Raw genomic sequence first — 144,179 nt, 5'->3', positions numbered from 1 at the left:
GTGGATGAAGTGGGAGAACGATGACTACATATGTCGTGGTCACATCTTAAACGGTATGTCTGATTCCCTATTTGATGTGTATCAAAATGTTGAGTCTGCTAAGGAATTGTGGGATTCCCTCGAAGCCAAATATATGGCAGAAGATGCCTCTAGCAAGAAATTTCTTGTTGGTAACTTTATTAACGTTAAAATGGTTGATTCGAGGCCTGTCATGGAACAATACAACGAATTGTTGAGGATATTGGGACAGTTTTCCCAATATGATATGAAAATGGGTGAATCCATTTCTGTCTCTAGTATTATTGATAAACTGCCACCTTCTTGGAAGGATTTTAAAAATAATCTGAAACACAAGAAGAAGGAATTGAACTTGGTTGAACTTGGAAGTGATTTCCAAATTGAACAGTCCATACGTGATATGGAAAAGAGTCATGTTGGTAATACTAAAAACATGGTTGGTTCTTCTGTGAACATGGTGGAAGAGGGTGAATCCTCAAAGGCTGGTAAAGAGAAACGTAAGTTTCAAGGGAAACGGAAGTTTCAATGGTATAACAGTAAGGATGGAAATAAGAAGCCTAAACTGTCTTGCTGGAAGTGTGGCAAATCCGGGCACCCTTCAAGAAGGATTGTAAGTCTGGAAAGGGTGGAGGAAAAGGGAAAAACGAGGCTGGTTCAAGTGGATCCAAGGATCCTGAAAAGCAATCAGGTTCGTTTTCTGTACCTAATAATCATTCTGTTGAGAATTATTATGCATCAATAATCTCTGAAGCATTTTATGTGTAGGATGATGATCTATCATGGTGAATTGATTCGGGTGCAACATGTCAAGTATGCAAGGATCATCAATGGTTCAAGGATTTTAAACCAATTGAAGATGGATCTTCTTTGAAGATGGGCAACGTTGCAACTGAACCAATCAAAGGAATAGGATCTGTTAGCCTAGTATTTACTTCTGGAAATTCCTTAGTATCAGAAAACGTTGTATATGTACCTGGTATTCGTAAGAATCTAGTTTCTGGCATTGTATTGAATAATTGTGGTTATAAACAAGTGTTAGAAAGTGACAAATACATTCTGTCAAGGCATGGTAGTTTTATTGGATTTGGTTATCTATGTGTCATGTTTAGGTTGAATCTAGATGTCTCTTTTGTTAATAATTCTGATTGCATGACTTCTACCAGTATTAGTAATCATGTTAGTAAATCAGAATTGTGGCATGCTAGACTTGGACATGTACATTATAAGAGATTGAAAGATATGTCGAAAATGAGTTTAATACCAGCATTTGAGTTGAACAATGAAAGATGTAAAACTTGCATGTTAACTAAAATAACTAGACAATCTTTCAATAAGAATGTCAATAAAGTTACTAAGGTATTAGAACTTATACATAGTGATTTGTGTTATTTTCATTCGACTCCATCACTTGATAATAAAAAGTATGTAATTACTTTTATTGATGATGCTACTAGATTTTGCCATGTCTATCTATGCCATTCAAAGGATGAAGCTCTTGATAAATTTAAAATCTTTAAAGAAAGTGTAGAGCTTCATCATGGTGTGAAGATTAAAACTCTTCACACTGATAGGGGAGGTGAGTATTATGATCCAGCGTATTTTGAATCTACTGGTATAGTACATCAAACGACTGCTCCATATACACCACAACAAAATGATGTAGCTGAAAGAAAGAATAGAACGTTGAAAGAAATGATTAATTCAATGTTGTGCTATTCTAGCCTAAGTGAATGATTTTGGGGTGAGGCTATGTTAACAACCTGTTATTTGTTGAATAGAGTTCCTAGTAAAAGGAACAAGATAACCCCTTATGAACTTTGGCATAAGAAACTACCAAAACTGAGTTATCTCAGAGTTTGGGGTTGTCGAGCTGTGGTAAGACTAACTGACCCTAAAATGAAAATCATAGGTCAAAGAGGTATAGATTGTGTGTTTCTTGGCTATTCAGAAAATTCTGTTTGCTATAGGTTCTACGTCATAGAACCCAATGACTATGTATCCGTGCACTCTATTATTGAGTCAAGGGATGCTGATTTTGGCAATGAGGTTAGATTCACGTCTATATCTAAACCAGGAGACATGATTGCAAGATCTAGTAACTCTGGTGTAACTGAAAAAGTGAGTGATACACCTCCTATTGCTAGGAGAAGTGGTAGAGCAAGAAAAGCTAAGTCTTTTGGAAACGATTTCCAATTGTACTTACTGGAAGGATCAAGAAATGAAATTAATTTTCAATATCAATATTGCTTTACTATTGGTGATGACCTACAAAGAAGCTATGGCTTCAAGGGATTCTGCTTATTGGAAAGAGGCAATCCAAGAGGAGATGGATTTTATAGTCCAAAATGGTACTTGGAAACTGACTGATTTACCACCTGGCTGTATAGCCTTGAATAGTATATGGATCTTCAAAACGAAGATGAAGGTGGATGGAAGCATAGACAAATATAAAGTCAGATTGGTTATCCAAGGCTTTAGACAAAAGGAAGGCATTGACTACTTTGATACCTATGCTCCTGTTGCTAGGATTTCCACAATTAGATTATTGTTAGCACTTGCTGCTATACATAATCTTGTAATTCACCAAATGGATGTTAAGACTGCCTTCTTGAATGGTGAATTAAATGAAGAGATTTATATCAAACAACCAGAAGGCTTTGTCATGCCTGGTAATGAACATAAGGTTTGTAAGTTGGTAAAATCTCTTTATGGACTAAAGCAAGCCCCTAAGTAATGGCATCAAAAGTTTGATGACGTGGTGTTGTCGAATGGTTTTGTATTAAACCAAGCAGACAAGTGTGTATATAGCAAATTTGATGCTACCGGTAAAGGGGTTATCATTTGCCTATATGTGGATGACATGTTGATCTTTGGTACTGACCAAGATCAAGTTGATAAAACAAAGGAATTTTTGTCATCTAAGTTCGAGATGAAAGACATGGGGAAGGCTGATGTGATTCTTGGAATTAAGATCACACATGGAGAACAAGAAATTTCCATTTCTCAATCACATTATATTGAGAAGGTGTTGGAAAAGTTTAACTTCAAAGATTGTTCTTCAGTTAAGACTCCTTTTGATCCTAGTGCAAAACTCGTGCCTAATAAAGGAGTTTCTGTAAATCAGCTTGAATATTCAAAGGCTATTGGATCACTAATATATGCTATGATTAGTACTAGACCCGATATAGCCTTTGCTGTTGGAAAATTGAGTCGATATACTCATAATCCAAGTTTAATCCATTGGCAAGCAATGAATCGAGTATTTAAATACTTAAAAGGAACCATGGATTGTAGGTTGACTTATTCTAGATTTCCTTCTGTTCTTGAAGGATATTCGGATGCAAGTTGGATTACCAATATGTAAGATCATTCTTCCACAAGTGGTTGGGTATTCCGTCTTGGAGGTGGTGCTATATGTTGGGCATCAAAGAAACAAACTTGTATCATGAATTCAACAATGGAATCGGAGTTTGTGGCATTAGCAGCAGCTGGTAAAGAGGCTGAATGGCTAAAAAATCTAATATATGAAATTCCATTGTGGCCCAAACCGATATCACCTATATCTATCAGATGTGATAGTGCAGCTACCTTGGCTAAGGCATATAGTCAAGTGTATAATGGAAAGTCAAGACACTTAGGTGTTATATCTGTGGAATTTGTGAGAACTCATGATAACTTAGCCGATCATTTAACCAAAGAGTTAAGTAGAGATCTTGTGCACAAATCGGCTATAGGGATGGGATTAAAGTCCACTACAAGTCTATGATATTAAGATACCCAATTCCCATTTAGTATGACACTAGATGCAGAATTCAATGTGGAAGACTTAATATTTAGAGATTGGAACACATTTGAAAATCGTCCCAAGGTATGTGTTCGGACCTACAAGTTAAGAAGGTTGAATGTATATATTCTTAATAGTTCTTTTGAAAAATTGCAAATGTAGGTGCAAGAATAAAGGAGCTACCTATATAAGCATGAAGTTTAGCTGCTTCAAGAAACTGAGACTTGGTTTCGACGTGTTTATGAAGGATAAGGACATAGGCTAGTAAAATATAGTGTCAAGATAGAACATATTCGTATGTAAACTTTTGTGTACATTATCTTCGTGTATTCAATGTGAGTTCCCAGGGTTCAATCCTTAGAGACACCCGGGGTATTCAAATATTTGGAATGTGTAATGTACTAAGGTGGAATTCAATCGTTACGATATTTCATTTATGCAAAAGTTTGAATGTTTGAGATGACTTGTTTTAGTTAATCAAGGATTGCACTAAAATAGGGGAGGATTGTTGGATATTTTAGTATAATTGGATTAACTTGATTGATCAGTATTACTATAATGATACATCATTTAAGTATGGAGGTGCGGAGTGCACGCTTATTTGAATTCATTATGATGTTAGGGGCGAAGCCCCTTAACAGATGAACGGGGGTCCAGGGGCAGCGCCCCCGGGTAGCGGGGTCCAAGGGGCAGAGCCCCTGGCTGGGATTTCCAACGAAGTTGCTGTATAAGAAATTCATTCGAAAATGTAATTTCTGAAAGTCAAAGGACTAATTTGCAATTTCGGAAACCTTTTGAAAATTAGTTATTTTCAGTTATATTCCCAACAGATGCACTGTTTCATCAGCAGGTGCACTGGTTCGTCTTCTTCAAATTCTGATCGATTCTTCTGGTTCTATGCACTCTCGAATATCAACATATTGTAGTTCTGAAATCTTCTGAATTTTATCCGATCATAAATTTTGGTAGAACCACCGAAAATGATTTGATCTGAAAGTGATATCTTCACGACTTTCAGATTATCCGTTTTGTTCAATATTCAAATTCTCCCAACAAAAATGTCCTTGTTATTAATATATAAAAAATTTATAAAGTTTAAATTGGCTCAAAACAGAGAATTTTAAAAATAATGGCTCATAAGATGAGAGAGAAGAGAGATAACTCGGGCTTCACACTATTTGACTAACCAAACATTCGAACTATACTATTCCGACTATTTTACCTTTCCCTAACTAGACAAAATCAGTAAATCAATAAATCAAAAATGTCCTAACTGAATTGTACAAGTATACCATATCTAAATGAAACACGTTTGCTTATTAGGTTTCGTCCAGTTTAAGATAATGTACATTGCTCAAACAGTGTATTTGTGATGTTTGGTTTGCAGAATAAAAGAAGTGAGGCTCTTGTTATTTTTTCTCGACCCGTCTCGAATTGTGTATTACAATTAAAATATATAAATAGAATTGTTATTAACCAGTTACTAATCTTCCATAAATTGTCACTAATGATGAAATTTAATAAATCAATCTTAAATTTGTAAAATAAAGAATTTGTAGTGAAATGAATTAAAACATAAAATAATAATAATAATACTCCCTTCGTCCGGTAACATGAGTCACATTTGGTGTGACCACGAATTTTAAGAAATTTAAATAATAGTAGTTGGAAAAGTAAGTGAAATATTTGTATTGATTTTATAGTAGAATGTCAGTGAAGTGAGTTAGTGGAATGTGGAACCTTCGTATCATTTATGATAAAAGGGAAATGTAACTTTTATTATGGGATGAACCAAAATAGCAAAATGTGACTCTTATTATGAAACAAATGGAGTAATGTAGAACATATTCAAAAATTATGGCTAGCAAGTTTGCTACCCATAGTTTTAATTACTCAAGATATTATACTCCCTCCGTCCCACAATAGAAGTCACTCTTATTGTGGGCACGAGTTTTAAAATATGCCCTGAGATTGTAACTTTTGTTATTTTGTGTGTATTTATAAATGGAGTTATATGAGTTATTTTATACTGGAGTATGTTACTCCTTCCTTCCCAACTTAATTGTCATTCTTTTCCATTTCAGTCCATCCCAACTTAATTGTCATATTTCATTTTTATCATAAATGATAAGTAGGTCTCACATTCCACTAACTCATTCTACTCACATTTTATTATAAAACTAAGATGAAAATAGTTCTCACATTCCATTAACTTTTTCAACCAATTTTTCTCTACATTTCTTAATATCCGTGCTTACTTCAAGAGTGACAATTAATTTGGGACGGAGGGGGTATACGAAAGTGTCGTAACATTCTTATTTTAAAAATGACTTGATATTTATCAATCTCTATATGCAGTTATGCACACACAAACAAAAAAGTCATGAAATAACGGATGTGGGCCTTGAGTAGGATTAGGTGGATCTGAAAAAGATATGAGACTTTTTCCCTTATTACACAATAAAAATTCGTTCCATTAATATTTTTTAGGAATAGTTGAGCCCATTGCACTTAAAAGAGTTTACAAAATGAAAAAATGTATGAACCAGATTTAAAATTTATAAAATGAAAAAAAAAATGTATGAATCAGATTTTATATATAGGTATATAATTGGGATCCACGGACAACAAATTAAATGTGGGCGGAATTCTCAACCAACGAAAAACAAAAGACATGGATCAGTGTGACATGGAGTATATGCTACTAGCATTTATAATAATATAATTTTCAACACCACCAGCTCCCAATAATTTACCCAACAATTAAACTCTCAAGAAAACTATACTACTATGAAAAAACTTAACACGTTGAGGATTTTCACTGAAAGGCTGAAGTTTTGAGTGCAGACTGTGAGTTGGTGAGGTTTTAAAGAAGATGGAGGAAAAGATAATCCCTATTTGTTCAATAGTTATTTTATTCAAAATGAGATACAAGTGTTACCAAGAGAGCTGAACAACTGGACAAAATGAAACATTTATTACTACTTCAATTAAAAATTGAAGCCAAATTATATTGATAAACAATCAGAGAAACTAACAGCGCCTTGTCACCATGTCTGTTGAGATTAATACTATAAGAAGATTTCATGTAACAAAAATACAAATAAATTTATTTTAAGATCCACCTCGAGTTGAATGAAATAAATATATGGTGTTGCCTATTTTGGCCATAAATTATAGTCAATGTCACAAGAAGTCATAAACTAATGCCAAGTTGGATCAGTACAAATGCATACAAACAAACAAACCAATGATGCCCTTTTAGTGGCATTTACTCTCCCTTCATTGTCAAGAGCTGTTTTTGATAGGACTAAGTTAGTATTCCCACCCCAACACCCTATTTTCTGCTCAAACATATGCATATTTGCATTGTTTTTAGGGAATTGGTGAAGGATATTAGTATTTATTAGGTGTGTTGACATGGTTGGGAAAAAGTTCATGAAAATGGGGAAGATGCTGAGAAATTTGAGTGATTTGTTAACTTTTCCTGCACTCTATGTATTTGAGGAATGTCTCCACTCATCCTCTTATCATTTTCTCTCTGGTTTGTATGTTGTCTGATTCAATACAATTCAGATATACTACTGTAGAGAATCAAATCAATCATGGCAAGAAGATCATCAAGAATTCATGAAGTAGGGGAGAAAAGTGGACTGAGCTGTGTGGGTGGATTGTTCAGCATACTCGAATCATGTCAAGGCCGTCCCGGCCATATGGTCATCTCGAACGGGAAGTCAGCAAGCAGAAACATCGTCGGTATGTATATTATGTCGGTATCATGATGAGTTTTGTGCATTCTGTTTCAGCAATACATGTTGAGTCATATTGTTAGGTGATGCTATTTATGAATAGAGAGATAAAATGGCAGTGGCAGTTAGATGATTGTGGGGAATTTATGCCATAAATGCCTATTTCTTCTGTGGTGCTTGTTTAATAGAAATAGCTATTTGTGGGAAAAGCTTATAACATCATGCCTACTTGTACTGTCAATGATTTGTAACAGACTTTGAATCTACTTTTCAACAGATTATCCGAGACCACCTGACACGATTGCGAGCTTTGATGAAGAATGTCGAAAGATTCATCATGTAAGCATTCAGTTCAGAGTCTTTTTTGTTGCAAACTGTAGAGGAATCTATGTTTCAATTACACAAGTTATTCAGATTGAGAGATTTTTTTGTATCCAAAATGAGTGAATCTGCTGCTTTAGTCCTCCCCTCTCCCTGTCCCTTTTAGAGTGATGTATTTACTTGAATTCATCCTAATTGTTTTCTTATAGCTTTCTCGGCTTGAAGAGAGATCTTCATTTGCATTTTAAGAAAAGGATACTGAACTAGTTTAGCATTTGTTCTGGTTCAGAATGGGGCAGGTCAGAGAAGTGACAGCGTTCGTGTTGATTGTAAAGGCAGAAGTGCGAGGAGCTGCATTGGAGACGAGATGCCCGTTGGGCAGCACAGAAACGAACGAAACATGGTCAAGAGACAGCAATATGGTAAAACAGGTTGTGAACTTGTAGACCATCGGCTGGCAAAAACTCAAAAGAAAACGAGGAAAAGCAGCCAAGACGTCTACCAGTCATCTTCTTCGTGTTGTTTGAACAATGCAGCTAGGTTGATGAACGAGCTTCCTTCGACTTCAACTGAAAGAGATTCAACTTTAGGGGCGGTCTGTGCTGAGAATCACCAAAAAGAGATTCAACATTCAGAATATCTACAAAGAAATAGCTTTCTTGAAAAGTATGATAAGGTTGATAACATTAGCCTTAAGCAAGTGCAGATGAGGGCCAAGGCTTTCGTTGATCAAATGTATATCGACAGAAGGATCGTTCTAGGAGAGAGAAGGAACTCCGAGTCCAAATCTTTCTCCAATGCACTGGAAGTGCTTAGCTCTAAAAGGAACCTATATATGGAGTTCATCCCAGATCCCAACTCGATGCTAGCAAGGCCCTCGAAGAATATGGCTGAGAAAGATACAACAAAGTCAGTACTAAGCGAGGACAGCACTTCTGCTAAGTCTAGAAGCACGTTGGTGATGGACGAGGCTGCCATCATGAACAATAATATATTGCAGAGGATAAATTATGAGCTCGCGTGCTCCTCGAAAGCAAATTTCACAGCCCAGCCTTCAGATAAAATAGTAATACTGAGGCCAGTTCCCCGGAATGGGAAGCATTTGGAGAACAGGACCTGCAGCTACTCGTCATTGCAGTTTCCATACAAATCGAATATAAGAGTATCCGAGGAGAAAACTGCATCCTTCTCCTTCAGAGATATCAAGAAAAAACTAAAACTTTCATTTGGAGTCACCAAAAAGGAAACCAGAAATTGCTTCAATTCTTCTACCAACGCTAAGGAAATGAAGGTGTTGAAAAATCAAGTGCTCAAATCCAGTAGGGGATCCGACTTAGCTTGTGTGGCTGATACCACGCGCAGAAAATTATACGTCTCGAGTGATAGATCTTCTAACAAACCAGAATCTGATGTGATATTGGAGGCTAAGAGGCACCTGTCCACAAGATTGAATAGTCTGAACTCTGTGGAGGGAGTGACAAGTAGAAAATCCCCGATAACCCTAGACCGGATCCTCTCCTCACCCGAGCACGACTCATGGCCCTTCAGCCCAAGAAGGGACAGCCTGTATTGCCCCGGCTCTGCAGAGATGAGATTTAGTCCTTACAACACCTCACCCAGTGTCATTGAAAGCAGTTGTCATGTACAAAATGAACTAAGTCCGAACACAGTTGATGCAACGGCATTTTCTGTGACTCCAACAACTGAAGCTGCATCCAGAGATAAAAATATTCCCACTGCAGGCAAAATGAAAACTGATGGTAGGAAATTTTTCTATTTCTGCCATGATCATATGCATCTGTCTATCTGTGTTTTTGCTAATTCTTTATTATACTTATAAAGGGGAATCGACCAAACCTTCTGAGACGATAGACACTGTCAAAGCACAGAAATGCGATGGTATCGCAATGCATTTGGTATGTGCTGGATCCCTCTCCTCTTTGCCCTTCCTTGCCACTGAGGTGTCACAATATAACATATCTTTCTATTTACCATCTAAAATGTTGTAACTTTGCAGTCTTCACTAGCAGAAAATGAGGCAGTTACTTCTACACTGGATAATTTCCCATCTACTTCTTCAAACAGCGGCCACCTCATAGATTCGGCTGAAAACATCAAATTTCAAGAAGAGCATCAAAGCCCAGTTTCCGTTCTTGAGCCATTCTTCGCAGAAGACGCCAACAGTCCACCAACAATCTCACTTCAAACAGGTAAACTCAACATTGCGAAAACTCAAGACCCCCTCCTAACCTTCTGCACTCAGAAGCTGCATCTTACTAACTAGAACTCGAATCAATGCTCAGGCAGAAAGGCACTGCAGCCACATCGCCTTATCTTTGAGGAGTGCTCATTCGAGTCATCCCCTCAGCACACACCGGCTAGTGCACATCCCTGCATGGAAGAACAACTCTGCCAATACGTGCAGTTGGTGATGGACGCCTCCTCCTTAGATTGGGATCACCTATCAGAGATCAGATCCCAACCCGAACAGCTGCTGATCCATGAATCCTTATTCGATGAGGTTGAGCTTCCACTCCTCGGCTGCTACTATGACCCTAAGCTTCTCTTTGACAGGATAAACCAAGTGGTATTGGAGATGTACAAATGCCATCTCTGCTCACCAGTTTCTGGCCCATTCAAAGCGCGATCAGTGGCACTGGCTGAAGCAGTGCTTGATGAGATATTGGCAGAAGCTGACTATTTCTTACTCCCCACGAGTGAGAGAAGAAGCTTGGATGAGATTGTCTCAGAAGGCGCGAAATGTGCACCGTGGCTTGATGATGTTCGACTCGATACAGAACGTATTGTGGTTGAGATTTCAGAAGCCATCTTGGAGGAATCATTACTTGAGCTTCATGCATCATAAGTTTGATTTCTTCATATCGTAAAATTATTTCCCTTTTTACATTTGAGTTTGAGTTGAATGTGAACCATCATGTTTGTAGTGAATTCTTCGAGTTAATTAGGAATATACAGATTGATATATGGGGGCTCCATTTTGTAAATATAATATTTGAGGATTCTATTCTTTTTTACATTTGCTCGCGATTAGGCAAATATTTTGTTTTAGAAGCAAATAAATGCGTTACGCCATAATATGTTAAAATATCTCCGGTAATAGCATCAAGAATAGATATATTTCATTCGTCAAAAGTAGTCAACATAAATATACCAAATACTCCGTACAAATACCATATTTGATTTTTAACATGGAAGACTATGAATTTTTTACTCCATACAAATACCATACTTGATTATTTGGAAGAAGATGCTATGATTTTTTTAGTAGTCAAACTAGTACTCCACTTCTCAATCCCACCACAAATAGAAGAGATTAGGAATAAAAACCCTAGCCTCCACTCTCCCTAAACCCTAAACCCTTCTCTCTCACTCATCCTCTGCAACCTTCCGCCACAAACAATGGGTGCTCAAGCTATTAAATCCAACCTCGTCCTAATCCTAGACTTCGGCTCTCAGTACACGCATCTCATCACCCGCCGAATTCGCGCCCTCAACGTCTTCTCCCTCTGCATCAGCGGCACCTCCACTTTGCAATCCATCGCCGAATTGAACCCTAGCGCTATCATCCTCTCCGGCGGCCCGCACAGCGTCCACGCCGAGGGCGCGCCCTGCTTCGCCCCCGAGCTCATCCACTACGTGGAGTCCAAAAACATCCCCGTTTTGGGCATCTGCTACGGCCTGCAGCTCATCGTGCAGAAATTGGGGGGCGAGGTTAAGGTTGCCGGGAAGCATGAGTATGGAAGGATGGAGATTGAGGTGGCCAAGGCTGAGGGATTGTTTGGGAATAAGAAGGTTGGGGCTAAGCAGAGCGTGTGGATGAGCCACGGCGATGAGGCTGTCAGGCTTCCCGAGGGGTTTGAGGTCGTCGCGAGGAGCAACCAAGGAGCCGTTGCCGCAATTGAGAATCGAGCTAGGGGCTTTTACGGATTGCAGTATCATCCCGAGGTATTCAATTCCCCTCTGTTTCCGATTTTGTTTGGAATATTTTATGTTACTCTGTTGTTTTATTGAAAAAGTTTGTTGCTTGAGATGTTAATCTGGATTAAAATGATTTTTTTCTTTTTGGATCCTATTCTGTTATCTGTTCTTGTCGGCTGAGGTGTAAAGTGAGTGTGGTGCTTATGGTAATATAAATATTCTTTGCAGGTAACACATTCACCGGAAGGAATGGATACACTCAAATACTTCCTGTTTGATATTTGTGAAATTAGTGCTAGTTGGAAGATGCAAGACATTCTTGATGAGGAGCTGAAGGTGATTGAAAGTAAAGTCGGACCCGATGATCTTGTCATCTGTGGACTGTCTGGTGGCGTGGACTCAACTGTTGCAGCTACTCTTGTGCATAAGGCAATTGGTGATAGGCTTCATTGTCTTTTTGTTGACAATGGGTTATTGAGGTTCGCTTGCTACGGAAGCTTATTCTATTTATATAAGTGATTTTGGTTGTATACATGTTCTTGATGATATGCTTGGTGTTTATTGCTATTCTGATTCTCTTAGTTCGCTCCTTGTTTCTTCTATAGGTTTCGTGAGAGGGAGAGAGTGATGGAGACATTCGAGAGAGATCTTCATTTACCTGTTACTTGTGTTGATGCATCAGAGCAATTTCTCAGTAGGCTAAAGGGTGTTACAGAGCCTGAGAAGAAAAGGAAAATCATTGGGGAGGAATTCATCAATATATTTGATTCTTTTGGTCAAGAATTGAAACAGAAATATGGAAAGGAACCCGTTTATTTGGTCCAAGGAACCTTGTACCCTGATGTGATTGAATCATGCCCTCCTCCTGGAAGTGGAAGCACTCACTCTCACACAATCAAAAGTCATCATAACGTTGGAGGACTTCCCAAGAACATGAAACTGAAGCTCATCGAGCCCCTTAAACTTCTGTTTAAGGACGAGGTATGAGTTTTGGTGTTTACTTTTGTGTGTTTTGTATTGTATTGATGCTTTGTGTGAATGATTGGCAGGTTCGTGAACTGGGAAAAATCATGGGTGTTCCAGAGGGCTTCTTGAAGCGCCACCCTTTCCCTGGGCCTGGCCTTGCAGTTCGTGTGCCTGGTGACGTTACATTGGGAAACCATTTGGACACCCTCCGTAAGGTATAAAATAATTTTGCCTTGCACATCAACATGGCACTGAGCTTGCATTGTAAGTAGTTTTCTGACTGGTGATCTGTATTAGGCGGATGAGATTTTCATTCAATCGATCAAAGATGCTGGGATTTACGACAAAATATGGCAAGCCTTTGCTGTTTTCTTGCCTGTACTAACTGTTGGTGTGCAAGGAGATCAAAGAACGTACAGTCATGCCATTGCACTTAGAGCCGTCACCAGTCATGATGGAATGACTGCAGATTGGTTCGTATTCTCCTCTCTCTGCTAACAATCATTTCGGCTCATATATCAGACTGCTGAGTATGAACTGTGTCTTTTGTTGCAACAATCAGGTATGACTTTGATCACAAGTTTCTGGCTGAGTTATCCACAAGGATTTGCAACGAAGTGGTTGGTGTAAATCGAGTTCTTATGGACATTACTTCGAAGCCTCCATCCACTATTGAATGGGAATGAATGATCAAAAAGTTATGAAATCTGTCCCAATTTAATGTTGGTAGTGTAATATGCAATTTATTTTGATGAAGATGTTGATTGAGAACTAAGACAACTTCTGTGGTATATTAGTGTTTCTTTCCATTTTTCATGGTGGATATTTCTAAGTGCAGTTCTACAGTCTCAACAGTCAAAGTGAAGGTGTGGTCATCGTGTCTATACTATATGAAAAGAAAATCTTACTGTTCGTATGTTAGATTCTACCAGTAAAAGAATCTGATTCCCTAACTTTTAGAATCTGATATTAAGAAAATAATCGGAATCTTGAAAAAAGGAAAAATATTGCTATTTTTTAGAATTTTAATTCCTAGTTTTACTTAGTTTTTTTTTCCAGTTTTAGAATTCTGACATAGTAGTATTTAAATATTTAATCAAAGTATAGTTTTTAAAATGATGAATTATATTATAATACTAATAAATAACTATACTTTTAATTTAATATTATATCATTCATTACTATAATGCATTGAAAATCTTAATTTAATCAATTTAATTATTTATATTGTGCTTGTAATAATAATTTATTATCATTATATTTCATTGTTAAGTTATTAAAAAATCTTAATCAATTTTAAATTATTGAGTATATGATTATTATTATTATTAATTATTTTATTAATAAAATAAATAAACCATATTTTTGGTTTAGTGTTACAAAAATTCAAATGATGATAATTTGTTAAACACATAAAAGTAAAGTTGTTAGGAATATTTTTTCTATCAACTTCATTAGTAAAATTTATGTTGAGGGATCAATTTGGAATTCGAGGGGAAAATGTGTAATCCACTGCCACCACCATCAAATAAAAATTGTTGAAAATGGAAGCTCAAAACTGCCGAAGTATTGTGATTATATTACCGTTTTCTTCATTTTTTTTATCGTCCATTATTATCCTAAATTCATTTATAAATTCATTCATCACAAAAAAAAAATTAAAAAAAAATTATACAGCAAAGAAATACTCATTTTTTTTCCTTCAAAATTTTACATTCCCTAAGATAAATGTAAAATTCAAAGTTGCAGATGGCCTAAGATAAATGTCACACTTGGGTGATGTCACATAATTTTGGGAGATGTTTTTAAAGTGGAGAAGGAAAATATATTCTAGAATATGAGAGTATTTTTTTCTAAAATAGAAATGTTACTTTTTTACGAGATCCACTCAAAACAAAAATGTGATATCTAATTTGAAATAAAAATGTGATATCTAATTTTAAAAAATAAAGTATACTCCCTCCATCCAGTTTTGGAGTCACATTTTGCCATAAAAGTCCGTCTCAGTTTTAGAGTCACATTTAGAATTTTTCATATTTGGTCATACAATTTTACCTCATTGTTCATCAAAATTACATCAAAATGTCATTATCTACATTTAAAATAAACCAAAACAAAAATAAAAAATCAAAAGGTCAAAAAGGGACCCACCTTCAACCATCTCACTTTATTTATTACACTCCACCATCTCACTTCATTTATTAAACACTCCATCATCTCACTTCATTAATTACACACTCTACCAATTCCTTAAAACCCGTGACATAACTAAATGTGACTCCAAATGTGGAACGGAGAGAGTAATACTTATTGCTTGGTAGAATTTGAAAAGGATAGAGAGGGAGAGAGTACAGGGATGAAATGTTCATTTTGGTACTCCTCAATCCCATTCAAAATATTTCACTTTCTTTTTTTACTTATTCTAATTTAAATAATTCATTACTAAAATATTTTTATCTCTATTTTATTTTTCTCTCTTACTTTATTCTTTTGATTCAACCCATAAAATTACTCCCTCCGTCCCTGAAAATGTGACACCTTTTTTTTTTGTCCGTCCCTAAAAATTTATCACCTTTCATTTTTAGAGCATCCACAATGAATGCCCAATCTCACGCCCGTTCACCCGAAATTGGGCTCGGGCGTCGTCGGGCATCCATTGCAGACGTCGGGCGTGCCCGAGGACAACCGAACGTTCAGTCGCGACCGATCTCTCGCCCAATCCATCGGGCGTGAGATCGGGCACCCATTGCAACACAACGCCCGAGCCCGATCTCAGAAAAAAAAATTATAAAAAAATAGATTTTTAATTATAAAAACTGATATTTTATTCTAAAAAAAATCAATTTTTAATTAAAAAATCATTTTTTAACTTGAAATAAAAAACTATAATTTCACAACGATCCATACTAAAAGACGGATCCATGAATTAGTGAAATAATATATTTTGTAGAATATAATCATTCACACTAGATGAGCAAGTTTTGCATTACTTGAGTAAACCTTTTATAGATAGGTTTTCAACTCCAACTTTTATTGTGACTTCGATGTGGGACAAATGGTAGTTTTATATATAGGTTTTCAACTCCAAATTTCTTTGTGATTTCGATGTGGGACAATTAGTTTTACACTTAAAAGAGAGTTTTTTGTTGCTTTATGTAATAATTTGTTTGATTTCAATACATAATCTATATTTAGCATGTATCTTGGAAAATTATAGAGGGTTGTGTGTTCAAGCCCCAAAATCAACACATTTTTTTTTTATTTTGACTTTTATTATACTTTTTTTCATTTTATTCTATTAGTGTAAGTGTTTTATTTAAATTTATTTTGTTCTAGAATAGTGTATTTATATTTTGCTATTTTTTATTTGATTAAAATTAAATATGAAATGTATAATTTTTTTTTGAAATTAAGTAATGCATGATTTTCATTTAATTTAGTATTTAATTTTTTCATTTATAATATGTGAAAATATAAAAAAAAAATAACATTAAAATTGATATGAAAAATGAATAAGAGATAGGGCATTCACTAGGGCTCCACTATTGCAGAAAGATAGGGCATGCTAATGTGGTAACCACTAGGACTCTCACTAGGGCTCCCACTAGGGCATCCATTGTGGATGTTCTTATCATTTTTGGTAATGGGCCGCATATTCCACTAAGTTATTCTCATTCACATTTTATTTTAAAACTAATATATAAAAGTAGGACCTACATATCACCCATTTTTTTAATCAACTTTCTATATTATATTTCTTAAAATCCGTGTCGAGTCAATTAGTGTCAAATTTTAAAGGACGGATAGACTTATTGAATAAAAAGGGGTTAATCTTCTCAAGGAAAGGACAAGATGAAGTACCTTAATATAGAAGGATGGGACGTATCACTATAAGATTGCCCGAGGGCTTAAAGCTGCGTAATCTGTTGATTTGATATCAAAGAAGCGACGCTTAATGAAGGCAAAGGAGTACTAGAACTAGATAATGCTGCCTCGGTCCTTGTTTTAATTGAGCGTCCATTATAATTTACAATAAATTTATGTGACCAAATTTTATAAAACTGAAAACAGATTATTTGAGAAAAAATTGATTTATTTATGTATTTAATTAAAATAAGTGGGTGCATATATAGGACATTGAATGGGCATAATATTGTGTTGATATATTAATGATTTGTGTATAAATTTTTTTATTTTTTTGGAATCACAAAATATAATTAATATATACACTTTAATTCAAATTTGCAAAAGTAATATAGAGGCAATTCAAATCCAAAAAAATATTGAAAATGAGAGCTGAACACTAATCAAGTCTTTTTATCTTGTCTACTAACTACATTTATTATTTTAATATATAATAATATATCAAATTACTAATAGTATAATTTTTATTTGTTGTACAAAATTTGGTTGTTTATCATCACTTTATAATTTATCACTATTTAATTCGATATAGATTTTAATAAGTGTAATGATAAACAATCAAATTTTGTACAACCAAAATAAGGTTTATTAATAATTTGATGTATTAATTAAATACTAAAATAATAAATGTAGTAAGTAGACAAGTTAAAAAAGACTTATTAGCCTTTAACCTCATTTTTTATTTTTATATTGAATTTCCTTTATACTCCCTCCGTCCCAGATTTGTAGTAACATTTTGCCATAAAAGTTCGTCCCACATTTGGAGTACCATTTAGAATTTACCATATTTGCACATAAAATTTTACCCTATTATTCACTAAAATTACACTCAAATGTCATTATCTATATTAAAATAAATCAAAACAAAAATAAAAAACCAAAAAGTCAAAGAGGGACTCACCTTCAACCAACTCACTTCATTTATTAAACACTTCATCATCTCACTTCATTTATTACACACTCCATCATCTCACTCCACCATCTCATTTCATTTATTACACACTCCACCTCTCATTTCATTAATTACACACTCCACTAATTCCTTAAAACTCGTGTCATAACTAAATGTTACTACAAATGTGGGACGGAGGGAGTATTATTTTTAAAATTTGAATTAAAGTATGCACTAATTACATTTATGGTTTCAAAAAAGTAAAAAAAAAATATACACAAGTCATAAATATATAACCACAATATTATGCACTTTCCATGTATTATATATGCATCCATATATTTTAATTAAATACATATTTTTTAAAAAATAAATTAGTTTTTGGTTGTATAAAATTTGGGCACATAGATTTGTTATTTTAATAAATGTACTTCATAAAGAGTGAGTTGAAAAAATTAGAGATATGTAAATCCTTTAGTTCCATATTAATAGAGTCTTTTTACTATTTTAAAAAGTTTAAAATTAATTAATTATTTTTTTTTTCTTAAAAGTAATTCTCTCTTTTATTTTATTTTTTCTTCGTCTTTTTACTTTATTTATTGTTCAATTAATATAAACATCTCAGTCAAAAAGAAAAGGAGGAAGTATGAAATTATTGCATGGTAGAATTTAAAAAAGAGTAATGATAAAATAAGGAAAGAAAAGAATGATTAGATTTAACACTAACATTCTGGATAAAATAAGGCTGAGTAGTCTATCGATTAGACGTAGGGAAGTACTAATACATATAGCTCCATCCAACTCCAAGCCTCCAAGGAGGAGTATTTCTTTTAACAAAAGAAGTTGATATGTTAAGAGCATTTATTACGGGAGCATGCTATAATATGTCACAAACCCTGCCTGCTCAGTAGTCCCTCCATCTATTTATTCCCTCGCTATCATAAAGATTGTCCATTTTTTATATCCATCTCACTCATAAAATTTGTCTTATTTTACTTTTTACCATTTTTAGTAGTAGACCTTTTATTCCACTAACTCATTTCTACTTCCATTTTAATATAAAACTATATAAAAGTAGGACTCACATTCCACCAACTTTTCAACTCACTTTTCATTACATTTCTTAAAACTCATGTCTGATCAAAGTAAGACAATCTTTGTGCGACGAAGGAATTATCATTTTATAATCTTCCATATTAAGCATTTTACGGTCCTACTCATTCACTTGTAATGGGCCTGTTATAGTCCACCTTATCTTTTTTAATTAAAAACTATTCCCTCTGTTCCATAGTAGTTAAGATATTTCTTTTCGGTACAAAATTTAAGAAAATTTTTGTTAAGTGAATTAAGTAAATTAAAAATAAAATAGGAAGTGAAAAAGGTAGAAAGGTGAAAAGAGAATAAAGTAAGAGAGACTAAATTACGTGAGAAGAAATGTGTTGACTTTTACTAAAAGGGAAAATGACTCCACTGCTATGAAATGTACTAAAATGGCAAAATGACTTCATTGCACTACGGAGGGAGTACTACTTTATATTTATTTTTAATTTTTATATTTTTGCATATATAAATAGCAAAATAAAAAATCAAAACACTACAAATTAAAGCCAAAACCTACATTTACTTATTTTTTTAATTTTGTTACAAACTTAGGAAAAGAGGAAAAAAATCAATTGCACTACAAATAACGTGGAAGAGAAATGTTGTTACAAACGTAGGAAAAGAGGCAAAAAATTAATTGCACTACAAATAACGTGGAAGAGTTGGTCTAGTCCATTTTAACTGGCGTTTAAGCTGATCGATCATAGTTTATAGGTACCGGGACTCATGGCACTCCATGAGTGTGTTATGCATATTTAACAACATCATCTGCCGGGTGACCATTACCAAGTCCCCGTAGACTGAGTCAGCACGTGCCGGAGCTGGGGTAACGATACCTATCCAAAATGGAAAAAAGGTATACTACCTTCTCAAATACCTTTCCCTTTGGAGAATGATTTTTTATGAAAAGCGGTAAATATGGTAGTTAAAAGAGTTTACCTCTCACCTTGGAGATGCTCTAAGAAAGATGAAGAGAGTGTAACTCAGTAAAGTATAGGAGATGATAAAGTATGAGATGGAGAAGCATTTCTTTTCAGCACACGATTTAAGAAAAATGGTGTTAAATGAATTAAGTACAGAAAGTATAAAGTATGAAATGAAAAAGATATAAGTAGAAAATAAGAGAATAAAGTAATATAGATTAAATAAACTGAGAAGAAATGTGTTGTTTTTTACTAAAAATTAAAATGATTTCACTATAGAATAACCAAAATGATAAAATGACTGGCAATAAAACTGTCACGACCGCCCTTCTAGGGTTAATAAATGCGGGCGATCACGACTTAAAAGGACTTAAATGCAAACGAAGACAAGGTCTAGGGTTTCATAAAAGAGTTTGACCAACATTTAATATTAAAAAAAAACGACAACGGTTTAGCATCATCCCAAAATACACCAATGTCTTAAGTGAAATAAGTAAATAGGTTCAGAGCCAAACAAATAACAAGTAAAAACAATATTCCAGCGGAAGACGTTCAAGAGAAAGAGTGACGTCATGTGTGAAGACACAACGACACTCGAAGTTCAAGGCAACCATGTCAGACATTAATTTAACTGCACAACACCACCAACTGGTCGTCGCTGCTCAACCTGCACATAGAGAAAACACATGCAGGGCTGAGTATTTTAAAATACTCAATGGACTCATGCCGAAAACAAATTATTCAAAATAGTATTTATCATGCCATCAACCAGTTATCATCGGGGTTTAACTTTAGAAAGGCCCGAGATACTCAAAATAGTTTCCATTTCAAAAGTCGACTGATCAGTCATTTTCCCATAGACGTTTACCATATCTGCTCATACATGACTTGGAATGTGGCCACAAATGAAGCCACTAAACCGGCCAACCCGTACGCTGGCACACGGTCTACCATAGGTGTACACTAATCCAAGTAGGGTTTGCGGCCCTACGAGGACTCGAATTTGATTTAAATAACAATGGCAAAAGTCACATCAGATAGGCACGTTAAAATCCAAAATACAGCATGATAACCACAGTTTCACTTCCATCGATAAAATATTTAGGACATTGTCCTAGTTTAAAAGAAAGCTCACCTCGACTGCTTAATTCTCAAGTATTTTCTTTCCCTTGGTATCGCGCTTCGCGTGCGAGTTATCACCTTTAGATAATATGTATCATCAATCAGTCTCAATCAACTAACCCAAAATCATGCATGCCCCAAACGTTCCTTTCACCTGTTATTTGTTTTATCTTAACTCTCACAACCAAGGCATGCTCATCATATTAATTTATTCATACTTCGAACTTCAGATCTACAATCAAAACATAGTTATGCACAAGTGTTCTCACACAATACACCCACACGCACACACACACACTGACGCACACACATACCCACATTCTTTCCATCAATCAAATTCTCTTTTCGCTCGATCTATATGCATGAGGGTTTCAAGAATACCGATTACTCGGTTAGATAAGAAAAGATGGATCAGAAGTACCTTTTCTTGATGAAAACGAACGGTATGACAAAGTATTAGCTTTGATTCTTCAACAATTCTTGAGTTTCAACTTCAATTCTATGCAATAGAATGAAGAATTCTTGAAAATAAATGGAAGACAAATTGAGAGACAGTGGGAGAGAAAAGTGGCATGAGGGAGAGAGAAGCGTGTGATAGTGGGGCTAGGGTTAGTTTTCTCTCATGTATTTATAGAGGTCAAGAATTAAATCCCACAATTAAATAAATAAGAGATTTGTGAAGATATGGGGGGAAGTTGGCGTGGGGAAAAATAAGGGGGATTTCAAATTCTATGCTAATTAATTAGCATATGAATTAATTTGGAATTTACTTGGAGAGAAAGATATCACGGAGTGGAATAAAATATCACGAAGTGGAATAAAATAATAAATCTCACTATTAAAAGAAGGAGTAGGCAATTTCTATGCTTCTCCCCAAAGGATTTGATTTTTAAATTCTAATTTAAATAGGATATGGCAAGATTTACCTAGATATGGCAGGATTTGCTAGGATTATTTGAATTAAATTTCACGGAGGGAATTAAACAAGGTATCAATTTAATTCACAAAATAATTTCCCCTCCTAATTAATAGGAGATTTTCGAAATCTCCTAGAAACAACCTGTGGTTCGACGAGACGAGAAATTTCGCAATATGGGTCTCAATACGCTGACCTTTCGAGATGAAGAATTAATTACGCTCACCTTTCGAAATATGGGTTTGAGGCATACGAATTTTTCGGAATAAGGGTTTTTCACCTTTTTATATTTATTCTCTCCATTTTTCTTATTATTTCCCTTCCAATAATTATAAATTGACTAAACTATCCTGTAACCCAATTGCTCAAAAATTTCAGTCTAGTCCCTCAAATTCTCACAACTCTAAAAACAATCTCCTCTCTCAAATTCTCATATTCACGTCTAAAAACAATCTTCTCTCTCAAATACTCACATTCACGCCGCCTCCGCCTCTACCTCCACCCTCCACTTCGCCACCGCCTCTTCACCGTCTATGCCTCCACCCTTCGCCACCTTCGCTTCCACTCTTCGCCGCACTTCGCCCTAGCTTGCTTCGTCAAATCGGTGTAGATGTATGAAATTTAATTGCTTTAAACTTACAGTGTTATGTTCTTGGAAAGGAGAAAACTCAATTTATTAACAAGTCACCGTTAAATTATTACAAAAAATCAATTGTTCTGTTAGTAAAAACCTATCCCATATCGGACATTTGAGGGAAGTTGGAAGGTGTATATAATTCCTGTCCAACCCCAATTAGTTTGAGGCCTTTTGGGAGTGACCCAAAAATAAATCCGTGCAGGCTTGACCCAAAGCGGACAATATCAAACTAATGTTTGCCGACGCTGACAATCCTGACAAGTGGTATCAGAGCCAGGTTGGCGTCGGGTCTGGCCCGATTTGCGAGACCCATGTTTGAGTGGGGCCGAAGATCCGTCTGAGTCGGAGCCCATTATGTGTTTCGATGTGGTCTCGGTTTGAGGGGGAGGTTTGTTAGTACAAACTTATCCCACATCGTACATTTGAGGGAAGTTAGAAGGTGTATATAATTCCTGACCCCAATTAGTTTGAGGCCTTTTGGGAGTGACCTAAAAAAAATCTGTGTGGGCTTGACCCAAAGCGGATAATATCAAACTAATGTTTGCCGACGCTGACAATCCTGACAAGCTCTCATGATGGACTTGATCCTTGGCTAAACAGATAGCGCTCTGAATGTCACAAAACACAACAGCTTGCTCTTGATGTAGACCAAGATCACCAACCAGTCCTTTCAGCCATATTCCCTCTTTAGCAGCTTATGTCAACGCCATATACTCTGCTTCAGTCGTAGACAAAGTAACTGCGGCCTGCAAAGTTGCCTTCCAACTAATAACGGAACCACCAAGAGTGAAAACATAGCCAGTCATAGATCTTCTACCGTCAACATCTCCAGCATAATCAGAATCAGAATAACCAATCACAGAACAGTGAGTATCACTCCCATAAACGAGACCAACATCAGACGTACCTCTCAAGTAGCGGAAGATCCTCTTTACAGCATGCCAGTGCTCATTCCCATGCTGCCCCATGAACCTGCTAACAACACTAACAGCGTGTGCTATGTCTGGCCTAGTGCAGACCTTAGCATACATCAGACTCCCAATAGCATTCGAGTACAGAACTCGAGACATGTACTCCTCCTCAGCTTCAGATTTAGGTGCATGATCATATGACAGATGAATATTTATGGCACTCGGAGTATCAATAGCCTTTGATGTCGACATACCAAATCTTGACAAGATCTTCTCAATGTAGCTCTTCTGTGACAGAGAAAGCTTCTTCTTTTCTCTATTCCTAGATATCTCCATGCCTAGAATTTTATTTGCAGCACCCAAATCCTTCATATCAAACTCAGCACTGAGGTGAGCTTTCAATTTTTGAATTTCAGACTGACTTTGCAGCTATAAGCATATCATCCACATACAGAACAAGATAGACCATGGAACCATCATCAGCTTTGTTATGATATACACAACAATGATACGGACTCTTGCTGCTTTAGTCCATATAAGGACTTCTTCAGCTTGCAAACATAGTCTTCCTTGCCTGGAACCACAAATCCCTCTGGCTGAGTCATGTAGATATCCTCCTCGAGCAGTCCGTGTAGGAAAGTCGTCTTCACATCTAGTTGCTCAAGCTCCAAATCATAATGTGCAACTATCGCAAGTAACACTCTGATGGAAGTGTGTCGAACCACTGGTGAGAATATCTCATTATAGTCAACCCCCTCCTTCTGTGTGAACCCTCTTGCAACTAGCCGAGCTTTGTATCTAACACCTCATCTGTTGTGGTCCCTTCCTTTTTTCTTGAATATCCATTTGCAAGTAACAATCTTCCTCCCCTTTGGCCGTTTGACCAGCTCCCAAGTCAGATTTTTCCATAGTGATTCCATCTCCTCTCCCATTGCAGTGAGCCATCTAGCACGCTCACTGCCCGAAACAACTTCCTTATATGTGGATGGTTCTGCAAACCTATCCCACATCAGACATTTGATGGAAGTTGGAAGGTGTATATAATTACTGTCCAACCCCAATTAGTTTGAGGCCTTTTGGGAGTGACCCAAAAACAAATCCGTGCGGGCTTGACCCAAAGCGGATAATATCAAACTAATATTGTCGACGCCGACAATCCTGACAAGTGGTATGAAAGTGCAGGTTTGTCTCGGTCAACGTGTGTAAATGCAGGGGTATATCCAACTGATCAGGATGAGATTCTCGACCTAGTTGAGTCGTTGGCACGATAACCGGAGCCTGGTATCAAACAAATTTCCTCAACCCACTTCTACTGATTAGTATAATGGAGGTAAGGGTCGAATCCCACAAGGATGGACACGTTCGGATAACTGTGGTGATATTCCTGGGTGTTTTTGGTTAGCTACCACGCTTTTAGGGGTGGGATTTACCTAGGCGAGAAATAAAGATGGTACTCTACTGGCTAGTAGGCATGAAAGTAACAGGCATGTGGCTGTGTTCGTGAAAATAGGGGACAAGGTATCTCAAGGGCATGTGAAAAGTAGACAGTTACTAAAAGAGGAAATTTAGACAACAAGGCATATCTGGTGGCTGCTTGGCTTTCTGATAGGTTTGGAAGGTACAACTGAAAAGTAGGAGACAAAAGCAAAAGTAACTAAAAAGTAAAAGTGGTCCAAGGCAAAAGTTGATTTTGACGTTTTCTTCTTCACCGAGTATTAACATAAATCATATAAACACAAACTCCATGACTAAACTCAGATTCATAACTTCAAACTCAAGATCCATTGATTAAAATGCTCAAACTTAAGATGAACGGCGGAACTGCAATTTACCTCTACTGACTAACATGCAAGGTGGTGATTACAATGCAGAACAAAAGACTCATGCACGAAAACTTAGACTGAAACATAACTACAACCTTAGATCAACAACTCCAGATAAGAAAACACTTAGAAATTAAAAGCAACGACTAGATCAAACTTTCCTAGGCAGAATAAAGCAAACTCGAACCAAAGCGACATGCGAAATAGAAACTTCATAACTTAAACGATTGGATCTTCACAAAGTACTTCAAAAGGCAACAACGATAAATGTTTGCAACAAATCCAACGACGAAAACAGGTAAAGATTAAACTAGAAAGCAAAATAACGATTGTTTTGCCACTCCGGGCGGTGATACTGCTATACTACTGCGACAAACTAGCTAGAACGGTAGAACGATGATTTCTCCGGCAGACTCTTGGACGTCAAGTGACCATAGCTGTGGCGAGGAACGAGAGATTGGATAATGCTGAAGGACTGATCTTCTAGAGAGAATTCTACTAAGTGTGTATGAGAACTGAGAGCTTGCGAACTCCGAACCGAACTCTTTCTCTCTCTCCAAGTGGCTCTTTTTATAGGGAGGCTTGCCCTTGTTTTTAGAGTAGACTTCCTTCACGATTTGACTTTTCTGCCCTTGTTAATGATCATCCCAGCTATCCTTCTTCTCCATCTCGAGCCTTTTCTCTGGCGTGCATCCTGGTCAGTATTGCACCCTTTCTAGCGCTCTTTTCACTTGCGTCACCTGAATCGTCTCCTACTGACTTGGATCCTTTAATCCTGCACACTTAAGCAACTGTTTTGCAGATAATACATGCATTTCACGACATACTGATCAGTAACCAAGGCTTAGAATACGACTTATCATGGTATCAGAGCCAGGTTGGCGTCGGGTCTGGTCCGATTTGCGAGACCCATGTTTGAGTGGGGCCGACGATCCGTCTGAGTCGGAGCCCATTATGTGTTTCGATGTGATTTCGGTTTGAGGGGGAGATTTGTTAGTACAAACCTATCCCACATCGGACATTTGAGGGAAGTTGGAAGGTATGTATAATTCCTGACCAACCCCAATTAGTTTGATGCCTTTTGGGAGTGACCCAAAAACAAATCCGTGCGGGCTTGATCCAAAGTGGACAATATCAAACTAATACTGTCGACGCCGACAATCCTGACATGCTCATTAGAGTAATGCAATTTTTGTCGGTGGACGAACTGTAATGCATTTTTGAATTACAGCAAAAATCATATTATATGTTGGAAGAATATATTAGATTGATTTAGCCTTTATTCATACATATATCAAGGTATGAAGAATTAACTGTGTATAATTTGTAGCATGGGACAGTTATGTTATACTCACAATAATGTAAAAATAAAAATTCAGCCAAGTGATTTATAGCATGGAGGAGGAAAGCCTAAATCTAGAAGACGTATAACGAAAATATGTACGAGGAGGAAGTTGACTCCACGGAAGCTAATGGAGTGATAATGTATTTTGAGGAGCTATGTTTTCTAAGATCATGTTCATGGATGACCTATGCTTTTGTGGAAGTAGTAGAGTATTATTTTTGAGGAACTATGCTTTTGAAGATCACGTCTCATGGATGACTTATGCTTTTGTGGAACTATGATTTTGTGAAATTGGGCTATTGTGAAAGTATTTGTGGAAGTATGCTTCTGTGGAAGTATTTTGTGGAAAATTAGTATTCTAGTTGTTGCTTTGTGGAAGTAGTAGTGGATGATAATTTACATATACTCCCTCCGTCCATAAACGATAGATCACTTGTGCTATTTTGGGACGTCCACAAAAAATAGATCACTTTCTTAAAATGGAAAATTTATCTCTCATACTTTTCCCACTTTTTCTTCTCTCTCTCCTACTTTACTCACTTTTTCTCCCTATCTCTCTTACTTTACCTACTTTTTCTCCTCATCTCTCTTACTTTACCAATTCTACATTAAAACACGTGTCATACATAAAGTGATCTATTTTTTGTGGACGGAGGGAGTATTTTTTTTATGGATTAACTAACTAAATGAGGTTAAAGTGGGAGAAACAATCCTTGGCAAAAATACGAAAATGAGGTTAAATATAATTAAAGTATCAAATTTAATAATCATTGAATTCCTAATCGTTAAGCATGTTTCATAAATTCAAAAGGGAAAATAATTTGTGGTGTGAGAATATGAGATACCATATTGATTTTTAGGACATTCTTAGCGAGTAGTATGAAATTTTTGAGAAATTGAGTTAATGGGTAGTTTAGTCAATTTATAATTTTATTAGAACGGAAATAATAAGAAAAATGGAGAGAATAAATATATTCCGAAAAATTTGCATGCCTCGAACTCATATTTTGAAAGGTCAGCATAATTAATCCCTCATCTCGAAAGGTCAACGTATTGAGACTCATATTTCGAAATTTCTCTAATCGGGTTTGGATTTAATTTGGATAAACATCCCAAGCAATTAATTAAATCCAAGAAAATAGAATTCCTTTCAAATAAATAATAATGGTCGAAATTTCCAAAGAAGATGGGTAAGATAAATATTGATGAACCTATTTAATCTCACTCACCCTTAGGAAATTGAATTACCCCAATAGATTTCACCCGCACCAATTATTCCAACAGCCACGTCATCAAATCAACGAAATTGACTATTCAACAGTCACGTCACATATTCAACGATATTGACTATTCAACATCCACGTCACATATTCAACGGAATGGACTCGATCAACCCAAATCTCAACTCCAAATCAAATTTAGGTTACCAAATAAAATCATTTAATAATTTCACCCATCCTTTAATCTACAGAGTTCATGGCATTTAATTGAAAAAAAAAATTAAGATTCAAAAATTAGGGTGTTACGAAAACTCAACTACTTTGGGGACTTTGGTGTATAAATTTAAAATAGTAACTAGAGTGCATCAGTACAATCTATTTGTGGGCGTTCCTTTATAATGTATGCTCAAGTAAAGGTAGAGTACATTTATTCATAAATTAAAGCAGTACGTAGTAAAACTAGAGTGCATGTAAAAGAATCCACCACCTTACTCTCATTGCTCTATAAAATCACAACCTGCCTCCTAATCAATTATCAAACTCCTCTACCTTTCAATCTCTCTTCGATCCTAAAGACGAAATGTCATCATCTACAGTAGAGTCCGTGCCCAAGATGAACCTCCTCAAGATTTCCAAATTCCACCTCCATCAATCTGACAAACAAGAAGATGAAGCACCTCCACCTCCATTAATGATCACTCACGACGCTCCCATCGTTTCCCCTTACAACCAAAAGATCCGCCCTCTCCTCGACACCGTGGACACTCTCCGCCACCTCAAAATCATGCAGGAGGGCATCCAGCTCCCCACCATCGTCGTCGTCGGCGATCAGTCCTCCGGAAAGTCCAGCGTCCTCGAGTCCCTCGCCGGCATCTGCCTCCCCCGCGGCGACGGCATCTGCACAAGAGTACCTCTAATAATGAGCCTCTAATAACGAGCCCCAGCTCTCCATCGAATTCAACGGCAAAACCGTATTAACTGATGAAGAAAACATCGTCAACGAGATCAACTTCGCTACTCAGGAGATTGCCGGGCAAGGGAAGGGCATCTCCAACTCTCCCTTGACTCTCGTCGTCAAGAAGAAAGGCGTCCCCGATCTCACCATGATCGATCTCCCCGGGATTACTAGGGTTCCCGTGAAAGGCCAGCCGGAGGATATCTCCGAACAGATCCAAGACATAATAATGAAGTACATAACGCCGGATGAGAGCATAATTCTGAATGTACTCTCAGCCGGCGTCGATTTCCCGACGTGCGAATCGATCAAGATGTCGCAGAGAGTGGACAAAACAGGCAGAGGACTCTGGCCGTCGTGACAAAGTCTGATAAGTCGCCGGAGGGGCTGCTGGAGAAGATCACAGCAGACGACGTGAACATCGGCCTCGGATACGTCTGCGTCATCAACCGCATTGGCGATGAGACGTACGAAGAGGCCCGGGCTAAAGAGGAGAGGCTGTTCGAGACGAATCCCCTGCTTGCGAGGATCGACAAGTCCATCGTTGGGATTCCTGCTTTGGCAGAGAGGCTGACGATGATTCAGGCCAGCATTATCGTGAAAAGCTTGCCGGAGATCGTCCGAAAAATCAACGAGAAGCTCTCAGCCAATGTGGAGGAGCTGAATAAAATGCCTAAGCATTTGAGCTCAATTACGGATGCGATGACTGGATTCATGAACATCCTTGACTCTGCCAGGGATTCATTGAGGAAGATCTTGTTGCAGGGTGAGTATGATGAGAATCTCGATGTTGGTAAGCATGACACTAGTAAACTCCCGGAAATGCTCAACAAATTCTCCAATGAGCTGAGGTCTACGAAATCCGACCCCAACGGAAAATTTTTGGCGGATGAAATGAAGGCTTTAGAGGAGAGCCGTTCAGTGGGGCTTCCCAATTTTATCCCCAAATCCGCGTTCCGCAGTCTGCTGGGGAAGAAGATGAAGGAGATATCAGTGGCACCGTTTGAGTGTGCGGAGAAGATATGGAGTTACATAGAGACGGTGGTGATCTCCGTCCTGCTGCAGCACTGCGACTACTACCCGCAGATCGTCCCCTGCGCCAGGCGAGCCGCGAAGAATCTGATAGCCAGGAAGAAGCAGCACTCTGTGGAGTGGATAAGCGACTTTTTGGAGATGGAGAAGCTCACGGACTACACGTGCAATCCTGAATACAGCACTAACTGGAACAAGCTAATGTCGGAGCAGGGCGGTTTCATGGCAAGTGTTCGCGCTAAAACTTCACCGGCGACCTTTACCTTGAGCAGATACGGAGAAGTTAAAGTAGGTCATCTGTGGAACGTGAACTCGGATGTGGTGCAGGCGGCGTATGATCTGAAGATGAAGATGGCGGCGTATTGGGATGTGGTGAAGGGAAGGATGGTGGATAACATGGTGCTGCACTTGCTCTTTAGCATTCAGAAGGTGGTGAACAAGGAGATGCAGAAGGAGATCATAAACGAGGTGATGGGGCCACAAGGGAATGGGCTGGAGAGGATGCTGGAGGAGCTGCCAGCGGTGTCGGAGAAGAGGAAGAAGCTGCACAGCAGCATCACATTGCTTAAGCAGGCCAAGGACATTGTTGCCGGTATCGTGGATAAGAGTTCTATCGATCTTGACTAGGTTTATTTAATTTGGATGTAATGAATTGTGATCGTATTATGGTATCCTAGTATTTTCCCCTAATTATGCTCATTGTGGGCTTTATTTAGGAATGTGTTAGTAGTATGGTATGTTAGTATGCTTCCGTTATGCTCGGTGTGAGCATTATCTATTAGGAGTAACTATGTGGCTTACCTGTGCTAGGCCTAGGACTATGTTTGGAGTGTTTGGTATGTCAGTTGGTAACTTGGTATAAGAGCATCCGCAATGGTAGGCTAGCCATCGGCTAGCCGATTGACGTGGCTAGCCGATCGGCTAGCCGAATCATTGGAGTAGGCTAGCGGGAAATCGGCCAAAATTTCGGCGTGGGCTAGCCGATCGCGTTGCGCTGGCCGATGCGCTGGCCGCCATTGTGGCGTGCCGATCGGCCAGCGATCGGCCAGCGCTATTTTTTAATTTTTTTAATTTTTTTTTTTGAAAAAATATATAATGTATTTTTTAAATGTTTTTTTATGAATTTTTTTTAATTATGTAATTTTTTAAATAGGCACACAGCGAGACCCCCGTTCGGCTAGCGGCAAACTATAATGGATTCAAAGCATACTAACATTTGTTAATGTATTTTTTAATAAATTAGTGAGGAGTAGAGTGGGGCGGTGGCTCGTGTGTGGAAGCCCGGATTTTATTTTATTATGTAATTTTTTTTTATTTTTGGTTAATGTACTTTTTTTATTTAAATAAAATTAACGAATTTTTTCAGTATATGTGTCGTAAATTTAATTCCGTAAATGTAGTATATTTTGAATTATTTTTATTGCGGCTGGCCTAAATCTGATGTGGCAGGTGGTTTTTTTAGTGTTGCTGACGTGGCAGGGGAGAGAATGGCTGGCCTATGGCTGGCCTACCGACTATTGCGGATGCTCTAATGCTACTGCACTTTTGTGCTAATCTAATTGAGTACCTATTAATTTTCTCGTTTTCTTTATACAGTACTCCTATGTTTATTTCCCAAACTTTCTATAATTGTCACACAAATTACCTCATTCAAGATACATATAAATGGAAGTTTACACTGTCCAAATTTTTCGTAACACTCGCATACAAGTTTTTGGATGCAAATTCGATGGAATTGGAAGTTCATTGCATTTCTCTTCTTTGAAAATTTGAAAAAAATTTCAACAAATTTAATGGTCTTGTAAGAGAGAGGATATCGGTTTGGTTTTCGATTTTTCTCGTTGCTGATTATTTTCTAGTATTGCAATAGAAAAAAAGTGTTTTTGAATTGAGCTTATTCCATGTCATAAAAAAAATACTGTGTCAATCAATTTATCGAGTAATCTTAATTGGATAAATTCATGTGCAACATTAGGTGCCACATGGAATAAAATTAAGCATAAAAATAAGTCAAAATCTTTAATGATACACAAAATATAAGTTTAGTAGGAGTATTAGTTTTGAAACAAGTGTAATAACTAATTTGTTATGAATATGATAATTTTATATGAAATTAACTCCAAATAACATCTTTAGAAATTATCACTAAAGAGTACTAGTATATGGTATATTAGCAAATTTTAGTTATATTTTTCTTCAATTCTATAGTTTTAGCTGGGGTATTTGTAAGAAACTGTTAATACAATATTCTCACAATTTTGTAACCACTTTTTTTATCAAGGTATTTATAAAAGAAAATCAAGTGATGCATTGGCCGAAGATTCATTTTCCTTGTAAAAATTAGAGCTCTCACATACATTCAAAACGGCACATCCTTCAGTAAATTCGGATTCAGAATATTTATCAGATGCTGATAGTTTTCAATTTTATTTGTGTTGCACTATTTTAATTTAGCTAAAACCATGAATTTAGTATTGTGAATGATTCAAATATCTAAAAAACATACTCCATATATAAAGCCACGACTACAAAAGAGAGAAAAGAAGTGACTGCTAAATAAAAAGAGACATAGGTAACAACATATTCATGGATGATTCAAAACAAACTTGGAGCTGAAATGAGGCTAAATAAGCAAAGCTAGTGAAGTTAAGCAGAAATGTTGTCCATCATGGTAGCAACAATATCCTTACTCTGCTTGAGCAAGGCAATGCTGCTATGCAACTTGCTCCTCTTCTCCGACAGTGACGGCGACTCCTCCAGCATCCTCTCGAGCCCATTCCCTTGCGGCCCCATCACTTCATCGATGATCTCCTTATCCACCTCCTTGTTCACGAGCTTCTGTACACTAAACAGCAAGTGCAGCACCAGATTATCAACCATCCGCCTCGTCACAACCTCCCAATACGAAACCATCCTCATCTTCAGATCATACGCCACCCGCACCTCATCCTCATTTTGATCCCAAAGATGCTCAACATGAACATCCCCAAACCTGCTCACCTTCGCCTCCGTGCACTTGCCCCGGACCTTCTCCATGAACCCGCCCTGCTCTGCCATCAGCTTGTTCCACGAGGCCGTGTACTCCCCATTGCACGTGTAATCTGAGAGCTTCTCCATCTCAACCAAATCGCTTATGTACGCCTCCGACACCTCCTTCTTCCTCCATATCAGATTCTGCGCAGCCCGCCTCGTGCAAGATATGAGCTGAGGGTAGTTATCGCAATGCTGTACCAGCACTGCAATAACTACATTCTGCACATAGCTCCACATCCTCTCAGCACAATCAAACGGCGTACCCGACACCTCCTTCACCTTCTTCGCCAACAAACTGCGGAAAGCCGATTTAGGGATGAAATTCGGCAGCCCCACTGACCGGCTCTCCTCCAACACTTTGATTTCATCAATAAGAAACTTCTCATTCCCGTCGTCAGTTTTTGCAGACCGCAGCTCCTCCGAGTACTTGTTCATCATCTCCGCTAATCTCGCAGTAGCGTGCATATCATCATCAGTTGGGTACTCATCAAACTCCCCCCGCAACAGAATCTTCCTGAGAGATTCCCTCGCACTCCCTAGAATGTTCATGAAGGCCGTCATCGCCTCACCAACAGAGCTCATATTCTTAGGCATTTTGTTGAGCTCTTCCACATTGGCAGAGAGCTTCTCGTTGATTTTGCGAACAATGTCAGGCAAGCATTTCACGATAATGTTGGCCTGAATCGCAGTCAGGCGTGCAGCCAAAGCCGGAATTCCAACAATTGACTTGTCAATCCTGGCAAGCATGGGATTCGTCTCAAACAGCCGCGCCTCCTTAGCCCGAGCCTCATCGTAGGACTCATCGCCGACGCGGTTGATGACGCAGACGTATCCAAGGCCGATGTTGACATCGTCGGCGACGATCTTCTCCAGCAGCCCCTCCGCATTTTTATCAGCCTTTGTTACTACGGCGAGCGTCCTCTGCCCCGTCTTATCCACTCTCTGCGACATCTTGATGGACTCGCAAGTAGGGAAATCGACGCCGGCTGACAGCACATTCAGAATTATACTCTCCTCCGGAGTTATGTAATTCATGATAATGCTGGAGATCTGTTCGGAGATATCCTCCGGCTGGCCTTTCACCGGGACCCTTGTAATCCCGGGGAGATCGATCATGGTGAGATCGGGGACGCCTTTCTTCTTGACGACGAGAGTTAATGGAGTGTTGGAGATGCCCTTCCCTTGTCCGGCTATCTCTTGAGTAGCGTAGTTTATCACATTCACAACATTTTCTTCATCTGTCTGGACGGTTCTCCCGTTGAATTCTAGAAACAACTGAGGCTCGGGGCTTGTGTGATTCTTGAGGCTCATGATTAGAGGGACGCGGGTGCAAATGCCGTCGCCGCGGGGGAGGCGGATGCCGGCGAGGGACTCGAGGACGCTGGACTTGCCGGAGGACTGGTCGCCGACCACGACGATGGTGGGGAGCTGGATGCCCTCCTGCATGATCTTCAGGTGGCGGAGGCGGTCCACGGCGTCGAGGAGTGGCCGGATGCGGTCGTTGTAGGACGACACGAGAGGGGCGGCCGTGGGTGGAGATGATCCAACGACATCTTGAGAGACGCTCACCAGAGAGAGGCTCTGGTGAAATTCGCTTGAGCTTTGAGACTTTGTCTCTAGTAAACTAGCTTTGAAAACACCTTTGCGTCCCATTTTTTTCATGAGAAAGGCTAGTGTATTGTGTGTATGGTCCACGGTGTTATGTATAATTGAGAGTAGGAAATTCTTCATTTTATAGGGTTTTACTTTTTCGTCGTTGAGTGAGACAGATTAGTGGGGTGGTAATTAGCAAGTTAATGGAAAAAGTGGGAAGCGGTTAATTAGGTAGTGGACTAGTGGAGGAGTAATTACTTTAGGTAGTGGAGAATCTAAATTCAATTCAATTTATTTTTATTTTTATGTTTATTTTTAATTTATCAGTTAGATAGTGATGCAAGAGAAAATCCTTCAATTTGTCCAATTAGTGGCAAGATGTCGAAAATCTATGGCAAACTGGAAAAAATACCTTATTATATTCTATGTATAATTATTCTGAATGCTCATATTTTGAAATAATTAAATTATTAGTAGTATTTATAATTTCTATATTTATTCTAATGTCATTCATGATTCATTATGGGGTTGCAGAAATTTATCCCATAAAATACCGTATTTTGTAAACTTACAACTAACTGACCATGCAAAAAGCTAACTATGGATTATCTCAATTTCAGAATATGAATAGTCGTATAGATATAGGCTAGGCATGATTATTATGAAGAGTCACCTGATTTTCTCATCATTCATCCGGCAGGAGTCACCTCATTCTCTGACTCGTGCATGGGAAGGTAGTAAGTCATTTATTTGTATAAATTAATTTTGAAAAAATTGATCAGATTAATTTGTACTCCACTATTTAATTTGTAAGTCATTACTCCACTAATTAATTTGTACTCTTTTTATTTGTAAAAATATTGTGTGCTAATTTCTTGCATTTTTGTTTTATTAATAAGTTTTTATTTGAATATGATATTTTAATTATTTATTTTATATACTTCTAAGATATCACAATTTGTATGCATCTATATTAATATAAAAAGTCTTAATAGTCATTTAAATTGTCAAATCTTTTCAAATTGTAATTAATATTATAAGATTTGATATTAGAAGACAATATTTTATGCATGAATGAGATAATTAATAATAAATTAAAATTTTGTAGTTTAATAATTTAATTTCAAACGTTATTCGACTAATCAAAATTTGATTAAAAATTATGATTAAAATGACTACAATACCATATAAAATTATACTAATATTCAATATGAAATTCATTATATATTTATATTATTATTATTTAAGTACCGGTTTATTGAAATTTCTACTTCCTTTATTGGATCTCATTCTTAGGCCAAATATCAGTAGTGACTCTGATTGCAGTGGAGTAAGAAGGGGCCGTGCCATGGAAGTGCCACAGTAGGAGGGGCTAGGGTCATGGAGGCATCGGAGAAGGAGAGAGTCGCAATTAGATCCTGAAAGTGTGAGAATATTTTTTTTAAATAGTGCTTGAATGTTGAAACGGTCGAATCGATTAGCAGTTTTCAGTCGAACCGCCCGATTTCACTGATTCTCAATTATCTAACGGTTTTAGATGCCAAACTGGACCGGAGAAGCAACCGGTTTGCGGCCAAACCGATCCAATATTTAAAACACTTTTTAGGTAGTGGGAGAGTGTTAGGACAGTCTACTGCAACATTAGTTTGATATAGTTTGCTTTGGGTCAAGTCCGCACGAATTTGTTTTTAGGTCACTCCTTAAATACCTCAAACTAATTGGGGTTGGACAGGAGTTATATACACCTTCCAACTTCCCTCACTCATCCGATGTGGGATGGGTTTGTAACCCAACAAACCTCCCCTCAAACCGAGACCACATCGGGAACGCAGTCGACACGAACCTGGGTCGTTCTAGCCCTGGCCCCTAGGTCATCCTGGGCCCGACACTAACCTAAGTCTTTCAGGGCCGACCCTAACCGGGGCTCATCCAGGCCTGACCCACAGCTGCTTGGGCTCTGATACCACTTGTTAGGACAGTCTACTGCAACATTAGTTTGAGATTGTCCGTTTTGGGTCAAGCCCGCACGGATTTGTTTTTGGGTCACTTCCAAAAGGCCTCAAATTAATTGGGTTGCACATGAATTTTATACACCTTCCAACTTCCCTCACTCATCCGATGTGGGATGTGTTTGTAACCCAACATGGAGTAGTTATTTATCTAAGCTATTCTTTATTTTTATTTTAATTTTATCTATATAACTTTTATTTTAGTGAATTTCAAAATTAGTCCTTGGAAAATGAGTTTGCACGTTTTAAGTCCATAAACTTGAAAAATATCACCACAAATCTCTGAAAAATTGTTAATCACATTTCAGGTCCTTCTCCACTACTCCCTCCGTCCCACTTTAGGGGTCCCGGTTTACCATTTTTAGGTGTCCCACCTTAGGAGTCCCAGTTGAAATATTCCTTAAATGGTATTAGGCCCCACATTCCACTAATCTTTTTCCACTCACATTTTATTATAAAACTAATATAAAAAAATAGGACCCACATTCCACTATCTTTTTTCACCAACTTTCCTTTACATTTCTTAATACCCGTGCCGAACTCAACCGGGACTCCTAAAGTGTGACGGAGAGAGTATTTTTTTTCATTTTACCACTGAACTCCTTTAGGGCATGCTTTATCTAACTTTTTCTTTTTATCTATCTCGCACTTTACTAATTATACATTAAAATACGTGTGTAACGAAATGTTCATACTTTTTCGGATGGAGAGAGTATTATTTTTTAGTTTTAATTTATACACCCTATGTCCTATAAAAATAGTCTACGATTTTCTATTTGGTTTGTCCCACAAAAATAGTCTCATTCTATATTTGGTTAGTTTTTTCTCTCTTTTTATGAGGTTGACCTCATTCTCTACTAGCAACTTTTATTAGCCTTCCACTTTATCTCTCTCTTACTCCACTAATTTCGCATTAAAACTCCTATTATCCTCCAAATCTATATTTTATTGGACGGAGAAAATATAAAAATACAATATGCTTACATGCATATAATTAGATAATAAGTCAAAAATAGGCATTACATTTTTGAAAGTATACTACTATAAGTAATATTATGTACAAGACTGAATTACTTTAAAGTACAAGTAAACATATTAAACTTTTAAAATTATTTATAATATTATTTTAATAGATTAAAAATTAATTTATTTGTGATTAAAATATTAAGAAAAAAACTACATATAATACTATTATTAGTAGTATTTTGTGTATATGCTATAACAAAAATAAAAAAGATTGCATTATTGTGTATTTACTTAAACATACTTAATTAGCTAAAGTAACATTTGGATCTAATATTATTGATGTTAATTTTGTAGAGATGGATATTGTAATTCTTCAATCAAAGGGTCAGAAAGTATTAAGCAATGTTAGATTTTTCTGAGCTTAGGAAACTGACAATTCTTGCTCTGATACCATGGGAATGGATCCCCTGCAGTGGAGAATTCCACAGCACCTCATGCTGTGCATGAAACGCAAGCATCAATTCATCAAACGACAGGCAATAAGTTGGCCAAATTGCATTTTATTCATTTACTATACTTTTATTGTTATTTAATATTAATTCAATAAATTCAATTATTAAATGACTTAAAAATGATGATTAATAAAACATATATTAAAAATTCAATATATACTAGTATCACTAAATTGTGTATTAATCATGACAAAATAATCATATAAAAATATTAATTAACAATGTGTAAAAGTCAAATATGAAATCTAACGAAATAAAATGCAATTTGGCCAACTTATTACTTGTCGTTTGATGAATTGATGCCTGCGTTTCATGCACAGCATGAGGTGCTGTGGAATTCCCCACTGCAGGGGATCCATTCCCCTGATACCATATAGGATGGTAACAGAGAGGAGATATAGATAATTGATAGTGAAGTAATTATAGATAGAGATTGGTTAAGATAATTTTATTGTATATATTAAATTATTTAAGGGGTTTAAATTGTCTCCTTTTATACGGAAAATTATGTGCTTTACAAGGAATAAATCAATTACATATTTTTTGCGCATCAATTAGCATGAATTGTCCGTGGATCATGTAGTTGAGATATCTTGTTCACCATATGTCGAGAAATAGAATCAATCTTCGTGATTGATATCTTGTTGGCTATGCAGCGATATCATAATTACCTTATATAACCACAAAGCTTGTGAAGAATATGAGAAGAATCACATTTATTGCAGCTAAATAAATTGGCACCAACAATTTCTTCAACATGCCTACCTTATTCTTTTGGACTATGCAAACATAATATTTGTGAAAAGAAAAGAACTACTCTATTATTTGTAATTTAGAACACATGTTTAAACAATTTAACCAAAACTACTGCACTATATTCTAGAGTTAATATACGTGGGGGCAGTAGTGGACGTAAGAATTTAAAATATTTGCACTATATTTCAAACTTAATCTACATGGACAGTGGTGGACTTAAGAATTTTAAATTGGGATTAATTCACATAACACAAGGAAAAAAAATTATATACAAAGACGAAAAGATAGAAACTAGTAGTACTATCGAATAGCTTTAGGAATCAAACTCGGACCTTTGAATCAAATTATTCTATAAACTATTCCTAGATAATCTTTGTACACTAAAATTAGAATAAATAAATTCATAGATACATAATATACTATATGTAGAACTAAAATTGTTGGGGATCTCCAACAAGGAGGGGTAAAGTAATTTAACTAATCTTCAAAGAAGAAAAGTAAATAAAAGAGGTATATCTGCTATTTATACTATTTTAAAAATTACACATTTTAAAAAGAAAAGGTATATAAAAGAAAATTTATTTTCTAAACTAAAATAACAGTATAAAATGCATTCCAAAACATAAAGGTATAATAACTTGTCAAATACCTTTTCCCTTGGAGAAAGAGTGTTCATGAAAATAAGATTAGTTATAAGATTTTACCTCTCCATTGATGGAGAGGAGAGGTAAAAATACATCTCCAAAATGGGAAAAATATATAATATTTTCTCAAATGCCTTTTTCAATAATTTTCATGAAAAAAGGTAAATATAGTACTTATAAGTTATAAGAGTCCCCATGTCCATTTACCTCTCCCCTTGAATATGTTCTAAACGGAGTAATCCATTGTATTTAGATTTTGATGTGGCAAATAAGCTACCAAATAAACAAAAAAAAAAAAAAAGAAAAAAAAAAAAGAAAAGAGTCGTGAAAGCTGATCGACGAAACCACAATGTAAGAGATACGAATTTTTTCCGATTATTTCAAAGCTACAAAATGGTGGTTTTTACTAATTAAAAGCTACAAGATGGTATTATACATTTATCACATCAAGAGTACTAGCTAAATTATACTCTTATTAGTGGTTAGCTAGAACTCGACTAATAGTTCTTACTAAATTCCATGATTGATTCTGCGAATGCATACTAATAGTGATTTTACACTCAATGCATTAGGATTACTTATTTTTATTGATTATTGTGTGATTTAAGAATGCTTTCCGGCTAAACTATTTTTACTAAAATTTTAAAGAGTAATGATTTAGACCCCTATGTGTCTTTGACATAAGATTAATTCAAATATAGACTAATATACTCTAATTGGATTATACATGCCAAATCAAATTAGATATATATCTGTATTGATTTTAGCTAAATTGTAATATTGTTTTCGTTAATGCATTAGATTAGACTTTATTTTTACAAATATTAGGCAGATTTTTATATTTTTCTAAGTAGTAGTATTAGGAAGCTAGTATATTTTATTACTATATTATTTTTATATCTTAATTATATTCGCAATGTGCTTTGTATAAGTTTGATTTTCTTTCTAGTTTTTATACTTTTTATATATCATTAGTTAGTTTGTATTTTAATTTTTATATTAGATAACTCCGTATTTTGTATTTTATTGTTTATTTTGTGATTATAATATTGTTAGTTTTACAGAATATGACTTGTTTTCTTAATTGTGCTATAAAATAAGTAACTATTTTAATTTTATATTATGTATGACTTTGAAATTGAACATTATGGTGATAATAATATTACTAAACTTAAATTAGTAATATTACTCTATATAATATTACTAAACTTAATAGTAATATTATATAGAGTAAAGACTAAAATTGGCCCTGAATATATGCCCATTTTATGATTTTGGTTCTAAACTTTATCTTTTGAATTTTTTGGTCTTGTACATTTCAAATCGAATCACAATTGGTCCTCCGTTAACAATTACGTTAGTGAAGTGGAGCCAAGAAGCCTAATAGTACTATTTTATAAAAGAAATTTGACGAGTTTAGAACATATGATTTTATTTTTATCGAGGTTCAATTGTAACGTTTCAGAAATTAAGGATATATAGACATGGGCGGACCCAAGTATAGTTGGGGAGGGGCTTAAGCTCTCAATGAATATTTTTTTTTACTTTTTTCTATTAATTGTTTTTAAAATTTATTCAAATTTGGTGTAAATTATAGTTAAAAGCCCCTACAAATTATCTACATTACTCAAATGTATACTCTAAAATAAAATTTAGAAATTCCAGCCCCTATCGATAAATATTTCTGCGTCCGCCACTGTATATAGAGATTAAATTTTGGAAAGAACAAATATTAATTATGTAGACTTAGTAATTTATTTAAATTAAAATTATAAAAACTAATTTGATAAGAAATCCATTATAAATTATTTGCTGATAAATATATCTTACTTTATTAGATCGATAAATGAACACTAAATATATAGATGGAATTACACTATTTTAAAACTTTGAGTACGTGACTTTAAATAAATGAAAGAAAGATGAGATTAAAAAAAATATTGTCAATCATAAATATAATAAAGGTCGTATGCTAACAAAATAATTGAATACACATAATTAGAGCAATGTCCTTAATTAAGTATATTAATGAATAATTTAATGTAAGGGTAATAAAGTATATAAACATAACATCATTTTAAATACAAATAATAATATAATGTACAATTACTACTTTAACCTTATTATGTCTTAGACGTTAGGTCTCCAAAACATTTTTGAATTTTCAAATACCATAATTTAGTTGGATCTTACCAATATTAACAAATTCCACTAATCCAATTTTAATTTATAAATATTTATTTGAGGCTTTCGAGCGTATGTGTGTATTTATTAAAAAGGCTTAAATATCTCGTTTTTTTACGTAAATACATTTCAAATTAGTTGAAGATCAATGCACCTAAAACAGCTTTTATCACTTATAATGTACTCCATATAAATAAAAAAATTGAGGTGAAAAAAGGAGATAAGATCGCAAATTTTATTTTGAAACTAACGATTGAGATGACATAGTTATTAGATAGGGAAAACATATATATAGTATCCCATTATTAGAAAAGCTGAGATTGGGGTTCATAAATTGCCAGATATCTTATCCATAATACCAGCAACGATATCGTTTGACTGCTTGAGCAATGTGATGCTGCTGTGCAGCTTCTTCCTCTTCTTGGACAGCGCCGGCAACTCCTCCAGCATCTTCTCCAGCCCATTCCCCTGTGGCCCCATCACCTCATTTATTATCTCCTTTTGCATCTCCTTGTTCACCACCTTCTGAATGCTGCAGAGCAAATGCAGCACCAAGTTATCCACCATTCTCCCCGTCACCACATCCCAATACGCCGCCATCTTCATTTTCAAATCATACGCCGCCTGCACCACATCCGAGTTAAGGCCCCACAGGTGAGATATGTATACTGTTCCGAATTTGCTCACTGCTGTCGATGAAGATCTAGAGCGAACCGCTGACATGAAACCACCCTGCTCCGACATGAGCTTGTTCCAGGTAGCGCTGTATTCGGGATTGCACGTGTAGTCCGTGAGCTTCTCCATCTCCAAAAAGTCGCTTATCCACTCCACAGAGTGCTGCTTCTTCCTGGCTATCAGATTCTTCGCGGCTCGCCTGGCGCAGGGGACGATCTGCGGGTAGTAGTCGCAGTGCTGCAGCAGGACGGAGATCACCACCGTCTCTATGTAACTCCATATCTTCTCCGCACACTCAAACGGTGCCACTGATATCTCCTTCATCTTCTTCCCCAGCAGACTGCGGAACGCGGATTTGGGGATAAAATTGGGAAGCCCCACTGAACGGCTCTCCTCTAAAGCCTTCATTTCATCCGCCAAAAATTTTCCGTTGGGGTCGGATTTCGTAGACCTCAGCTCATTGGAGAATTTGTTGAGCATTTCCGGGAGTTTACTAGTGTCATGCTTACCAACATCGAGATTCTCATCATACTCACCCTGCAACAAGATCTTCCTCAATGAATCCCTGGCAGAGTCAAGGATGTTCATGAATCCAGTCATCGCATCCGTAATTGAGCTCAAATGCTTAGGCATTTTATTCAGCTCCTCCACATTGGCTGAGAGCTTCTCGTTGATTTTTCGGACGATCTCCGGCAAGCTTTTCACGATAATGCTGGCCTGAATCATCGTCAGCCTCTCTGCCAAAGCAGGAATCCCAACGATGGACTTGTCGATCCTCGCAAGCAGGGGATTCGTCTCGAACAGCCTCTCCTCTTTAGCCCGGGCCTCTTCGTACGTCTCATCGCCAATGCGGTTGATGACGCAGACGTATCCGAGGCCGATGTTCACGTCGTCTGCTGTGATCTTCTCCAGCAGCCCCTCCGGCGACTTATCAGACTTTGTCACGACGGCCAGAGTCCTCTGCCTGTTTTGTCCACTCTCTGCGACATCTTGATCGATTCGCACGTCGGGAAATCGACGCCGGCTGAGAGTACATTCAGAATTATGCTCTCATCCGGCGTTATGTACTTCATTATTATGTCTTGGATCTGTTCGGAGATATCCTCCGGCTGGCCTTTCACGGGAACCCTAGTAATCCCGGGGAGATCGATCATGGTGAGATCGGGGACGCCTTTCTTCTTGACGACGAGAGTCAAGGGAGAGTTGGAGATGCCCTTCCCTTGCCCGGCAATCTCCTGAGTAGCGAAGTTGATCTCGTTGACGATGTTTTCTTCATCAGTTAATACGGTTTTGCCGTTGAATTCGATGGAGAGCTGAGGCTCGGGGCTTGTGTGATTTTTGAGGCTCATGATGAGGGGGACGCGGGTGCAGATGCCGTCGCCGCGGGGGAGGCGGATGCCGGCGAGGGACTCGAGGACACTGGACTTGCCGGAGGACTGGTCGCCGACAACGACGATGGTGGGGAGCTGGATGCCCTCCTGCATTATTTTCAGGTGTCGGAGGCGGTCCACGGCGTCGAGGAGTGGGCGGATGCGGTCGTTGTAGGACGACACGAGCGGGGCGTAGGTTGATCCACTATCATCAGAGACGGCCACCAGAGCAAGGCTCTGATCGTATTCAACTGTAAAGGTGTTTGTTTCCAAGGGCTTGGACGAACATCCCATGTTTAAAAGATAGGTGTTTTGAATTTTGATGGTATTGGTAATGGTCGACGATATGATGAGATGAGTAAACTCTATTTTATAGTGAGACGAATGAAGGCTCAACCGATGATCATCATTTACTCTTTGATTTGATTCCTGATTTTCCGAATTCCCTAACGCCCACAACATGGTAAATTGGTAATACTAATATAAGTATAACAATACTAGTATTTCATTATTAACGATAGTAGCCTCTTTCACTTCCAAGTCCTATGCATTGATTGTTGTCATCAATTGAACAGTTGCACATATGTTGTTTTACGGGAAGAACTCTGTCTCTCACTTTTGATTTATATATGATCCACCTATACTTGGTTACTAATGCAAATGGCAATACTTTCACAATTTTTATACAATAAAACAATAGTAGTATTTTATACTCCCTCAGTCTCCCAAATATTGTCTCACTTTGACTCGGCATGGGTTTAAGAAATGTAATGAAAATTGAGTTGAAAGAGATAGTGGAATGTGGGTACGACTTTTATATATTACTATAGTTTTATAATAAAATGTGAGTATTAAGAGTTAGTAGAATATGAGGTCCACTACTAAAAATAGCCTAAAGTGAAATGGAACAAATTTTATGGAACGAACAGAAATGGAAAAATGAGACAAACTTTCAAGGAATATACACATAATCTGGGATGGGAAAGGTTGTTTGGCCGACCGAGAGAAATAAGGAAGCAGGTGGAGACGTATAGGGCAGGAAGCTGAAGTAGTTTGTTAGTTCATATTTTTATGTAATTTCAAATTAGTGCAGACGTTTAGGGAGGGAAACTTTTGTTACTTCCTATTTTTATGTAATTTGAAATTATTCAGTTGACTTAGGAGTCTATAAATATAGGTGAACCTAGATAGTTGAGGATCATCCTTTTAGGCGATCATCTCTGTGGAGGACTCAGTAGTAGGCCTCTTCGGAGGAGTGTTCTTTCATACTCCATCCGCTATTAGAAGTCTATCACTTATGGTAAAAGTAAACCGAGACTCCTATTTGTGGACGGACTAAAATGGAAAAACGGAACTCTTATTCACGGACGGAGGGAGTATTATTCCCTTCAATAAATACTTTGAATTCTGGTACGAATGTTGATCAAAACTCTTCTACATTTTATATTCGCTTCTAATGAACGCATGGATTTTTAAGATTCGTATATAATCATTTGTACTTCATTTACAACCAGTATATTGACTATAACGTAAAATTCTCACTGCCCACAAAAAATATACTACTAGTATTTATTGATTTTATAGTAATTTTTAGTTATCCACTAAAATTACACTAATTTTAAATAAGGAAAATTTAAAGCAAATAATATAAGCTTATTTATTTTTTTCATTTTAGATCATAAATTTAGAATTGATTTTTAGTATAATTAAATTAATATTTATTATAACGAGAGATCACTTAATAAGAAAATATTTAACTAACTCTAATATAAGTACCATAATTCTTACTTAAAATAGAAATAATATAAGTAGTTTGGGACGAACTGAAATAAAAAATTGCTAGTTACATAGGACAGAGGAAATATTATTTTAGACGATTTACTATTTTCTAATTAGTTTGATTTTCAATATTATCTATTTTTATTGTTTTATATAATATCCTTAAATAAAAAAATTATTGCTTTATTTAATTATTTTGTTTTGAATATTACTTCTATTTTTATTTGTTTTACTTTTATGTATGGATTTTGCTTCTATGTATACTAATGAATCCAGAATTTTGGTACGAAGTGTACAACAAATAATGCATAAAAGTAAAACAAATAAAAATAGAAGTAATATTTAAAACAAAATAATTAATTAAAGCAATAATTTTTTTATTTAGGATATTATATAAAACAATAAAAATAGATAATATTGAAAATCAAACTAATTACAAAATAGTAAAACCTGGATTCATTAGTACTGTATACATAGACGTAAAATCCATGAGATATGGCTAGAAGGATGAGGAATGTATCCGGTATGGATGCGCTACGAGAATTACTCTCTTTCTCATTTTCTCTCTTGTGACTTGTCTCTTCACACAATATCTATCCCTTTCATATTCCCTCCGTTTGTCCTTAGAAGTTTCATTGTTTGGCAGCACGAGTGTTAAGAAATGTTAAAAAAGTATATAAAAAAAAGTGAGTAGAATATGAATTCCATATTAATTTTAAATGATATGTAAGTGAAATAAGTTAGTGGAATATGAGACTCAATTACCATTTTATGATAAAAGTGAACCGAAACTCCTATTTGCAAATGTACTAAAATGAAAAAACAGAACTCATATTCGCCGACGGAGGAAGTATACAGTACTGCGTCATTTTCTCTCTATCACTTAAATTAATATTTTTATATAATTTTTATTACTATATTTTTAAATTTTTAAGAAAGTAGTTGTAATTTACTCCCTCCGTACATAATAATTTACCACCATTTGACACGGCACGAGCTTCAAGAAATGCATTCCCCCGTCCCATAAATTTTTTTACACTTTGACCGGCACGGGTTTTAAAAAATAAAATGGAAAGTGAGTTGAAAATGTGGGTCCTACTTTTATATAGTACTATATTACTTCTTCCGTCCATGAAATATTGTCCAAGTTTGACTCGACGTGGATTTTAAGAAATGTGAAGAATAATGAGTTGAAAATGTTAGTGAAATGAGAGTCCCACATTTATATATTAGTCTTATAATAGAATGTGAGTGTGAGTTAGCGGAAAGTGATGTCCATGTAACAAAAATAGAAAAAGTAAAGTGGACAATTTTTCACGGACGGAACAAAATGGTAAAACTGGACAACATTTCACGGACGGATGGAGTAATAAAATTTGAGTGAAAATGAGTTAATGTAATATGAGGTCTACTAAAATGTGAGTCCTATTTTTATATGAAGTACTAGTTTTATATTGTATTAAAATGTGAGTGGGAATATGTGAGGTCCATTAATTAAAAATAGTATTACTAAAAGTGAAAATGGAAAAATTTTTAGGGACAAATAAAAATGAAAATAAGCCCAAATATTAAAAATAGTACTACTAAAAGTGAAAATGGAAAAAATTTTAGGGAAAAATAAGCCCAAATATTCGAGCAAAGAGTGTACTGGTATTTATTAGTAAGCGAAATTAGGGAATGCTGATTTTTCGGTAACACATTAAAAATATTTCTCTTTTTGACCAAATTATGGTCCCTACATGTACTAAAATTGAATCACAAGCGAACAGTACAAGGCGGGAATACGATTCCATTCCAACCATTATTCTTTCACCAACATATTTTGAAATTAAATAAATAAAAAGAGAATTCACAGAGAAAAAAAAAAGAAAAGAAAAATGAGAATTCACATCAGTTGAGGGTTGAGCAACTGAGCTTTCTATTTTGAATCATGAGTCCCACGTTATCGATTTGCCTTTACTTGTAAAACCCCCTTCAATTACCAGCTGCTTTTCTCACTTTCCCCACATCCCGGAATCATAGAGGAAACAACGATTTAACGAATGCGGTTTGGTTTATCCTCTGCATTTTCCTAACTATCCAGGTTTGTGAGTTTTCCCCAAATCTCTCAATTGTTTTCTAGGGTTTTGTCCGTTACTTTTGAATGTTCCGCCAATTTTTCATTTATGGTTCCAAGATCTTTTTTTTTTTTTTTTTTAATTTGTATGATTGATTAGTTGGAGGTTCTGGCATCAGAAGGGCTAGGAGGGAAAATGTAAAAAAAAAAACAAATCTTGAAGTTTAATGGGTAACTTTTTCCTGTGCTTTGCTATTTGAATGGTAATGTGGGATTCTCTGATTTCTGTTTAATAGTATGTTTGAATGTTGCTACTGTACGACATTGAAGATCTGCTTGCATTTCAAGAATATTTTTGTTATAGAGGTTATGGGTCATTTAAAATATGAGAGCTTGTATATATGTAGCAAGAATTATAATGGAACCGGATAAAAATGCAGGAATTGTTTTGGTGCAACTGTTTATAGCTAGAAAAGATGCAATTCATTTGTTATAAATTGGTTTGAACAATGTGAATCTGCTGCCATTCTGGACTAAGTTTTGTAAGCAATGAGTGATTATTATTCTAGAGATTATTGGTAGTCATGACTCATGCTTTCTGCCGAGCATTTTTGGTCCCCGTACTTATCGAGACTATACTGTAATTTATTTGATTCTTTCTTTACCACAATTTTGATTGATACTATTTTGAACTGGTTGTCTGGTCATAGCAAGTCCATGCTGAAATAAAATTTGATTTTGTCATGTGCTAGTGAGGCAGATGCATTGCTGATAATTACTCTTCTTAGTCACCTCTATAGTCTTTTTTTTCATCTTTACCATTTCTTTCTTTCTATTTTTTTTTCCAAAATTTGATGGCTCAGCTTACTTTGTTTTGCTGGAAAACTTCTCATATTGTGACCCAAAAGAAATGAATTTAGAAAATATTTTTCGTTACATGTGATTCATATAGCTCTCTAGGTATTGATGTAGTGCAGGTGCTTATTTTTTGAATAGTTCTTTTAAAGTTACGTGGTCAAAAGACTCAAAACAAGATTTAGGGCCACAAGTAGGCTTTGATGATGCCTTGGTGCGAGATGGAAATCATTTACTACTAGAAAACAGTTACCAGGCAAAGCGTTAAATTTGGCTCTAGCTACATTTGGCAAAGAATTAAAGTTTGAGATAATCCATATAGTTATGATTATGGGATTTTGCCTGATGAGATATTGGGCTGTACTCCATTATGGTGCTAGTTTAAATAAAGACATTGATTTGGATGGATAACCAATTTTCTTTATTTGCTTTTTAACTAGCTGATGTTTCATGGCTGCTAATTCCTCTTGTGTAACCTAACCTTATAGTTGTTTAGCATTTGACTAGTACTATATTTTATATGAAATTAAGGTTTTCAGTGTTGTGTTCAGTACTGGACTTTCCAAGCAACTATTTAATTAGTCATGGATCCAAAGTCAGAGATTCATCCAACCGAACACAGGGAGGGTGCCTTAAGTGAAGTTCGTAATGGCAATATTTCTGGAAGAGTAGAAGTTTCTAATGGTCTAGCTGAAGGTAAAAGTTGTGCACAGTATTTTCATTAAGTATACTTTGTAAAATAGATTTCCCTATGTATCTATGACTTCTCCCCCTATTGTTCTCCTGGTGCTCTTGTTGATGGTGTGACCTCTGGAAAATGAGAGGAGCTTAACCATGATAGAAGTATTAACCTCTCAGTCTGCCGAAGTTAGCACACAAGTTTATATTTAAAGTTCCAGATGAATTGATATTACCTGTGTTAATAAGTTATTAAGTTCCTTCTTGCTAATTTTGAGCAACTTAAACTTTCCGTGGCAACTTTTCCAGTTAATCTGAAATAATATGTGTTAATTGCCTATTTATTAAAGGTGAATCAAAGTGGGGAATATTTCCAGAATCTTTTCTCTTCCTTTCATGATGAACAATCTCTTACTTGGCCTCAGGCCCTCTGTATAGACTTATGAAGTCAATGTGAAAAGCAGTTCACACTATTTTTTCTCTTTGATCAGTCCTTGGTGTAGACATGAAAACTAGTTCATAGATTTTTTCTTTTTCTATCATGAAGAAGTATCTCTCACTTGACCTTGGCATAGTTGTAAAACTAATTCAGTAGCTGTTCTCACTTGCCTCATGTCAATGAACTACTGAACTAGGTGTTTGGATACCCCATATGGATAATTTGATATGGTAACGAGTTTAGCTATTTTGATATTTTCTGACTTATAACATCATCTCCTCATGTAGGGAATGGGCATTTCTGGGACCTACCAGCTTTCAAGTTTCCAGAAATGAAATTGGGTGATTTGGAGGTAACTTTCCTCCACTCAAAGTAGAATACAGTAGTAATTATTCGGCATACTGTGCATGTTCTTATGCTTTAAGATGCTCGATGTCTGCAGAAGGTCTCCACACACTCACTTTTCACTATTGTCAAAAAGATTTTGGATGACAGAATCGAGAAAAAGGATGAGGACATTCCTCAGGTATGCTCTAGCAATATCACCTTACAAGATCAGTTGTAAACATGTGGCAATTAAGTTGCTCATTTTAAACTGCATTTTCATTGTTTTTCACTGGCCATTTTCTTTCTTTCCTTATCACTAGCGTGTCACATCTGTGCTAAAACTAGTTGTGCAAGAAATTGAGCAGCGGGTTTTGAAACAAGCAGACAACACGAGGAAGGTAACACATTAACAGCAATTCAAAACCATGTTTTCCTTGTTGAACCTTTCTGACTATGTTTATTTTAAAATTGCAGCAAAGCCGTCTGTACAAGTCTCGTGAAGACAGGTATTGCTCCAAAATTAAAGTATTGGAAGCACTTGCAACTGGAACTAGTGAAGAAAATGAGGTATTAATATAGTTTTGATTGTGAAATGTGTGTGGTTTTCTTCTCTTTTTGTTCTTTTTCTCACCTTTTAACTTTTTGGCAGGTTGTTGTGACCCAGCTTCAACAGATGAAGGTGAATATTTTACTGAAGGCAAATAATAATCTTGGAGCATTCACAATTTGGATGTTAACAATGATATACCAACAAGTTTAACAATTTGGAGCATTGTTTTCATCTTTCAATAAACTTTCTAGATTGGTGGTTGAGCATTGTCAGGATTCATTACCTTCCTTACCTATATGTTTTGCTCCATCTTTATAGTTAGTGGTTTTTCTCAGAGCAAATAGTTTTCACCTTAAAATAATTTACTCCATGCTAGCTTTATAAACCACAGTGTTATTTTGATAACCTCTTTTTAGATTGTTGCTTGCAATTGTCTCCCAAAACAAAAATTTGCCTTTCTTAAATCTTTATTAAATTTCATTGTATTCTTGTTCCTTCATCCTTATGTGTTTATCTTGAAGATTTTGTTTAGGCATCTTAGTCTTCAAGTTTATTTCCGTGACAGATTGAGAAGGCCAAAATTGAGGAGGATAAGAAGCGCGAAGAGCAAGAATTAATTAAGTTGAGGAAAGAAAGGGATGTCTGTGAGAGTCAAATTTTGTCACTAAACGAAAAACTCACATTAGCCCAAATCTCATATGAAGAGAATATCTTACAATTGAAGTCTAAGGCTGAGGAATCCAAAGATAAGCTGGAGAAGAATATATTGAATATTGAGAGTCTTCTTAATGACTCAAGGAAGAAAGTAAAAGAGCTTGAGGACTCTTCAGAATCAAAACTTATGCGATGGAAAAGAAAAGAACAAAGATACAGGCAGTTCATAGATTCTAAAGTTGTATCGGTACAGGTATGTTTCAAAATTAATGTTATAAATCTAACATAATGTCCCTCTCTTGATTCTCCATACTATGAAAATACACAGGAATTAAGGTTGGCATCTGAGTCCATAAAGCAAGAAGTCTCGAAGATAAAAAATGTCTATGCTGAAGAATTTTATAACTTTGGTGGGTAACAGTCATTTTCTTGTTCAAATGCTTGCAAATTACGCTTAATTTCATTTGGTTATCTCTTATCTTTATTCTATTGATTTGAGCAGGATTAAATCTCAAAGGCTTGGTAGAAGCTGCTGAAAATTATCATAGTGTGCTTGATGAAAATCGGAAATTGTATAATGAGGTTCAAGATTTGAAAGGTAAGTTACTTCAGATATCATATATCATATATGCCCAGGTGCAAACAGATTGCTCATTTGTCTTTATTTTTGGTAGGAAACATTAGAGTTTATTGTCGTGTAAGACCATTCCTCTCGGGACAAAGTGCAAAACAAACAACCATGCAATACCTTGGTGAGAATGGAGAATTAGTTGTTATGAACCCCTCAAAACCTGGAAAAGAAAGTCATCGTCTATTCAAATTCAACAAGGTGTTTGGTCCTGCATCCACACAAGGTTGTGACTTTAATTAAATTTCGATAGAAATGTCTATTTATGTTTGTTGTTTGGCTGTGCTCTCTGACTCTCTCTCTCTCCATAGACACAAATGTGCGTGTTTATAAATAAATATATATAATATAGTATGTATATATAATTGTTTTTTTTATAATTTGGTTTTTGACTCTGAAATCTGATTCTTGTTGGCAGAGGAGGTATTTCACGATACTCAACCACTAATCAGGTCTGTCCTTGATGGGTACAATGTTTGCATCTTTGCTTATGGCCAAACTGGTTCTGGGAAAACTTATACAATGGTAAGACTATTGTAGTAAAGTTTGTGAAGAGGTGTTATCAGCCCTACAGGATTGTTTTGATGATGCCTTTTGAAATGTTTCCAGACTGGACCTAATTTGACATCAGTTGCGGATTGGGGAGTCAACTATAGGGCTCTGAATGATCTTTTCAATATCTCTCAGAGAAGACATAGCTCCATTGCTTATGAGATTGCTGTCCAAATGGTAGAAATTTATAACGAGCAAGTGCGTGACTTACTCCGCAATGACAGCTTTCAAAAGAGATATCCTTCCAATTTTTTTTTCTGGCACACATTTATGAAAGCATTCAATTTCTCTTGAAATTGCAAATATTCTTGATCACTTGACTGAAGACTCACTACTACTTTTCTTTTACTTCTGGGCTCAATCTAATTGTTTCCCTTGACTAGCGTACACTTGGAATATGGAACATTTCCCAACCAAATGGGTTAGCTGTGCCCGATGCTAGCTTGCATCCTGTTAAATCAACTGATGATGTATTAGAATTGATGAGTGTTGGATTAATGAATCGGGCTGTAGGTGCTACTGCTTTAAATGAAAGAAGCAGCCGATCTCACAGGTGTGTGATTGGCAATATTATTGATTTAGTTCCGCTTTTATCAGTGGGTTATGAGTTCTAACTTTGATTTTTCCCAATGAGACAGCATACTCACTGTTCATGTCCGAGGGACAGATTTGGAGACCAATGCTGTTCTACGTGGTTGTCTTCATTTAGTTGATTTGGCTGGCAGCGAAAGGGTTGATCGATCTGAAGCCACGGGAGACAGGTTGCGTGAAGCACAACACATCAACAAGTCTCTATCGGCCTTGGGAGATGTGATCTTTGCACTTGCACAAAAAAATTCTCATGTACCATACAGAAATAGCAAATTAACTCAAGTTCTTCAAAGTTCTTTAGGTATTGTAACTATGCTTCACTAATCACAGCTTTCAGTTGAGATTAATGTTATATCTATGAAATTGTTTCAGTCCCCTACCGTTGGTCTGCCCCTTTATGTGAATACTTATACTTCCTCTGTTTCTGCAACAGGTGGCCAAGCAAAGACTCTTATGTTTGTTCAACTTAATCCTGATGTAGAGTCCTACTCAGAGACTATAAGTACACTGAAGTTTGCTGAGAGAGTTTCTGGTGTTGAATTGGGTGCTGCTCGAAGTAATAAGGAGAGCAGGGGTGTCAGAGAACTTATGGAACAGGTTATTACTGTTTTTTGGTTGCCAATATTTCATGTTATAATTTGACTAGTGTTTGTTGTTTGGAAAACTTCATCCTTGTATGCTAAATTGGAGTTCGGATCATCCCCTAATTGTTGGATCCAGATTTTACTCTGCTCCTGCTGAACTCAACTTTAAACTGTGAACATAAATAAATGCTATTGAGTCTTGGATGCTCTACATGAACTCTCGTTCTATCAGCTTGCAAAATGTTGCTTGTGGTCGTATGGATCATCTCATTTAGTTCAGGATGGCAATTTCTTGTTTTATTCTTTTGCGATTATTATTATGGAGTACTGATTATTTGCTTGCTCCATTTGTTTGTATGTTAAATATGTTTCCAAGTTATGATTTCTTTTATATATTCACTTGATATTAGTCATATATATTCCTGTTTCTGGAGAATAGAGAGTAACTAGCAATCGTCATCATGTGATGTACTCCCTCTGTCCGCGAATAGGAGTCCCGTTTTTCCATTTTGGTCCGTCCGCGAATAGGAGTCCCGGTTCATAATTACCATAAATGGTAAGGAGACCCCACATTCCACTAACTCATTCCACTCACATATCATTTAAAACTAATATATGAAGTGGGACCCCTATTCCACTAACTTTCTTCCACCCACTTTTCTTACATTTCTTAAAACTCGTGCCGGAAACAAATGGGACTCCTATTCGCGGACGGAGGGAGTATCTCCCAAAATGATGAAATTCTTATGTCTGTAAAAGAATTATTTGAGATGTTGGATTCGGTAACATTGCTTTGCGTTCATATGCTGTTTATATAAATTGGGTCTGCAGAAAATCTTTATGCTCGTGATATTGTATCTATTCACTACGCATGATTAGCCTTTTATCTATGTATTATTTCAATAAGTTTGTTTGTATCTATCACTGTAAACTAGATAAATAAGCTAATTAAAGTCGTATTAATCGTACAGGTAACTTCTCTAAAGAATGCTGTTGCAAAGAAGGATGAAGAAATTGGGCGGTTGCGGTTACTCAAAGCTAGTGGAGATGGTGAAAGAAGTAGTTTGAACTCAGCAAGATGTGGCTCTGCCTCTCCAAGAAGACACTCTGCAGGAGCACGGCCAAGCCCAAAAGTTTCACAAGGGAAAAGTTCTTCCGAGAAGGTTGCTACAGATGAGGAAAATAACTCCGAGTATAGTGATAAGCATTCAGAGGCTGGTTCGCAGCAATCAGTTGATGAATTTAAGCACCACAAAGAATTCTTTCAACAATCACGACTCTCTGTTCTAGATGCTGACAGATTTCCGGATGACAATAGTTTAAATATTGATGTAGTGGATGGAGAAAAGAATCCCAACGATGATATAGAGATTCTGGGGTTAGGAGAGGATGACTCTGAAGAGAGACTTAGTGACATATCAGATGGGGTTCTTTCTATGGGAACCGAAACTGAGGGTTCAGTTAACAGTATAGTTGAGTACACCCTTTTCCCCGAGAAATCAAAGCTATCTAGAGAGACAGCTGGAAAGTAAGCATTTCCTTTGCACCTTTTGTGTTCTCCTATGCTGTTTCTGGAAATCAAAATGAAGTGTGTGAATTATACTTGTCTTTGATGCATCAAGGTTTGATTCTTGAGTTTAGGATTGATTATGTGTATCTTCTTTATTGATCTCAGACCACGTGTGCCTGGTAAACATCCGAAACCACCAACGAAGCAGGCTCAAGCAGGATCTGCTCGATTGCCTCAGAGCAAGAGCGCCTCCAAAATTCCAAGTAACAGTCTTTCTATAAACTGCACTGACTTGGGTTAACATTTTACCTAGTCTTGATTTGAATTTATATGCTCCACAGGTTACAGAAGAGCCACCACAGCTGCAACGGGTGGCAGTTCTTCAGCTATGAAACCTTCAAAGAAATGGCATTAAGATATTGATGATGAATTAGGTGTTAGATTAGAATTGTTGTATTGGAAGAGTTCCTTTAGAACCTTTTTATGCTGTAAAATATGTAGGAGTTAGGTCAGTGCTGCAAATCATTCAGGAATGAGGATGTCAGATGGAATTTGGTGGTGCTCCTTTTTGAACCCAACCAAATTTAATCAAGTACTGATGCATGTTTGGTGTTTATTTAAAACAAATTCAGAGCCTGCCCCATTTTCAAGTGTCTATACACTGTTAATATGGTGAAGTAAAACAAAGAAGAGAAAAGGAAAATATATTAATATCATGTGATTTCATTTTCTTTATTTCAACAATGGCCACGAAACACAATGACTTTAAAAGTTTAATGTACCAACACTACTATTGTACTTGCAGATTATGCCTACAAATTATTGAATGATATATTATAAACCATAAGTAGAATAAAACTTTAATTAAGTATTGCTTGGGGCTTCCTTATAGATTACGTAGATAGTGGAATAGGGCAATAATGTCTGGGTGGTGTAGTCGGTTATCACGCTAGTCTCACACACTAGAGGTCCCCGGTTCGAACCCGGGCTCAGACATTTTATCATTTGAACAAATTTCTTTTGTTTTGAAGCAAAAAGATTAATAGAAAAGATATCGAAAAACAATCGCCGTTGCCGGGGATCGAACCCGGGTCACCCGCGTGACAGGCGGAAATACTAACCACTATACTACAACGACTTCATGTGTATTATTATGTCGTATGTTAATTTAGACGTATAGTTACATAGGGATAGGTTAGCCATCAAGTTTAATTCGTAACATTAGTCAACTACTCACTCCGTCCACGAATAATAGTCCCATTTGTTTACGGCACGGATTTTAAGAAATGTTAAGAAAAGTGGGTGGAAGAAAGTTAGTGGAATAAGGGTCCCACTTGTATATATTAGTTTTAAATGATATGTGAGTGAATGGAGTTAGGTGGAGGTGGGACCCTAGTACCATTTATGGTAAAAGTGAACCGGGACTCTTATTCGCGGACGGACTAAAATGGAAAAACGGGACTCCTATTCGTGGACGGAGGGAGTAGCTTTTAAAAGACGGATAGATTTGCTCGATTCAACTTTCCAAAAAAATTCAACTTTGATTCTTGAATTCTTTTAAAATACGGATATATATATAGGGTCTTGTTAGGTTGAGATTTTTGGGCCTAATTGAGAATTGAGATGCAATCTTAGCCACTTATTCACAATTTTCGCTCAATGTCAACTACTGTGACATTATGTCAACTAGGGGGCATAATTGTCATTTTCACGCGATGTCAACTACAAAGCCATTATGTCAACTGTAATGTCAACAACAACGTTATTTATGTCAGCAGTAACATTTTACCAATAATTAATGTCAACAGCAATAGTTGACATAGATTACACATGCAATTGACATTATATGTGCGTAGTTGACATTAAAAAATAAAGATAGCTAAATCTTGAATCTGACTCTTAACTAATTCTCAATTGGGAAATATCTCCAAACACTTGGAGTGCATTATGATTAAGCTTGTATTTCTCTATCAAATTGCATGAATCATAAACTGAATTGCATCAAATTGCATCAAATTGTATTTCTCCATCAAATCACAAACAGGAATGGGAAGTAATCGAGACAGTAATCAACAGCGCCCGGGCGGCGCCGGCAAGGGGCTGATGGCTCCGGCGGATTTGACGATGACGAAGAATGGGAGGGTAGAAGTTGCTCGAACTCGAACTCTGAAATGATACTCCGTATCGGCACCACCAGATTCTGAGCTCCTTCTATCATCAAATCAATTGGTTCCAGTAAGCTGCAAAACAAACAGTACCAAATTAAGCTAGGGCTCAAAATTGAAATTGGATCCCAAATTCAAATTCAAATTGGATTCAGCCGAATTTTGTCCATAAAATCAGCCGATCCCTCGCAGACCTCACACCCGACCTCGATGCTGCGATTATCACCGCCGTTGCCGCACGCACCGAGCAACGACCGCGCCGACTTCACCGAAGGAGACGATTTCACCACCGCGGCGAAAGCGAATCGCAACCAGCCATTCTCGACGGCGTCAGTGACAAGAGAGGGGTGCTCCGACTAGCTGAACACGCCGGCGCGCCGGAAGAGATAATTGTTGGCTTTCCCCGCCGGTGGTGGTGGTGGTGAGGGCTGAAGCCTAGCTACGCTGTTTTGCAGATTAATTTCTCAATCATCCCTGAAATTACCATTCTGCCCTTTCAAAATAAATTAATCTAAAAATATATTTTGTGTGGCAAAATCTGGACCACTCATTTAATAAAAATGAGTGGCTGATATTGCATCTCATTTCACAATGACCCTAAAAAATCTCAATTGATCATGGACCTATATATATATATAGGATCATGATCAATTGAGATTATTTAGGCTAATTGAGAAATGAGATGCAATATCAACCACTCATTTTTATTAAATGAGTGGTCCAGATTTTGCCACACAATAAATATTATTAGATTAGTTTAACATGAAAGGGTATAATGGTCTTTTCGCGTTTTAATTTAGGGTTCTTCATCATATTCATGTTGCATCGGCGATTCTGCTGAGAATTTAACAATTCAATACTATCACTGATTGAATCTATTCTAAGGATTTATGATTCTATTGATTCACGAAATTAGACTCAGACGATTTCAACGATTTCAACGATATCTGATTTGTGCTTCAATTTTCGAAAAACAGACGAACAGTTCGACGGATTTTCGACGGATTTCTCTGTTGATTTTGACGTTTTTCGGTCGATTATACCCACTTTTATTCTGTTTTTATCCTTTATTTGTTGATGCCCAGTTAAATTTGTTCCTAATTAGTTTTTTTTTTCTCATCTTCAGGTCCGATTTCAGTTCATAATCAACAGCTAAGTGTTATTTGATGGATTCTTCATCTTATTCTGAGTCTACGTCGACGAATGGTGGAGGTAGTTTTGTTTGATTTTCATTAACATGAATTTTTTGTGTTATGTTGGTGATTTATGCTCTGTTGACATGATTTGAAAATCTGTTGACATGATTTATGTTACTTGTTAAATATTCTGTGTTGTTGTTATGCTCTTTGTGGACATTTTGTTTCATTAACATTATTTTGTTGTGTTATGTTGGTGATTTATGCTCTGTTGACATGACTTGAAAATTTGTTGACATGATTTATGTTCCTTGGTAAATATTCTGTGTTGTTGCTATGCTCTTTGTTCACTTTCTGTTTCATTAACATTATTTTGTTGTGTTATGTTGGTGATTTATGCTCTGTTGACATGATTTATGTGTATTTGTTAATTATTCTGTTGACATCGTGTGTTTCCATCAGTGTATTCTAATTAAACTGTACATTTTGATCCTTGTAATTTGAAGCTTGTTCTGATATTTTGGCTTACATAACTTATAACAATTGTCTAAGAATTTATAATAGTGCAGCCACCTCTTTAGAGATAACTATAGGGGTAATTTACGTAAGTCTTTTGATTTGCATTGATGTAACTTGAAAATCTGATGACATGATTTATGAATGGTGAAGGTAGTTTGGTTTGATTTTCATTAAGATGATTTTTTTGTGTTATGTTGCTGATTTATGCTCTGTTGACATGACTTGAAAATCTGTTGACATGATTTATGTTCCTTGGTAAATATTCTGTGTTGTTGTCATGCTCTTTGTTCACTTTCTGTTTCATTAATCTGGACATTTTGATCCTTGTAATCTGAAGTCTATTTTGATATTTTGGCTTACATAACTTATAATAATTGTCTAAGAATTTTACAAGAGTGCAACCACCTCTTTAGAGATAACTAAAGCTGTTATGTTGTTGATTTATTCTCTGTTGACATGACTTGAAAATCTGTTGACATGATTTATGTTCTTGGGTAAATATTCTATGTTGTAGGGTCTGTTATTCCAATTTGCAAGCCTGAGTTGAGGCCTTTTGAAGGTCAAAAATTTTCTTCTCTTGAGGAAGGAATTTCATTTTATGAAATGTATGCTCAGGAGTGTCGTTTTGATTGTCGAAGATTTGGGAATAGGTCTAGTGGTGGTGTTATTATTTTTCATTATATTGTTTGCAATAGACAAGGATTTCATACGGTAGATTCATTGGATGTTGATGTTAATGTATCTGAGGATGGTAATGTGTCTGATGATGAAGAAGTATCTTCAAAGAAGAGACGTAGACGTGGAACGAAAAGATGTGGATGTGGAGCGAGAATTAGTTTTAAGTTTTTTTCTGATTTTGGTGATAAGTATTACCTAGTGCATCAGTTTGTTGAGGAACATAATCATACTATGGTTGATAAAGATCATAAGAGATTTTTGAAAGGTAATCGGAGTTTGAATGATGTTCATCACAAGTTTGTTGAAGATTGCACCAAAGCTAACATCGGTCCTACCTCTACTTTTAACTTATTAAAAGAGTTTTTCGGTGGTTATGATGTTGTTGGGTGTACGTTGACTGATGTTAGGAATTGTTCACGTGATATTAAAGAGAAATTAAAAGAAGTGGATGTGCAAATGATTCTAAATCAGATGCAAGAGAAGAAGAGAATTTGTGAAGGCTTTTTTTACAAATATCAATTATCATATGAAGATAATAAGTTAGTGAGCTTATTCTGGTCTGATGCTGAGTCTCGGAAGCATTACCACATGTTTGGAGATGTTGTAGCATTTGATACAACATATTCAACAAACAGGTAGTTTATTTATTATACTTATTAGTTGACATAGATGGTAGTTGACATGGTAGTTGACATATGATACATTTGTACTTTGCATCATTTCTGATTTAATAGTTGACATAGCATATATCTATAATTGACATTATTGATGTTTTGTGTTAATGTATTTGTTCAATAGGTATCGTATGGTGTTTGGTCCATTTACTGGGAAAGACAATCATGGGTGTCCTATTGCGTTTGGAGCTGGTTTTGTATCCGGTGAGAATTGTGATGCATTTTTATGGCTTTTCACTGTATCTGTTGAATGCATGGGTGTTGCTCCAAGAATCATAATTACTGACCAAGATTGGGGAATGAGGCTTGCTATTGAGAAAGTATTACCTGGTACAAGGCATCGTTTGTGTATGTGGCATATTATGAGCAAGTTATTTGAGAAGATACCTAAATTAATTTCTGATAGAGAAAAGTTTAGTAAGGAGTTTAAGTCTTGTGTTTGGTCAGAGTTGTTAGATCCAGATGAGTTTGATATATTATGGACTAGTATTGTTGAAAAATATAGTGTAGAAGATCATAAGTGGTTTAAGGATATGTTTTTGATCAGACAGATGTGGATCCCAGCCTTCTTTAGAGATGTTCCTATGGGTTCTTTAATGAGAACAACATCTTTTTCAGAATCTGAAAACAGTTTTTTTAAGAGGTACTCGAAACCGTTGTTCAATTTTGCTGACTTCACTCTTCAGTATAACAATGCCATTGATGCTCAAAGGAATCAAACTGAAAGGCTTGACTATTATGATTCTGTAATCACTCCAAAATATGTCACTGATTTAGCATTTGAGAAGCAATTGGGATCTGTTTACACAGATAGGATGTTTAGAGTGGTACAAGATTTGATTGTTGAGGCTGATAAGAGTTGTCGGATGATTAGCATGTCCACATTGGAGAACATCGAGGTCTTCAAAGTTTCTGATGCTAGAAAGAAGATCTTTACAGTTAGATATGAGATAGAGACTGAGTCATATGAATGTGAGTGTAAACTATTTTTAAGGTGTGGTTATCTATGCAGCCATCTTTTTTTCATTCTTAGAAACAAAGATGTCAACAATATTCCAGAGAAATATGTTGGTAACCGTTGGCTTAAAAGTGAATTACTAAAGGCAGTTCATGGTCTTACAAGTGCATCTGACAGATGTATGCAAACTGTTTTCTATACATATTTCAGTTTAAGTTTTAGCATGTGTTGTTTAAGCTGTTGACATATCTTATATAGACAGTTGACATCTTATATATTCTGTTGACATTTTATATGTGCGCAGGTTCTAACAAAGATGACAAACTAAAGATTGCTAACAGATGTCATGGTCGTTACTTTGGTCTATATCAGCGTGCTTTTAGAAATAAAGATCATTTGATTGCTTTGGATAATTTGCTTGCGGGTATTGGTCCTCAAATCTTTAAAGATGACTGTGCTGGATCATCTTCTCTTGATAAAAATGATTCAATTATGAACATATATGGTATTGCTGTTCCTGAAGAAATAACTGCCCATGCTCCAGATGTGGTTAGTACAAAAGGAGGTGCAAGTGACAAGAAGAGCAGGATTAAGTCAAGCATAGAGAAAGCAATTGAAAAAGCAAATAAACCTCATAGGCGTTGTGGAAAATGTCATAAAATTACTGATCATAATGCTAGAAGCTGTGGCAGAAAGGACATATGATTGTTTTTTAGTTGTTGACATAGACTACAAATTATTGACATTTTCTTGTTAGTTGTTAATATCTGATTTTACTCTTTGTTGGCATCTATTTTATGATTCTGTTTTTTAATTTTAAGTTTTGTTTTCTGACTTGTACACCTTTATAAAAGGTGTTGACATTTGGTTATAAGTAGTTGACTTTTTAGTACAACTTGGACTCTGCCTTGCCTTCGTGCTCTATCATGTTTTTAAGTTGCACATGTCAACAATTAAAAATCATGTCAATTATATATACTGGCCATGTCAACAACTAATATAATTATGTCAATTATGGTTCACATCGTGTCAAGGGTACATACCAGTCATGTCAACTACGGTACATATCTTGTCAACTACACGTACAAGTTATGTTAATTATGTTATAAACCATGTTAACTATACGTACTAGCCATATCAACAACTAATATAATTATGTCAACTATGGTGAACTTCGTGTTAACGACATATACTATTCATGTCAACTATGTTTTAAGCCATTTCAACTACATGTACAATCCATGTCAACTATATTAGTTTTACAATTATATTAACTTTTGTGCATATCGTTTCAACAGTCCATAAAATTCATGTCAACTACACGTTAGAGCCGTGTCAACTGCACATATAAGTATATTACATAGTATTTTAACTACAAATTGAATCATGTCAGTCATGTCAACTACGTATAGACCCATTTCAATTACGTTAAATACTATGTCAATTACGCACAGAATCATTTTAACAACAAATATAAATCATGTCAACTATGCACAGAACTGTATCAATAATAATTATAAGCCATGTCAACACCAATTATAAGTCATGTTAATAACAATTATATCAACTATGGTGCATATAGTGTCAAAGATACATAAATGTTATGTCAATTACACGTTAAAGCTGTGTCAACTATATATTTACTATCTTAAGTATCTATAGAATTATGTCACCAACAATTATGAGTCATGTCAATAAGAATTATAAGCCATATTAACAATAATAATAAGTCATGTGAATCATAACAAAATTAACAGAAAATATACATTTTCATAAGTTCAAAAGTTAAAATCACAGTAGTAGTTGTTTTTAAATCCATCCAAAAACAAGTAAGCTAATAACATTAAATGTTAAATACATCCCAAATTTTGTTTCACTACTTTCTATTAACAAACCACTTTTTGTATTTGTTGTTTAAACTATTCAATCTGTGCTTGTTTTCTTCCATCCATGCATTAGCTACTTCTAAAATGGGCACTCTCTGGTTGTTGTAACTTGATGCAATCAAGTTGTAGCAATATCTTCCACGCAGTACCTGGAGTATCTTTATGTTATGTGCAGAGAAGCCAACATTCCATTCACTATCTTTTTTTCCAACATAAGTTTCCATGTGTCTCATTAAATAGACACCACAGTCCTTTATGTTACTGCTTCTGGCCCACTTCAAGGAAAGAATATCGATGTAAGACTTGTTAATATTTTCGAATATGTCTAACAAGTTCTTCTTTTTGTAGTATGCCTCCAACATATCTTTCTGCAAATATATTAATAAATAAATAAAACTACAAATAAAATACATTTTAACATTGTGCATAAATTATATCAACAGAATGTAGAGACTGTTTCAATAATATAAAAAAAAATCATACCAGTAAACCAATTTTATGTCCATACTCCTCTAATGCTTCCATGCCATTAACTTTTTTGTTGTCTATGATCTCAATCTTACTTTCTTTCAGCCAAAATACTACCAGGTAGTAACGTCGGTGTTCCCAGATTGGAAAGAAGACCTATATGACATTGAAGATAAAATTACATTCAAAGAACACATCCTAATATTTTCTCAAAAATTTAATTGTTAGATCTAATTACCAAATCAATGTTTCTCCAATCAAATTCCAGTCTTTTTTGAATCTCATTCTCTATTTCATCAATGAATTTGTTCGTAGCAATCATAGTATTCCAACTTTCTGGCCGATTTGTAACATTGAAATTCTGCAATTAACATATTTGGTTAAGAAGATTTGTAATTCAAATATTTTATATAAATTTTTAGATTACTCACTGTTGGAGATGTTGTCATGAAAAAGCGTGCAGGTGAAGTTGTTGGCTTTTCTTTTTCAATGTTGTTCAAATATGAAGCCCATGAGTCAATAACACCAGATTTAATTTCTTCATGGGGCTTCAGTGAGTTGAACAATTCCTTGGATGCCCAAGTAAAATCATCATCATATACACATGTATTCCTGAAATGAAGTTATAAAAATTATATATGAACAACAATCATAAATCTTGTCAACTGTTTAGAAAACTAAATTATACATACTTATCTATTCTTCCAGTTTCTACTATGTAGTAGTAGAGATCTCTTTCATGAACTTCAAGGTATGGCAGTATATCAACATCATTTACTTCTGCTTTGTTGAGTTCTGATCTGTTTTGATCTTCTGGAAGTGCACTCTCAGATAATGAAGCAATATTCTGTTTTCGGTGAACATAAAATTCATGTCAACTATAAATTCTTGCCATGTCAACTACGGTTCATATCTTGTCATAAAAGTAATGTCAACTACGGTACATAATATGTCAACTTCTAATAAAGGCCATGTTAACTACACTTATAAGTTATGTCAACTACGGTACATAATATGTCAACTACTCATAGAGGCCATGTCAACTACACTTATAAGTTATGTCAACTACATGTAGAAGCCATATCAATAATTATTTTAACTCATATCAACTACACTATCAAGTCATGTCAACAACACTTCACTCATTTTATAAAAATAACATACTGTTTAATTTTAGTTTTAGTTACCTCAGCAGTATTATCTTCTTTATCCAGTGGGATTTCTCTCTCTGTTTCAACGTTTGTTCCATCTTGATTCTCCTTATCTTCCTATTGTTTCAATTAAAACATATTACGTTATGTCAATTATATTTTTTCCTACAATATGCAGAATATCTTTATAGTTTAATATAGTTATTGTAAATTGTGCCTGTTTAAGATCTTTCTGATTTTCTGTCTCACTCCCTTTGTTATCAGATTCTATTACAGGTGGTGATATAGGAGACGCTGATTCATTGTTGACGCCACATGTGTTGTACTCTTTTGATCCTTGTCGTTCTTCATTTTCTTGTTCTTCACTTTGTTGTTCTTCATGTACTTCTTCTTCAGTAGTCTATTGAAATAGTAATTTATAATTAATATTAAATTAATTTCAACTTAGAGAAAATATATGTAAACAAAATAATGTACTTACTTTGTTATAGCAATCTCTCCATTTGAAAGTTGGAAATTCTGTCAAATCTTCAAGTGCTTCCTTTTTCTTTTCGACAACAACTAGTGATTCACATATCGTTTTACAGTTGTCGAATGCCTCATCTTTTTCTTGAACAAATGACTTTGCCAATTTTACAAACTTGTCTTCCACAGATTGAACAGAAGTTGTTGGGCTTCCAATTGCAGATCTAGCAATATCACATACTAATCCAAATAGATGATTAGTTTTGACATGTGTAGGAACTTCTTCAAGGGTTTTTACTAGATTGGTCTTCCCATAGTTCATCATTTGAATGTATTTCATTACATTCTGCATGATATCTTTTGGGACAACACTTTGGGAAGACCCAACCTCACTGTCAACTACATGGGGAATCTGTTGTTGAGGCTCCTGCTCCGGCTCCTGCTCCTGTTCATGGATATATCTTCTGAACATTACTCCATTACCAAATATTCCCACATCTATCTCCTGATCTTCCCTAGCCTGGAGATGTGTGCTTGTCCAGCCTTTCATTAATGGGAATGTGCGAGGAACTGAACGTTTGGCTTGTAAAACTCTATCCATGTAACAGAGCTGCATATAAAATACATACAATTATAAGCTATATCAGCTACATATACAACATTATGTGCTTACTTTGTGTGAGTAATCCAGTGTCAATTAAGAGAAAAATATATCAACAAATGCTAAATCAGTGACATATGTCACGACATATGTTGATATATGTTTACATTATATTCACTATTAATAATTTTTAATGTGAAACATAAAACATACCATGAGCAAAGGAAGTGGTCCTGCAAAAGCTTTCATCTTTTTCTTTGACCAATTTTCCTTTGCAAACTTCAGAACAGACAATGTATATGAACACCAGTTGACATTTCGAATATTGTCCAGATCGTCAACTATTTCCCCAATCTTAGACTTTATTGTTCCACATGTTGATGGCTCAATCAATCCTGATTCTAATAGTAACAAGAACAATCTTTTGAACCATGGCCCTCCTTCACTATCTTCTAACATAAGATCTTCCACAGCTTTATGGCTAACATTTCCTCCTTTTATTTCACAATGTTTGGCTATCTTTCTCATGAAAGATGCATTACTTTTACAGTTATCTCCGGAGTAATTTATCCTACCTCTCGGAAATCCATACACCAGCTCCACATCGTCCTCTGTTATACTAACACTCCTGCTATTATTTAGCTTTATCTTGCACTCTTTTTCATCAAAACATTTAACCAATTCAAATGCCAAATAGGTAGGAATGTAATCGATGTTGAAATGAAAAACAAACCCATATCCTTGACAGCATTAATCTGGGCCTCATTCAATTTTCTCAGTGTTTCAATAAAATACCACGTCTTCCTTTTGACTAGAAGCCTTTTAGAAAAGAAATTACTTTTCTTTTTCTGTTCCTTAGCTTCTGTATACATTTCTTTCTGTTTTTTGCTTCTAGTCTCAAAAGCAATTAATTTTCTCTTGTCATTTTTTCTTTTACTTCTAATCTCTGATGTAATCAACTCATCCTCATCAATTGATGTACTTCTTTTTCTTTTTGTTGTGTTCTTTTTTTCTGGTTTTAAAAGCAATTAAAATAATGATGTCAACAATACAGTAATATAATATCAAAATTAATAGAAACTACAACCCTATATATGACAAGTGCAGTCATATGTTGTTTAACATAAACAATTCTTTATAAATACAACAAATCTAGTTTATATCAACCACATAACTATCTTCACAGCCATTTAAACAAGCTCACATTATGTCAATAATTATTGTATAAAATGTCAACAATACAGTATTATCATTTCAAAATTTGTAGCAACTACAATCATACAATAATTATTGACACTTCACATATAAATTCACGTTTGTTTCTACAGAACATATCTATTTGAAGAGATATACATTATGTTAAGATTCATTTTATAAAATGCCAATACTACTATGTCAACAGACATCTTCTAATGTCAATAATCATAAAAATTTAAATACATAATACTTAACCTCAAAATTATTCTTCTGGTGTTTCAAAAAGCAAAAGTCGAACTCATCAGATTATTAAATAATGAAACCTAAAAATAAAATCTTTTAGATAATAAAACTTTGTTTTAAAAAACTGAAATTGAAGTCATACAATTAATAAACGAAAGAAATCTTTAACCTGAATGAGTCGTTTCAGTACTATTTGTTGATTTGGTGTTGACCTCCGTTTCTGATGTCGTTTCTACAGGAAACCCCAACGATCCAGTTGAATCACTTGTGTTTTTTTGTCCGGTTGACATTCCTAGTACTCTTAATCGATTTAGAAATCTAGAAAAGAGATGAAGTCGAGTAGATGTAGGGTTTGTATATGAGATAGTAGTCGAAATTTTCTGAGTGGTAATGTATTTTTGAGAGAGAAGAAGATAGAATAGAGTGTAGCTCATCTTTCTCTTGTTGGCATTTATTACTATAAATTAAATTTTTTTCCGGCAGTTTATTAGAAAATAAGACAATGGCATCGTTAACTTTTGAATTAAAAAAAGGCAGTTTACATGATTTATATTTTCTTTTTTGTTTTTGACATTTAATTTGCTTTATATTGACATGTGTTATATTACCATAATTTATAAATTTATTCCAAATATTGAGTTTTCTGAAATTTTATATGAAGCCTATTGATAAGATGTTCAAATTTTTCCTATAAGTTATTGAGATTTGATAATTAAGGTATGGACAAAATGTTGAATTTTTATATTGAAACTATTAACATGTTTTTTATAATAATCTTACCAGTACATATTTAAAATTTAAAAATTAAGAAAAATAGGTGTAAATATTTTTTAGTTACAAGAATTGTTTTTGAGCTATTGACATTCAATTCAAGTTGTTGACATTTCTATATAAGTTGCTGTACTGATTTCATAGTTGACATATTATTAAAGATTGCATAGGTTTTTTTTCAATGTTGTTCAAATGTTGAAGTTGTTGGCTTTTCTTTTTTAATGAACATAAAATTTATGTCAACTACAAATTCTTGCCATGTCAACTACGGTTCATTTGTTGTCATAAAAGTAATGTCAACTACGGTACATAATATGTCAACTACTCATAGAGGCCATGTCAACTACACTTATAAATTATGTCAACTACTCATAGAGGCCATGTCAACTACACTTATAACTTATGTCAACTACACGTAGAAGCCATATCAATAATTATTATAACTCATATCAACTACACTATAAAGTCATGTCAACAACACTTCACTCATTTTATAAAAATAATATATTGTGATAACTGTTTTACTTATCCATGTGAATAATACATAGAAAACATCTTGATAACAACTTTAAGTCATGTCAACTACAAATACTAGCCATGTCAACAAAAGTCAGAGTGCATAATAATTATTTTAAAACCAATCCAGAAAATAAGTTAACATCATACATTAAAATATGTTTTTGTTCACTTCCTCTTTCTACAACTAAACAACTTCTTGTATTTGTTGTCTAGCTTATGCAATTTGTCCATGTTTGCTTCCATCCAATCACGAGCTAGTTGTAACATTGTTGATCTCTGGTTATTATAAATTGATGCAATCATCGTGCAGCAATATCTTCCCCTGAGTATTTGGATAATCTTCAGACTACGCGCAGAGAAGCCGATATCCCAATCACTGCCCTTTTTCCCAACATAGGTCTCCATGTGCCTCATCAAATAGACACCACAATCCTTTATGTTTGTGGTTGTTGCCCATTCTAAATTCACAAAGTTGAATGAAGACTTGTTTATATTTTCTGAAAGATCTAGCAATTTCTTCTCTATGAAGTATCCTTCAAACATATCTTTCTGCAAAATATATAAATAATTAATTTAAACTACATGTATAAAGCATTTCAACACAATGTAGAGAATATGTCTATAACATATATAAAAGCATACCAGTAAGCCAATATCAATGTCATAATTCTTCAACGGATCTGTATCTTTAACTGGCTTTATATTATCTATGATGTCAATGATGTTTTTCTTCATCCAATATACTACAAGGTAGTAATGATTATCTGCACAAACTGGGAAGAAGACCTGTATGACATGAAATATATAGTTATATACATAGAATACTTGTTCATATTATAACATAGATATCATTTTTAGATGTTATTACCAAATCAATTTTTCTCCAGTTGAAATTTGGTCTTCTTTCAACCTCATTATTTATCTGAGAAATAAAATTTGTCTTTGCTGTCAAAGCATCCCAATTTTCCTGCCGATTTGTTACATTGAAATTCTGCAATTAACATATTTGGTTAGGGAGACATCTGACTCAAATAGTTTACATATAATTTAAGATTACTTACACATGGAGATGTACTCATAAAAAAACGTGAAAGTGATGTTGTTGGCCTTTCATTTTCTCTGTTGTTCAGGTGTGAAGCCCAAGCATTTATTACACCCACATTAATTTCAACATGGGGCTTCAGTGATAAAAACAATTCCTTGGTCGCCCAAGTAAAATCATCTTCATAAATGCATGCATTTCTGAAATGAAGTTATACAAATGACATATGAACAATATTTATAAATTATGTTTACTTCATAGAAAACTAAAAAAATTTTTAGCTCAATGAAATAATTAAATAATGCATACTCATCTGTTCCTTCTGTTTCTAGTATGTAGTAGTACACAGTTCTTTCATAAGATTCCAGATATGTTTTTGTATCTACAGCTCTGATGTCAACTGGAGAGCCTAGGAATGGGACGGAATGCATTTTATCATCAGACTCTTTCACACTACATTCTGTCTGTGGAATCTCAGAGCATGGAACAACATTCTTCTGTCAGTTCAAATAAAATTCATGTTAGTTTCAATTAAAAATCATGTCAACAACTATTATAATTATGTCAAGTATGGTGCATATTATGTCAACGGCACATACGAGTTATATAAATTATAGTACATACCATCTCTGCTACACACAGATACATATTAACAGCAAATAAAATTCACATCAACAACAAGTATAAGACATGTCAACTACACATACAAATAATGTCAATAACAATTATAACCAACTGTCAACCACACTTTCAAGCCATTTTATAAAAACAATACAATATCTAATTTTAGTTTCAGTTACTTCACTTTAACAATATTCTCTTCTTTCTCTTTTCCTTTCTCCTGTTGCTTTGCTTTGTTCATTTCAACATGTGCGTCATCCATTGAACTTGCAACTGGAGGTGAAATAGTAGAGGCTGATTCACTATTGTTATCACCTACTATGTCTTCTTTTGTTCCTTCTTCTTCTTTTTCTTCAACAGCCTATTAAATTAGTAATTTATAATTAATTCTAAATAACAAAAGACGAGATTTGACTCTTCCCTTTAGGATCAGAAAATGACAATGTAGAGATATGGATTCTGTTTCTTTCTCTTGTCAACTACAGTACATAATATGTTAACTACTCATAGAGGCTATGTCAACAACACTTATAAGTTATGTCAACTACAAGTAAAAGCCATGTCAATAATTTTTATAAATCATATGAACTACACTATCAAGTCATGTCAACAACATTTCTTTCATTTTATAAAAATAATATAATGGATTTTAGTTATACTTACCTCAACAATATTATTTTCTTTATCCATTTTAACTGAAATATATTACGTTATGTCAATTATATTTTTATCTATAATATGCAGAATATATTTAGAGTTTAAGATAATTATTGTAAATTGTACCTGTACAAGATCTTTCTGATTTTCTATCTCTCTCCTCTTATTACCAGATTCTAGAACAAGTGTTGACATAGGAGACACTGATTCATTATTGACACCACATGTTGTTTTCTCTTTTGATGCTTCTCCTTCTTCTTGTTCTTCATTATCTTGTTCTTCATGTACTTCTTCATTAGCAGTCTATTGAAATAGTCATTTATAATTAATATTAAATTAATTTTAACTTTGAGAAATATATGTAAACAAAATGGTCCATGTTAACTACACGTAGAAGTCATGTCAATAATTATTATATCTTATATCAACTACACTATCAACTCATGTCAACAACACTTCACTTATTTTATAAAAATTATATACAGTTTAATCTTAGTTTTAGTTACCTCAACAATATTATTTTCTTTATACAGTGGATTTTCTCTGTCCGGTTCACCATGTGTGTCATCTTGGTTCTTCTTATCTTCCTGTTATTTCAATTGAAACACATTATGTTATGTTAATTATATTTTTTTCTATAAAATGCAGAATATCTTTATAGTTTAAGATAGTAATTGTAAATTGTACCTGTTCAAGATCTTTCTGGTTTTCTTTCTCACTCTCCTTGTTATCAGACTCTAGTACAGGAGGTGATATAGGAGACGTTGATTCATTATTGGTGCCACATATGTTGTCCTCTTTTGATCCTTCTTGTTCTTCTTGTCCTTCACTTTGTTGTTTTTCACATACTTCTTCTTCAGCAGTCTATTGAAAAGGTTATTTATAATTAATATTAAATTAATTTCAACTTAGAGAAAAGGTATGTAAACAAAATAATGTACTTACTTTGTTATAGCAATCTCTCCATTTGAAAGTTGGAAATTTAGTCAAATCTTCAAGTTCTTCCTTTTTCTTTTCAACAGTAACTAGTGCTTCACAGATTGTTTTACAGTTGTCAAATGCCTCATTTTTGTCTTGAAGAAATGACTCTGCCAATTTTACACACTTGTCTTCCACAGATTGAACAGAAGTTGTTGGGCTTCCAATTGCAGATCTAGCAATATCACATACTAATCCAAATAGATGATTAGTTTGGACTTGTGTAGGAACTTCTTCAAGGGTTTTTACTAGATTTGTCTTCCCATAATTTATGAGTTGAATGTATTTCATTACATTCTGCATCATATCTTTTGGGACAAAATTTTGGGAAGACCCAACCCCACTGTCAACTACGTGTGGAATCTGTTGTTGAGGCTCCTGCTCCTGCTCCTGCTCCAGATTACGGACATATCTTCTGAAGATAAGTCCATTACCAAATATTCCCACATCTATCTCCTTATCTTCCCTAGCCTGGAGATGTGTGCTTGTCCAGCCTTTCATTAATGGGAATGTGCGAGGAACTGAACGTTTGGCTTGTAAAACTCTATCCATATAGCAGAGCTGCATATAAAATACATATCAATAACAATTATAAGCTATATCAACTACTTATAAAACATTATGTCAGCATTATATTCACTATTAATACTTTAATGTGAAACGTAAAACATACCATGAGCAGAGGAAGTGGTCCTGCAAAAGCTTTCATCTTTTTCTTTGACCAATTTTCCTTTGCAAACTTCAGAACAGACAACGTATACGAACACCAGTTGACATTTCCAATATTGTCCAGATCGTCAACTATTTCCCCAATCTTAGACTTTATTGTTCCACATGTTGATGACTCAATCAATCCTGATTCTAAAAGTAACAAGAACAATCTTTTGAACCATGACCCTCCTTCACTATCTTCTAACATAAGCTCTTACACAGCTTTATGGCTAACATTTCCTCCTTTTATTTCACAATGTTTGGCTATATCTCTCATGAAAGACGCATTACTTTTACAGTTATCTCTGGAGTAATTTATCCTACCTCTCGGAAATCCGTATACCAGCTCCACATCGTCCTCTGTTATACTAACACTCCTGCTATTATTTAGCTTTATCTTGCACTCTTTTTCATCAAAACATTTCACCAATTCAAAAGCCAAATAGGTAGGAATGTAATCGATTTTGAAATGAAAAACATTCCCAAAACCCATGTCCTTGACAGCATTAATCTGGGCCTCATTCAATTTTCTCAGTGTTTCAATAAAATACCACGTCTTCCTTTTGACTAGAAGCCTTTTAGAAAAGAAATTACTTTTCTTTTTCTGTTCCTTATTCTCTGTATACATTTCATTCTGTTTTTTACTTCTAATCTCAGAAGCAATTAATGGTCTCTTGTCATTTTTTCTTTTACTTCTAATCTCAGATCTAGTCAACTCATCCCCATCAATTGATGTACTTCTTTTTCTTTTTGTTGTGTTCTTTTTTTCTGGTTTAAAAGCAAGTACAATAAAAATGTTAAAAATACAGTAATATAATGTTAACCATATAACTATCTTGACAACCATTCAAACAAGCTCACATTATGTCAATAATTATTGTATAAAATGCCAATATCACTATTTCATAAAAATGTCAACAATACAGTATTATCATTTCAAAATTTATAGCAACTACAATCATACATATGACAATTGCCATCATACCCTATTGATATACTTTGTAATCCTCTGACCCTTCACATATGAATTCACGTTTGTTTTTCATATCTATTTTATGGAACCATATGACTATGTCAACAGCAATTCAAACAAGCATACATTATGTTAATATTTATTTTATAAAATGTCAATACTACTATGTCTACAAACATCTTTTAATGTCAATAATCATAAAAATTTAAATACATACTACTTAACCTCAGAAATATTCTGCTGCTGTTTTAAAAAAGCAAAACTCGAACTCATCAGATAATTAAATAATGAAACCTAAAAATAAAATCTTTTGAATAATCATACTGTGTTTTTCAAAAGTGAAATTGAAGTCATTCAATTAATAAACCAAAGAAATGTTTAACCTGAATGAGTCGTTTCAGTAATATCTGTTGATTTGATGTTAACCTCCATTTCTGATATCGTTTTACCAGCAACGGTCAAAGACACTGAATCACTTGTGTTTCTTTCTTCTGTTGACATTCCTAATACTCTAAATCGATTTAGAAACCTAGACAAGAGATGAAATCTGTTAAACGAAGGGTTTGAATACTAGAGAGAAGCAGAAATTTCTTTGAGCGGTAATCTATGTGTGAGAGAGTAGGTGTTAGAGAAATATTTATTATTCTGCTTTTTTATGCCTTAGCGGAATAGTTCGTAGAGTACATGGTTTCTTTTCATCCGTCTTATTAGAAAAAAAGGCAGTTGACATTGTTAATAGTTGAAAAAAAGGCAGTTGACATGACAATTATTTAGTTATTGGCATTACATAGAGTTTATTTATATTTTCTTTTTTATTTTTCACGTTTAATTTGCTTTATACTGAAATGTATTGTATGACCATAATTCATCAATATCTTCAAAATATTGAGTTATCTGAAATTTTATATGAAGCCTATTGAAAAACTGTTCACATTTATTTAGTTTTTATATGGAAACTATTAACATGTTTTTTATGATAATGATGCCAATACATATTTAAAATTAAAAAATGAAGAAAAATAGCTGTACATTTTTTTTAGTTAAAACAATTGTTTTTGAGCTGTTGACATAAAATTCAAGTTGTTGACATAAAATTCAAGTTGCTTTACTCATTTCATAGTTGATATATTATTATAGGCTGCATAGTTCAAATCGATATATAATAATTGTTTTACACATCCATCTAAAAAACATGATAATATCAAATATTCAAACGAGTCTTTGTTCAAATCAAAATAAAACAGCTGTTTACTTATTGGTTCTACGGCTAAACCATTCCTTGTACTTGTTCTGTAACGCAGATAATCTTTGCCTGTTTGCATTCATCCAGATGTTAGCATGGCATATCATATCCATACACTTCTTGTTGCTCTCTGATGTAAGCATTGCTTCGCAATATCTTCCTCTGAGTACCTGTAGAATTTTCAAGCCGCGTGGAGTAAAGCCAATATCCCAATCCCTTCCCTTCCTGCCAAAGTATGTCTCCATATGTCTCATCGTATAAACACCACTGTCTTCTTTATTGTTGCTTGTGGCCCAATCTAAAGGAATAACCTTGTAAGGAGACTTCTTTATATTCTGTGATAGATCTGTCATGTTATTCTCTACAAAGTATGCCTCAAACATATCTTTCTGCAAATATATAAACAACTAAATTAAAATTTGCATACAAAGCATTTTAGCAAGATACATAAATTATGTCAACAAAAATATAAACATAATGTTAGCTATATTTAAAAAAGCATACCAGTATTGCAACATCAAAGCTATACTTTTCCAAGGGATTCTTGTCTCTAGGTGGTTTGGCACTATCAATTATCTCAATTTTGTTCATCCTCATCCAGAATACCACAAGATAGTAATAGCCACTTTTAAAAACAGGGAAGAATACCTGTATTGTATGTTAGATAAAATTAGAGAAAAGAATTTGACAACTCCTGTAGAAAACTATGTAGGTGAAACTGTGAGATCTTTGAACAAAAATAAATTTGTTACCAAATCAATCTTTCTCCAGTCGAAATCTTCTATTGTTCTAATCTCCTGTTCAATTCGCGACACAAAGTTATTCTGGGATTGTAATGGATCCCAATGAGGCTGCCGATTTGTTATATTCAAATACTGCATTTAACATTTTTTTGTTAGTGAAATTTGTCATCCAAATAGTTGACACAGAAATTTAGATTACTCACGCATGGGGATGTTGTCAGAAACAGGCGCGGAGGTGATGATTTTGCCCTTTCTCTTTCCTTGTAGTTCAGGTGTGCTGCCCATACATCAATTACACCTGTACTAATTTCTGAATGGGGTTTCAGAGATGAAAACACTCCTTTGCTTGCCCAAACAAAGCCATTAGTGTAGACACATAAATCACTGAAATGAAATCGTGCAGAGAACATTTAAATATCATTCATAAATTATGTCAACTGTATGTAAATATAAAAGGATTGTAGAGATTATTCAAAGAATTAAATTATGCATACTCTTTTGTTCCTTCAGTTTCTACTATGTAGTAGTACATATCTCTTTCGTCTGGGTTCAGGGTTGTTTTCATATGTACAGCTCGTATTTCAAATGGTGAGCGTAGCACTGGGCTAGGACGTATTTCAGCACGAGTCCGTTTCTCTCTAACTTCAGCCAGTGGAATCTCAGAGATCGGAACAGGGTTCAGATGTTGTTGTCATTGAATTTAATATTAGTTGCAATTACAAATCATGTCAACTATATTACACTAACTGTTTCAACAACTAATATGATTATGTCAACTACACTACATATCATGTCAATAACTGTGTCAATTACATTTTAACAACTATTACAAGCAATGTAAACAATAATTCATTCATTTTTTTACCTTGTAAACAATCATTCTTCTTTCCGTGTTTTCAGGAGTTTTTTCTTTTTCCTCACGCATCTTATCTTTCCCTTTATGTTCTTGTATTTGTATGTTGGATTCAGGAGGAGTGTCATCCAGTGTTTCAATACCCTCTCTCATCATATACTCAACAATTGAGCATGCAGCTGCATCCTCCCTGTCTTCCTGAAACTCCATGCTATAAAATGTCAATTATATTTTAATCTATGTCAACTATGATATCCACAATGTCAATAACTAATATAAAATCATATAAAAATATTCAAGAGTTTAATACAATTATTATAAACTGTACCTGTTCATTTATGATATCAACAATAACATTTGTTGCCTTGATTGCTTCTTCATTGTTGCTGATTTCAAAGTCAATACATGCTTTTGATAATAGATGCAAGGCATTTTGTGTTCTTAAGTCTATATCAGCTTCATCTTCTGCTTGAATTTCAAACTCACTTTTCCTATTCTCAAATCCTATAATTGATGCTTCAATATTGACATGTGCAGGAGATTCATTTGTTGGTGATGTCCTATCAGCTTCATCTTCTGCTTGAATTTCCAACTCACTACTCCTGTTTTCAAATTCTATAAGTGATGATTGATTATTGACTTGTCCAGGAGATTTAGTTGTTGGTGATGCCCTATCAGCTTCAACTTCTTCTTGCATTTCCAACTTAGTTTCACTGTTCTCAGATTCCATAATTGATTTTTGAGTATTGACATGTCCACCATATTCAGTATTTGGTGATGACCTATCAGCTTGAACTTGTACTTGAATTTCCATCTCACTTCCTCTGTTCTCAGATGCTAAAACTGATGCTTGCTTGTTGAAATGCTCTGAAGTATTGGCTTCTTGTTGTTGGAGAGATGGGTATGCTGTGTGTGGAGATCCTAATACGGCTGCCAAGATAGGAGAGTTTGATTCATTATCACCATCACACATCATGTTCTCCTTGCTTTGTTCATCTCCTTCAACAGTTTGTCTGACCTCTTCAGGATTATCAACTGGTGATGTAGGTAAATTTTCTCTATTTCTTTCTTCTACAGCCTGTTCAAAAATTATTTCAACAATGTATCTATAAAATTATGTATTAATTTAAATATAGGTTGATTATGTGCTTACTTTATCGAAGAAATCTCCCAATCTGAAAGTTGGAAATTCATTCAAATCTTCAAGTGTTTCGTTTTCTTTTTCAGCATTCCGTATTGAGTCAAATATCGCTTTCCAGTTATCAACAACAACATTGTCGTCTATATGAAATGACTGGGACAAATGCAGAAAAGTGTCTCTCTCAGATACAACCGGAGATTTCTGGCTTCCAATTGCGCTTCTAGCAATGTCACAAACAAATCCAAATAAATCATTATTCTTGATCTGTGAAGAAGCTTCTTTGAGGACTCTAATAAGATTGGTCCTTCCATCATTTATCTGATTGATGTATTTTAAAACATTTTTCACCATATCTGATGGGAGTATGTTCTGAGAAGAAGACCCCACTCCACTGTCATCTACATCAACTCTTTGTTCTTCATTCTCTTGCTGCTGCTCTTCATTTCGAATGTATCTCTTCTTTACATTTCCTAAACCAAAAACTCCTGCACTAATCTCTCTATCTTCTCTAGCCTGAAGATGCTCACTATTCCATCCTTTCATTAATGGAAATGTCCGAGGAACAGGACGCTTGTCTTGTATAACTCTGTCTAAGTAGCAGAGCTGCATATGTTAAAAAATGCATGTCAATTACTATTGTGTCGTGTCAACTAAATACAAAAGCCACTTAAAATAACTAATACAACTTATGTTAATTATAGTACGAGCTATATCAACAACACACACAACATAATGTAATTATGTTAATAATCAACAATGCAAAATGTAAAACATACCATAAGGAAGGGAAGAGGTCCAGCAAATGCATTCTTCTCTGTGATTGACCAATTTTGTTTTGCAAATTTGAGAACAGATATTACATACGAACACCAATTTACATTTCTCACGTTATCCAGATCATCAATTATCTCTCCGATCTTAGATTTTACCATTCCACATGTTGATTGCTCAATCAATGTTGATTCTAGCAATAACAAAAACATTGTCTTAAACTGCCTTCCTCCTTGAAGATCATTCAACATAACTTTTAAAACATCGTTATGGTTCACACTTTCTTTTTTCGTACCACATTTCTTTGCTATCTTCCTCATGAAAGCTGCATTACTTTTACACTTATCTCTAGAATAAGTAATGTCACCTCTTGGGAACCCATATACAAGCTCCACATCCTCTTCAGTGATATGAATTTGTTTACCATTGTTAAGATTTATCTTGCACTTATTCTCTTCAAAATTTTTTAATAATACTAATGCTAATCTGCTAGGAATGTAATTAATCTTGAAATGTAGGACACTCTCGAAACCCAACTCCTTCACAGAATTAATCTGTTCCTCATTCAGTCTGCTTATTGCATCAACAAAATACATTGGCTTCTTTTTCACTAGAAGCCTTTGAGATAGATTTTCAGCAATAACAATCTGTTTTCCATCTTCTACACTTTTCTTTTGCTTTTTCTTAACAATAATTAACTCTTTCTGAGATACTGAGGTACTCTTTTTTCGCTTGGACAGGATGTTCTTCTGTTTTCTGTTTTAAAATCAAACATAATAAATCTATATCAATTATACAAAGTATCATGACAATAACAAGTGTACTCTGTTGACATCAAGTGTGTGTATATTACTAAAATTATTTCATTAGATATACCAATCACAATTAACAGAATTTCAGGCATTAAGTATGCTCTATCATTAAAAGGTATTTTCCATATATAGTTAGAACAATTATATTATTACTATTATGTCAACAATTAAAGTTGACATAACCTGTTGATTATCTTATAAAGTTTATGGCAATTATACTCTGTTTATATAAATATGACTATGTCAACTATTATTTAAACAAGCTTAGAATATGTCAATAGTTGTTGACATACTACTAACAGCCATTGAAACAAGCATACCCTATGTCAATAGTTGTTGACATACTACTAACAGCCATCCTAACAGCCATTGAAACAAGCATACCCTATGTCAATAGTTGTTGACATACTACTAACAGCCATCCTAACAGCCATTGAAACAAGCATACCCTATGTCAATAGTTGTTGACATACTACTACAGCCATACATTTGTAAGTTTTCTACAACCACTATAACAAGCATACAATATGTCAATATTATTATGTCAATACCTATTCAAACAAGCATACACTACTTTCATTACTGTGAACAGTATATTATTATAGCAATGTCAATAGCTAGTATATAAAATGTCAATAATCTTAAAAATTTAAACAAATCCTTAACTGGAAGATGAAGATTCTTCTCTTCCTTTTTTTACAGCAGCAATTTTCGTTGGCATTTTTTCTGATTCTACAATCGCAAATCAACAAAAAAATTCAGCAAGTATCGAATTCATAAAAAACGAAATCGAGATGTTTATTAAAACACCAAAATCAAAGCAATATACTTAAAATATGAATCAATTTCTTAACCTGAAGAAGTAGCTTCATGCGTCGCCGATTTTGACTGTTGTTCCTCAGCTTCAATCGATTTTTCAATCGATTCTTTCCGATTTTCCTCTTCGTTCGTCATTTAGATCAGCGAGATTTTCAATGTTTTTGGTTTGAATTTTGAAAATCACCGAGTTGTTGCAGATTTTAAAGGATTCGAAGTGGATGAAGATCAGCGAGAGAGATTTTTGACGAGAGATTTTAGAGTTTGAAATCAGTTTGGATGTTTCATGCTTTTTCTATTTATGAAATTACAATTTTACCCCCTTGTTGACATAATGTTGTATTTGTTGACATTTTGTTTAGCTTGTGGATTAGTGGCCCATATTGCATCTCATTTCTCAATTTAGCTAAATAATCTCAACCTAACAAGACCCTATATATATATATATATATATATAGGGATGTGATCATATCATAACCCATATTTATGGTGATAACCTAATAACCCTCATTTTATGGACGGAAAATATCATTTTATGGAACAGAATATCATTTTATGGAATAAAAGTATCATTTTATGCATGCTGAAAAAATATCATTTTATCGTGTATAAATATCATTTTTAGTAAAAAAGATACTTTTGACCCATAAAATGATAGGGTTATTAGGTTATCACATAAATATGAGTTATGATATGATCGTACCCCTATATATATATATATATATATATATATATATATAGAGTAGTGATATAGGGCAAGTGCCCATTAAGTACATAACTAGAGAATAAATCACAGCCACAAGATCAATAAAATCAAAGGGCTAGTTTTAACACATTTGATTTTCGAATTTGAAGGAGAAATCAGTTTACTCTATCACAAATTTACTTCACTATACAAGGCGGGGGTATAATGGACATTTCACAAATAAAATTAGGGTTAACAATTGAAATAATTTCTCATTACGGAATTCAATCTATCCCGCAATCACTCCGCTTCCCATCTTCTCCTTCTTCACCTATTCTCGAAATTTCGTCGCCGTCTTCCCGTCGCTGCAATCGCCGTCGCCTCCATCCATGGTCGCCGTCTTCCCGTCGCTGCAATCGCCATCGCCTCCATCCATCGTCGAGCAATGAATTCAAATCAGAAAGATTTTTCAAAATGTAAGTTGTTCTACTAGTTTCTGATTTAGATTTCTCATTCTGAATTAGATTTAGTTTTAGAATAAAAGTTAGTTTTGAGAATTATGCAAATTCAAACATCGACGGTTTTAAATAAGTGAGATCTGCAATAGTTTACTATGGAATCCAAATTGAACATAAGAACCTCTGCTTACAGTTAATTACTACAGTTAACTACTTCTATTTTTTTTTTGTAGGTTTTGATCGACGGAAAATAAAAACAACCACCGTAGACTCCGATCGTGAGTAACAACTACCTGCTCTGTTTTTCATTTAGTGAAGTATTCCAGTGTTAGAGCGAAGTGTCTGTCATCTATGCTTGCAGTGCTTTATTTTTCCATTTCAGTGAAGTAAAACATGGTTAGAGTGAAGTATTCCAGTGTTAGAGTGAAGTGTCTGTCATCTATGCTTGTAGTGCTTTGTTTTTCCATTTCAGTGAAGTAAAACATTGTTAGAGTGAAGTATTCCAGTGTTAGAGTGAAGTGTCCGTCATCTATGCTTGTAGTGCTTTGTTTTTCCATTTCAGTGAAGTAAAACATTGTTAGAGTGGAGTATTTCAGTGTTAGAGTGAAGTGTCTGTCATCTATGCTTGTAGTGCTTTATTTTTCCATTTCAGTGAAGTAAAACATGGTTAGAGTGAAGTGTTTGTCATCTATGCTTATAGTGCTTTGTTTTTCCATTTCAGTGAAGTGAAACATGGTTAGAGTGAAGTATTCCAGTGTTAGAGTGAAGTGTCTGTCATCTATGCTTGTAGTGATTTATTTTTCCATTTTAGTGAAGTAAAACATGGTTAGAGTGAAGTATTCCATGGTTAGAGTGAAGTGTTTGTGATCCATGGTTATAATGCACTGTTTTTTCATCTTAGTGAAGTAAAATGTGCTTAGAGTGAAGTATTCTTTGGTTAGATTGAAGTGTTTGTGATCCATGCTTATAATGCACAGTTTTTTCATCTCAGTGAAGTAAAATGTGATTAGAGTAAAGTATTTCATGGTTAGAGTGAAGTGTTTGTGATGCATGTTATTAGTGATCTGTTTTCACCCCAGTGAAGTAAAAATGTGCTTATAGTGAAGTATTTCATGGTTAATGTGAAGTGTTTGTGATCCATGCTTATAGTGCACTTTTTTTTCATCTCAGTGAAGTAAAATGTGCTTACAGTGTAGTATTTCATGGTTGAGTGAAGTGTTTGTGACACATGTTATTAGTGATCTATTTTTCATCTCAGTGAAGTAAAATGTGCTTAGAGTGAAGTATTTCATGGTTAGAGTGAAGCGTTTCTGATGCATGTTATTAGTGATCTGTTTTTTCAACTCATTGAAGTAAAATGTGCTTAAAGTGATGTATTCCATGGTTATAGTGAAGTGTTTGTGATCCATACTTATAGTGCACTGTTTTTTCATCTTAGTGAAGTAAAATGTGCTTAGAGTGAAGTATTCTTTAGTTAGAGTGAAGTGTTTGTGATGCATGTTAATAGTGATCTTTTTGTGTTTGAATGTTGTTATGTTCAATTATATTGTGTTTGAATGTTGTTATTAATCATTTTTTACTTTCTTTATATGATAGGATAACCAGTGAATCTTTCGGAAGCTGCTGATATACGTAAAGAAAGACGAAAGACGAAAGACGAAGAGAAAAATAAAGAGTAGGAGAAGCTTATGCATGTATGGAGAATGAAACAATTGTAGAAACTGATATAGTTCATAACATGATTCAGTTTACTGTAATACCTATTCGGTTCATTTACATTCAATAGTTTCATAACTTACATTAATATTTTATTCAAAATTTTTATTTATGTAGTTTCTTAGATATATAGATCCAGTTGATTTTTAATAGCTCTTTTGTTCACAAATGATATTTAACAAAATATAGTTCACAAATAAACTAATTAATTGTTGATATGAATTAAGCAACTAAAGAAGTGAATCAATTCGCTCACAGTGAACTAACATAAGCACACAATGAACTAAAAACATGTTATCAGTGAACTGATTCAAACTTATACTGAACTAAAAAATAGGTACGCAACGAAATAAGTATGGTGAACCAAGAAGTTTTCAACGAAACAAAACTCACTTACAGTAAAGTAAATATTGTTTATAGTGAAGTAAATATGATGTTTGATATTTCAGTGAAGAGTATTATTTATAGTGTACTAATTTTCACTTCAGTTAAGTATAATGAGCATATAGTGATGTATATTGTGCGTATAATGAAGTATATTCAACATTCCTTATAGTGTACTGTTTTTTCATTTTAGTGAAGTATATTGAGCATATAGTGATGCATATAACGTTTATAGTGAAGTAAATGTTGTTTTCATTTCGGTGAATTATAATGAACGTATAGTGATGTATATAATGCATATAGTGAAGTAAAAACATGTTTAGAGTGATGTATTCCATGGTTAGAGTGAAGTGTTTGTGATGCATGCTTATAGTGCTCTGTTTTTTCATCTCTGAAGTAAAAACATGCTTAGAGTGAAGTATTCCATGGTTAGAATTAAGTGTTTGTGATGCATGCTTATAGTGCTCTGTTTTTTCACCCCAGTGAAGTAAAAATATGCCTAGAGTGAAGTATTTCATGGTTAGAGTGAAGTGTTTGTGATGCATGCTTATAGTGATATGTTTTTTCATCTCAGTGAAGTAAAAACATGCTTAGAGTGAAGTATTCCATGGTTAGAGTGAAGTGTTTGTGATCCTTACTTATAGTGCACTGTTAATTATAGTTCACAAAATGAACTAATTAATTGTTGATGGTGAACTATATTGGTTTTATAGTGAAGTATATTTTGTGTATAATGAATTGTATTGGCTTGAAGTATATTTTGTTCACATATGAACATGTATTTGACAAAATATAGCTCACTACATTAAAAATGAGTTCAAAATGATCTGATTATGTTTTAAAGTGCTCAATCTTCTATCAACAACACCACATAGATCTGCATCTCCGTTACAACAATCCATCCCACGGAAAATCCTAAAAATCCAAATGATTTCAAATCCAAACGAAACTACAAAATATAAATATGTTCATTCTCTAACTACATCACACGCATAGAACTACAAAGATAGAGATAGATTATTGAGTTTGAGCGAGAGAGATTGAAGAAGTTTGTTAGAAGCAGAAAGCTTCTCCATAAGAAGCGTGATCTAAGCCCTAGATTCCATGGCGTGATCGACAGCCTCCGCCTTCAGCTCCTCAAGCTCGCTGCAGAGCCACTCCTCCACCAACCGTACGTGCTGCCATGTCATCTGCAACTCCTCATCCACCCTCTCCTCTCCTCTCCCTCCAGGCTGCTCCAGAGCTCTTTCTCTAGCAACAAATTGCTCCGCCAAATTGCCTCCGACGCATCACGGTGACGACCAGAGATAGGCACAGAGAGGGAGAGAAAATGAAAATAGAAAGAGAGAGAGATAATGCGTGAATGGAATGTGTATGTGAAAATATGGGAACAAAGTTTATTTCCAAAAACACCCCTATGCAATTTTTATTAATTAATAATGTGCACTTTTATTAATCATTGGATTAAGATAATATGTGGCTGAGATCTATTCTCTAGTTATATCTTTAAAATTAGTTAAACCTTGATCACTTCTATATATATATATATATAGGGGTGTACTAGTATAACAACTAATTTTAAAGTTACAACGTACATCCAACCACGTGCTGCTACATGGCACGAAAAATGCAATATTGTATACAGAAAAATGCAATACGCATTTGTAGAAGCTATAAATGAATTTCGGCAGATTGCATTTTTGTTATATGCAGATTGCATTTTTTATTGTTAAGTTTTGCATTTTAGATATTGACTGTTTAAATTGCATTTTATATATAGACGGATTGCATTTTTATATGTGAAAATGCAAAACTTAACAATAAAAAATGCAATTTATGTGAAAATGCAAAACTCAACACTATAAAATGCAATTTACATACAACAAAAATGCAATCTGCGAAAATGCATATACAACTAGATTGCATTTTTGTGTATAAAATATTGCATGTTTTGTGCCACATAGCAGCACTAGATTGGATGTACGTTGTGACTCTAAATAAGGGGGCACCCTAGTGCTCCCCTATATATATATATATATATATATGGTTTTGATCTATGAAGACCTGATTTAAATACAGAAACGCAGAACCATATCATACGTAGGGCATTTGTAGGTCATAGTTAGTTTATTTTTAGGTCATGCTAACAAAGCATGACCTAAAATGATCTTAATATGACATAAACCCAAATATTATAATATGGCCTAAAACTACTTTATTATGACCTTCCGTATTTTGGATTAATTATTGACCATTAGATCATCTAATCCTAGGGCCAAGATTTGGGCTGCATTTCTGGATTTAAACACATACTTGTTTTGATCATCTCCCTATATATATATATATATATATATATATATATATATAGGGGAGTGTTATATTGCTAACTCAATGCTTAATTGCTAACTATAACTCAATAATAGCCATTAGATATTCAAATTAAAGGCCTAGATCATCAACCACGAAATGTCAATACGATCAACAAAAACGTCAATAAGGCTATAGGATTAATTCTAATAAATATCAATAGGGGTATTAATGTCAAGTTAGTTATAACTAACTTTTAAAAGAAATCTCAAAATTTTAAATTCATATAACATATATCAAATTAAAGATAATTTTATAAGGATTCCAACGATATACTACATGCATATGTTCCGACGTCAAAATTTAATTTAATTTTTTTTTTTTTTTTGAATTTTCGTATTTTTTACGTACAGATTTATGTCAATACACCTTACATAATTTGTCAATATTATGCTTGTAAAATGTTAATATGAAATTGTGTTGACATTATTATGTCTTCGTGTTGATGTATTTCATACACTGTATTGATATTATATTTCTAAACCCTAAATTTGATACTTGCTATTATCTTTTTAATATTAAAAAATGAAAAACGAAATTACACATGGCAAATTGTAGACCACAAGATTTTTAAAATCTTATGGTCTTAAATTAGTTGTAGTTAGCAACTAAGGGATGAGTTAGCAATTGATCACTCCCATATATATATATATATATAGGGTTGCGTTAGTGTGCTAACTAATTTACGGTAATAACTAATAACTTTCAATTCTATGTGTTAAAATTATCAACACAAAGACATAATTATATCAATACAACATAAAAATTTTAAATATCAATACAAAGACATAAGTTTATCAACACAAGAATATTGATAAATTTATGTCTTTGTGTTGATATTTTTAACACACTAAATTGATATTAGTTATTACTATAAATTAGTTAGTATTTGATCACACACCTATATATATATATATATAGGGATGCGTTAAAATGACAACACTCTTAAAATGACACTGTGACACCACGCTAGACTGCAATATTATGTATGCTAGACTAGGGCTGGGGAAAAATACCGAAATACCGAAAAACCGGTCTTATCGTACCGAAAAAATATCGAAAATACCGTTTTTTTGGTATACCGTGACTTTCGGTATGGTATGATACCTTACCGAAAGATTGCGGTAAGGTAACGATATGAATTTTCAAATACCGCGGTATACCGCTGCATATCGAAATTCGGTATATACCTTAGTTTACGGTATATACCGTAAATTAAGGTATATACCACAATAATATAAACACAATTGTATATAAAATATATTTTATATATTTTTAAATTATAAATCTATTGTGAAATATAAATATAATTATGAATAAATTATATTTAATTTATTTTTAAAATTATAAATTATAAATAATATTTTAAAAACTCTAATTTTCTATTTTAATTGATGTTGAAAGTCAGGTATACCGCAAAAATAAGGTATACCGAACTTCGGTACGGTATACCGAAAATGAGGTACGGTATCGGTATGAAATTTGTCATACCGAATATAAGGTATACCGAAGTTCGGTATACCGAAAACTTTGGTAAGGTAAAGGTATGACTTTTTCGCATACCGTATTTTCGGTAAGGTATACCTTACCTACCCACCCCTATGCTAGACTGCAATAGTATAAACGCTACACTGCAATCTATAAATTGCAGTCTAGCGTATTGGATATTGCAGTCGGGAAAAATTGCAGTCTAGTGTGTTGGATATTGCAGTCGGGAAAAATTGCAGTCTAGTGTATTGGATATTGCAGTCCGTGAAAATTTATCCTTGAACAATTTTTATGATTTCCACATGGCAGCTTATTATTCGTCCACATGTACAAATGATTGGCTAGGAATGGTGGTATGGTGTTAATTTAAGAGATGTTGTCATTTTAACACAATCATATATATATATATATATAGGGGAGCACTAGGGCGCATCCTTAATTAGAGTGCTAACATACATCCAACCACGTGCTGCCATGTGGCACGAAAAATGCAATATTGTATATAGAAAAATGCAATACACATTTGTGAAGTTGTTCATGCATTTCCACATATTGCATTTTAGTTATAGGAAAATTGCATTTTTAATTGTTAAGTTTTGCATTTTCACAAAATTGCATTTTATATTGTTAAGTTTTGCATTTTCACATATATAAATGCAATCCGTACAGATATAAAATGCAAATTAAACAGTCAATATCGAAAATGCAATCTGTCGAAATTCATATTGCATTTTTCTGTATATAATATTGCATTTTTCGTGCCACGTGGCAGCACGTGATTGGATGTACGTTAGCACTTTAAAATTAGTTAGCATATTAGTAAATCTCCCGGGTTTTGATCTATGAAGACCAGATTTAAATACAGAAACGCAGAACGCGGTCATACGTAGGACATTTTTAGGTCATAGTTAGTTTAGTTTTAGGTCATGCTAACAAAACATGACCTAAAATGATCTTAACATGACATAAACCCAAATCTTATAATATGACCTAAAACTGCTTAATTATGACCTTCCGTATTTTTGGTTAATTATTGACCATTAGATCATCTAATCCTAGGGCCAAGATTTAGGCTGCATTTTTGGATTTAAACACATGCTTATTTTGATCATCTCCCTCCCTATATATATATATATTATATATATGAGACAATAGCACTTTGATTGTAAGAGATAATGAGCTATAAAAAGAAGGGATTAAAAACGTTGAACAAACTATTTTCTAATACATTATCTAAGAAAGAGCTATGGAATGACAAAAAAAGAAAGAAAGATGAGAAACTAAGAGGGGTGTTTCATTTATTGCATAGGTACATACAAATGAGGTAAGGTGGGCAACATAAAAAATTTCTCTCCTACTTAACCTTCTTGAAAAAAACTTCCCTTCACCACTAAACTACAACATTATAATTTAACCAAAGAATACAAATGACTCAAAATTTAACTCCTACTTTGCTCCCTCTCTATTCTCTACCAATATAAACAGTATTGTATATTTTTTGGAAAATTTTATCTATAAAAGGACTCTAATTTTAACCAGGAGATGTATTTTTCCCATCTTCAATGCAACCACAGATCCATTGAGGTGAACTTCTCCACGTTTATTCGTCTCGTGGCTGTTGCACGAGCCTATACACGAGAAATTGGAGAGAACGGTGGATTCAGCACGAAGGATGGCAAGGCATCTTCCATCTTGCCAGACTTGAACTTCTCCTCCTCTGATATTGTGTCGATGAGATGTTTCATCTCCTCTTCCGCGAATACCCTCAGAGAGTCACTCTGCAGCATTTGCTCACTCCTCTCCCGTCCAGCACCGGTGGAGGCTTCTGCAGCATGCAGAAGAGCAACACAGATGGAGAATGCTTGCAGAGAGGACAACTGTGCATGGAAATCAACAACGTATTTCCCATCCTCGATCGCCCTCATTGTGAAAGCCGGTTCTTTATCTTTCCTTCCCTGCACACATTTAGGCATAACCAAAGCATCACAACCATTGCTAAGAAACAACTCTTTCTTCAAAAACCAACGTTTCAACGACAGAATTTTCATAAATTAAGGTTACCTGAATAAAAAGTTGTGGTGAATGGTGAGTGTCAAAGAGGGGCTGGCCCTCGGAAATCTGAAGATTAGGGTCCCCACATACGTTGAGGGGGCATGCCATGTCCCATCCACCACAATCACACCCTCCACCTAGCTTCCATCTATCAAGCAATGGCGTAGGGCCACGGCTTGGAGTACTTGGCAAGCTGTGATTTCCTGCTGGGATCACAACGTGCAGCTTCCCGGGATTTGAAGTGTTGGTTGAGGCCTTGTCATGCTCCTGCTCAAGCTGACAAAGATCTAGCAAGTTCAAGAGTGGCTTGTCCATCTGCCTATCCCCACTCTTGAATTTGAGACTCTCTCTCTTCTCAAATGGAACTTGCATAATGATCGCTGCGATTTCTAGCCCTGGATGCAGTTCAGTTGCTGCCACGGGTTGAGAAGATTCACAGTGACCACTGTCGCGTGAATTCTTGGATTTCCTTGTCTTGGCCGGTGTTTCATGCTTCTCGCCATCACACCAGGATGATACCTCATCAGAAACTATGGGTGGTTTAGTGAGGTCGGGCGAGCAGCAAGAGCTATCTTGGGAGGAAACACTCTTTCTCAAATGGGAAACGTCGTGCAACACAAACTCTGTGACCATAGAATCGTTATAAGCTCCAGCACCTTTCAGTTCCGTACATGTATAGCATGATACTAGCATTTGCCCGACCATAGATGATTCTTTGCTGTTTTCTCTCAATCCCCAAGCATTAGAACTACTCCTCCTTCTGTGATGAAGCGAGTGGAACGTGTAGGCCCAAGATAGAGGGTTATCCACCTTGCACATCTTTGCAACGTAGACATCTTCTGGTGAATTCACTGAGAACTCGAAGAACAGCATCCCTTGCTTCCATTCCATCTTGAGAAGGCCTCGAAGGTGTGCGGGAGTGGACGGGGGAAGTGAGTTTTGAACACCTTTCTTTTGAAGCTGAGGGCTTTTTCCAACTCCAACACTGTGCGCCTTGTCTGATAAATCATTCAACGTTTCGTTGGGATTCACACCAATGTCCCTCTTGATAACTGCCTCAGACCTAGTTTCCTTGGCACAATGCAAAGGACTTCTATGAGATTTGGATTTATCAAAATGATCAAACATTTTTAGGACAGGATGAAGCCGGCCCCTCGGACTGCTGGCTTTTGAGCCATCAGTATCTGAATTAGCAGGCGAATGAGGCAAAGCCAATTTCGCAGATAATGACTTGTGCAGATTGCCAACTGCCTTATCCCTCCCTTGACAACTCTTATCATCATCCGTTTTATCAACTTCAAATTCAGATTGCTTCTTGCTTTTACACGAGGACGAAGACTTCTTTAAGGGTATTCTTTCATGAATAGGATCTAAAGACCGATGTACTGAGCTCCGAGAGTGCAACTCTAGCCGGTTCTTACAAGAGGAGCTACTAGTACTTTGTTCGGAGAGGGGCATGCCCCGTTCTACTAAGGGACTTTCTTCATCCAAACTACATAAGGAATCAATTATTCCAACAGAGAATGCAGATGAACTCCCTCTTGAAAACTCAATCTTTTTCCTTGGAACAACATCATCATTTCTCCTCAGCAATCCCACTTCTTTGGAGCTCTGATAAACTGAGCCTCGCTTCAGCAGTTGATGTCGACCTTCCCGAGGGATTTTTGGGGCATCTCTACACGATGCACTACGGTAACGGTTAAACCCAATCTCAGTGAACTCTTCATTGAGGCTGAGCAGCTCATTCCCACACTTGAGCTTACTACTCGATTTCCTAGAACGACGTCGTGGAGCTGGAAGCACGGTAGTAGGACTCCCATCCACAACACAATATTTGTCGAAGTCTAATTCCATAGTCACTCATTCATAGATCCTAATCCTGCAAAGCCACATTCACAAACTTGGATTGAACAACAAATGGAAAATACCAACAATCATAAATCAAGAATTCTGCCACAAAATGTCAATAATGCATCTGGGAATGTAGAATTATCACAAAATAATTCACTTCCCCAACCATACAGTTTTTATCTTTTCTGACAAGGTAAGACAAAACAGGCAACAGAGAGAAGCATGGCTTAACTGCTATCAGCAGCTCGTCTCCTCCAAAGCTATCCCATTTCTTTTACTAAAAAATAATCAGAGATGAGATCTCCGAAAACAACATTTCAAATAAGAAGCGAATCAAATACAACTAAAATCGAATTCTGAACCCCTCCATTTTTTTTGAAGTGGAAAACCACAAAAGCTACTAACAAACTTAAAGCAAAGAATCAAACATTTGCGGATCTCAAGATCTCACTCCACAATGTCAAATTAGTGCAAACCTTAAAGATCCAATTTTTAAGACGCATTATCTTTTCAAGAAGTTTTAAACCCATCAAAGATCCAATTTTTAACCCTCGACAAATCTAAAACTTTCTAATAGGGGAACAAAATCTTACCATTCATGACTTTGGAACTGATAATTAAGGAACTAAACAAAAGCACCATTACTATAAACTTGCATATTATACCCAATAAAGAGATAAAAAAAATTTCCAAGAAAAAAAAGACCATACCCCACTTGAGATCTCAAAGCATTGAAGCTATAGAAAAACCCAAAGAAAGATGCTGTCTCATACATTCACAGAAGATAATGTAAAAAGCATCATTTGTTTAGCAACTTCGATACAAGAGTAGAGTTGTAGATATCAGCTTTCACCAGTGAAATTTTTTATTTCTATTAAGTTTTGCCAAAGAATCAAGAAAAATTAGTGTAAATGGTGAATTCAGAAGAATCAATTAGAGCCACTGAAGTAGCCCACCAACAGTAAAGTTAAATGATAGGCACAAAAAAAAAGTGAGCATGCATGCCTTTGTTTGTAGATGAAGGGATCTCTCTCTCTCTCTATACTCGAATCACATGAACAGTTCAACATGGAGGGACATTACACAGAGCTGCAGAAGCCCAATTTAACTGTCCACTTCAAAAGCCAATTTCTTTGACTCACCATTTGTGTGTTTGTGAGTGAGTGATTTTGTGTGACCATTTTTTGACGTTGCTTTTTAGGACACTGTTTTTTAGTACCTGCAATATTGGTACCCTGTAAAGACGGAAATGCCCTTGTAGAACATCTATTTTTGTCTTCACTCAGGGGTACTTTGGGGTTTCTGGTACTAGCTGGGGGCGTGGTCACAATAATTAAATGGGGAATCAATGGTATTGGGAAACGCAGATTAAAATTTATTTAATTAATGCCACTTATCGGTAATTAATGGTTTGATTAAAATATTGGAATGGAATCCCTCTTCCTACATTTATGTTCACCTTAATTTACAATATTAGTTGTATGATTCAATGTGCCTTGATTTGTTGAAGTTACTTAACTGACCTCGGTCTTTGAATTTGGCTTTTGTTTCCATACAAAAGATGCTCTTTCAAAATATTCGAACCGCCTTCCAAAATCACTTAATTAGGTTACTAAATTACTAGTTCGATTTGGAGTAAAAATTGGTTGGAATATATTTTCAAGTGTTTTACAAATCAATTACTATAATTAATAAAAGAAAAAAAGGAAAAAAAAATACATACCATATAATAATATGTTTAGACCACTGAATTTTTATTCTTCGATCACCAAAAACGTTTTCCGAAATCGATTAATCTTTAAATAGTACTCCAGTTTTTTTTTATATATTAATGCATACAATTATTCATTACACGTCGTCCCACACAAAACTACAGAAATATTTATCAATATTTGTTAAACTTAAACACCATGAACAAAAATCAAAGTATATCTACATGATGAAAGAGCAAAAAAACGATTATAAAAATTGATAAATGGAGTATCTATTATAGTTAAGGTTTCATATTTAACTTTTCTTTATCCTTGTGCATTTAATGGTTTATTTGAATGCTCATTATGAGGTGGAGTGTGAAGCTATAGTTAGAAAGGAGAAGTTTAAAATCCATTGAATCATAGTTAGATCAAACATTGATTATGAAAACGACAGTTGGTATGCAGAGTTGGGAAGAACGGTAGAAAAGTATTCATTTTCCTTTGATTCGTTTTGTAGGTCGAGATTTTAGCGTACCATCTTACTTGTTTTAATTAATGAAAGCGGCCCACTTCAAATTCAAGAGTTTGAAGGAGTAGTAGTTATACAATTTGGTGCAGGAAATTTCCGAATTGCAAACGTTGAGGTCAAGGTTTATTTCGAGGGGGAAGATTTCGTACGTACGAAGGAAGAAAGATGATCGACAACAAAGAGTAGCAACTTGATGCATGATGGGGATGAGCTATAAGCATTTAAATGTATTAACTGTCAAGAGGATACATGAGTTATCACCTCTACCAAACATGCCATTAGTTGTTAGTAGTTAGGAAGTTAACTAGCTAGCTTAATGTAAATGAATGGGGACGTGCATATGAATTTTAAAATATATTTTGTATACGCATGTTACACAATCAATAAATGAAAATATATTACATTTCTATATCCCATCCTCTCTCTTTTACTCTTGGCAATATTTTCTATAAACTTAAAATTTAGTTGAAAAAATCATAAATTTAGGCTTTGCAGTGGATATTCTACAAATTTCCCAAATTCGTGTGAAATTCACTTCACCACAAGAATATATTTTGTGTGACCAAATTTTTAATTCTTGAAAATTGCCAAATTTCAACCAGAAGCTTGTGATGTTAAATATCAATATTTAGAGGAAAGGCCAAAACTGGTCCTGAACATATGGACATTTTATGATTTTGGTCCTAAACTTTATCTTTTGGATTTTTTGGTCCTGCACATTTCAAATCCGATCACAATTGGTCATCCGTCAATAGTTCTGCTAATTTTATAACAATCAACGTATTTAGAGCACTCCCAATGGTCCGGCTAAAAACTCCCTTATTTCTCCCTAACTCCTGCCACATCAGCGCCACATCAGCACCAAAATTTATCCGCAGTTTTTAGCCAACTGCTCCAATGGTTTCTCCCTTATTTCTCCATAACTCAACATTTCATTTTTACATCATTACTAATTTAATTGTTTTATTTTTGTATATAATAAAGCTAGCTAATTTATAAGACAAGACAAATAATAGTAATAAAGTTCGTTGTATTAAACACGAGTAAAAAATTACAACGACGAAAATTTAAAAAAAAAGAATGAGGATGAGGAGAGAATGAAGAGAGAAAAGGGATGAGGATGGGGAGAGAATGAAGAGAAGGTGTGTATTTATAGGGGGGAAAAATTTAAAAAAAAAAAAAAAAAAAAAAAAAAAAAAAAAAAAAACTTTTTTATCACCGGATTATCGCGCACAGTGGTCGGCGAATTAACGCCGAATTATCGCCGAATTCTCCCCAACACCCGGCGATAATCCGACGATAATCGGCGATTTTTCGCCGGATTTAACGCCGACCCATTGGGAGTGCTCTTAACTCAATTTTGACCAAATTAGACTTTGAATTTTGATTTTTAATCACTAATTAAAACCTTAATTATTTTAATGATAATACCAAATAAAATAAAACTCAAATTTCTCAAAAGCTCAGTCATGGCTACCACTCTTCTCGTCGGACCTCCGGAGATCTATTACTACTATCAACAACCACCCAAATTCGTAATAGATCCGGAAATCGACGGTGACGCCGAATTCTGGATGGGGACCCACGACTCGGGCCCCTCAACTGTTGTGCCCAACTGCCAAATTCGGAGTTCTGGTGTGGAGATGGAGGGCGGCTTCAAGCGGGATCGCTCCAATGTAGTGAGTTTGAAGGATTGATTCAGCAGAACCCTGTCGTGCTTGGGGATAAGGTCTTCCAAAAATGGGGTCCCAATCTCCCCTTTCTCTTCAAGTAGTGTTTGAAATCTGTGCGCTTTTTTAACTGATTTTTAGTCCTTATCCTCCGAAAAGGAAATCCACTCACTTGCTGATGGCATCAAGATCTGATTTGGTGACTTGTCTAGTTCATTTTTGTTAAATCTGTTAGAAAACAAGCGTTTCCATTTGTAATAAAATGAATGTTGCTTTTAGGTACTTTCAGTTTCAAAGACTCTGTCTATACAAGCTCATCCAGATAAGAGTTTAGCTGCAATCCTACATAAGCAACGGCCGCAAGTGTCGGCGGAGGCGGAGGAAGGGGCGAATTTGTGTGGTTGTTGATAGTAGTAATAGATCTCAGGTTTTGAGAAATTGTTTGAGAAATTTGAGTTTTATTTTATTTGGTATTTTATATGATATATCATTAAAATAATTAAGAGTTTAATTAGTAACTTATAAATCAGAATTAAAAGTTTAATTTGGTCAAAATTGAGTTAAAAACGTTGACGGTTATAAAATTAACGGAATTATTGACGGAGGACCAATTGTGATCCAATTTGAAATGTGCAGGACCAAAAAATCCAAAAGATAAAGTTTAGGACCAAAATTATAAAATGGTCATATGTTCAGGATTAGTTTTGGCCTTTACTCCAATATTTATTATTGTTGTTGTTACTATTAGTATTATTATTATTACGTTGTTTGTTGTTGTTATTATTTTGAAACCGAATTGGTATGCCAGCAATTCAATCATACTTAAGTGCGCAACAATGCATTATATCAGCACAATATTGAACTATACTTCGGCACAACAATAAATTATATTTCCGATGGGGTTGGTATGCAGCGCAAGCGCTCACATAAATCGATTATATAATAATCCTAATCTATTTAGCAGATTATTTAGACAAATTCTATTCGCGCAATAATCACATGTATCATGCTCATAACTCAAATAAATCATGTTTTAAATTAATCAAAACCTAAAACATGCTTTTCTACGGTTTAGCTATTTTACCTTGATGATTCTCCAAAGAATCGAAGATAGCTAGCGTCTTCTGCACATGAAAATCTTTAGTACAAAACCACGGATCTTCTGTCTGGTTTCCGAATTGTAAACTGATATCAGGGTGGGCTAATCTCACCAGTATACTAGGACTTAAATAAAGAAGACGGAAAACCAATCCCTTGAAGAAGAGGAAAAATCGCCCCTTATCTATGTAGAGAGGGGGTTGAAATTTTGGAAGAAAATAATGTGTTTTTTCTGTCTCCTTTATTCTCCTATTTATAATAAGTCACATATTGGGCTCAGATAGGGATCTACGAAGGTTTTGGATATGGGCTCCTCCAATTAGCTTTTTACTAATTAAATTAAACCCAATTTAATATAAGCTTATAATTGGAATATTACGAGCAGCCACTACAGAAGTAATATTGCACTCCCCATCCAAATCCGAAATTATAAGTACTCTGGGTTTCCATTACTTGATATTTATTTGCCGCGCTTAAGATAGAAACATCCATTAATTAATTATTGTCTGCTATGGAATTAATTAATTAATATCTTATTTATTCCAAGAGTGGACTCAACAAGGAATTCTTATTTATTCTTCATAGAGTAATCAAACTCCAACTAGCTAGGTTCCGAATAATAAAACCTTATTTCAAGCTCCTCTTGAGGATGTTATCAAACGAGACTCACCTCGCGCATGATTCTACATAATAGCAATCTTAGCAGCGCTAGATATTAATCACCACTACCAAATATACCAGGCTTATTGGGTTGCGAAAAACCTGCACCATTTGGTAAGTCAAAGTAGTGCATAATCAATACCGTATGCTCAATGCTAACGTACATTGATTAAGAAACAATAATTTACAAGACCTCGTCTTTAAGTAGATAGCATAAAGACATGTCTCGTTGTTAGATTCAATTCAGTGCTATACCACACCAACGTCATTTTATTTCAGTAAGGCTTAGAAATAATCGGACTGACATTGCAATCTTTCACGATAGGTAGTCTAAGCCGATCTAGGTTGTGAAATTCTTCTTTTTCTTTGTTCAGAACTGACCGTGTTACCTTAAAGTGAACGACGCCCACAACCGGTCTACTAAAACAAAGACTTAGACTTTGTTAAGTTACTTATACATTTAAACATGTAATAAACATCCATTAAATGTAAAACATAACAACATTATGACAAAAATAATCTGTTTATTCCTTAAGAAAATAAAATAAGAGTTTTAACAGTATTCAATCATTCGAAAGGTGATTTCTAGTATACAAACTCTAACAATTCCATCATATCACTGGATCATACTTGAGCACAAATTCATAGTTCATCACATATGATTGTCTTGAAATATGATACAATGTAAGTTAAAGATACTTATATAATCCAATTTTTTCATGCATATTTCTTTCATAGAGAGAGAGAGGGAGATGATCAAAATAAGTATGCACTTAAATCCAGAAATGCAGCCTAAATCTTGGTCCTATGATTAAATGGTCTAATGGTCAATAATTAACCAAAAACATGGAAGGTCATAATATATGCTTTTTTAGAAGTCTAATAAAATTATTTTAAGTTGTACTCCATATTAATTTATAATTTTAATTGAGAAAGTTATATGAAATTAAAAGTTTTGAAATATATAAAGAGAAAAATGAATATGTAATCATATTTAAAGTTTTGTCACAAGTTAAATGATTGTGTATTATTCTTAGTTATGCAATCACAAATTATTTATACATAAATAAAGGGGTGCGTTAAAATGACAACACCTCTTAAAGTGACATTATGACATCACGTAGCCTGCAATATTACAAACGCTACATTGCAATAGTATAAACGCTACACTGCAATCTATATATTGCAGTCTAGCGTAATGGATATTGCAGACGGACAAAAATTGCAGTCTGGCGTATTGGATATTGTAGACCGAGAAAATTTACCCTTGAGCGTTTTTTTATGATTGCCACATGCCAGCTGATTTTTCGTCCAAGTGTACAAATAATTGGCTAGGAATGATGGTACGGTGTCACTTCAAGAGATATTGTCATTTTAACACAAACCCATAAATATAATTTTATATATTAAATGAATAAATCCTAGTTAACAATCACAAATTATTTATACATAAATATATTCTTATCAGTTGAGAAATGAGAAGATTTGTATATGTAGAGATTTGTCATTTGAGTAACTATTATGTGAAGAAATGCAAACAAGTCCGTGTGTTTGCTTTGTAATTTTGGCCATTCTCATTTCTCTGATACGGTTTATTTTAGAATATTACTACTATAATGCATAAAATAACCAAAAAGCCTCCAATTTAAAAATCAAATTTCCAGCAATTTTGGGTGAAAGCTGGAAGGATGATCAATCTAATGCCGACGCAAAGTGTACGTACTTCCAATATCCTTTCTAACCGAAGAATTGACATTTTAGTTTTTCTAATAAAAATTTTTTTGATAAAAATAGGCTCAAACCAAAAGATGGTGAGCAAGAGTTCAACAAAACCACCTAAACAAAAAACAAACCTACCAAGACCAATGAAAAAAACTAAGCACCAACAAAAATCAAAAACAAAAACAAACAAACGACCAAAGCTCACACCACCTCAGCTCACACCAAAGCAAAAGCCCCCAAGCAACCAAGCAAGCAAGGCCAACAAAGCATTACATCAAACCGAGGGCAAGACGAACCTCATTAGTGGTCTTTGATTGCAACCTTAGCCTTATGTTTGATGTCAGTCCATCTTCTAACCCGGCTCAGCTCCTCATAAATTTGTTCGGGTAAAAAAGGAAACTCTGAACACCATCCCTTAGGCCACGAACCTAGTCTCCACAACAAGAGTCTCTTCTCAGTTTCCCAGCTTGGGACAATCTTCTCGAAAGCAATTTTGTTCCTCAGCCACCAAAAGGACCATGTTGTCACATAGAAGAGGGAGCACCACAACTTTTTATCAAATTTGATGAAAGGAGCGTCCATCCAGGTGAGGAAGCACGAGATCGGGTCTATGGGAAAACATAGAGATAAATTCCAGCAGTTGCAGCAGAAATACCACAGCCTACTAGAACACCTGCATCCGAAAATGACATGATCAACAGTCTCTGGCTCTTCTTTGCAAAAGACACACAAGTTATCTTCAATCTCAGGGAGCCCAAATCTGAATAATCTCTCCTTCGTGTTGAGCCGTCCTTGGAGAATAAACCACACTAGGAGTTGTGCACGTGGGGGGCAACTTTCCTCCATGCTAGTCTTCCATGACCAACCCGGTTGCTCACGATCCCGCTCAAGCGGGTAACTCTCATTGAGGGAAGTGTGATCCACGGCTAAGTATAGGCTCTCGACCAATTCTTCCTCCCAGGCAAACAATCTTCTTCTCCACATAAACTTCCACACCCATTTATTATTCTCCCATAGCCCCATGTCTCCAATGAAGTCATTCTGTTGTGTAGAAATAAAAAAGAGCCTAGGAAAGATCTTCTTCAGAATGTCCCCCCCCCCGGACCAGTTATCATGCCAGAACCTAGTGGATGCCCCATTGCCAACTTTTAATTGGATCCCTTTTTTTGCTACATCTTGCACTTCCTTGTCAAACATGGAGAAATCTTGTAACTGTTTCCATATGCTACTAGAATTCCTTTCTCTGCTACATCGTGCACTTCATTTCCTCTTGTTCTTGTCGTGGATGGAGCTCACAATCTTTTTCCATAGGGGTTGTTCGCCATCTGCGAATTTCCACCACCACTTGAATAATAAGGCAACGTTCCTGATATGAATATTTCCCACCCCAAGACCCCCTTGATCAATTGGCCTCTGAATAACACTCCAAGCAATTAAGCAACCTCCTTTAGATCCAACCTCCTTTGCCCAAAAGAACCTCCTCTGCAATTGTATAATCCGTCTGGCCACACTCCTTGGCAATTAAAAAGGCTAAGATAGTACATCGGAAGGTTATTGAGGACCGCCTTAACAAGAACCAACCTGCTAGCTCTAGATAATGTGTTTGCCTTCCACAATGCAAGTCGCTTCTCCACTTTATCAAGGATAGGTTTCCAGGTTTGACTCTTCCTCGGATCAGCACCCAATGGGATGCCCAGATATGTGACTGGCAACTTAGCGACTCCACAGCTCAATGAGGTCGAGATGTCTTCAATCCATTCTTCGTCACAACCCAAAGGGATCAGCACAGATTTTTCATAATTGATTCTAAGACCCGTCATTAGAGCAAAACCCGAAGTAGCTTTCGATAATTTTCAGGGATCACCTTACTCGCGAGGCTAAAGATAATTGTGTCATCTGCGAATTGACTAATTAGGCCTTAGACTTGTATCGTCTCACCTTTGCGGTATCTAAACAAAAAAATATCATTAGTGGTACTTAAACTTGTAGTTACGCACGTTTGAAGGGTTTTTGCACAATTTCTGGACAATTTTAATCCTGTAATCCTTTGAGGGGTGAAGTAAAAATTCGTCCATGCACTTACTTTCTATCCTGTAAACCTTTGAGGGGTGAAGTAAAAATTCGTCCATTCACTTACTTTCTCTGTCAACTCTATAAATTTTATGGAAGTTTTATTAATTTTTTTATAGAGTTAAATCGTTTCTCATTTTTTTTTGTCTCAGTTTTAATTTCATTCTGGTTTATTCAGTTTTTATGTTATACTCCCTCTATATAGGTGTAAAGATAATTGGCTAGGATTTATTAATTTTACACTTCTTTATTTTTAGATTTTTAATACTCCCTCTGTCCCTAAAAAGTATGAATAATTTTCTTTTTAGTCCGTCCCTGAAAAATATGAACATTCTAGTTTTAAAAAGTCTTTTCTCTCTAAAGAGGTGAGACTCATTATCCTCTAACAATACTTTAATTCTCTTTTTCTCTATCTCTCTTTTACTTTACCAATTAGGCATTAAAGCTCGTGTTAAACTAAATGTTCATACTTTTCAGGATGGAGAGGGTAGATAATTAATTATTAGTGTTAATCACTTCATAATTTGTATCTGCTTTTCATAATTTTCATGATTCATTATAAAGAAGACATTGTTTTATCTATATATTGCGAGAAAAAAAAAACCATGGATTAGAGAAGTTGCCCGTGAAGCTCATCACGAAGCATGTGGTGATGTAGAGCACCAGCATGGTAGCGATGGCGCCCTAGCTCGCGATCGACCGGCATTTCCCCTCATTCGTCACGATCGGCGACAGGAACTGGAATATGAGGACGAACTCGGTGGGAACGAGGTTGGAGAGGTGCGTCGTCCCCTTTCCGCAACCTTCGGCGGCGTTGGCTTCAGCAGCTTTTTAAGGCCGCCGCTTGAGTGGAGCTTCTGAATTTTTCATTTTTTATTTATTTTAGGATTTGGATTTGATTAATTAATTCATGGTTAATGGGTGATGAATAGTGTGGGGGATTTATTTAAAAAAAGGTTTTTTTTTATAAATGAAAATGTATATATAGAAAGTAAGTGTATGTACGAATTTGCTCATCACCAATTTCCACATATTAGGGAAAACAATCACAAATAAGTAATCTAGTATGTTTTTCCAAAACATAATATACTGAAATTTCGCACAATTAGTGCACTACAATTATGCTCTAACTAATCGATAAAATTATAGTTTGTATTTAATTTTTTTGACCATATTCGAAACATGTCCCTCAATAGTCGACACATACAATATGACCAACTTGTTTTATAGTTGGAGGACACATGCATGAAACTAGTGATCAAAACCTTTAAAACACACTTGATAATATCTGACGACCACTATTAACTGATTAAAAATTTTATCAAATGTGTAGATATTTCTATTTTCAGGTTTGTGCTAATCCAGAAATAATTTCTAGAAGTCATACATAGAACTAGGCCCTTTAGAGCAATGGCGGATTCAGGAATTAAAAATCGTGGGGTCGAACGAAAAATAAATATAATAATATTTAGATATATATTTTTAATAAAAATACATTACAAATTAAATAAGTATATCTATCTTATAATTGGCTCTTAAATGTACGATACAAAATATTCACATCAAAACTATTAATATATTTTCATAATCCGAGATCAACTTTAATTTCTTTTTCATCAATTTCAATCTTGTCTGAATTATCATCAACTATCCCACGTTCTTCTAGTCGTTATGGTTCTTATTTAACATTAGCTAGAACAACTAATAGAAACTCAAGGTCTTTTTAGGAAATTTAATCCATTAATATAAAATGAAGGTAATTAAATTAATAATAAAAAATATATTGATCATATTTATTAAAATCAGAGGAAAATATAATTGCTATAATAAAATAAAAGTAAAAGAATGATAAAACATGATTAAAGAGGTGAAACCAAATTTCAAAATAATAATAATGTTAGTAATATAAAAATAATTTGTTTATCGTTATGTTTGATTTTTCAAAATCAAATCACACCATAAAAAATGTGGAACCAAATTTCAAAAACTAATATTTTACTTAAAAATCCAAAAATATGTTATCATGACCAAATTATTAAGTACTGTAATTTATAAATGATGCTACATAAAATAAATATAGTCCGAGTATAATTTTTTTAATGTTGTTAACATTAATTAAGTATATATAATGATAATTAGATAATTTACCCTTTTTTACTCATCAATCTTTCCACATATTTTAACGGAAAACGTGGATTAAATTATTAGGCATATTCTAATTATTCAATACTAAAATTAATTGTACAATGCACAAGCCCAACTGAAGTCTTTCTTCCCCAATTAGCCATCTCTCATTTTTCACAGATTCACCGCAGACATCACGAGCCATGGCGCCGTGACTGGATCTGGCAGCGAGTCAAGAACAAAATTCTAGAGGCCGTGGGGTCCGGACCCATTGGGAGGAATTTTCTGGCTGTTCTCCGGGGACGGCGATGGGGTCGGCCAACCCCACTCGACCCCACCTCCCTCCGCCGCCACTTTAGAGCATCCACATCCATGCTCTTTCAAGAGCATGGATTTTATTCATTTTTTACTCCCTGCTCTTCCGTAAGAGTACAACACCCACAGCCATGCTCTTCCACAAAAGCATTCTCAAAGGTCCAGCCGTTCTATTATTCAATTTAAACACTTCAATTACTAAAAACATTTTCACAATATTAAAAATATCCGATACTATTACAAATTACTAAAAATTAAAAATTATATAATTAAAATCCTAAAAATTGAGATTGAGAGAGTTGTTTGGTGTAGTGTGATTTTTTGTGTTTGAAATTGGGGTGTCTTATTGATAAAAGTATGAATTTTAGGGTAAAAATAATAATAAAAATACACCATCTGTCCCACTTTAGGAGTCTCGATTTATCATTTTTGGATTATTCCATAAATGGTATTAGCCCCACATTCCACTAACCTTTTTCCACTCACATTTTATTACTCCCTCCGTCCCAGAAAGATTGTCCCATTTCCTTTTTCACACTCGTTTCCCAAAAATAATAATAAATAGTTAAAGTAGAGAGCGAGTAAAGTAAAAGAAAGAATAATGTAGAGAATAGTCTTACCTACGTTATTCTTTATCTTATTTTACTCTCTTTCAACTTTATCTATTTATTATTATTTTTGCAAAACGAGTGCAAAAAATGAACTGGGAATCTTTCTGGGACGAAGGGAGTATAAAAATAAGTATAAAAAAGTAGGACCCACATTCCACTATCTTTTTTCACCAACTTTCCTTTACATTTCTTAAAGCTCATGTCGAACTCAACCGAGACTCCTAAAGTGGGACGAAGGGAGTAAATTAAAAGTTTGAAAAAACGGATATATTTTATTGGAAAGTGGGAAAATATTTTTTTTTATTAAATCTGAATTTTTTAGATTTTTTTGAATTTTTTTAAAAAATAATAATAAAAAATGATAAAACAACTGTTAGAGTTTAGTATACTGAAAGCATCTTTCGAATGCTTGTATATGTAATAACTCTTCTATCCATTTTTACCATTTAATGAGAAAGAATATTTTGTTACAGTGTGTTTTGCTTATGGGTTACTTATGTATTTATGAAATGTTGAAATGTGTTTTCCATTTAAATACATAGTTTAAGCAAAATGAGTCTAAGTCTTCTGCAGAGTAGACAAGTTGTGAGCAGCGTTCACAGTAGGTAACTTGTCGGTTCTTGCAGAAGGAAAATTGTTTCACAACCTAGATATGCTTTAACTACCTATCGTAAAAGGTTGTGACGTCAGTCAGAAAGTTTCCTTACCTAAGGAAATGAACGACATCGGTGTGGTATAGCACTGAAAGGATCAGTGAGATAAGTCTTTCTTGGCTATTTACTGAAAGACGAGGTCTCGGTGATTGTCATTTCTTAATCATTGTTGACATAACATTGAGCATACGATCTTAATTGAAAACTACTTTGACTTATCAAATGTTCGTTGCCCAAGAATCCTAAGAGATTGGGTAGTGATCATTAATGTCTAAGTGGTGCTAGTATTGTTATTGCAACGAATCGTGTGCTAGGAGAGACCAGTCTGATAATATTCTCAAGAGGTGTTTAGAAAAATATTTTATTATTCAGAAAACTAGCCAATTGGAATTTATTCCATGAATAATAAATAATGTTTCTAAACTAGACCACTCTTGGAAAAAGAAATTAATTAATAAAAGTCAGATAGCAGACTTGATATTAATTAATGGATATTTATATCTTTAACACGGGAAATAATTTAATTAAAGAGGAAGTCCTAGAATACTCGCAATGTCGGTTTGGACAAGCAGTCAATATTATATCTATAGTGGATGGTAATAATATTTAAGTTTGGGCATGAATTAAATTAGTTTTAATTTAATTAGTGAAAGCCTGAATTGTGGCCCAATCCAATCCTCCACAGATCCCTGGTCTGGCCTAAAAATAAGTAACATAATATAAAAGGGAGAAGAAGAGAAGACATACGGTAGATTAATTATATTTTTCATTCTCTGCGTTTTGAGATAGTAGGAAAAAACTGTGAATTAGGGTTCATCTCCCTAGAGTTTTCTGTCTTCAATTCTTCTCCAACTTTTGAGGATTTGACGAGCTTTGTCCACACAAAGGTCAAATTCAAGTTAAAGGGAACATATAAGAAGATCCATGGTAGAGTTTGAATTGAAGAAAGTCATAGAATTCAACTCTTGAATTATTACGGTATGATTTTATTAATTGCATATATTCAGTATGATCTGTGATTATATGCTTATGAACATGTTTCTAGTTTACAATCTGAAAAAACATGTTTAGATGTAAATATTTCAATCAAACTAAATAGATTTCCGCTGCAAAACCAACAAGAGCATGCCACGTCAGCTGCTCGTGCTCTTGCCGTCGGCAAGAGCACCGATGCAGATGCTCTTAGAGTTGGCACGGGTTTTATTGCGTAATTTGATAAAGTAAGAGAGAAGGTGAAAAAATAGTTGAAATTATGTAGTAGATGGTGGGGCTCATATAGATGATAAAATAAAAGAGAAGGAAAAAAGGTTGTCATAAGATGATATTTATCATTTCAAATGTTTCAAAACCAATACCCTTTTGTAGTAGCCACATAGAAATATGAAATTGTATCCATAATGAGGATAATAAAATAAAATGAAAACAAAATAAAACCTAAGTTTAGAGTGAACTAAACACTATTAACTCTTAACATCTTCTTCTCAAAGATGATGAAAGTACAACTCGTGGTTCTCTCTTAATTATTAGGTCAAGGATACAAGTCATCATGGTGTAGATGGATAACTATTATTTTTTCTTTTTATAAAAAAATGGCAAATTGCCTATAAAGTCTTGAACTTTGAACATAGTTTAGTTTTTCCCATTAACTTTAAATGTTGCATGAAAAGTCATGAACCTTATTTCCTACCCGACCCAACCCAATAGATTCTCAACACAAACGTATCCTACGTGACATGCCGGAAGCGTAACTTGGTAAATGACAAATATAGGGTTCAATTCAAATTGTGGAATTAATGCTACTTTTATGTAGAATTCGATTTGAATGTTTATGTCGATTTGTATGCTGAATTCGATTTGTATGTTTTCATTTGTTATACTTGTATGTCTGTGATAGTCCAACGTCAGAGATTGCAAAGATAGAAGAGAAATAATCAGAATTAGTAGAGTTTTGCCAAGTCACGCATTCGGCGCGCCACGTAGGATAAGTAATTGTGTCGGAAATCTATCGGATCGGGTCAGATGGGAAATTTACACAGTTTGGTAAGTTTAGGGATGTCAATATAGCCCGCAACCCGTGGGCCGACCCGAATAGCCCGCCAAATTTATAGGGTTATGGCTGAAAATTTCTAGCCCGATAAAATTACAGCCCGACTAGCCCGCACCCGATTAGCCCGCAACCCGTTAGGGCCAGACCCGAAAATCCGATGGGCTGGCCCGAAAACCCGATAAAATTTCTATCGTTCTATTTGTTTGACTCTAACTCGACACTTCATTAGTTATTTTATGATATAGACAACTAAAAAATTAACTTTCAATTTTATATATTAAATATATAAATTATATATTAAATTTTTATTAACATAATAATAGATATATAAATTAGAAACTTCAAATTCACTAAAAAATATATTTAAATTTCTAAAAGATGCTTTAAAATTTCTTGATGTTTATGTTTTATTTTGCATAAATCTCAAATATTAGTATATGATGGTGTTTATATTTGAGTTTAAGCATATATCTCAAATATATCATAATTAAATATTTTACATTTTATAAATATAATTAATTTTCACCATTATTTATTAGATTGATCGCATGTTAATTTTATCGATAGCAACCCGATTAGCCCGCTGGGCTAGCCCGAAAACCGAGCTTCTAGGGTTAGGGTTGAACTTTGATAACCCGAAGAAAATCACAACCCGATTAGCCCGCACCCGATTGACCCGCAACCCGAATAGGGTTGGCCCGAAACCCGGTGGGCTGGCCCGATTGACATCCCTACGGTAAGTTCATGACTTTTTATGCAACATTTAAAGTTCACGGAAAAAACCAAACTATATTGAAAGTTCATGACTTTACAGACAATTTGCCCAAAATAAATCATCTTCTTCCCAACCAACTTAATATCAACTTTGCTTTCGTGATCTAAGTGTGCCATAAACTGAATACACAACACACACACACTAGTTTCTTTAATTTGAAATTTATTAAAAATATCAAAATTGACAATAAAACAATGAAACCTACTATTTACAAATTTTTTTGGGAAACCCTAGAAACTCAAGTAGATAAAAAAAAAACTACAAAAATTAAAATAAAATTCGAAAAAACTGATAAATGTCGATTTCGACTCTCAAAGGTGTTAGGTGGCCAAAATCCAGTGTACGTCATGCAAAAACGATGAGTTTGACTCGTCAACCAGTCACAATTTCAAAGTATTTATCGATTAACTCTAATTCGACGATTTCCTTCTCAAAATACGTTTTTGTGTAAACCTTATTTCTAGGTGTTACAATTATCTTAAAATAATATTATCCTTAAAATTTATATGATTCAAAACCTAGAATAATTGGCATTCCAACTCTAGTAAAGTGGGGTATGTTACATTTGAACTTAAATAATTTAAATAAAGGAAAAACAAATAAATTTGAGCAAAATTTTAATCTTTTTAGGGCAAATAGACAAAAAATATCATAAAAATTGGTCTATCCTACAAATTTCTAAAATTGCTAATTCTATCTGAATTTTGACATTTTACTCAATTGTCTCATAGTCTATGATTTGAGGAAATTATGTATTGCTTTTGGCAAACGAAAAATATCATGCGAACAAAATATTCGGTTATTTAAACAACTTCATTAAATATTTTTAGTCAATTATGTCTTTAATTTTTACATATGTGTATGCATTACATTGATAAATTCAAAAACGTAACATGATGAAATTTTTTGCTATGGGAAAATTGAGAAAAATATCATTTATGATATAATTGTTCATTTTTTAAAATTGCAGAGATAGACCGCAATTTGAACAAACTTCACGTTTTTTTTGCCATTTTGCCAATTATTATTATTATTATTATTATTATTATTATTATTATTATTATTATTATTATTATTATTATTATTATTATTATTATTATTATTATTACCAAGTCATGATCCATTGTAATCTGTCCCCAAAATTTATGCTCTTCTTACTATTTATAGAAACTTTTTTTTTTGTCAGATATTACTATTACACTACTAATGGTTGGTCTCACTATCATTAACACCATTTTTTCTTATACTTTACTAATTTAGTAATAAAATTCATATCTTTCCCAAAGTCTTTATTTTTGAAGGACAGGTTGGTCTCACTATCATTAACACCATTTTTTCTTATACTTTACTAATTTAGTAATAAAATTCATATCTTTCCCAAAGTCTTTATTTTTGAAGGACAGAGGAGTATTAATGTATTCTACATATCCTACAAATTGAAGTAAAATTAAAAGAAGAGTTAAGTGTCTCTAAATTCACATTAATACATCGACATTACCATGCACCGATTTCACATCGTATTTACTTGGAAAAAAAATTACCGTAGGATAATCGATTTTTTTTTTTGAAACATCCTATTTATCATTCAAATTTTAAAAGTAAGGAATTTAACCTAAATTCATAATTTTACATTCAATTACCCCTTTAAAGAAAGTAGGTAGGGCTGTAAAATAGGTTGGAAGTCAAATTGAATTCCTTCGGTTGTAGTAGTACATATTTAGGTTGGAGTTAATTTTGCTGATGTGGGCATTATTAAGGCTCACCAAAAAAAAGACTAGATTAGAGCTTGAATACAATATCTCTATCACAAAATGCTGTTACAGTCCCAAGAAAAATGTAAGAAAACAGTCTGAAATATGATAGCATATGAAAGTGTAAAAATCAGGTTAAGTGTTAGCTTGTGACCTCACAGTCTTCTCTACCGTTTTCTTCATCTAGATTACTAAGTTATCAGCAGTTAATATAGGTACTACAACACTACGTTATAAATATATATACGTGCAACTAGACCATATACAAAAACCATGTCGGTCAAAACACTAGCGACTAGAGGATGTACGACAACATACATTTACTTGGCCGTGTTGGTTGCCGGTCTTTCCTCCACCCGGGTTTTGTTGAAAGATTGCTGCTTTTCCAACACTGGAACGACTGCTTCTGTGGTTTTCTTCGACGCATCACTTGCTCCTTCCTCAGCTCCACGCGGACTAACCAAAGTTTTCTCGATACCTTCAAACTTGGCAGTAGCCAATGGTGCAGTACCAGCAACAGTCTTGCCAGAACTAGGCCCTTCTATGGTCAGTGTGGCGGCATCGTCTCTCGAAGCATACCAAGAGTTACCACAGGAAATGCATTCCAACTGAGGACACAGGACAAAGTTGAGATAGTTATGGCAGATGGACTGCTTAAATCAGAAAATTTCTAGATAGCCTGTTTTTAGTTCTCTTTGTTGGTTGATTAATAATGAGCAGAAATTGTTTATACCGCACATGACACGACTTAATTCGAGAACGAATAAATGTTTAGGACAATTATGAAGCCGGCTAGTGATACAAATACCCATATATAATGTGTATACACAATAAACGAAATGGGAAAAGTTCCCATTTTTACGTATCATATTTTTTCTGGGGTTCACGGAAAGGAATGTTATCATTTCCAATTGCTAAAAGAAAAATTGTAAGATAAATATCAGTCTATAAAATGTATAGTGAATAATGCATCATATGTCAATCATCTACATTTCTAAATCCCTATCCTAGACGCTTCGAGTTCAGTCTATATATAATGCACTTTCTACTACTGTCGCATATTGATATTAGAGAATATAAGTTAAAAGCCAACTTAAAAACCTGATAGCGGTCACCATGCCCAGTCTGAATAATATCTGTCAAGCCCACTTGTTTCGCTGAGCATCTTGTACAAGTAGCATCCGTCATCTGATCACAACAAACAAACATCAATCAAAATAGCTTTAAAAGTCCTCAGAAAAAATATTATCATTGCTTTGCTAGTAAGAATGAAGTTTAACCAACAGACAAATAAATAGGAGCAGGAACCTGTATGCGCCCTGTTTCCTCTGGCTCTCTCTTAGCTATTTCCTCTGCAGTTAACCCCTCCTGGGGAAAGTAGAAGTATGAGAATGAAGTCTCACTTGAATTGCATATTTTGGCTTCACCAAATATGAGATGCTAGATCTTGCTATAGGTTTGCAGAATGCCCAATATGCTTGAAGCAATACAATTACACTGAACATGCCAGAAATCAATTCAAATAGTTCCTATCTTCTTTGGAGACAGGGGGAGAGGACATCGAAGTCGGTTCATATGTAAAATGATTAAGCGAAGTGCTCCCTTAATGTATGTGTACATAGAATTGACACATTCAACAAATGATAGCAATAAAAGCAACCAATAAACAAGTATTCTAGTCAGAAAACTGTCAGTCATTTGCATAACAGCAAAAAACTAACAAAAACAGCCAATAGTTGTTTATGTTCCAGCATCCACACTGGTGGACCACAAAGTAATGGCAAAAATTAAAGGGAGCAACAGACAGTACATGAAACAACAAATATTGAAAACATACTCAAAGAGGGGTAAAGGCAAGAACCTTTAACTCATTAGGTGACATATTAAGTATTTGTGCAGGTTCCAACTCCTTGTTCAGAAGACGTCGTGCCAGTACAGCATTCTGTACATTTAATTAGCAATTTTAAAAAACAAACAAAAGATAATAAGAAGACTTGCATATACAATGAAACATAATAAGAAAAGAAATACATATCATCAGGATTTCTTAGAAGCTTGTAGACTCTTTCTAGCCTGATAAGACAAGACATTTGATGGCTTACAACCCTATCATTTAGAAGCAATATATAATTTCCCAATATGAGTTGTTTAACAAGGTAAATAGATCATGACCCTTGGAAAATAATGTTTCAATGAAATAAAATAAGGCATTACGATCTTTAAGTTGTTCTTGGAAAAGTGAGAGGGCTACAAACTTATAAAATTAAGATATTGTATAGTTGCTTTTTATTATTTTGAACACAACATTATCATCAGAAACAACTCAAAACTTAGTATATTGAGTTGTGTGAAAACTGCATGACCAAATGCACTAAGAAAAGTAGCAACGGACCTTAAGATTGAATGCTAATTGACGCATCTTTTGGTTATACTTCTGAAAATCTGCACAGAGTGCTTCATGTGCCGCTTTCTCAAGAGCAACCACAGACGCAACAGCAGCATCAGGCCAGTCAAACAATACATCACCCTACAGACATATAAAGAAGAGAAAATATCAAGAGATATTCCAATTAGTCAGGTCAACATAATATATGTCAGAAGAGCATTTGAGCAAATTTTCACAATTCTGAAATGAATTTTGGAACCTTATTCGGGAATTCATTGCTCTGATCTGGGGCACCATTTTTTATCCCACCTTGTTCCTCATTATTCTGCTTACAGTCCGCTGGAGTGCACATGAACTGAATTGACTGAAGAAGTTTTTCCAGCCACCTATTACGCTGTGCTTCCCCAGTCAACATCTTAAGTTCTAACAGAATGGTGTAATATTCTGTTGCACCAGCAGGGGTACTTCCAGGAGTTTCTGCTTTGAGAGAAAATGATTTGTTGCCTTCATCTTCCCTGGAAACATCCAACGGTGAAACATTCTTCTTCCTTAAAAGACGCTTATTCTTAGTTTGGTCCTCTTGATCCATATTAGCATCATCAGGCTCAATGTCAGGTATTTCTCCAAGTCGTGCATAAGTTTTTTGAACAAGGAGGTCGATCTCATGTTGCTTGTTATCTTCATAGTCTTTATCAGTTAACTTAAAAAGCTTCCTCTGTTCAGTGTCGTATACCTTTTGCACAATGAAACCAGGGTGTTCTTTGCGGTCAGGGATTCGCTTATTTCGAGGTATGAAATGCACAACACATTTATGCATGACAGATTCTGCAGGCACTTCATCTCTGTGGAAGCTATAGAACAGTTCCCTAGTATCTCGTGATTGCCAATTTCCACCAGTTTTTTTTTCAGCCTCCTCTGGACGATAGAACCACTGCCCTGTTACCATCATACTCCTTCCATCCTGTTTTTGAGCAATATCCTGTAAACCAAAGCAAGAACTTTAAACAAATACAACTGGCATAAAAACAAGTTTCTGAAACAACGTAACATGAACCACTTTAAGAAAATGAAACAATAAACTAAAGAAGCCAATAAGATCGAAATGATGTTGGTAGTCTACTTGTTCTTCCAAGCGCAAGATAACCCCAAGAGATTGTGGGTTTTATCTATCAAGCAACACAGATGTAGAGAACAGATCAGTTACCTTTACCAAATGAAAAATACAAAGAGATCCTCAACTTGAACCTTCAAATGTTCCGGGGAAGAAAATCATAATGGGCATTTATGGGAACTCAATTGTCTTTAAACTTCAAATAGGATATACTAAAAGACTATCATCACAATCCAGAAGCAGTAATGAGTTACTTAAGTTGCTAAACTACACTAAGTGCCAAAACCTGGATCTGCCAATTCAAGTAACATCTTTAAATTGAACAGGAATGAGGAAACATCTTTAAAGTATTATATTGAACAGCACTCATCAAACATCATGAATTACTGAGCATTTCTAGTTTCTACACATCAGATAGTCATCAAAAGTTGTGTGTCTCCTTGTGTGCATGTGTGGGTGTGACTAAGAGAAAGAGAGATCACCTTTATAATGGCAACGTAAGGCTTCTGATTTCCTTTCTCAGGGACCAAAAGCACCGGATCCTCCTAAAGATGATATAACAAAATGAACTTTAAATCAAAGAAGCAAAAGGTCTAGGGTTTTGAGTTGAGTTGTGTCATACAAAAGATTGACATCCAAACATGAAAATGTAATTTTCCCATATGAGCTAGGGTTTTACACACTTAGCACAAAGAGATCCATGTTTAATCTAGCTACAGAAATAATACTAAAACAGTTTTAATAGTATCAAACATGTAAGCATTCTCTTCAAAGAGATCCATGTCTAATCTAGATAAGAAATTTACCGTGGTTGTCTACTCATCAATTCTACCAAAAGAAGGAAATTACAAGCAACAAAAAAGAAAGTAGCGCAATTTCAAAATTGGCATGAAGAGAAAATATGAAACTCACGAGCTGATACTGAAAACCATCGTACTCAAAGGAGTCGAAGTGAGTCCGCCTCCCTCTCCCTTTGCCGGAGGACCTAATCGGCTCTCCCACCGGTACCGCCTCGAGTTCCTCCTGCTCCTCGGTCTCACTGGAGGGCTCCGGCTCGGGCATGTCGCTACTCTTCTTCTTCTTTTTCTTGTACTGCTCTCTCATCCTGGCCTCCTCAATTTCCTCCTCCTCCTCCTCCTCGTCAAAAGGGAGGTGAAACTTCTTTCGCTTCCGAATATCGCCATCCGATCGGCGAGGCGGCAGTGCGGCGTCGTCGTCGTCGTCGCTAGTAGGCACCTGCCGTCGATTCCTCATTTGATTTGGGCGGAATTATAGAGCCGTTTTTTGCTATATTTTATTCGCTTCTGTTTCGTTGCTTTTAACGATTTTAAAACGTGGTTGAAATTATTTCTATGAAATAAATAAAAAAAACGAGCTGAAATTACACAAAAACTATCTACATCTAAGAATATTTACTACCTCATAGGTATACGCCCCCGTTTGATAAAATTAAAGAGAACCGAGAAAAAGTGTTCCATTTTAATAAATAAATGGAGCTATTTTCCGTGGATACCACAAAATAGAAAAATAAAGCTATTTTTTTTATGGACGGTGAGAGCATATTTTTTTAAATCTCGTGCTTAAAAGAAATCAATCACTTATTATGGAACGGAGGAAGTATTACTTTTTCTCGTGGAAAAAATAAACTCCATGGTATATTAAACCTATCTAAGCAAGTATTCTAATCCATGGAAACATATTGTAATAATAATAATAATAATGGGCTACAAAAAAACTATAATTAGCATTTCAATATAAAAATATTATCATAATCAAGTTGTATAGGAATCGGAAACAATATCACATGCGAACCCACTTATGTTACCAAAAAATTTACTAAAATCATCTCCAAAGGAGAAAAGTAAATTGAGAAGATATATTTATTTTTTACCTTCTCAAAAAATAATTATAACTTCTTAAAAAAGAAATGGACTCCAAAAAAAGAAAATAAATTAAAAAGACAAATAAAAATAATTAATTTACCTTTTATACCAAGAAGAGATCAGGATACCTTCTCAAAATAAAAGAAAGTATAATACCTCATCAAATACCATTTTTTTGCTGCATTGAAATTTCATGAAAAAGAGATAAATATGATAGTAGTTACTCCTATTTCTCTTTAGCTCTTTCATTTACCCTTTTCCTTATAGATGCTATAAGAAACTTCAAATGCCTAATAAATGTGCTGCTTTCTCATGCTACAAAAATAACCTTCAACAATTGTCAAAAAATCTGCGAGGGAATATCAATAATGCACTCCAAAGGTAATCTCTAGAAAACAACTAAGTTCGAGGACAAAATTCGTAGTACATCAGGAAAAAACCCACATTAAACTTAACATGTCAGCCAAGGAACAAGAGTTTTTTAGGGGATAAATCAGCACTATCTCAACACTTAACTTGATCAAGCCATTCTGCATCCAACCAAAACAGCAGCAGATAGCAATGGTGTCTTTCCTTTTCTTGAGAGCCAGCCTTGGTTGAGAATCATAAGATAATTTCATTTACAGACCAATGATGCGATCCAGTCAGCTCTCACTCTGGAATCATATTCTCATTGTCTGCATCACCTTCTTGCTCGATTGTGGGCTTTGATGGGCCCTGAGCTCCAGGGGCTTGCTTCTTCTTGATGCCACTCACTATATCGTCGATTCTCAAAAGCATGCAAGCAGCTTCAATGGCGGTCTTAAATGCCTGAGCCTTCACAGTGTATGAATCCCATATCTATACATACAGGAAATTGATCAAATGGATAAGGGGAACTAATTCAGGATGATTTAAAAGTTAAAATCATGTTATAGATCCAAGAGGCTCATCTCAACGCACCATACATGATTTAAACAATTCAAAAGGATAGGAGAAATCCAAGTCCAAGGGAAAGGAAGAGAGGTACCCCCAAAACTCACCTTACGTTCTTTCATGTCAGTAATTTCACCAGTATTTCCATCTATGCCAATCCAAGCGTTTTCACCACTTCCATGCTAAAAAAGAGAAATATACAGATATTAGATAAGAACAGAGAACTTGAAGCTTGTCCAGAACATACATAGTAAGGATAACTTGCCTTTCCTTGCAAGGCAGTCATGGTCCGAATCACATTGACTCCACAATTCTGAGCCAATGTTCTTGGAATTGCCTCAAATGCAATTGCAGCAGCTTCATAAGGCCACTGCTCAGATTCAAACGACAAACAACAGAATGTCAAAACCACATCAGGAAACTGACATGCAAAGTCTCCTTATATCCTTACTGATTAGACACATGACTTATTGGTGGTCTCACTGAAAAACTCATCGACTGAATAGTGAAACATGAGTAACTTGGATGAATGGTTTAAATGACTATTTATTTTAAAGATGCAAGACAGACTGATCAACTATTTATCATGCTTAAAATTTGAAGGAGTAACTTCTTTGGCAACCCAAGACAGCTACCGTTACATCTTGTAAATCTTATTTATGGTTTACGGATTACAAAATTCATGATCCTTACAATGATATCACGAACCAATATGTCTGCCATCAGTATAAAAGTGAAAACAATGCTATCCAGATTGTACATTCAGGATCTGAGATAGCATCTAATGCTTCACACAAAATTCTCAGTGGGGTAGACATACCTAATTGTAGGTGCAGACAAATGTTCGAGACAAATAAAGAGCAACCAATAGATAAAATCCTGAGCGATTGCTAACCTTTTCTACGCCTTCAATAGATGAGCTCTTTTGCTTTAGTGTAGCTGATACAGTCAGCTCAGTAGCGCCCCCACCTGGAACAAGTTTCGGATTCTTTATTATGTTTCTTGCCACAGACATAGCATCCTGTAGAAAACATACATATAAATTTAGAATCACAAATTGTACAAGTTACAAGTATTGGGATGCTAAACTCAACAAACATACCTGCAGATTTCTCTCCACTTCATTCAGCAGATCCTTGCTAGCACCCCTCAAAAGAATTGTGCATGCTTTTGGATCCTTGCAGTCAACAATGAAAGCAAAGAACTCATCGCCTATTTTCCTTACCTCAAAAAGCCCGGCACCAGTACCAACATCAGATTCCTGCAATTCATCAGGTCGGTTTACAATTACTGCCCCAGAAGCTTTGGCAATTCTGTTGTTATCTGTCTTCCTGAGCCTTCTGATTGCACTGACACCAGCCTTGCTAAAATAATGGCAAGCAAGATCGCTCAACCCCTTCTCAGTTATTACTAAATCTGGTTTAAACTTCAGTATTTGAGCACATAGGTTCTCAATGTACTCCTCTTCCATTTTCAGTAAGACACTCCAATCTTCTTCCTTCAACAATTCAGCATTGGTTTGGTTCTCACCTTTCTTGTACTCGAGGGGAGAATCAAGAAGAATGATTCTGGGATTTACTATCTTCCTTCTCATTTTACCAGGAGCCACAACATCCTTGTTAATCATGACCCCTTTCAAAACTTTTGAGTCTTCCAACTGACCCCCAGGAACCTTCTCCACCTTAATGTACTTCTTGATATCCACCTCACGCAATCCTTGGCCAAGTTCAACTCCTACTATGGTTGTTGCATCAATTGCCAAGTCCTGAAAGTCCAACCAAAATGCCATATAACTTTCATTTCAATTTCCAACGAGTAACAATATAAAATGAAAACACAACCCGGAACTTCAAGTAAAACAAACCCTACATTTCCTAGTGTACAAATCACCAATTGCAACATCCATCTATATATTGCATATGACAGAAAGATGAAGGCTGGGAAGGAGGAGAAGATAGACCTACTGCCCCCAGGCAGCAATTAATTATCAAATTACTTACAGCGATCAAATCCCCAAATTGACTGGTAAATTTAGTCCCAATACAACTCTTTACGAGCCCCAACATTGTTGCGCCTGCAAAATGATAGAAATACTAGAATTAGAGGTTGGAGAGAGAGTAAAATTCACATGCATTACAAATAATGGAAAAAAGCTCTGAAACAGCTATAAAACACATTATTTGAGCTATTATTTCAGTTTGGTTAGCTTTGCCCTTACTGTCTTTAAAAGAGCCACATTTATCCTTTCATTCTTCTCTATAAAGAGAGAGAACTTGTTTTCTCATCATCAAAGATATTTGGATGAAAGAAGAAATTGGGATTCGAACATAAGTGCAGAAAGTCATTTATGGGCAATTATGCTCCTGAACAAGCAGTATAGATTTCTATAGTGCTGGAATGATTAAATAGTTACGAGGTAGCTACTTTAATCTATATGAATTAAAACTATCTATGTTTGTGAGTTAAGTTAATGTGGCAAACATCTGACAATAATTCAGTTTAGATATAACATTTTATATTAAATTACAAGCAAATAATAAAAAGAGGAATGAACTTACGGTCTTTTACATCTATGGTCATTGCAACTTTGTCAAGCACAGCAATAGCATCTTCCAGACACTTGTTATAAGCTGCAGCCCAATCAAAATAAACTAGTTAGCATATATATCTGTGCATGTATTATGGATCTAATAGAAATTATTATTACCTCGACAGATGACTGTGGGATGATAATTCTTATCAATAAAAGCTTCTGCAACATGGAGCATTTCTCCAGCTTCAAACAAGATCGTTCAAAGATGAAGAGATCAGTTAATATCAAAGGAGTATTTGTTAAAAATGTGCTTATGAACGTATATGTTAGTGTTGTTTGCGTCTTTACAAATATATGCATATTCACAAATCTCCTAATGTAGTATTTCTAGTAGTCATTCATTTGAGGACCTCACGTTGAACCATAAAAGATCTAACAGGCATAGGTTCCTGCATAAAGAAAAACCTTAAAATTGGAAGGATAATGAGAGATAGGAATACTCCCTAACTCAGACACAAGCACATGCAATAAAGGTTTGTGACTGAGGTGTGTATGAGGTGAAGTATAATGTTTACCAGCATAAATATACAAACAAGTAACAGAAGTCTAAATTGTCATTTGCAGCATTGGATATGCATATGTAACTACATACATGCACCCACATAAGGCCATTTCTATATGGCACTGACTTAATGCATGATGTGAAAGAAATGTCGTAATCAGACTTAGACTCCAAGTATAGTCAAGACATACCAAGAACAATTACAGATGTCGTCCCATCTCCTACCTCCTCGTCCTGGGTCCGGCTTAGCTCAATCATTGACTGTGACCATTGAAAGAGTTAGACACAACAAAAAGGCAATCAAGTGATAAAGTTCAGTTACTTCAGTAAGGTGCATATCAACCAGGCAGTAATAGAAGATAATACATCTGTAAGCTACTTATTCCATTTGATGATATAAAGAGCTAAATCGTTCTATAAAATAAATTAATTCCAAACAAGGGAAAAAAGAGACTATGCCTTCGCTGCTGGGTGCGCAACATCTAATTCACGAAGAATAGCATTTCCATCATTTGTGACTACAATCCCTGTAGATATTCAAAGAAAGTATTTCAGAGTATGAAAACATAAGAGGTGTGATGTCTAGAATGTCACTACTTGGAAGTGAAACTCCTTCCTGATACTATTATATTCACTAAGGTGGTGGACACAGAAAAAACGATAGATCCAGAATTTTTATTTCTCTTCTCCAATCTCCACACCCTAGTTACACAGTTGAAAACAAAATGACTAGAGATATCACCTCCAGCAGCATCAAGCAGCATTTTCAACATAGATCGTGGACCCAAAGTAGTACGAATAATGTCAGCAACAGCCTGTAAATTGCGATATACTCAAGTTAATGAGAGAAGAATGAAAAAATAAATGTGTTCTTTTAAAGACAGTAAGTGCAGAGATTGAACAAGCACAACCCATTAACCTTTGCCGAATTGGCATACATGTTTTCACATACACCTTCTTTAGTGGGTACTAAGTTCTGAGTTATGGTGGTTCGTGGGAGAGTGGAACAAAATGGGATGAAAATGCAAGCTCCATGTTGAAGAAATCATTGTTCAATATTCAATAACAATTAACAACCATACCAACTAAAATTCTTGGGGAGGATGAAACCATTGTAAAACCCTTTTCCCACTACCGTCACCCCGTCCCTCTCAAAATACCAAGCACCCTTTAGTGTGCAAGCTAACAGTCTCGTTATCTCCCATTTGTATCACATAACTATAGAAAGACAAGGAATATGTGGTGGATATCATGCAAAAGACTTAGGCAGCTTGAAAAAAAAATGCTTAACAAGATATATGATTGGTCACATAAGATCCACTGTTTTGTAAGACAATAGCAATATGCTACTTCAATAATTAATTAGTAGCATAGAACCTTCAGCAGTCTAGGATACACTTCAACGTACACAGTTTTAGAAATCCTATATTAATAGTGTAGAAAATGGTCAAGAGCACCAACAATTTCTGTTAGTTGAAATCACTAAAACATGAAAGGAGAAATGTCCAGAATATCCTTGGACTGAGGTAAGCGAAGGGTTCCAATGAAACACATTCAAAATTACTTGGAATCAGATAGGGAGCAAAGAACTGAGAGGAGGGTGAAAGCCAGTACTACCTTGGATGCTTGGATATTAGCATGGTGAACCTTGGTTCCAGACTCACGCTTCAACGAATCTTCTGCTCAATGGAATGCAAAATACATTAGCAAATAAAGAGAATATAAGAGAAGAGTAACAGGTGATAAGAATCACTATGTATCCTTGCAAAATAAAAGGAAATATCGTATCTATAGCATCAATTTCAATACATTTACAGAACAATCCATACAAACATGAACGACATACAGCAAAAAGAAATGACAGATCTTTAACATTGGCATTCAATGCTCTCGATATTTTACCAAAAACCAAAAAAAGGCATTAATTCAGATTAATTCAAGCAGTTCATTGAACACTCAAAACTCGCACCACACAATGCATCTGAAAGTAGAAAATACGGACTACAGCGTGACATGAACAGAGGTCACTGAACCTCGACAAACCCTAGACTCACTCAAAATCCTAAAAAAGCTTCAAAATGTAGCATGAATTAGTGAATTGGATCCACGGTTACTTAAATCAACAGAAAATAATAACAATAATAAATAAAAGAAGAACGAAAATCAAAGTGAAGAGCGAGAAGTGAGGCATAGAAAAAGAGTTACTGAGGACGAGGACTGGCGCATGCATCTTGAGTTTGGATTTGAAATTGCAAGATCAGTAAGAGAAGAGTGAAGATCGATTCGGAGGAATCAAATGGAAGAAAAGGCGCTTCTTTTGTAAACCCTGGAAATTGAACGAGGGCTGAGACAGTGAGAGTGAGGGTATGTATATGCTGAGTATATTTGTGCGACCCTACCAAAATAAATTTGTGTTTTGTGGGACGTGGTAATTGCACCATAGATACAAAATTTCTAACAATGTTTCAAATTAATATAAAATATTTATATGTTAATATAAAATATTTTAAATTAACATATATGTTACGAAAGGTTTGATTAGTGTTTCAAATTAGTATATATTATTAAAAACAACTAACACCGTTACCTTTATCTTATTTCTAATCCTATTCATTCCAAAATTATTTGTTATTTTTCATTCTATTCGCATATTTGTCTGAGAATTATATTAAAACGCGATATGTGCAATAAAATACTCACGGCTTTGAGATCAAAAGTAAGGCAGAAAACCGCATAGCACTCAGCTTTCTTTTCACTTCCCTCCGCCTTTACTGCCTCGGCACTGGCTGAACTTCACTGCACAATCAGAACCATCAAAATATAAAAAATCCTATCAACTTCACTCAATAAAAAATAGCAGCGAAAATTTGATGACATTTCAGCAAAAAGAGACTTACATGGACGTGTTAGAGCACCTTATTTCGGCCGGAGACGGAGACGGCGATACCCGAAAATTCTCGTTGATCCAAGGTCATTTGATGCGAATAGGATGAAAAATAACAAATAATTTTGGAGTGAATAGGATGCAAAATAAAATAAAAATAACGGTGTTAGTGGTTTTTAACAAAATGTACTAATTTGAAACATTAATTAAATCGTTTGTATGATATATGCTAACTTGAAACTTTTTGTATTAATTATCCCACCATTTATTAATAGAATAAGCCTCGAGTTTTGTGGCATATAGGAAATTAACATGAACCTTATTTTTGTAATAAAATAAGTGAAATGACTTAATAGAATATATGAATATGTTAAAAATAGTAAGTGAATACTCTAAAATAAAAATATGAGATCTTTAATACTGCTATAAGAGGAGGAGTGATCAATTGCTAACTACAACTAATTTAAGGCCATAGGATTTTAGAAAACGTGTGGTCTACAATTTGTCACGTGTAATTTTCGTTTTTATTAATTAAATCGAAAAAGATAAAAAAAAAACTTCAAATTAGGGTTTTGGATGAAAATGTCAATATAGTGTTCCGAAAATATCAACACAATGCTTTGAGAATGTCAACACAATGCTTTAAAAATGTTAACTCATTGCTTATATTGACATTCTACATGTATTATATTGACATATTTTATATAGTATGTTGACATTTCTGCTTGTACGAAAAAATTAAAAAAATTTGAATTTTTTTTCAAATTTTGACGTCGGAACATATGCATGTATGATATCGTTGGAATCTTTATGAAATTATCTTTAATTTGATATATGTTATATGAATTTAAAGTTTTGGGATTTCTTTTAAAAGTTAGTTATAACTAAACATGTAGTTAATTGACATTAATACCCCTATTGATATTTTTTGGAATTAATCATATGACCTTATTGATGTTTTTCGTTGATCGTATTGACATTTAGGGATTAATGATCTAAGCCCTTAATTTGAATATCTAATGGCTATTATTTAGTGAGAAATTTCGGAATAAGGGATTAATTTCGCTGACCTTTCGTAATTAGGGATTCAATTCGCTGACCTTTCGTAATTTGGGATCGAGACATACGTATTCTTCATAATAAGGGATTTTTGATATTTTATCTTATTTATGTTCTTTTTTAATATTATTTCTCTGATACCATTTATCAATTGCCTAAATTAACCCCTTCAAATTTTTACCTAAATTCTAATACTCCATAAAAAATTCAGTGCCGTTTCTGTCCCAAATCACCTGCCTCCACCCTTCTCCTCTCCCCTATACGGCGCCTCCACTCTTCACTGCCTTCATCGCCTCTTTTCCTCACTCCAGACTGGAGGCAGGTTTGACTTCATGCTAATTTACTTTAAACTTGTTCTCCTCGATCACGGCATCGGATTCGGATTCATCGTCGAAAACAGATGAAACCTGCAGCAACTTGGACAAATATAGCTGTGCATTCTCAATCTTGTGGTTGTCTTTGTGAGGCTCAATATCGTTTTTCTTGCTGAACAGTCCGTAAGAAACGGCGATGCCCACAAAAATGAGCTGCAGTCTGCAGAAGCTCCCAGCTTGTGAAGAAATCAGGAGCCAGAGAAGGGAAAAGTGGGACCAAAACTAGGAAAAGTATGACAAGGGCAGCCTTATATAGAAAAAAACTTACTTTGTTTTTCATGATCAGAGGGTGATTTGGTTTGGGTTTTGGGAGCTGCATCTGCCACGGATGATTTGGTGAACAAGTCTAGGTTTTGCAGATTGAAGATAGGAAAGAAAGAAAATTAAAAAGAAAGAAGAATGAGAAGAAGGAGAAGGTGAAGGTGATATACAGGAAGTGAAGAGTGGAGGCGTCGTGTAGGGGAGAGGAGAAGGGTGGAGGCAGGTGATTTGGGACAGAAACGGTGCTGAATTTTTTATGGAGTATTAGAATTTAGGTAAAAATTTGAAGGGGGTAATTTAGGCCATTGATAAATGGTCAGAGAGAAATAATATTAAAAAAGAACATGAATAAGATAAAATATCAGAAATCCCTTATTATGAAGAATACGCATGTCTCGATCCCAAATTATGAAAGGTCAGCGAATTGAATCCCTAATTACGAAAGGTCAGCGGAATTAACCCCTTATTCCGAAATTTCTCTTATTTAGTTGTAGTTAGCAATTAAGTTATGAGTTAGCAATATAACACTCCCCGCTATAAGAGACTGTTGAGGCAGTACTAATTTTTTTGTTACAGGACAAATCTCAAATTAATTAAACTTAGGAAATAAATAGGATCTGAAGTAATTTTGAGTGGTTGGCATGTATTTAAAGTATTTAAGTATTTTTGGTCTTAATTAAATCTGTGAAAATATTTTAAGTTGATTAGTTATAAGATGGTTTATACTTTGTATAATATTCCTATGATAAATTGATAGTAGAACATAAGTATTAAGTATTTGGAAATAAAATGGTAAAATAAGTACTCCATAACTAATTAATTTAGTAATTTACAAAGAAAATGAATTAGACTGAAATTATTTTAATCAATCACTATCACACTATATAAACATCATTAATAACATGCTTTCTTCAATTGATTCCAATGGTTACTAAACATTTCATTGTAAGATTTTTTTTTTTTTTTGTTTTCAATAATTTTTATCTAATATGATTTGATTTGATAGGATAAAAAAAAAACAAAAAAAACTTGCGTGCATGTGTTCATCAAACACTTTCTTGTGCTTTAGATAAGTCATATGTTTGTCATGATTCAATGCTTTCATTTTGAAAACTCGAACTAAGATATCTTGCTTATCTTCTAATCTTAAGTTATGCATCTACCTGACTACCTCTAATGAAATAAGAAAAACCTCTTCTTGTTCAGATAAGAGAAATTTTGTAGAGTTATTGTCACTCTTCACTTTCACAACTTATGTTAAAAATTGTTGATAATTGATGAAAACCTTGTTTAGTGTATGTGTTGAACGTTTTTTTAATTAAGCTACACACAATATTAACTAAATCAGTCACCCCTATAACCATTGATCATACCATATAAATTCAACGGTCATGGAATATTCAAATCAATCAACTCATTTTCCATGTCAGTTTTAATAAACTGAACCTATAATCGGTGGAAAATCGACATCTCGATTAAAGTTCATGATATTATTTATCAAATTTGAAGCTAATGGGCAAAATATAAATTTCAAAAGTTGCCAATAACATTGCATGCCAAGTTAAATCTGAACTTTAAAATAGAGAATGGAGGGGAGTATTGAGATTAGAGAGACAATACTTAAATTCGAAGTCATTGTCTTACCAAAAGGGGATTCTAATTTCTACACGATACCAATTGGAACAATAAATGTCGTTTTTTTGGCTATTTCTTCCACATCTTGTAAACCACACAAATCAGGAAAGACATGCGTGTTAACATTCAACACAAAATAAAAATCTCCTCTTTCATTCTCTTTTCTCTGTAATTTATTGGCTTCCCCTCATCAAAACTATCCACCCACCCAGGTTTGAGGCTTCTCTCCTTTTAATTCCAAAGCATAGGCGATTGTTTCCTTTGCCTGATCGGAGTTCAATTAGCTAGAATCATTCAGTTTTTCTGTGCATATAAGATATTCCCCCTTTTTAAGTATTCTGTTCGAGCTGTAGGAATCTAGGGGCGTTTCTATTGTTGTAATTTATTGTCTTTGCTGGGTGGGGCGTAGCTTAATTCATCAATTAGGGTATTCAATTTGATGGAGTATTAGTGAAGCTGGAATCTTTACAGGTTTGAATTGTATTGTTATTGCGTGCGATTTATCATTACCTTTGGATTGATTAGTTTTGAAGAATTAGCTTAAATAGTTGGTACGGGAACCTAATTGATTTGCGAAACAAATATAGAATTAGGCTCTTGTTGATTACCACAAGAGGATGGTGGATTCAATAGCTGCAACGTCTCTCTTAGGGCACCGGCCGATTTTTAGTAGCTATAATTGGAAATATGCTGCCAACAAGCATAACTGCCGCCTGTCTTTTACCAAGTTAGTGGATAGGAAAGATGGTTTCTCATCTCCGGTGCGAAGATGGCATGTCAAACACCCGATTAGGTCTGTGATAAAGGCTCAGGCTGCTGAATTGACTAGGGAGACACACTCCTATCGCGAGGAAGACCGAATACCTAGAGGGTTTAGGCCGGGGATTGACTCTGGTGTGGATAGTCGGCCGGGGCTGTGGCCACCGGAAAACAAGGCTGACAACCCTGGCCTTAAGAATCCGTTGCTTCGACATGAGAGGATGGGTTGTGGTTGGCTAGGTGCTATATTTGAGTGGGAAGGGGTGTTGGTTGAGGACAATCCGGATCTTGAGAAGCAAGCTTGGTTGACTCTTGCGCAGGAAGAAGGGAAGTCGCCACCACCGGCCTTTATGCTTAGGCGAATAGAAGGGATGAAGAACGAGCAGGCTATAGCAGAGGTTCTCTGCTGGTCTAGGGACCCGGGGGTGTTGAAAAGGATGGGGTCTAGGAAGGAGGAGATTCACCAAGCTCTGCAGGGCAGTATGTACAGATTCCGGTCTGGCTCCGAGACGTTCTTGAACGTTCTGGTGCATCACAAGGTGCCTGTGGCGTTGGTCTCCACCCGGCCTAGAAAGTCTCTTGAAAGGGCCATTGCAGTGATCGGCATTGAAGGAGTCTTCAGTGTCATTGTCACTGCCGAGGATGTCTACAGAGGGAAGCCTGATCCGGAGATGTTCATGTACGCAGCGCAGCTCCTGCAGTTCATACCCGAACGGTGTATAGTGTTTGGGAACTCGAATCTTACAGTTGAGGCCGCACACGATGCACGGATGAAATGTGTTGCTGTTGCCAGCAAGCACCCCGTGTACGAGCTTGGGGCGGCTGACCTTGTGGTCCGGCACCTTGATGAGCTCTCGGTGGTTGACTTGAAGAACCTTGCTGACATCGAGGCAATGGAGCTGGAGCCGGAGTTGGAGATGGAGGTAGAGGCTGAAGACGACCGACCTCCTTCGACATCAGTAGGTGTATATGATGATTTCTGGTGATACTCTACCCAAATGTACAGGATGTTCTAGTTCTTGGGCATGTACACCTACTTTATCATGTGTTGTAGACCAAAATACAAATTTGCAAAGGAGAAAAAAGTGTGTAGAAATGCAGAAGGTAGTCTACATTGGGTTACCATGTGCACTATCATGTATGTAGAATGTTTATAATTAATAATATGTATATGCTTTTACACTATATTTGTTTCAAATATATCCGTATTTCCTTTTCCCCTATAGTAGTAGGTCATTGTATAGGATAAAATAGATACTGGATGAAGCTCTTAAGAAACTAGAATCATAGGCTTGAACAACAAACAATGTTCAAACTTTTTAAATTAATTTTGCAAGCTTAAAACTGTCTGTATCAATATGAATGTATGATGAGATAATTAATATGAATGGTGTAATTACCCCAATAATATATGTAGTCAGTGTTGATTGTTGTTGCTACCGACAGTCTGCAAGACTGGTTGGCTGAACTACTTCACCAAATGGGACTGCGATAGTAATTAAATTAATTTTTTTAAAATAAAATTCATGGGAATGTTTTCATGAATAATGTACTACTGAATATTTTACAAAAACTGTTGATTGTGATTTGTGGCATCAAGTTGTGGAACCAAATATCTGGCATGCTTAATAAAACAACAATGAAAATAGCAAATGCCATATCTGCCTCTCTGGCTATTCACTGACAATCTGGTTATACATTTACTCTCAATACTAGTAGTAATTAACAAGGAACAGCGAATCATAGTACTCCACACCTTCAAATTTTCCATATCATTCTGTGTCTGTTAAATCAAGGAACAGTTAATTAGGCTATTTAACAACTGCTAATTAAAGGCCCTGCACTAACTGTAGAATTAAATCAACTACAAATGCAATGTAACAGAGAAACACGTGATTAAAAAATACTAGTGCTACTTAAATTTGCCTAAAAATGAATTATGGCTTTCCTATAATCATATTTTAACAAGCTGGAGATGAGAGAGAAGTTTGCAATAAAAATAGAGATATGAATCAACACTGATTGATTTGCATCAATAATTGAATTCCTGTACCTTCTTCTTTCTCAATTAATTAAGATGCCACAAGTTGGCAACCGACGATTACTATGTCTAAACTCATTCTTTATCATTAAGGAACACTAATTTTCACCTAAGATTAGTGATTGATTAACAATTACATCACATCCCACCCTCCAAAATATGATTTCTAAATCTCATACCATCTCCATACACTTGACCTCATACTGATTTTTAAGCTCGATATTAAAAATATTAGGAGTAAAATATGATAAGCAATTATCTATATTATTTACTAGTTAAAATTTCCAACCAACCTAAACTTCAAGAAACAAGTACTATGAAATTCAATATGCCTAAAAACAACATAAAATGCTTTTTTGAATGACAAAAATCAACAAAAAAAATTATTAATTAGTTGGCTGAAAATTATGACTTGGACCATTAAATGAACAAAAGTAGATCATAAGTACAGACTATATTTATATTATGAATAAGTCATTCTATAATAGTGGAAGAGCTTCTTTTTGACACGTGATTTAAGAAAAAATTGTGTTAAGTGGGTTAAGTAAAACAAAAATAAAGTAAAAAATGAAAAAAGGTAGAAAGAAGAAGGGAGAATAAAGTAAAAGAGAGTTAAGTGAGAAGAAATGTGTTGACTTATTACTTAAAAGAAAATGATTCCACTATTATAGACCATACAAAAATGAGAAAATGACTTCACTACTATAAAACGGAGGGTAGTAGTAATCTAAAAATAGCAAATAATTTTATGGGAGATTCCCTATTTCGCTTGATTAGTGCATAACATATGTAACGATGTCATAGAAAGCTGTGTGAATTGGTCTAAGGGAGAGTGGTAAAGTTCGAGGCTTAAGATCTTGGGTTCAATTTCACTGTGACACAACCTATTTGCCTGAAAAAAAAACATTGGATATCGAACAAAAATCAAATTTCACCATACAAATATCGTGAAAATGGTGGGTGCCATAAATGGTTGATTGAATGTATATATTTAGACAAGGTCTTTAATGGGACTATAGGAAGAAAGAGATAGTTGGGATGATCTTGGAATTTTATGCAGCCCACATGAGATATGATGATGCAGTTAGTTGCCTTGTCTCCTTCCCTTCCAGCTCAGAATCTTTGATGGTGGCTGAAAAACAAGCCCACATGAAATTATTGCTTCTAACCTTATCTCATATTCATATATGAAAAATAAATATCAATGTCTCAATCATGCATACTATAATCATCTCCACACCCTATTAATTAATTTGGTTTCCATCCACCAAAGACACACAAACATTGCATTTACACAAAGAGAGAAAAATGAGAGAAATTCTTCACATTCAAGCAGGCCAATGTGGCAACCAAATTGGTGGCAAGTTTTGGGAAGTGGTGTGCGCAGAGCACGGCATCAACGAGCTCGGAAACTACGTGGGGACGTCGAAAAATGAGCTCGAGAGGGTCAATGTTTACTACAATGAGGCTAGCGGAGGGAGGTACGTGCCTCGGGCGGTGTTGATGGACCTCGAACCTGGCACCATGGACAGCCTCAGGACCGGTCCTTACGGCAAGATTTTCCGTCCCGATAACTTCGTCTTCGGCCAGAATGGGGCCGGTAATAATTGGGCCAAGGGCCACTACACCGAGGGAGCCGAGCTCATCGACTCCGTTCTCGATGTTGTCCGTAAAGAAGCTGAGAACTGCGACTGCTTGCAAGGTATGTTACATTTTGTATTTCACTATTACTCAAAGCATGTTCACAATTTGCCAATTGTTTACATTTTCATATTCTATCACCAAAGAATTTACAAATTGTGTTACATCGGGTATTTTACTAGTATTTCCTTTGTTACTACTTGTTAACCAATTTTTTTTTTTTTAACCTTCCTTATAAGTAACTCAATTTTCTTTTTTGGTAAAAATCTCTCTCTCTATTTAACTGTCTCACTTTCTTAAGTCTCGTGCCGAAAACAAATGCCTCAACTAATGAGTGACAAAGGTAGTATTATTGAAACTTGTTAAACGATTGCAGGATTTCAGATATGCCACTCGTTGGGAGGCGGCACAGGGTCCGGGATGGGGACTCTCCTCATCTCAAAGATCCGAGAAGAGTACCCGGACCGCATGATGCTGACATTCTCCGTGTTCCCCTCGCCCAAGGTCTCCGACACAGTGGTGGAGCCCTACAACGCCACCCTCTCCGTCCACCAGCTAGTCGAGAACGCCGACGAGTGCATGGTCCTCGACAACGAGGCCCTCTACGACATCTGCTTCCGCACCCTCAAACTCACAAACCCAAGCTGTAAGTCTCCATTCCCTAAGACCAAGTCAAAGTGTCTGTTTTTTAAAGTTTCATTTACCTTTTTATTTTATTTTAAATAACTGGACCTCACACTCTACTAAATCATTACACACATTTCACTACACAGTTGGCGATCTGAACCACCTGATCTCGACAACGATGAGCGGGGTGACATGCTGCCTCCGGTTCCCGGGGCAGCTGAACTCCGACCTCCGGAAGCTAGCGGTGAACCTGATCCCGTTCCCGCGGCTCCACTTCTTCATGGTGGGATTCGCGCCACTGACGTCGCGCGGGTCCCAGCAGTACCGGGCGCTGACGATCCCGGAGCTGACGCAGCAGATGTGGGACGCGAAGAACATGATGTGCGCGGCGGACCCGCGGCACGGGCGCTACCTAACGGCGTCGGCCATGTTCCGGGGGAAGATGAGCACGAAGGAGGTGGACGAGCAGATGATAAACGTGCAGAACAAGAACTCGTCCTACTTCGTGGAGTGGATCCCGAACAACGTGAAGTCGAGCGTGTGCGACGTGCCTCCGACGGGGCTGGCGATGTCGTCGACGTTCGTGGGGAACTCGACGTCGATACAGGAGATGTTCCGGCGCGTGTCGGAGCAGTTCACGGTGATGTTCAGGAGGAAGGCGTTCCTGCATTGGTACACGGGGGAGGGGATGGACGAGATGGAGTTCACGGAGGCGGAGAGCAACATGAATGATCTGGTGTCGGAGTATCAGCAGTATCAGGATGCGAATGCTGATAATGAGCAGCAGGACTATGAGGATGATGATGTGGAACAGGAAGAGGATGCTATTGGAAATTGATTGATTCATCATTCACATTCACACCCTTTGCTTTCGTTTCTTTGCTTCAATATTGCTGCTTAATTTGATTCTGGTTTTCATTTTCGTGTGCGTGTATATGCTTGAATCCACGAATAATGGTGGTGATTTATGTTTTTTGTGATTATATCTTCCTAATTTATTCATTACTGCTTATTTTGTGTACTCCCAGAGTCATAATAGATTTCTTTTTACCACAGATTTACAAAGTAGGACTACCTATTTTTTCCCCTCAAATCAATGGCTTATTTCACATTAACTACTTTTAATATACAAACCTCTCGTTCCACCGACTTATTTCAATCACTTCTTATTATAAAATCAATAAATAAAGGTAGAACCTGCGTCCCACAAAAATTTTTGGAAGTGAAGATGTTGAGAGATTGAAGAATTCTCTGCAAATTCTCTCCAATTTTCTACGTAGAACTGACAACTTTTTACACGACACAATTACCTAATATGAATTCGCACGAAATTAATGGATTTAGACCAAACCTTATTGCGTCGTATACTCATCGGATTGACCTGAGCCGATTATTTCGGATGGAGTTAAGTTGGATATAGATAAATAGTTAAGAAATAATATGATTACAGTACAATTTTTATTGTTTTAAAAATAAATTATGCTTTACTTCAATTCTTTATTTTCTCAAAATTCGGATTTAAATCATTAGGCGTAATCGTATAATATCAAGTCCAGGACGTTGTCTTGTCGTGTAACCAATATTATATCGTATCGTTAACGAGATCGTGTTGGGTGCGGGTCTTGTTCGGGTATGAAAATAGCAGGTCGAGTTCGTGTTGGGATTGACTTCGGGTTTAAACCTTATTGGGTTTGGTCGTTATCAGGTTCACGCGATAACGACCCAACCCAAAAGATTTGTCACCCCTAAATCCACGCATGCTTTCATACTGCCAAACGTGCATCGCATTGGAGAACAACTAATGGATTCATAGAAGCTAGAAGCTGCCTCATCAAATGGATTCATAATGAAGCACAAATGTGTTGAATTTAGGATTTTCTAGGCAATTCAATCACTGCAGGATGATAATATACCAGTAAATGTGGATAATTTGGTAAACAATGTTTGTAACTCATTCAATTATCTTTCACCACACACTTTGAACAATAGTTTAGCAGAATTAATGACAGTTAGGATGATGAACTTCCATACAGAGACTTATAAAGAATGATGAACTTCCAATTAGTGTGACAAAAAACACGAGGTTGTCAGATGGCTTAAAGCACAATAGACATCAGAATATATTAATTTAAAGAAAATTGTTGTTTAGAATAAGAGTATAAACAGATCAGGGGCTCAACTTATTTTCAACCCAATTCAAGCATTCATTTGAAACAATGCCAAATACAAACAATATACTGAATGAAGCAAATAAAATTATCTAAAAACCAACAAACAAGAAATGAGTGACAAAATACAAATAAGAAAAACAGGTCTCTTTATCAACATAGTGATCCATTCATCCCTTTTCACTGCCCCAACTCATATTTTCCTTGATTCTGCAAAGCCAAACTCACTGCACAAAGCGAAAGCATTTGATGCATCAATCCCAAGGAAACAGCCCATCCATCATGAAGAGAAAGATACTTCCAACAACGATAACATTACGTTCTTATGAGTTGCTCTGACTTTGATGATGCTGTCTGTCCCTGAACCATGATCCTCCTCGTCATTTATACACATCTCTCAGCGCCAGAAAATCCCTGCACGCTGTATCCTGTCACTCAGGATGTTACGTTTCTCTTCTCTTCGAGTATGGAACCTTCTCTGAGTGCAATTTGGGCCTCGTTCTCCCTTCCTAAAGCAAAAAGAGCAGCAGCCTGCAAATACGAAGCTATATGCCAAACAGGAGATATAACTTGTGCTTGCACAGCATCATTGAGGGCCTCCTCGGGCACATCACTCATGAGATATGACAAACTTCGGCGAGCATAAACAGTTGGGGAGACCATTGTTCCAACCTCAATAAACTGCACAAATGACACCAGGAATAGGAGATATGACTCGTCATAAAACAGTTGGGCAATGCTAAAATGCCATAGATATAAAAGTTTTCTGAATGAGTTTTTCCCAAATTGAGAGATAAGCAAATGACAGTTGATGAAAGGAAATGCAAGTTCTAACCTGTGTAAAACATTCAATGGAAACCCTAAAATCTTTATGTCGGAAAGCCACATCGCCCTTTTTCTTTGAGTTCAATGTATCCTGCATTTGATTTGTCCACATCTGGAATGAAAGCTGCACGTGGAAAACAATTAATTACTTTAGCAGTCAAAAAATGCAGCTAAGCAGGAAAACTTTTGATTTTCATGCTCTTCTATGCAAAATATGTAACATAAAATGTACAGATAGATAGCAAAAAACAACCTTCCAGACTTGTTGATTTACATAAAAAGAAGGGAGTGGCAATGATGGTAATCTTCCCCATTCCTTTGTGATAATTCTGATGGGTTATTTTTGCAATCTACAGTATATTTTATGGTTACATTTTTTGTTCAAGGGACCACAAGTGCACATTTCATAAATTACAAGAAACCCTTTCACAGTTCCACGTTTGTTTATGTTTTCAAATTCCATCATCCCAGCTACTGAGTAACAAATATGTTTGATTATATAGTGAGAAGAATGAATCCCAATCTAATTCAACCAAATCCATCTCATCATACTGTGGATGGTTGAGACTTGAGATAAACAATTACTACAAAATAAGGAAAACATGTTGCAGCTTCTCCTTCATCAAACAAGATGTAGATAGCTAAAAGCTCTCTTGCTAGGTTCAGGTAGGTTGGACGAAGAATTCAGATAATGCTTGAGAGTCAATTCACACAAGGCGCAAGATGAAAGACTGTTAGAACTTGTTAATTTGTATATTCCTATTATATTAACAAGAACCAAACCTCAGTTGCTGCTCCCTCGTCATCTTTGTAACTAAGTTTTTCCAATATCTCATGAATGGCAGTTAAATCCATTCTTAAGCATGCTTCACCAAGGGCTGTCAAAGCCACCTCTCCACCTTGAGGAATACCCATTAATTCATGAGAAGGAACCTGCAGAAAGGTGAACATTTGAAACACGGGTCAAGAACTGCGATAATAGGAATCCAGACTTGTGCATATCTATCCGGCTTTAATATATATACAATGATGAGGCCATATGGACAAGCTTGCATGAGGTGCTGCCCAAGAAATGGTTATGAGTTACTCAGCACATGATCAGCATCCTCTGCTCTAATACAGCCATTCCTAGTTTATTTGAGGACTCTAAAAGCCAGAATTTGTCTCCAAGAAATCATCCAAATTCAATTTCTTTAATCAAGAAATGTTTTCATGGTTTTAAACAATTTTTTAAGGAGAAATTACTAAACAATTATGTCCTCTGCATGTGCATGTCTTATTATGTTTACAAGGATAACATGAAAACACATATCACAAGGGGCAGATTCTTGATGGTATCATCTAGTGTACAAAAGTAATTCCCGTTTCAGAAAATAACCAACCTCAGTTTCCTTCTGAAGAGGAATCAATGCAGCAACTAATGATTTTGGATTTGGCCTCTCACGAGGTTCATATTGTAAGCATCTTGAAGCTAAACGCACTAACTCTGTTCCGTCATCATTGGAAAATTGACCTTCCAAACAAGAATCTGTTAACATCTGAAGATTCCGATCCTTAATCAAATCAAGGGCCTGCGCCAATTATATAAATAGCAGTGTCAATACGACTGAATGATTGAGTCCCAAGCTACTAAAAACAAAGAAATAGTAGTATTGTTATCAAATGATGAATTATTTTAACCAAATTAATGGACAGCTTGATGTACAATCCATCAAATGACTTATGATTCCATTCAAAGGAAATGGCAGAAAGGGTTTCCTAGTGTAAAACTGGCACTGGTAAATACTAAGAGTAGTATTATGTTTCAACTGGTGATATCTTCCCTCATATCCAAATCTTGAATAACCTTTCTGGGACTGCTAATGTCATACTACATAAGAAGTTCCAAAAGTACAAATTTCACACACCTATTAAAATGAGAAGTACAAAGTTGTCTCTTAAAGTCCTGCTGATCCACCCTTTATTCAACGTTAATAATTTCCTCTAAACTAAACACTCCAAATTATTAAATACACTAAAGTTTGGCTAATTGGTTTGTCTGTGCTATAGACTTTTCATTAGTTATTACTACTGGAGTACTGGTTTCCATCAGATGTACTGTAAAAGGGGGGGGGGGGGGGGGGGGGGAAGGGACTGCAAGCAGGAAACACGTTCAGGCTGCTATCTGTGTAATGTTTTTACAATTGCAACAACAGGGTCCAAATATAAAACACAGGTGCAATAAAAACACAATAATATAGGGTAGTAAAAGTCAAAGAATAAAGAAAGATACAAGGTTCAGATGAAGATGGAGGCTTGAACTATATCTCATGGGCACAGTTTTATACAGATATCATGAAGGCAGGGTGCAGTACACAAGGCCTAGAAACCCAACAAAAGGAGTAGGATGCTGATAGGACATTTGTCAGTCTAACCATCTCACAGTTGATTATGTGCAATTTGAGGGCTTTATTGTAAATACAGGAGACATGGTCCTGAGCACAAATGTGACAACTAAAACTTTCTTCTTCTAAAAAACCAGCTTACATGAAAATGCATCTCATTTAGCGATTTCCAAAATATTACCAGACTAAGTCTCATGCAATTCCGAGACAGAGTGCACAAAATACTTACATGACTTGGTGGGATGTGTTTTCCACTTAGAAGGTCAAGCAAAAGCGTTCCAAAGCTGTAAATCACACTTTCTGGGGTAACTCTTCCTAACAATTGCAGAAGGTCAGTGCTCGTTAGTTACAAATCTTAAAATGCAATAGTGCCTATGGTTCATGTAACATCAAAGAGTCAAAAACATTCATGACATATATCTTTTGAAACAAATTAACAGTATAAAGTATGGCAGCAAATGCAGTAGATTGAGTACACAAAATCAAGATAACTGTTATTAGTGATAACAAAGGATTAAAGCCTAATTTCAAAATGGTATCCTGCTCTCATCAAGGGTTTCAGAGCAATATGCACTACTAACAATAGCTTTTGACATTCTCCACTGTTTTTGAAGAAAGGCTACAGTATAAATATCTCAACTGTATCGTTAAAATTTCCCTAGAGCATTTGTGAAAAAGGCAACTGTTATAAGAATTTAAACTCCAGATGAGACTTCAGTATGATGTCCAAGAAAAGGCAAAGGATATAAAGAGGTGAATTATCTAGCAACTTCTATTATGTAGCAGTTTAATCTACCAGATATCGATGTTGTGGATCTTTATTAGCATTCTTTTCCTCTCAAACATATCACATATTCAGGAGTTAGCCAGTCAGGACATGGAATATGATTGGCTTATAATCCCTAGGTCTGCAACACAGTGGTACTAAATTCTTTCATTGTCTAGACACTGATTGTCATGCTTATCCAAAATGTCAGGGATGTAGAATACAACAGTGATGGCTTAATTCTTCTTGAATGGTCTCTTTTAAGCTTTAAAAGACCCAGCAGGTTGATATCAACCAATAATCCAAATGCAGACTTCTTGAAGAAAAAATGTCACGGGTTCATGCTATATAGCTTCAAATATTCTACAATACAATCACACAAGGCAGCCATTGATTCCAGAACTTTCATACATAAAACCAAAGCAAACTATCCTCCAAAAAAATTTTGGCGCTTGAATAATTGAAGCTTTAGGTAAACCCTAAAACACTTAGTGTGACACAATTTTTATGGGCCCAATTAGTTTAGCTTTCAAGAATGATCAGTTAGTAGCAAAGTAGACAAACTAAGCTTCAAGTACAAACAGTAGCAACATTACTGAACTAACTATTAGACCTTATTTTCCAAATTGCCAAGAAGATGATCCAAAGTTTAGCCATGAGCACATTACTGTCTGTAAACTAAACGGTATATTCTACAAAATTCATAAATTTTTACTAAAATCAATTATAGGTTAAGATATTTAATACTAGAGTGAGATTATATACCAGTCCTTAGGTACTCTGGCGGAGTAAATGCCAAGTTTGTACTGTAGCTTTTTCCATCTCTACTATTCTTCATCAAGCCAAAGCATGACAGTCTTGGATTGCCATCCTATAAGATACAAAACAACCCAAAAGGAGGAATTAAATCAGCAGAGCATTTGTAAACACTATTGAAAATGCAGACAAAGGAGAAGTAAAAGAAAAGAACGAATAGGAACTTGGCGCTTACGCAATCAAACACAATTCTGTAGGCATTAAGATCATGATAAAGTGCCCGGCCCTTGCTCGTGCAGTATTCTAAAGCTTGTGCGAGATATAAAGCAACTCGTAATCGCATTGCCCACTTCATAGGTTGTGTTTCCCCTGAGTTCATATAAAGAAAAGAATAGTCACTATTCAAAGAACTGGCTACATCAACTAGTAGCGCATTTGAACAAATACAATCGATTATATATCAAACCTAGTCACCCAGACGAGACGGACATTTGTTTACCATTATGTATATTATAGAAAAGGATATACTCTTATCATTATTAAGGCAGATTGTATAGGCACTAGCATGGCATTAATGACACGAGATTCTTATTAAACTAGTGAGAGGCACGCTACACAGCATATCACAAGGGGATGACCTATAGGAGCGCTAGTCAGATGGGCCAACACCCAGCAGAATCTGCAAGGTAAGTCTTAACGCTAGGAGTAAAGACTGGACTCCCAATAAAACACCAAAGTCGGCCACAACAGAAGCATTTTAACATCAATCAAAATGGACTCACAGTGAAATAGATGTTTCGCAAGAGTTTCATTGGGCATAAATTCAGCAACCAGTAACCTCTCATCCCCTTCACAGCAGCAGCCAAGCAAATTGGCCAATCTGTGGTTCCTAAGCTGGCCAACAGCTTTTGCTTCTTCCTGAAGTTTATAAAGTAATGTTCATTCGAAGTGATCAACCAAACGAAACTTTTTGCTATTAAAGGTTTAAATATCTCCTGAAGTTATAAAAAGAACCTTCATGCCTTAGTCAGAATTAGTTCCAACCAATCAAAATATTATACTACAGTTTAAAGAAACTGTTACAATCCACATCTAATCCTATGAAACTCTAGGAAATCAAAGGATAGTTCCTCACAAAATTTAGGCAAAGTATAACATAACACTGAGACAAGTTAAGCACACAAAAGGGTATAGATTCGCCGATCAGCTAAAATGAGCAGCATAAATAGAGAACTCCATTAAGATGAAGTCCATCCTCACCATGAACTGACGTGCATCTGGCCAAGCAGACCTATTAAAACGTTTGACAGCTATCCGCCTCTGATTATCCAACTTCCCCTTATAAACCACATTTGGAGCTTTCTCCCCATGTTCAGAAACTATGTTCTCTACTGCAAACCCAGATGTAGCCGTCCTAAGTTGCTCGACAGAAAATTCACGAAATGTAGGTAAATCGCCAATTTCACTTTTCTCCTCGTTTTCTGCATCATAGTCATAAAAATTAAGTTGGTGTTTGGTCATGAAATTAAAGTACAATAAAAAAGAGTTATTTGGACAAACCAGTATTATTGGCTTCATGAACAGGTCCGTTATGCTCTGAACTAAAACAACACAAGGTCACCTTTGAACAGCTGGATCCCATTCCAATACAGCAGTTTTAATTTATTAAATACAGACAAAAACGAAATTTCAATCTTCCACTAGCAAAAACTACTACTCCGTTCCTCAAAAGCTAGGACACCAGACATCCACTATGCATTTACGTAATGCTTCGTACAAGTGTCAAATTTGAGTGTCTTCAAATTACAATCTGCAAACATAGAAAGGTCTCTACCTTGAATCAGAAATTCATGGTTACAAGACTAAATTCTCAGAAATCAATAGCATAACATGCATTTGAACAGATGCAGCATAATACAATGCTAACAATTTCAAGGATTTGTTTGAGCACGAACAGCTGCCATGAACTCATTCAAACGTCAAATATTTAGAAAGTAAAAATGAGTCAAATCAAAGTATTGCAGGTAAAAGAACAGACATTCCGCAAGGCAAAGCTAAGAAATCCTGTTTCTCAATAAAAAAAAAGCTCAGCAATCATATTCCAAGTCGTTCAGCTATTTAATGAAAGCAAGGAAGTAATAGTATCACACAGACAAAAACACAGTTAACAGAAATGGGGAAACTGCATTTCCATTTGCTTTGACACAAATCACTATCCACAAGTGAAATTGTAAGCGAATTGACAACAAGATGAATCTCGAGAAAGTTACTTTCACCAAAAATCCAAATCTTGGTCAACTCCGAGTCACCAAAATCAACATTTTCAGAATCGAAAAAATCCCTACTTTACCGCAACACAACCCAAAAAAGTCCCTCTTTTTGATGTTTCAACTCAGCAATTCACCTAAGATTAGCATGTATACTAAGTCATCAAAGTCAATGTCACAAACCAGAAAACAAAAAAAAACCCTTCCTTATCCCCAAGACAAAATCAAGGGAGACCCATTATCAGGATATAAAAGATAAAGAGAAACCCATTTCATCCACAAAAATCTGAATAAAGCCCCATATATGAAGCAGCAAGAAAGAAGAACCTGAAAGAGGATTCTTGATTTGGTCAAAGCAGCGAAGTGAAAGTAGTTGATGCTAAATTTGTGTATGTATTTGTTTTGTTTATATGCATGTGTAGTTGAGGCTGAAAAAGGGAGATCGGAGAGAGAAAATGATTTGGGGCAGATGTAAAGACAGGTGATTAGTGAGCATAAATGATTAGATATAAAATAGATACAGATGCTCTAAGATGTGTGCGTGTGTGTAGATCTATTTAGGTCCAATCCAAGGTAAATGTAAGTTGAATTAACTCTTATTGGTTTTAACTTTTATTTTTCTAATTTCCACCGACATAATAATATTCATTATTGCCTTTCTGTTTTCCATTTCTCTTGTAATGGTATTTATGATTCTCCTGCGAACCACACATCTTATAAATATAAAAAATATATATCAAGTTTTTTATATAATCCTCCTCCCTCCGTCCCTAAAGAGTATGAACTTTGAGTTCAGTACACATTTTAATGCATTATTGATAAAGTAAGAGAGATAGATAGACAAAGTTTTTTAAGTATTGTTAGTGGAGAATGAGTCACACTTCATTAAAGATAAAAGAGTTTCCACAATTGAAAGTTCATACTCTTTGGAGACGGACAAAAAAGGAAATAGTGCACACTCTTTACGGACGGAGGGAGTAGACGTTAATATCACAACTTGGAGCCTGTCTCGAGTCTTAGATCTTATTCCTCTCTATGCCTTCTACCAAACCCATCAATCCATCATCATAGTACATTAGTTCACCATTACTGTCCTATGCATTGCGCCTCGATTGACCTTGCTTCTCCGAAGAGGATATATTTCTATGCATGGTACCGCTTTATGAGGTTGCGCCCCTATGGATATCATCCATACCATCCATGAAGCCATGATTACATCTCCTCCAACATAGCCTCAAAATGAAATTTCATATCAATATTTTTATACACGTAACAAACAAAGCAAATCACAAGGCACACACTCTAGAAGGGGAGTTTCTAAAGTTTAAAATATAGTGGGCTACAGTTATTCACACTCTATGCAATTCCAACCAATCAAATAAAACATAACATAGTACTATTAAGCTACTAGCTAAACAACCAATCAACTAATATGAAAGTGGGTACTAGGGCAAAGGAAGCATATAAGTAAACAAAAATCAAAGGTTAGAATAGTTTCAGGAATTTAAAACAAATTTTTAATTTTTTTAAAAGTAGTTTCTCAACTTGAGCATGGATGAATTTTGGCAAATAGCTCAAATATTGGGTCTACAACAAGCGCAAATTATCCCAACAATTTAGCTTATGAAGTGGACCTTTAATTTAAGGGGCTATTCAGTCAATCAATTGTCCAAACAACTCAAGGCAATTTGAGCTTATATTTTGCACAGATCTTACATATATACCAATTCATATTTGGTTAAAATTCAGATCCAACTCATATCTCTAAGTTTCTAACCATTATGCTAATTCAAGGAAAGACAAAAATATAGCAAAGAAGAATTTAATCACACACTTACAAGGCCATAACCTATGGCTTTGTATACCAAATGATGTGAACTTTAGATCCGCGGACTTAACTTCCCAATACATGCCTTGTAGTTCCAAGCTCAATCAAAAAGAATATAAGAAATTAAACAAAAAATATGGATAAAAAATATTATAAAGAAGGGTGTTTGAGCTAGGAAGCCCACTTGAGATTAAAAACCTTTCTACCTCCTTTAGTGGAATTGAAGGCAATCCAATGTCAACCTTCGACAAGTAATACATCTAAATTTGCTCCATTCATCTAGCATCACTCAATATAGAAAACAAAAAATTTATATCAATTAAATGCAACCACAGTAATAGTGGAATTGATATATTCTCACAAGGAATGATTTTAAGCATGAACCTTATAAATAAGATTTTTAAAATTCTAATGATTTTTGGTAGTCCAGTTGGAATAAATAACATTTTAAGCATTACATTACATCTTATAAATCACAAGGAATGATTTTATGTACCTAGTGTATGTATATACATAGTAGGAGTAATTTTTATTTTGTTTCCAAAATTGTGCAATAAACTTTAAGCATCAGCCAAATCGAATAAGTACATTTAGTACAAATTTAGATAAGACTAATTAGTTAATTGCACAGAAATTTTATAATCGGATAAAATGATATGCTCAAGTTAAATGTAGGAGTACTTAAAATCAAATAAAATGATGTCCCCTCAACCCTTGCGCTCCCCACGAGTGGGATCACGCTCGCTTGTCATTGGTCACAAAAGGTAGGACATGTGGCCTGTGTCCAACTCACTTTTGCTTGATACAATGACACACGTCCCGCCAATTTTATAATGGGTTCTATGGACGTTTCGTCCCTATGGGACAAAGTCTATCCTGAGAGCATTTGCAGCGGTCGTTCTTGCCGATGGACGCCGTTCGTACAGCTGGCAAGGCGACCGCTGCTCACCGCTGCACGTTGTCCGTCCGTGGCAGCAGCAGGGCGGTGCTCTTAAATAAGAACACGTCCATGGCGCTGAACAGGCTTACGTGGTAGGCTGCGATTAGCCAACGACATAGCCGTTGGCAATTTTTTTTTTTAATTTCAAAATTAATTAAAAAAGTTGTTTTCAAATTAAAAAAAAATATTTTCCCACTTCCCAATAAATTGGGGTCTCCGAAGAACATTGGGGATACAGGACTAGTCTTCCACGGGGGTATTTTTTAGTCTTAAATTATGTAATTTTTAATTTCTAGGATTTTAATTATGTATTTTTTATTTTCTAGGATTTAATTATGTACTTTTTATATTTTGATGTATTTTTATATTGTAGAAATGTTTTTAGTAATTGAAGTATTTAAATTGAATAATAGAATAGTGGGACCCTTGAGCTTGTCCTTGTGGAAGAGCATGTATATGAGTGTTGTGCTCTTGCCTAAGAACATGGAGTAAAAGTGGATCCGAACCCAACTCCGTGCTCGCACGGATGGAGATGCTCTGATTATTCTGTAATCCTATTCCGTATGCTTTGATAGTCTGATGTTGCTTTTAATACAATTGATGGAGTAATTTGCATTATTAATTTATGTATCATTGAAGTATAGAATTATGATAAACAACTTGGAATAGTAGAAGTACACATTTCTTTTCTAAGATAGATGTCTAATGTTAAACTTTATTCGTTTACTAAGTATTTTCTTACTCTATTCTTCTATTGTTATGAGTTTGTTTGCGATGTAATTTGTAGTGTTAATTTAGAAAATTAACCCCAGTAGTTGTAAATTATAGTTATTGCAACAGTAGGTATATTGCTATGGATAAAATTGATGTAATCTACACAATATTAGTTTATGTGCACTAGTTAAATGCATTGTTATGATTAGCAACTTTGAACAAAGAAAAAACAACGGCATATTTTATTTTTTTTGTTTTTAGTATTTGTTAAATAGACTATCGGTCGGTAATCAATTCATATGGAGTTCTGTGAATTAAGGGACAAAATGGTTACAATATTAGCCATTTACATTTACAACCTTAATTGGTTGAAATTTTAATAGCTAACTCTAATTAATGGCAACTGCATATCTACAGCAATTAATACAAGTTCGAATTAATACAATGTAGATGCATATCTTATAAGTAGTTGGGCCCAAATTCCTAAGAGCGTCCACAGTGGGAGGGCCGCGGCCCCCCACTATTGAGGCAAGAGGTGGACGCGGCTCGGGGGGGTGGACGAGGGAGAGCCGAGCGCTCGGCCAGGCCGAGGCTCTTGGGCACGCGGCCCGGCCCGCCACTGCAAGGGCCGAGAGCCGCGGCCCTGCCCACCGATTTAAAAAAAAAAAAAAATTCAAAATTTTTGATATATTCATCCATTCTCCTCCAATTTTTTTACCCCAAACCAAACTCTACTCTTTCCAATTGATTTCAATTTTAGATTCAAAACATGGATTCCGACAATGAAAATTTTCAGCGCTTGGTCGATGAGGAGTTCGAAGAACTTGTTGCAGTGGTGCAAGTTGAAGCCGACGAGGAGGAGGCGGCCATCCCTCGGCCGAGATATCGTCGTCGGTTTATCAACCGTGACCATGTCGGAGCCGACCAGCGGTTGATGGAAGACTATTTCGGCGATAACCCCCGTTATACGCCGTAGATTTTTCGTCGGCGATTCAGAATGTCGCAACGACTCTTCATCCACATTGCGGATTGTTTGTCTCAGCGATACAGGTGCTTCACCTTGCGGAGTGATGCCACCGGTCGACCCGGATTGTCGACATATCAAAAGTGCACGGCCGCAATTAGGCAACTTGCCTATGCCGGGCCTGCTGACATGTTCGACGAATATCTACAGATGGACGAAACGACTGTCCTTTAGACGCTGAGGCAGTTTTGCAAGGGTATCAAAGAACTCTTCAAAGGGGAGTACCTACGGAAACTGACGGCCGAGGAATGCCAGAGACTGATAAATATGCACGGGACTGTGCATCATTTTCCGGGCATGATGGGCAGCATCGATTGCATGCACTGGGAGTGGAGGAACTGCCCGGTGGCTTGGAAGGGGCAGTTCACTTCTGGTTTCAAAGGGCGACATCCCACGATGATCCTTGAAGCCGTTGCTGACTACCGCTTGCGAATCTGGCATGCGTATTTTGGTGTCGCTGGGTCGAACAACGACATCAACGTTCTACAATCATCGCATCTCTTCAATGATGAGTCCCGAGGTGAGGGTCCGCAAATCAGCTTCGTGGCCAATGGCACGCAGTACAACAGGGCATACTATTTGGCCGATGGAATATACCCTCGCTGGCCGTGTTTGTCAAGACGATCCGACAACCAGTTGGGCCGAAGCAGACCTATTTTGCAAAAAAACAAGAGGGTGCTAGGAAGGATGTTGAGCGGGCTTTCGGAGTCCTCCAATCGCGATGGGCCATTTTACGGTGTCCGGTTCGACAATGGCACGAAAATGATGTCGCGGACATCATGACTGCGTGTATCATATTGCACAATATGATAATAGAAGATGAAGGCTTTACTGCAGAGCGTTGGGCACCGGATGATGGTACTAGCACAAGTCACGGTATTGCAACCCCTCCTCTGCAGATGGGTGTACCACGCAATAATGAATACTTGATTCAGCGCTTCACCAATATGCGGAGTGAAATATCACATTCAACACTGCAGGCTGATTTGGTTGAAGAGGTCTGGAACCGTAGAGGAGGGGGCGCAGCGTGATTGGGGTTCTCTTTGTTGTTCGCGTTGTATCGAAAATTTTCGTTGTATACTTTTCCCTTTTATAATAATACAGCGAAAATTTTGTTATAATTTTGTTTATTTTAATTATTTCTATGTATTTTAATAATTATATGCAAATAATTTTTATTCTAACTAAATTAAAATATATCAAAAAACTTAAGAAAATAATTTTGATTGGTGGCCCGGAGGGCCACCATTGTGGTGGCCAAGTTTTGAGGGCAAGGGCCAAGTTTGTTGGGCATGCTCAAGAAATGGTGGCTTGGGCATGCCCAAGAGGGCCACCATTGTGAACCCTCAACGAATAACAAAGCCCATAAAATATCAAGACTCTAGCACAGACCTTGAGGCCCACAATTGAGACGCATATATGGTTCAAATATATACTCCTGGGCCCAAACAAATCACCCAAAACACCAAACTTTAAAAAACCACAATCTGAATCATGAAAATCGATGTGAATTGTGAACTGAAAAAAACTAAAATTGCAAAAGAACTTAAAAACTAAAAGACACCGTAAATCAGAAAATGTAAAAAAAGAAAAAATATATTTTTCTAGAACTTACATAAAAATACATATCGGATCAACCAACTTATTTAAATAATTAAATATCCATTAAATATATAAGCCATAACATCCTTATTTTAGAAACACATATACTCATCCTTATTTTCGTAGTATTATATAAACTCAAAATCGTCGACATAGAGAAGGCACTATGACGAGAGAGTCACGTGACATGAAACTCATG

General features: G+C 35.4%; 11 protein-coding genes, 1 long non-coding RNA gene, 2 other non-coding genes and 2 pseudogenes across 21 annotated transcripts; 8 read left to right on the top strand and 8 right to left on the bottom strand.

Moving 5' to 3' along the window:
- The first annotated feature begins 7,074 nt into the window (after positions 1 to 7,074).
- On the top strand, positions 7,075 to 10,868 carry LOC125211892 (uncharacterized). Its single transcript, XM_048111852.2, has 6 exons — positions 7,075 to 7,558; positions 7,829 to 7,890; positions 8,162 to 9,632; positions 9,715 to 9,788; positions 9,890 to 10,082; positions 10,176 to 10,868. The coding sequence occupies exons 1-6, from the start codon at positions 7,408 to 7,410 to the stop codon at positions 10,736 to 10,738; spliced, it is 2,514 nt and encodes an 837-aa protein (XP_047967809.1). The 5' UTR covers positions 7,075 to 7,407; the 3' UTR covers positions 10,739 to 10,868.
- A 300-nt stretch (positions 10,869 to 11,168) lies between these two features.
- Positions 11,169 to 13,609, top strand: LOC125214928 (uncharacterized). The gene is made up of 6 exons (XM_048116159.2): positions 11,169 to 11,838; positions 12,040 to 12,290; positions 12,417 to 12,792; positions 12,861 to 12,992; positions 13,075 to 13,250; positions 13,340 to 13,609. The coding sequence occupies exons 1-6, from the start codon at positions 11,293 to 11,295 to the stop codon at positions 13,461 to 13,463; spliced, it is 1,605 nt and encodes a 534-aa protein (XP_047972116.1). The 5' UTR covers positions 11,169 to 11,292; the 3' UTR covers positions 13,464 to 13,609.
- Positions 13,610 to 28,171: 14,562 nt separating this feature from the next.
- On the top strand, positions 28,172 to 30,205 carry LOC148930996 (dynamin-related protein 4C pseudogene; annotated as a pseudogene).
- A 1,907-nt stretch (positions 30,206 to 32,112) lies between these two features.
- LOC125210229 (dynamin-related protein 4C-like) lies at positions 32,113 to 34,255 on the bottom strand. The gene has a single exon (XM_048109797.2). It carries the CDS (start codon positions 34,055 to 34,057, stop codon positions 32,225 to 32,227), a length of 1,833 nt encoding a protein of 610 aa, XP_047965754.2. The 5' UTR covers positions 34,058 to 34,255; the 3' UTR covers positions 32,113 to 32,224.
- Positions 34,256 to 41,602: 7,347 nt separating this feature from the next.
- On the bottom strand, positions 41,603 to 43,638 carry LOC125210230 (dynamin-related protein 4C pseudogene; annotated as a pseudogene).
- Positions 43,639 to 46,958: 3,320 nt separating this feature from the next.
- On the top strand, positions 46,959 to 55,159 carry LOC148930995 (kinesin-like protein KIN-14J). 2 transcript variants are annotated; one of them, XM_089068892.1, is made up of 19 exons: positions 46,959 to 47,182; positions 48,542 to 48,706; positions 49,415 to 49,479; positions 49,570 to 49,653; positions 49,775 to 49,852; positions 49,929 to 50,021; positions 50,104 to 50,133; positions 50,570 to 50,911; positions 50,987 to 51,068; positions 51,161 to 51,256; positions 51,333 to 51,512; positions 51,705 to 51,811; positions 51,896 to 52,075; positions 52,228 to 52,391; positions 52,477 to 52,730; positions 52,863 to 53,026; positions 53,985 to 54,541; positions 54,689 to 54,786; positions 54,865 to 55,159. In XM_089068892.1, exons 2-19 carry the CDS (start codon positions 48,595 to 48,597, stop codon positions 54,936 to 54,938), a joined length of 2,760 nt encoding a protein of 919 aa, XP_088925018.1. In that variant the 5' UTR covers positions 46,959 to 47,182; positions 48,542 to 48,594; the 3' UTR covers positions 54,939 to 55,159. The 2 variants fall into 2 exon arrangements, with proteins under 2 accessions (XP_088925018.1, XP_088925017.1); XM_089068891.1 differs by having other exon boundaries at positions 46,960 to 47,182; positions 48,562 to 48,706.
- A 286-nt stretch (positions 55,160 to 55,445) lies between these two features.
- On the top strand, positions 55,446 to 55,519 carry TRNAV-CAC (transfer RNA valine (anticodon CAC)). The gene has a single exon. It is a non-coding gene; the product is annotated as a tRNA-Val (tRNA).
- Positions 55,520 to 55,589: 70 nt separating this feature from the next.
- TRNAD-GUC (transfer RNA aspartic acid (anticodon GUC)) lies at positions 55,590 to 55,661 on the bottom strand. Its single transcript has one exon. It is a non-coding gene; the product is annotated as a tRNA-Asp (tRNA).
- Positions 55,662 to 87,686: 32,025 nt separating this feature from the next.
- LOC125211123 (uncharacterized) lies at positions 87,687 to 91,474 on the bottom strand. Of its 5 annotated transcripts, XM_089066554.1 has the most exons (4): positions 91,027 to 91,304; positions 90,549 to 90,593; positions 88,475 to 90,344; positions 87,687 to 88,368 (listed from the first exon to the last, which is right to left on the bottom strand). In XM_089066554.1, the coding sequence occupies exons 3-4, from the start codon at positions 90,317 to 90,319 to the stop codon at positions 88,042 to 88,044; spliced, it is 2,172 nt and encodes a 723-aa protein (XP_088922680.1). In that variant the 5' UTR covers positions 90,320 to 90,344; positions 90,549 to 90,593; positions 91,027 to 91,304; the 3' UTR covers positions 87,687 to 88,041. The 5 variants fall into 5 exon arrangements, with proteins under 5 accessions (XP_088922680.1, XP_047966777.1, XP_047966780.1 ...); XM_048110820.2 differs by lacking the exons at positions 90,549 to 90,593; positions 91,027 to 91,304 and adding an exon at positions 91,322 to 91,474; XM_048110823.2 differs by lacking the exon at positions 90,549 to 90,593.
- A 2,528-nt stretch (positions 91,475 to 94,002) lies between these two features.
- On the top strand, positions 94,003 to 94,647 carry LOC125217013 (uncharacterized). Its single transcript, XR_007175547.2, has 2 exons — positions 94,003 to 94,408; positions 94,489 to 94,647. It is a non-coding gene; the product is annotated as an uncharacterized LOC125217013 (long non-coding RNA).
- Positions 94,648 to 97,989: 3,342 nt separating this feature from the next.
- Positions 97,990 to 98,712, bottom strand: LOC148930992 (uncharacterized). The gene has a single exon (XM_089066679.1). The coding sequence runs from the start codon at positions 98,710 to 98,712 to the stop codon at positions 97,990 to 97,992; it is 723 nt and encodes a 240-aa protein (XP_088922805.1).
- Positions 98,713 to 108,121: 9,409 nt separating this feature from the next.
- LOC125215763 (ASI1-immunoprecipitated protein 3-like) lies at positions 108,122 to 112,835 on the bottom strand. Its single transcript, XM_048117299.2, has 8 exons — positions 112,445 to 112,835; positions 112,015 to 112,077; positions 110,681 to 111,400; positions 110,428 to 110,562; positions 109,897 to 109,977; positions 109,344 to 109,403; positions 109,137 to 109,223; positions 108,122 to 108,643 (listed from the first exon to the last, which is right to left on the bottom strand). Exons 1-8 carry the CDS (start codon positions 112,784 to 112,786, stop codon positions 108,356 to 108,358), a joined length of 1,776 nt encoding a protein of 591 aa, XP_047973256.1. The 5' UTR covers positions 112,787 to 112,835; the 3' UTR covers positions 108,122 to 108,355.
- Positions 112,836 to 113,781: 946 nt separating this feature from the next.
- On the bottom strand, positions 113,782 to 119,791 carry LOC125214923 (T-complex protein 1 subunit gamma-like). Its single transcript, XM_048116156.2, has 13 exons — positions 119,631 to 119,791; positions 119,043 to 119,104; positions 118,168 to 118,240; positions 117,885 to 117,952; positions 117,617 to 117,686; positions 117,038 to 117,106; positions 116,889 to 116,960; positions 116,331 to 116,404; positions 115,433 to 116,095; positions 115,226 to 115,351; positions 114,596 to 114,700; positions 114,438 to 114,512; positions 113,782 to 114,255 (listed from the first exon to the last, which is right to left on the bottom strand). Exons 1-13 carry the CDS (start codon positions 119,653 to 119,655, stop codon positions 114,067 to 114,069), a joined length of 1,671 nt encoding a protein of 556 aa, XP_047972113.1. The 5' UTR covers positions 119,656 to 119,791; the 3' UTR covers positions 113,782 to 114,066.
- Positions 119,792 to 123,727: 3,936 nt separating this feature from the next.
- Positions 123,728 to 125,582, top strand: LOC125215385 (5-amino-6-(5-phospho-D-ribitylamino)uracil phosphatase, chloroplastic-like). Its single transcript, XM_048116789.2, has one exon. It carries the CDS (start codon positions 124,256 to 124,258, stop codon positions 125,381 to 125,383), a length of 1,128 nt encoding a protein of 375 aa, XP_047972746.1. The 5' UTR covers positions 123,728 to 124,255; the 3' UTR covers positions 125,384 to 125,582.
- Positions 125,583 to 127,699: 2,117 nt separating this feature from the next.
- Positions 127,700 to 129,727, top strand: LOC125214316 (tubulin beta-7 chain). The gene is made up of 3 exons (XM_048115283.2): positions 127,700 to 128,140; positions 128,456 to 128,725; positions 128,853 to 129,727. Exons 1-3 carry the CDS (start codon positions 127,747 to 127,749, stop codon positions 129,542 to 129,544), a joined length of 1,356 nt encoding a protein of 451 aa, XP_047971240.1. The 5' UTR covers positions 127,700 to 127,746; the 3' UTR covers positions 129,545 to 129,727.
- A 1,136-nt stretch (positions 129,728 to 130,863) lies between these two features.
- Positions 130,864 to 138,366, bottom strand: LOC125210227 (serine/threonine-protein kinase BSK7-like). 3 transcript variants are annotated; one of them, XR_016136985.1, is made up of 12 exons: positions 138,200 to 138,366; positions 137,166 to 137,415; positions 136,866 to 137,086; positions 136,388 to 136,523; positions 135,841 to 135,974; positions 135,615 to 135,720; positions 134,313 to 134,398; positions 133,082 to 133,270; positions 132,483 to 132,632; positions 131,710 to 131,823; positions 131,194 to 131,555; positions 130,864 to 131,101 (listed from the first exon to the last, which is right to left on the bottom strand). XR_016136985.1 is itself a non-coding variant. In XM_089068073.1 (11 exons), the coding sequence occupies exons 2-11, from the start codon at positions 137,245 to 137,247 to the stop codon at positions 131,310 to 131,312; spliced, it is 1,464 nt and encodes a 487-aa protein (XP_088924199.1). In that variant the 5' UTR covers positions 137,248 to 137,415; positions 138,200 to 138,366; the 3' UTR covers positions 130,864 to 131,309. The 3 variants fall into 3 exon arrangements, 2 of the variants coding, with proteins under 2 accessions (XP_088924199.1, XP_088924200.1); XM_089068073.1 differs by having other exon boundaries at positions 130,864 to 131,555; XM_089068074.1 differs by lacking the exon at positions 138,200 to 138,366 and adding an exon at positions 137,876 to 138,146 and having other exon boundaries at positions 130,864 to 131,555.
- Between the last annotated feature and the right edge of the window lie 5,813 nt (positions 138,367 to 144,179).

Source organism: Salvia hispanica, chromosome 3 (genome assembly GCF_029641045.1).
Source record: "Salvia hispanica isolate PSC_SH4W2 chromosome 3, Shi_PSC_v1, whole genome shotgun sequence".
In the NCBI taxonomy this organism is placed as follows: Eukaryota; Viridiplantae; Streptophyta; class Magnoliopsida; order Lamiales; family Lamiaceae; genus Salvia; species Salvia hispanica.
This window is presented reverse-complemented; position numbering and strand designations above follow the sequence as displayed.

Excerpts from the sequence above, each read along its gene's own strand:
- LOC125211892 (XM_048111852.2), top strand. The coding sequence starts at position 7,408 with ATGGCAAGAAGATCATCAAGAATTCATGAAGTAGGGGAGAAAAGTGGA. Across the intron at positions 9,633-9,714 it reads AGGCAAAATGAAAACTGATG|GGGAATCGACCAAACCTTCT; the intron begins GTAGGAAATTTT and ends ATACTTATAAAG. Across the intron at positions 9,789-9,889 it reads ATGGTATCGCAATGCATTTG|TCTTCACTAGCAGAAAATGA; the intron begins GTATGTGCTGGA and ends GTAACTTTGCAG.
- LOC125214928 (XM_048116159.2), top strand. The coding sequence starts at position 11,293 with ATGGGTGCTCAAGCTATTAAATCCAACCTCGTCCTAATCCTAGACTTC. Across the intron at positions 12,291-12,416 it reads GTTGACAATGGGTTATTGAG|GTTTCGTGAGAGGGAGAGAG; the intron begins GTTCGCTTGCTA and ends TTTCTTCTATAG. Across the intron at positions 13,251-13,339 it reads GATGGAATGACTGCAGATTG|GTATGACTTTGATCACAAGT; the intron begins GTTCGTATTCTC and ends TGCAACAATCAG.
- LOC125210229 (XM_048109797.2), bottom strand. The coding sequence starts at position 34,057 with ATGCAGGAGGGCATCCAGCTCCCCACCATCGTCGTGGTCGGCGACCAG.
- LOC148930995 (XM_089068892.1), top strand. The coding sequence starts at position 48,595 with ATGGATCCAAAGTCAGAGATTCATCCAACCGAACACAGGGAGGGTGCC. Across the intron at positions 50,134-50,569 it reads CCCAGCTTCAACAGATGAAG|ATTGAGAAGGCCAAAATTGA; the intron begins GTGAATATTTTA and ends TTTCCGTGACAG. Across the intron at positions 53,027-53,984 it reads TCAGAGAACTTATGGAACAG|GTAACTTCTCTAAAGAATGC; the intron begins GTTATTACTGTT and ends TTAATCGTACAG.
- LOC125211123 (XM_048110820.2), bottom strand. The coding sequence starts at position 90,319 with ATGGAATTAGACTTCGACAAATATTGTGTTGTGGATGGGAGTCCTACT. Across the intron at positions 88,369-88,474 it reads CACCACAACTTTTTATTCAG|GGAAGGAAAGATAAAGAACC; the intron begins GTAACCTTAATT and ends AAATGTGTGCAG.
- LOC148930992 (XM_089066679.1), bottom strand. The coding sequence starts at position 98,712 with ATGGGGCTATGGGAGAATAATAAATGGGTGTGGAAGTTTATGTGGAGA.
- LOC125215763 (XM_048117299.2), bottom strand. The coding sequence starts at position 112,786 with ATGAGGAATCGACGGCAGGTGCCTACTAGCGACGACGACGACGACGCC. Across the intron at positions 109,978-110,427 it reads AATTAGCATTCAATCTTAAG|AATGCTGTACTGGCACGACG; the intron begins GTCCGTTGCTAC and ends TTAAATGTACAG. Across the intron at positions 109,404-109,896 it reads TGTCACCTAATGAGTTAAAG|GAGGGGTTAACTGCAGAGGA; the intron begins GTTCTTGCCTTT and ends TACTTTCCCCAG.
- LOC125214923 (XM_048116156.2), bottom strand. The coding sequence starts at position 119,655 with ATGCATGCGCCAGTCCTCGTCCTCA. Across the intron at positions 118,241-119,042 it reads CTAATATCCAAGCATCCAAG|GCTGTTGCTGACATTATTCG; the intron begins GTAGTACTGGCT and ends CGCAATTTACAG. Across the intron at positions 116,961-117,037 it reads TCCCACAGTCATCTGTCGAG|CTTATAACAAGTGTCTGGAA; the intron begins GTAATAATAATT and ends ATTGGGCTGCAG.
- LOC125215385 (XM_048116789.2), top strand. The coding sequence starts at position 124,256 with ATGGTGGATTCAATAGCTGCAACGTCTCTCTTAGGGCACCGGCCGATT.
- LOC125214316 (XM_048115283.2), top strand. The coding sequence starts at position 127,747 with ATGAGAGAAATTCTTCACATTCAAGCAGGCCAATGTGGCAACCAAATT. Across the intron at positions 128,141-128,455 it reads GAACTGCGACTGCTTGCAAG|GATTTCAGATATGCCACTCG; the intron begins GTATGTTACATT and ends AAACGATTGCAG. Across the intron at positions 128,726-128,852 it reads CAAACTCACAAACCCAAGCT|TTGGCGATCTGAACCACCTG; the intron begins GTAAGTCTCCAT and ends TTCACTACACAG.
- LOC125210227 (XM_089068073.1), bottom strand. The coding sequence starts at position 137,247 with ATGGGATCCAGCTGTTCAAAGGTGACCTTGTGTTGTTTTAGTTCAGAG. Across the intron at positions 135,721-135,840 it reads ACAGAATTGTGTTTGATTGC|GATGGCAATCCAAGACTGTC; the intron begins GTAAGCGCCAAG and ends TGTATCTTATAG. Across the intron at positions 131,824-132,482 it reads ACGAGGGAGCAGCAACTGAG|CTTTCATTCCAGATGTGGAC; the intron begins GTTTGGTTCTTG and ends TTCCACGTGCAG.